General features: G+C 47.9%; 3 protein-coding genes across 3 annotated transcripts; all 3 read right to left on the minus strand.

Moving 5' to 3' along the window:
* Positions 1-21,027: 21,027 nt before the first annotated feature.
* Positions 21,028-39,244, minus strand: MAP1LC3A (microtubule associated protein 1 light chain 3 alpha). The gene is made up of 4 exons (XM_030963524.1): positions 39,128-39,244; positions 28,636-28,691; positions 22,390-22,496; positions 21,028-21,874 (listed from the first exon to the last, which is right to left on the minus strand). Exons 1-4 carry the CDS (start codon positions 39,165-39,167, stop codon positions 21,712-21,714), a joined length of 366 nt encoding a protein of 121 aa, XP_030819384.1. The 5' UTR covers positions 39,168-39,244; the 3' UTR covers positions 21,028-21,711.
* Positions 39,245-44,901: 5,657 nt separating this feature from the next.
* DYNLRB1 (dynein light chain roadblock-type 1) lies at positions 44,902-50,176 on the minus strand. The gene is made up of 4 exons (XM_030963033.1): positions 50,097-50,176; positions 47,920-47,995; positions 46,459-46,626; positions 44,902-45,391 (listed from the first exon to the last, which is right to left on the minus strand). The coding sequence occupies exons 1-4, from the start codon at positions 50,097-50,099 to the stop codon at positions 45,348-45,350; spliced, it is 291 nt and encodes a 96-aa protein (XP_030818893.1). The 5' UTR covers positions 50,100-50,176; the 3' UTR covers positions 44,902-45,347.
* Positions 50,177-53,049: 2,873 nt separating this feature from the next.
* ITCH (itchy E3 ubiquitin protein ligase) lies at positions 53,050-110,960 on the minus strand. Its single transcript, XM_030963034.1, is given in 25 exon segments — positions 53,050-56,439; positions 57,090-57,162; positions 57,529-57,625; positions 57,845-57,949; positions 58,903-59,023; positions 60,722-60,862; positions 63,012-63,145; positions 63,429-63,588; positions 64,221-64,309; positions 64,936-65,007; positions 66,406-66,478; positions 67,069-67,088; positions 67,091-67,199; positions 68,672-68,756; positions 70,217-70,283; positions 71,141-71,315; positions 72,553-72,648; positions 73,859-74,093; positions 75,200-75,369; positions 77,372-77,414; positions 79,483-79,620; positions 80,792-80,916; positions 82,751-82,889; positions 85,312-85,402; positions 110,883-110,960. Coding segments are annotated over 24 exon segments (2,637 nt in total). The 5' UTR covers positions 85,382-85,402; positions 110,883-110,960; the 3' UTR covers positions 53,050-56,339.
* Between the last annotated feature and the right edge of the window lie 32,888 nt (positions 110,961-143,848).

The raw sequence follows: 143,848 nt of genomic DNA on the forward strand, positions 1-143,848 counted from the left end.
CTGGGCTGAAAGGGATCCTGAGGAAAGGAGGGGAGAGGGCTTTCCCTCAGCCCATGCTTCTCTTCTGTTTCTCAAAACACGATCAAGGAATCTCATGTTGCCAGGGATGGGCCAAATATCCAGTGCGCTGCAATTTCCCCAGTTGTGGCTGCTTGGCCATGACAAGGAAGAAGGTCTAAAAAGGGAAAGGGGGAAAAGCAGCCCCCAACCTGGGCATCTTTGGAGAGGCAATTCCTCCCATTCCTTCCTGTTGGTGAGGAAGCTCTGCCTGACAGAATGACACGACAGGGGAGGGGGAAGGGGCCTGTGGACAGGAGCTCTCACACCTGGGTCACACGGAGGGGGTGGCCCACAGCGCTGTCCAAAGGAGCCTCCAGGTGGCCCCCCTCCCCCCAGGCGTGGTGGGCAGCTTCCATGTGACACAATGTCAGCACATGATGTGACAATGCGGGGATGTGACATCACCATGATGTAACAATGCCCCATCGCTGGGAAACCTCTGGAGCACGAGGAGTCAGCGTGGGATTGCAGCACCAACCGAGAGCTCTTGGAAGGAGCTGTGGAGCTCCATCTCACTGCTGGTGTCCTGACAAAAGGCAGAGGCACTGCTGAGTGCACTGGCAATTACAGGGAGGAGAGCAGTGGGCTGAGAGAGAGAGCTTAGCTGGTAAGCCTGGGGCTTGGGGGTCTGCTCCAGGGACCCTCAAGACTCTCAGCTCCTTCTCTTGCACTTGCTGTGCGGGAGGCTTATTGAGCTACTGCCCATGTCTTCACAGACTGGCTGCCCCAGAACTCCACATCTGGGAGACTGAGCCACCAGGCTGATGGATCCTACCTGCTAGACCTCCCACTTGGAGTCAAGATCTATGTGAACCCCAAGTCCAAGTTTGTCTTCTGCAGGGGAAAGCTGGGGGAAAAGGTAAAGGAAGTAAAAGAGTGCAGGAAAGCTCTCCTCTTTCAGGGGGTCCCCATCATGCACAGAGTTCTTGTGGCCACCTCCTCTACAGCAGGGGCTGCAGCCCTACAGTCAGGCAGGGCTGGGCAGCAGAGGGAAGCTCCAGGTTCCCTAGAACACAGAGAAGAAGCACTTGTCAGTCTCCTCACTGGTTTCTGGCACTGTGCATGTATGTGGCTGGGCCCCTGCATGCAGTAGGCAGCTGTGTTTGTCCTGGTGCCAGGGCAATGAGTCCCTCCAGCTGATCCTGCCATGTCGAGTCAGGCTCTGGTGCACCTTTGAGGGACACTTCCACCTTCTCCTGCTTATTCTGTTGGCATATTTGGAAGAGCTTGGGTTTTCCTGGTTGGGGAATGCACACACTGTCCTCCTCCTCCTCCCCCTCCAGCTTGCACTGGACCTTCCCAAGGCAGAGACTTGCCAGGGGCCAAGGCAGAGGCAGCTGACACAGCCCTTGAGCCTGCCTAACCTGAGGAGACTGGCTTCATCCACTCTCCACTGGCTGCATTTGAAGCACTGGGCCTGACCTTTACAGTTGTGGGTGGGTCAGCAGTTCCTCCTGATGGCCTAAGGTGTCTATTTGCTGCTGGGGTTTGTCTTCTGTCCCTCAGCCCATCCCATCGCAGCCCAGCCTGGCCCAGCACAGCCCTGCAGCCTTTCTGTGAGGGTCTCTGAAGACCAACACTCTTTTCTGTCCTTCTGAAGACACAAAGTACCTTGCTCTTCTCACAAGTACCGCATGGCACCTCTTTGCTGCTCTCCTGCCTCCTTCATACTCTGGGAAATGTCTCTTACAGCTTCATGGGCTATCTCCTTCTTTCAATCTGGATGATCCCTACATGCACCACCTGAACCTGCAATACAACTGCCTGCATGACCCCCACCTTCAGGACTACCACAAGCGCAAGGACATCTTGCGGATGCTGAAGAAACAGGGCTGTGTCACCAGTGAAAACAAGGTAGGTTTGGACATCAGGCTGATCAAGAACAGCCCTCTTCAAGCCCTTGCTGCAGCTGCTGCTGCTGCCAGAGGACAGGGCTGTGCATTGGTGTCCCTGGGAGCAGAAGCAGCGCCAACATCCCCCTGGAGAGCCCCAGACCTGCCCTTCTCAGCCTGCCCCACGCTGCCTGTTCAGCCCTGGCTGGGGGGACAGCAGTGGCCCCAACACCAGGGTATGGGGGGAGGGCTTGGGGGCAGCTCCTCTCCCACTGGGCTCAGGCTGTTTTGGGGAAGGCCGACTGCATGGCTTGACAGTTTTTGGGGGATTCTGCCCTCATCCCTCCATAGGTGATTTGCACTGTGAAGGAGTTCAACGAGTACAGGCAGTACCTGACCAGGATCAAGACGGAGTTAGAGCAGATGTTGAGGGAAGAGGTAGGCAAAGCGTTGTGTTCAGGGCACGGGACTGTGCAGGGAAGTGCTGCTGGGCCAGGCGCTGTGGCGGGGAAAGGACTCCAGGCTGGGAGCTGAGCCAGCACAGGGCACTGAGCTGGGCACGGGCAGCAGGGCCATGTGCAGGCACACACCGTGCTGAGGGAAGCCCTTCTCCCCTGCCCTCGTGGCCTGGCTGAAGCAGAGTGCTGGCCTGGGCCTGCGGGAATCCTCAGCATGCAGGGGCTGAGTGCTTGTCCAGGCACCATGACCCACAACCTGGTGTCACCTTTCAAAAAGGGTTTCTGCCACTTTTGGCCACATTAAAGGGTGGCCCCAAACTGCTGGGAACCACTGACACTTCCTGCTGGGCAGAGTGGCAGCTGCAGCCTCAGAAACCTTCTTGCCCACCTCCACAGAACAGCAAAGAGACCGTCCGGAAATCAGGGAGATTCAGAAGAGGGAAAGGAGCTTTAGACAAGGGCCAAACCCACTCCACAGCTGAGCTGGGTCAGAAAGATGCCAGCAGAGCTGCTGACTCCCAGCAGAAGCCAGACAACACTGCTGACAGCCTCTTTAAAGCTGTCTTTGAGCAGCTGACTGCAGCAGAAGCCCAGAAGCTCCAAGAGCTGGTTGAGACTGTTGTGCACGAAGTCTTTGGGAGGCTCAGGGTTCCTCGGGATCACTATGTCAACTTTTTAAGGAGGGCTGCCAGGAGGATCAGAGGAATAGTTTTTGGCGGCCTAGTGAGAACAGAGACACCTCCAGACCACCGTCAAGAAATGGAACTGGTGGCCAAGGAGCTTATAGCGACAGTGTTGGAGATCTTGGGGGACCATCTGGAGACCAAAGCTTCCGAGCAAGGGAGGGCAGCCCAGCAGAAGGAGCAGCCTATTGATGGAGGAGCTGCCCAAGCAGACACATCCAAGGAAGCTGAAACAGACAGAGCACGGTTACATGCTTGCCTTGACAAACTCACCACACAAGTTGTTAAGAATGTTCGCGGCCTCTTGAAATCCTTGCTAGCTTCTCAGTTTGAAGAAGACTCCAGCTGTGAGTACACCGAAATCCTGACGCTTCCCAAGGGTAAGGTGTCCAACAGACAGATGGAACCAGCAATCTCTGGATCATCCGAAGAACAAAGCAAGGAAGAAAGCACAGGAGTAAAGCTGCCTGCCTTAGGACCACAGCTCCATGCAGAAGGGACTGGCTATGCCAAAACCATGGAGCCTGAGGATTCTGCAATGGCGAAGGAGAGCTTGGTGAGAGAAGCAAATCCAGCAACTTCAGGCAACACTATGGATATAAGGACCATTGCAAATCAGATTGTTCAGTCTCTGTTGGACCAGATTGGTCAGCATGAGCCTTCACCTACCCCCAGACAGAATTTTCAAGGACCTGTCCCAAGCCCGGCCACATCCCAAGGTGGAGAGGAGAGCTCTGCTGCTGAGGACAGCCTCCCCTCCGTGGACCCACAGTTTTCCCGACAGCCCACCCCTCCAGAGGGTCCAAAGCCCCCTGCCCAGGCCAGAGCACGGCGCAGATCAATGCACCTAAAGTTCGCCTGAGGCGAGTGAGGCATGCGGCAGGAGAGCTGAAAGGCCTCTAGACAGCAAACTTGATACCCTTGTTCTGTCAATAAAGTGTTTACTCCTAAAGCCTTGCTTGTGCTTCCTCCTACCCAGGCCAAAGTGCATCTGCTCCTCTTCCCTTCTACAGCCTCAGCCACACTGCAAGCCAATTCTACTGAGCTAGGGAGGCAAGGAGTAGCCAGCATTTTCGTCTTGTACAGCAAGCTTTGCTGTCAGGTGCATGGGGGGATGCATTCCATTGGAGGCAGCCTGGCTTTCACCTTGTGTGAAGGACAATGATGTCTTTGCCTTGCAATCCTTTTTGTAGGGCCCTTTCTGCTCAGGCCAAGCTGCCCCAGAAGCTCTGCACAAGCACTTGCTATCGCTGTGCTGGGGATCAACAGCAGCAGCTGCATCTGGGCACTGCTCTGCCACCTTCGGGTCTCACCTGCCCCAAGGAAGGAGGCAGGGAAAAGGTGGTGGCCCGAAGCTAGTTCTGAGTTTTCTCCTTTTTTTCACACCCTGTCCTGGATTGGAATGGCCAACCCACATCCCCATGGGGTAGTGTAACACAGCTGCTCAGCAGTGGTGGTCTGTGAGTGAGGGCTGCTCTGGCACAGCTGGTGGAACGGTGCCACTGCAGGGGGGTGAAACGGGCTGGAAGCTGGGATGCCAGAGCACAGCTGCCATCCAGGGCCTGTCCTTTCCCCAGGGGATGAGATAAGGAGCAGCTGGGAACTTAGGGAAGGCGGCGGCTCCCCGCCGCCTACCCCGCTGCTGGGGCTCGGCCTGCCCCGCAGGAAGGGCTTGGAGCCCGCCCAGCAGCCCCGGTCTGGCTCGGCAGGGCTCGTTCCATCTCCGGCCTCAGGCTGCGGGCAGGGCCCGGGGGAGTCGCAGCAGCCCCGGCCATGCCGCAGCTCCAGAGCGGAGAGGCCGAGGTGGCTCTGCGGGCGCTGCTCCCCTCGGGGCCGGGCAGGGCCTCACACAGGTCCCGCTCCTGCCGAGGCTGCCTCTCCTGTCCCTGGCTGCAGCCCGGGGTCCCTCAAGGCACGCGTGTCCCGCATTTACCTCATCAACGTGTGTGAATATCTAAAGAGGCAGAGGCTGGAGCCAGGCCCTGCTCTGCAGTGCCCAGCAGTGGGACAAGAGGCAACAGGCAGAAACTCTTAACCAGAAAGTTCTACCTGAACATGAGGAAGAAACTCTTTCCCGTTCGAAAACTGAGCACAGGAACAGACTGCCCAGAGAGGGTGTGGAGTCTCCCTCACCGGAGATATTCCAGAACTGTCTGGACACAATCCTATGCCACCTGCTCTGGGATGACCCCTGTTGAGCAGGGAAGTTGGACCAGATGAGCCACTGCGGTCCTTTCCAGCCTGACCTGTCCTGGGATTCTGTGGGAGCAGGAGTCTGGTGGTATCATCAGCCCCTCATCCCAGCCTAGGGAGCTGTGGCACTGTCAGGCCAGTGTGCAGCTGCTTGCCCTGCCCTGAAGGTAGGTTACAGGGAAGATGTTGCCAAGCAAGCGAAATTAGGTACTAGAAATACTCGCTTGCTAAGTTTGCACAGTTTTATTGCAACTTTGCGGCTTTCAGACAATTTGATGTGTTTTGCTCTGTAAAAAATACACAGTCACCAATAAAACTGAACAAGGACATCAAAGTAAAACTATTTATCAATATAAATGAGTCCTCTGAGTTGGATGTGTCTCACTGAGGAGGCACACCTCCCCCTAAAACGCACACACTTTTACACCCTTCCCCAGCCAGTGGCGGTCCCTGTCCCCTTTCCCACTGGCTGGGTTTTCAATAACTCACATTCTTTCCAACCACCTACCACGCTCAAACCAACAGCTCCTTTCCTCTCCCCTTTCTCTCCCTAGTGATAAGCTACATCTTTGCCTATGTGAAATACGTGTACATTCTTATGGCTGAAGCAAAACGTTATTTTATCCCTCACAATCCACCCCCTTTTTATTTATCACCTTTTTGCTGAAGCCTTTGGTTTGTTTATCTGTCTGGCTGTTGCAGGCCAGTCCCTGTTTGTGAAATGTAATTCAGATGTAACAATTATACTCCAGTCCTAGTATTTTGCAAACTCTTGTTTGTGCTGAGCTATGCTTATTCCAAACTTTTAAGTTTGCATTTCACACTGAGGCCCATAGCTTTGCTCTAATGTGTGTAGAAAAAGCTGTAGGTCTTCTTATTTCTCTCTTTCTTGATCTTGCCTCGTTAGGACCATAATCTTCTGGATTTCTATTCTTTGACTAGCATCATTTGTTTCAGGAGCTGGCAATCCTTCCTCTCTTCCCAGATAAGGTAATCCAAATAGTATTTCCTAAGGAGATACTCCTATATCCTTCCTGGGAGTGGTTCTAATTCTTAGTAATGCTAAAGGTAAAAATTTGGTCCGTGGTAGTTTAGCTTCTATCATGAATTTACTTATATGGGTTTCAATTGTAGCATTCATCCTTTCAACACATCCCAAAGTTTGCCAAGGAGTGTGGAAGTTCCAATTTATGTCTAAAACCACACAGAGAGTCTGTGAGATTTCTGAGGTGAAGTAAGTCCCCTTATTGAAGTATATCCTCTTGATTACTCCATATCCAGGAATTATCAGTTCTAACAGAATTTTAGCCACCTTATAGGTGGTAGCAGTTGCAATGGGAAAAGCCTCTACCCAGTGAGTGAGATGACTGACTATTAGCAGTAGGTATCTCCATTGCTGTTCCTTGGGGAGTTCAGTACAACTTACCTGTATATTCTGAAAGATCTAAGAGCCAAGGTCCTTCCCCTGCTGTGGGTTTTTCTCATCACTTTCTTATTTATCTTTTGACAAATCAAGCATTCTTCAGTCACATGTTTGGCTACTGTGTAAACTCCCACACAGCAGTACGTTCTTAAAAACTGATCAGATAGTGCTTGAGTTTTCCGGTGTGTTTCCTTGGTATAGCTTAATTAATTTCTCTAGTAATGGCTTTATTCAATATTTGCCTCCCATCTGGTAATAGCCACGTTCCTTCCTGAGTCTTTACACCTCCTATCTTCTCTAAGAATTCCTCTTCCACCTTAGTAAACAATGGGAATTTTAGATCCTTTTTTTTTACTTTGCTGCTAGGTATTAAAGCCAGCATTTTGTTGGGTTTTTTTTCCATGGTGGCTTCCTTAGCTAGTTCATCAGCCAACTGATTTCCTCTTATTTCCAGAGTCCCTTCTTCCTGATGCGCCATTACATGAACTACAACAATCTCCTCTGGCAAATCAAGAGCTTCCAGAACTTCAAAGACTACTTGCTCATGTAATAATTCCTTCTCTCTAGAGAAAATTAATCCATGCTCTTTCCAGATATTCCCAAAATTTTTACTTAGTTCACCACAGGGAAAAGGAATCCTTCCCCTTTAACTCCAATTATTTTGGTCTGCTCAGTTCCTCTCTCACATACTTGTGGGATTTTAATTATACTCAATCTCTCAGCCCCAAATCTACCATAAATATATATATATTCTTCTTCCTGGGGTCCTAATTTTAAATTTATCAAGGGCTCTTCATGGTATTTGGACCCCAGGAAGTAGAGCCTTTGACATCCCTAATCCTAAGAGTAATTTTCTGACTCCATTATTTGGAAAACTTTAACTTTTTTGTGTAACACAGGACACTACTTTTTAAAGTGTCCCACCTTCCCACAATGGAAACACTTCCTGGGACCAGTCAGCCCTGCAACTAACTCTCACCCTCTTTCTTGGGGTGTCGTAAAATTGTTACTGCACAACTCTCTTTCCTCTGTCCACTAATCTTCCTCTCCCAGTCTCATCCTCAGGCTGTCATTTGACCACTTGGTCTACCATTGCCACCATTAGCCTAGCTTTACTTTTCTGCTTTTCATAATCTCTCCTAACATACACTCTCTGGGCTCCCTATAGCAAATTCTTCAATCCTCCTTCATGCTAATCCTCACCTCCTCTTAACTTCTTTGTATCAGGCCAGGCTTTAGTGACAAAATTAATTTTTAACAATTCCTGACCAGCATCACTCTCAGGAACAATTCCTGAATATTGCTGCATGTTCTTACTAAGCCTCTGTAGCCAGACAGTAGATGATTCATCTTTTTGCTGCTTATTTTCAAATGCCTTCTCAAAATTCTGCCCCTTTGGCACCGCTTCCTTTATTCCTCTGATAACTAGCCTCCTGTAATCAAATATACTATTTCTCCCTTCAACCATATTTTGGTCCGAGCTAGGTCTTACTATGGGAAACTTCTGCTGCCAAGTACATCTCTCTGTATGTTAAGTGGGTTTCCTCTCTCCTAAATTCTTACTCCTGCAGTCTGTATCATTTGCCTTTCCTCTGGTGTGAATAAGCTCCCAAAAACAGACTGCATTTCATCCCAGGTATAGATACTTGGACCCAGAAACTGATCTAATTGTTCTGCCAATCCTAAGGGGTCGTCTGACATCTTACTCATTTCTCTCTTAAATTCTCAAACTTCACCACTTGTCAGTGGTGCATTAACCTGCCCCCACCTTGTGCCCCATGCATACACACCTCTCAAAAGGGAACCATTATCGGTGTTGGTTCCTCACATGGGGCACCAATTGATGGTGGACTCTCAACTGATGCAACTGTCATACTCTCATAAAAACTCTCATACCTTTCCCCTTATTGACAGTGGGCTTGAATGACTGATGCCAAAGATGGTGGCAAGCATCAGCCCTTTATTATCCTACAGTAAAACTTTCATACCTTCTCTCTGTAAAGTTCTCACAGCCAGCTCCATGCAACACTGACTCCTTCTCTCCTTCCTCCTTCTCTTCTTCCTACTTCTTCCACATGACTGGCCAACCCACATCCTTATTGGACATAGCTGCAACATTATTGGACACAGCTGCAACCTATTACAGGCAAGGCTGTTTCTGCTCTTTGGTAATTAGTACAGCTGGAACTCATCAGGGGCAAGATTGCCTACAGCACTATGTCTATCTCTTACAATCCATTGTCCCACAACTCCCCCTTTTTCTTTTAATTACAAAGTTGCAGCATCTCCAGAAAGACATGTTCAAGTAACTTGACATTATGACACATTCATATATTTCACTTAGACTAACAGCTATACAAATGTTTAGGCAACACATCACAGTAAAAACATAAACCTAAGAGTTTTCTTAAACGAATGCCAAGTTTACCATCTTCTGCAGGGCCCTTTGCAGAAGATAGCAAACACAGTACAGGCATCTTGTGTGTAATTTCCAATAACTCCCGAATATGTCTGTGAATTGACCTTGATTCATTCCCCAAATTCATACAGCACATATAACAATCTTCACACCTATGCCTATGGGATAATAACAAAAATTAACAGCTGCATGATTTTATGAAGTAACATGCAAAAAATTAAGCTAGCAGCTATGCATTCCCATCACCCAAACATTTTTGCTATTCATACACCAGTCCCAATATTCAGAGGTTAAGGGTACAGTCATAAGGGCTGGCTCTCGCACCTACAGCTGTACCTGCGCACGCATTCCCATTTCCCGACAGCCTCCAGGTGACAGCACTCATCCCTGGTTATCAGCCTTGGAGCAGCATTGTTTGGCATAGTGTCCTGACCGGCCGCAGCGTACTCACAGCCTGACAACATGTTGCTTGCTGTTCCCCCAGCACTGAATAGCCACGAGGCTGGTTGGGGTAATTTCGCTTGAAATTCTCTCCTTGACCATATCAAAAACAACTCTTGGAAACTTGCATAACTGCAGAAACTTGCTTTGCAAGCTGCTCCACCTGACAGTTTGTCAAAACAGGCTCAGGTTGTGGAAGAGGTATGCCAGCAGCTTCTGCCTGTGGGGAGCCGGTTCATCCATCAGCAGCCTCTGTGCAGCCCCCACCACAGCGCCCTGCTGGCTGCAGAGCGCAGCCAGGAGCCGCTTGATGATGCAAGCACAGCTCCACCAGCTCTCCCCAGAGCCCAGCGGCACCAGCTCCATCTGCGGTGGCAGTGTTTGGAAGCAGCTCTCAGTCAGCTCTGGGCTGCCCTTGTAGAGATAGAGGCGGCTGCCTACCAAGGGAAGCTGCAGCAGCCAGCAGCCCTTCCTCAACAACCTGCACAGGCTCCTGGCCGCCACTCCAAACCTCTGCAGGCCACACCTGCACAGGCGGAAGGGCCACAATGGCTCCACCATGGCCAGGCCAGTGCCGCTTCCCAAGACACTGGACTGTCATCATCGATATCTGGGGGAATTCCAGGCAATACTGACAGGATAGAACTCCTCACAGAAGGAGCAGTCAGGAAAGGAGGAGGAGACATAGGGGACATGGCCACAGTGGGGGGGTCAGCTGCTGGAATGGTGGCTGCAGCCAGGACTGGGGGAGCAGCAGCAGCAACAACAATAGCAATGAGTCCCAAACTAAACGCCATGTCATAAGTAACCCTGTAGCAATTTCATCCTCCCTCATAGCTGCCTCCCACAACGCATCCCTTATTATCTAAAAGTTCTCATACCCTTCCCGTTATTGATGCAGAGATCAAATGATTGACCAAAGATGGTGGAAAGCATCAGCCCTTTATTATCCTACAGTAAAACTTTCATACCTTCTCTCTATAAACTTGTCATGGGCAGGTCCATGCAGCACTGACTCTGTGACTCCATCCTACTGACTCCTTCCTGTGGGAAGCCCTGGGCAGGCGCTGTCAGGGTGATGGTCCTCCTGAGAGTGATCCCCTCCCGGTCCAGACAACCAGGTCCCTCAGCCCACCTTGCACTCAGGCCCAGATGTAGCAAAGCACACACGACCAGAAGCTGAAGGAGGGCTCTTGACACGAAGGATCCAACTGGGCTTTAGTGAAGGAACAGCAAAGGATCCAGGGAAGGTAGGGACGAGTGAGGTGAAAGGCAGGGCAGGCAAGAAGGTCCACAGCCAAAGGGTTTCAGGGTCCTCTCAGCCCCCCTCAGCAGGGGAGGGGATTGGGTATATAACCGGGGAAGGGTAGGAGGGGTTAGGGTACAAACAAGCCAATAGGGTTGGGGGAAAGGGGAGGAGCTAGGATAAGGTGACACAACAGCAACCAATGGGGAAAGGAGAGGGGAGTGGCTTGAGGCAGAGGCCAATGAGTATACAAGGGACACAGAACTTTCTAGAACAGAAGAGTTACACATCATTTGAGTGGCAGGGCTGTTTTACATAGAAGAAGCAGAGGGCTCTGGGTAAAATCCAAGTCCCTCACCCTGAACTACATGGTAGAGTCTTCCCAAGGCATCCCTGCCTCAGTATGAGGCCCATGACCTCTCACTTCTCCCCCCTTCCTTCTTCTTCCACATGACCAGTCAACCCACTCTTTTATAACACACACACATCCTTATTGGACATAGCTGTGACCTATGCAGGGCAAGGCTGTTTGCACTCTTTGGTAATTAGTGCAGCTGGAACTCATCAGGGCAAGATTGCCTGCAGCACTATCTGTATTCATTCTCCCACAAACCATCAGGGTTCCTTTACTAGAAATGGGGGTCATATCTGAAAATGGAAGTGGCAAGTTTTGAATATTCCTTCTTAATTGCTCTAATTCAGTAGACCGAGTTCTCTGTATCATTTAAATCAAAGGAGCATGAGATCTGACATCTCATTTCCTCCATGTGATCAGTCCTCCCTCCCCGCCATCAGCCTCCCCTTCTAAAGCTATGGCCTTCAGTTCTCCATCTGGTGCATAGGGAGGGAGTGAATGATTTAAAGGGTCCCACTTGTCTCTTTTTCTCTCCTCCTTACTCTCCTTAAGATTCCTAGCCACAAAGAGAGAACAGCTCCCTTTCCAACAGGAGGCAGTAATCACATTTGTCCTGATTGCAAGGTCTCTTGGCATTCATATACTAATTTAAAGCCTTACAAATTCCTCTGATGACCCCTGTTTTGGTCAATGGGTCGGACCTAACAGGTCCCCTAGTCCACTCAAACATACTGTACTGTATCATTTTCTTTTTATCTTTTCCTTGGCTGCAAGACACATCATTTGCCCCCAGCTCCTGAACATTCTCCTCAAACAACTGCCAGGAGGTATGCTCGGACTGAAGCCTTTTGACATCCTCTCTTTTCATTGCACTTACTAGGCTTATTTCCCATCTCTTAAGATCCTGCAGGACACCTTCCATCTGGACAGCTGGTTAGAGTCATAGGTACAACCAGAATTTGGGGTAATTTGAACATGACAGGCTAGTCCATCTTCAGATTGCCTGAAAGGATTCAGTTTTATTCTTTGGATCTGATTTGAAAGAGATGGGGTACAGGAAAGCCAGAGATACAGGCCTGCCCATTGGTCCCTGTCATTGTTTATCTGACAGAGGGGGTAACCTTTCATCCCATCCAGATTTCTGAGCTTTCAGAAAAAGTTTTAACAGACTATTTGCACACCCCACCACCACATTTCCCTCGGGACAGTGTATGAAAAACCCACTCAATACACTTGTTTCTGACCCAAACCAATACCAGGACACTGGTGACATGTTATCTGTTATCGCTTTGTATATTATCTGAAACAGATGAAAAAGAGACCCCATTGCAGAGTCCTGACACAGCAGCTTTGACACTGGCGTGTTTTGGCAGCCAGGTAGAGCTGAGGTAGCGCTTCCCCTTCGGTCAGTGTGTGCTGACACATTCTCAGGGTCTTGAGAGCCCATGATCGGACACCTAACAGGCTGAGTGGCAGCTGCAGCCTCAGAAACCTTCTTGCCCACCACAACAGAAGATCAAAGAGAACCCCCTGAAATCAGGGAGATTCAGAAGAGGGGAAGGAACTTTGGGTGAGGGCCAAACCCACTCCACAGCTGAGCTGGGTCAGGAAGATGCCAGCAGAGCTGCTGACTCTCAGCAGAAGCCGGACAGCACTGCTGACAGCCTCTTTAAAGCTGTCTTTGAGCAGCTGACTGCAGCAGAAGCCCAGAAGCTCCAAGAGCTGGTTGAGACTGTTGTGCACGAAGTCTTTGGGAGGCTCAGGGTTAAGGAGGGCTGCCAGGAGGATCAGAGGAATAGTTTTTGGCAGCTGTGTGAGAACATAGACACCTCTAGACCATCATCAAGAACTGGAAATGGTGGCCAAGGAGCTTATAGCGACAGTGTTGGAGATATTTCGGGGACCGTGTGGAGACCAAAGCTTCTGAGCCAGGGTGGGCAGCCAGGCAGAAGGAGCAGCCTGTTGATGGAGGAGCCACCCAAGCAGACAAATCCAAGGAAGCTGAAACATGCAGAGAATGTATACATGCTTGCCTTGATGATCTCACCACACAAGTTGTTAAGAATGTTCACAGCCTCTTGAAATCCATGCTAGCTTCTCAGTTGGGAGGAGACTCCAGCTGTGAGTACACCGAAATCCTGATGCTTCCCAAGGGTAAGGTCTCCAACAGACAGATGGAACCAGCAATCTCTGGAGCCACAATATTTTAGAGCCTGCATATTCCTTGGTTGTGGTTTCAGTCCATTCTTATTATAACCTTCAGGTTTTGGGCCTTGGTCCACACTGTCTTCAGATGGTGAGTGCTGATAGTTGGCATATCTGTAGCAGGTGTCCTCATCATATGTTCATTGGATGTTATCCCATTCAAGCAGGCATTCTAACACAAGTATACTTATATAAGCTATTTCACTACTATGTCTAAGCTTAATTAAGAACAGAAATAAAAACTGTATTTTTATGTGAGAAATGACTGCTCATTTTAAAAATTTTAAAATATTTATTAAACCTTAACAAAAAATGCAACAAAAGGGCTAAATAAGGAAAAACAGGCCTGGGAGCCCCGGCCCATGGCTGCCTACCACGTGGCTCATTATCAAAATGGCTGCTCTACTTTTATACCTTTGGAGTTGCATCAGGTAACCCTAGCACCTCCCAAAGTCTGTCTGTTAACTCTTTGTTGCCATCCATTGGTGGAGACTGCTTTCTTGCAACTTGATTGGAGGTCAGGTGTTGCCATGCCTTGACTCTTAGTAACAAGCCGGCCCTCCCCCTAAATGTTCTGACCACCAAGGCCATTATGGGGGACATATTACAATAACATCACCACACGTCTTAACATACACATAACATTTATCTCGTAATTGTGAGGGCCAGCTATTACATTACTTATCTATAACAAACCCCTCTTTTCCTTTTCTGTAAGTCATTTGGCTTGAACAATTAACTCTCATTTTTGATTCTGATAATCTACCCTTACTTTTCAAAAAAAAATTTTTACTAGCATCTGTTGGTGGTGATGGTGAGAATAGTGGGAACAGGAGGAGGGGAGGGGAGGGGAGGGGAGGGGAGGGGAGGGAAGGGAAGGGAAGGGAAGGGAAGGGAAGGGAAGGGAAGGAAGGGAAGGGAAGGGGAAAGGAAAGGAAAGGGAAGGAAAGGAAAGGAAAGGAAAGGAAAGGAAAGGAAAGGAAAGGAAAGGAAAGGAAAGGAAAGGAAAGGAAAGGAAAGGAAAGGAAAGGAAAGGAAAGGAAAGGAAAGGAAAGGAAAGGAAAGGAAAGGAAAGGAAAGGAAAGGAAAGGAAAGGAAAGGAAAGGAAAGGAAAAATAAAGAAGCTTTGCCTTCTTCTTGGAAAATAAATCATTAGCTTACACTCTCAGAACACCAGTGGAAGCAGCTCATGTGACATGGCGTTCATGCGGCTTTATGCCAGTGGGAAAGCAGGGAAATCTGTGCACCCCAGCTCCCCTTCTCGTCACAGTAGCACAAGCACCTGCTGAGCTGTCCCACTGGGTGCCACTGCTGCTGGAACTCCTGAATTGCTGCCGGCAGCCCTGTACAGGTGAGCCCACAGTACTGGGGTCCCTACTAAGAGGTGCCGAACGCCTGTTGGGCCACCCGCAACCAGGTTCCTGTGCCTCTAAGCTGCCACCCACTCTCCCTTCCTAATGCCTTTTGGCTTGTTAGCATGAGGCGACTGCTGAAAAGCTGGCCACATGGTGCCATGGCTTTTTATGCTGGTGGATATTACAGGGAAGCTGCTGCAGTTTGGGTGCCCCCGGGTCAGCCCTGTTCCTCAGAAGCATCGTGCATGAACTGTGTCCTGTGCCGCTGCCACCCCCAGCTGGTGCTCTGCGGCAGTGCCTTCTCTGATCCCCGCTCCACAGCAGCGCCTGCTCCAGTCCCTGCTCGCTGCAGTGCTGGCTCCGCTCTGGCAAGCGCCACTGCAAGCTGGCACAGCCCTGCACTCTGCTGCGCCTGCTGTGCCCTGGTGCAAGCAGCCACTGAAAGCTACCTACACAGGACCTCAAGACCCTCACACAACAGAGATAGTTCTTGACCCCTGGCAACCCTGAGCACAAAGGCCTTCATTGCCTGTTGGTCCCATCATCCATGGCTCCTGCTGCTAGCGGCCCTGAGCCTCTAAACTCCCTTGGTCCACGAGTGCAGCCCATGCCACCAGCAGCACTGCACCAGCAGACTGGCTCTGGGCTCCAGTGCTTCTGATTGCCACGGTCACCCTCAGCCAGGTGGGAACTGCTGAAAGTCACCGCGCCGGGCACCTCCAGCCCACTACCACCCATGCGGGCCTGCGTGGTCCCTGGCTTGGAAGCCCTGCGCATTCAGTGAAAGCCATCCCTGTCGCCACTGGCAGCCCTCCCGCTGCTCACGGCCCTCCATTGCTGCTGGGCACCATCACCCACGTGGCACCCCGATCCCGTGGCTCCACACCAGCAGGTTCCACAGGGAAGGCACACCCCGCACCTCGGCATGGGGACACCCACACCATGGCCAGTCTCCAACCACCAGCAGCACCACATGTAATCTCGGCACCGGGCCGCTGCTGGCCCCCCCATCCCCACTGGGTCAGCACATACCAGGAACTTCCTGTGCTCAGCGTGGCTCCAAACACAACTCTATGTAGACTCGCTTTTCCCCTCGGCTTCCTTTGTGCCAGGGGGTCAGGGAGACCCCGTCCACCTTCTCCCCCGCTCCTGGGCACTCCACCACAAGGTGAACCTGCTGGACTCCACCCCTTGGCGCCACCAAGTCACCGTGGCCAAGCACACGATGCTTTTCAGTTGTGGGAACTCAGCACATCCCTCCGGATGTCCAGAGTTGCCAAGGACCCTGTCGGGGGGCTCGGAGACCCTGGCATGCTGCCCAGAACACCTGGTGGCTTGATTTTGATCCTTCCAGCGAATTGCCAGCTTGGCATGGGAACGTGAAGGCCACACAGGTTTGAATGATGTAATAACAGGGTGTTCACAGGGTGAAAATGTAGATTTTAGGATTTTTGGTATAGGGGTTATGGGGACAAAATGGAGGAATCAGGGCGTGTCTAGTCCTTCTTCTTTCTTCTTCTTGTTCTCCATTTTCTGCTGTGATGTTGGCACTTGGGGATTGGTTTAGAATAGAAGTGCACTGTCTAACATAGCTGATAGCTATTAGGAATTAAAAGTAAATATGATATACGTAGTTTGTAGTATAAAAATACGACACCGCCTCGGAGCGGGAGAGAGTGCCTGGAACTGTCTTGCTGAGCTGACCTCGGCAGGGCAGGAGAAAATTTTTTATAGATAAGATAAAATAAACAACCTTGAGACCGAGAAATGAAGAGCCCTGACTCCTTCTTCAAGCACCGGGCTGGGAAAAGAGACTTTCCAACTTTTCTCGGGGTCACTCTGAGCAGCGAGAGATCCCGACATTCAGTCACTGCCATTAGCGGTCACATCCCCTCTCACGCCTCAGCTGGCAAGCTCTGGAAGTTATTGCACTGACCACGCACCAGAAGCTCACCATGCTGAGCACACCACTGCTCTATGTGGATCAGCCATGCAGCCTCCCCCGCCGCCCGTGGGTTGGGAAAGCTGCCGTGACTACAGGCCTCGACAAGCGCCATCTCTACTGAACCGTGGTTTTCAGCATCACTCTAACACCCTCTAAATCCAGTGACCCTCAGTCTAATGTTTCCAGATGCTCTTGGGTCTCCGTAAGTCTAACATCTTTCTATCACATGCATCCCGCCAGCCACAGGGTCCTCCTTCTACAAGACCCCTGCTTTCATCTTCTACACATCCCGCCTTAAATGTCTAACTGTCCACTTGTCCTTGAGCTCCAATGGACTCTCAGAACGGGTCCCATGTATGACTTGCCTGGAGCTGGTGTTTGTACATCCAGATTACAAACAATTTGGCCAGAATAATTAGAAGGATCTTCTAAGTTCCGTATCTTAAGCACAGTCCCGGAATTACATCACTCATGCTTCAAGCATACATGCACCAGGACTCACAATCTTCTAGATCTGAAGTTTTCAGGGTTTTTTTCTCCCCCCTTTACTTTTTTGTTGTTTAGTCCTCTGTTGTCACGGGTGCTGACCTACAATCACCGATGGTCACAGAACTCAACGGAGCTGTTGAACTTGTAGCAGGATGCACTTCTCCTTTGAGATCTCCTACAGCCGTGGAGACGAGGTGTTGATCTGAGACGACCCCCATTGTGAGAAAGAACTTCTCACTTCAAAAATTTTAAAGGGTTTATTAAACCTTAACAAGAAATACAACAAAAGGACTAAATAAGGAAAAACAGGCCTGGGAGCCCCGCCCCATGGCTGCCTACCACATGGCTCATTATCAAAATGGCTGCTCTACGTTTTATACCTTTGGTGTTGCATCAGGTAACCCTAATGCCTGCCAAAGTCTGTTGGTTAACTCTTCATTGCCATCCATTGGTGGAGACTGTGGGAGCTTGGCTTACCCATCCTGGAGACCAGGGAGCTCAGGTGGCCCTGGCAGCAGCATTGTGTGAGTGGTTGTCAGGAGGGGACCACATGGGCCAGCCTCAGTCACAGCCTGTGTTAGCAGTCACCAAGTGACATGTTACAGTGTCATGGCTCTGGCTGCTGGTGGGTGCAGTGTAACTGTAGGCACAAAGTTTGTGGTAATTAGGAATGGGGCTGCAGCCAAGCTTCATCCCTAATGGGCTCCAGCTGTGCAGGACAGGTGACCAGTATTGAAGGTAATGAGACATGGAGTGCTGAGGTGACCAATCACAAAAGGGTAGAGAGGGCACACAGGTGCAATGCATGTTAGATGAAGGATGTACAAGGTTGTACTGAGGAACAAAAAAGGGCTGATGCTTGAAGCCTTCTTTGGTGTCAGTTGTACCCCCTACAGCGACATGTAACATAATGTCTTAGGGTGACTTTATGATGCTGAATTGTATCCCCATTTGTCTATTTAGCCCAGAAATAAGTTTTGCACCTTTAAAACTAGATCTGAGAGTGAAGGGGGAAGAAGGAGAAGTGGTGGAATGTCTGAGGCAGTTGTATTCAAAAACATATAGATAAGAGCTTCAGCATTTCTTCTCACAAACTGTGTTGTGTGCAGCACAGACAGCAGGAGCTCTCCTTTGCTTTTTACTTGATTTTCTTAGCTGTTTTAGTTATTTCATTTGTTTATTTTATTTATTTTTTCTTAGCTGAGGCAGAGAAGTTCCCCAGACTGACTTTTCTTTTTCTTGGAGCTGATTGTCCCTGCTCTGGACTGAAAACCCAGAAAAACCCCTGGAGCTCACACCTGTGGCCCACCAGGGCCCAGGACGTGGCATTTTCCAGCGCAGGAGGGACTGATAAGAGACTGAGTGAGCCAAGCTGCACCCTGTGAAAAGGACTTTCTGAATTTGCCATCTCTTCAGAACAGTGAGAGGTTTTATTAATATTTTTCATTTCTTATGCTTGTGAATACTTTGCTTGTCATAAAGTTTTTTCCAGTTTCTCCAAGGAAATCTTTTCCTGAACCAGTAGGGGCCGCTTGAATCTGCTTTCTAGAGGGACCTCTTTGGAAGTTTCCTCCCAAATTTACCCTAAACCAGGACACATGCAGAGGCTTGGCTGAGGTAACTGAGTGATGCTGTGAGGCACAGCCCCAGTGCAGTGCAGCTTCACTCCAGGCTCTTGCACAGCATCACTGTGGGTGGCCTCAAGATGAACAGACCAGCATCAGGATGTGCAGCTCTGTGCTGAGACAGATGAGGAACTGAAAGTGCCCTCTGAAATTGTCACACTCATCCTCAGGTCTTTATCCTCTCCTCTGTCGTGAAGGAAATGATCAGCATTACATTTGAATCTTTCCTTGCTAGTGCTCTGCCCTACCTACCCTTGTCCCAGTCTCTCCTGTGTGCCACTATTCCCAGAGGAACCTTGGCTTCCTCCTGCCCTGGTTGTTCCATCGTGTGGCATCAGTCATACAGCTGTGCCACAACAGCTGCATGGCTCAGCTCTGGGTCAGGCTGGCTGGCTCCATCAGCTTTGGTCAGTCCTTGGAGCAGGCTGGCACGTTATCATCCACTAGTCAAGCAATGCCTAAAGCAATGCCCAGAGGCATTGCCCACAGAAAGCCCAGGCAGGTGGTTGTGTCAGAACACTCAGCACCTCCTGAGGGTTGCACATGAAAGGACAGCAGAGCGGGGGGACAAGGAAAGGGCCCACTTGCATCTCCCACATGGAGAGGACAGGACAGCAGCATTCCCCTTCAGAGACCTTTGAGAAGCTGCAGGTATGAGAAGCCAGGCTGTGCAGATCCCAGCTGAATGGATAAACACAGCTGTGTAAGGATGAGCAGGGCTGCTGGGTGCCCCTGGGGAGAAGTTACTCACCTTAATTTCCAACTCACTGGGAGCCAAGGGCAGAGTGGAAGAACAGAGAACAGCAAAGAACTGTCTGGAAAAGAGTAAGAGGAGAGATCCTGGGAGTGGTCAAACCTCAAAGACAGTATCACATGGGAAGCAGCCGAGTGAAGGACGTGGGATGCTGGTGGATGAGAAGGTGGACGTGTCCTGGCCATGTGTGCTGGCACCAGAGTCCCCTCCGTGCCCTGGGCTGATCCCACAGTGTGGGCAGCAGGAGTGGGGGGGGATTCTGCCCCACCGAGGGGAGACCCCACCTGCAGAGCTGCCTGCAGCCCTGGGGCCCAGCCCAGGACAGATGTGGGGCTGCTGGAGCACATCTGCATCTCCCTTAGCACCTCCCAGGGGCTGACCTGGGGCCGCTGGTCTGAGGCCCCATCAGCTGCAGCACCCATCCTGCAGGGAGCTGAATGGGAGAGGACCCTCCCAGGGACTGGAGTTTAAATATCATGAGGCTGGTGCAAGGGGCAACATCCACAGCTGCTCCAGCTGCCAGGACCAGCAGGGCAGCTGTTCTCACCTACTCTGCTGGGAGCTGTGCTCCAGCTGGCTTCCAGCATCTTCCTGCAGCGCTCTGTTGGACCTGTCCCTCACACCAGCTCCTTTCCTGGGTAGAGGATTCCCTGCAGGGGTAGGACAGGAACAGCACAGTGAGCTGCAACTCAGACAAGCCCTACATTTTTTCAGTGCCCAAACTCTTTTCTGCTGGGCGGTGCAAAGGAAGAAGAGTGAGCTGAGGAGCAGGGAGACACTGACCAGCCCAAGGTCCATCAGCCCTGCCTTTGGCTGGAGAAAAGTCTGATGGAGGGCTCAGGATAAGCCATGATCTCCTGCACTGCTCAAAGCTTCCCTTAAAAACAAACTTTACAAATGCCTCCACCTCAAGTTTTTGTTCCCAGATGAGGAAGTTTAATCAAAGGACAAGAGACTCTACACAGGTAGGGCAAGGACAACCATGTTTCCTGTCACTATCCAGTGCTCTGTTCTCTAAACCAATCTTCCCCCTTTGTCCCAGCCCCTCATCCCAACCAGCTGCTCTTTTAACCAGCTCAGAAGCCTGGGCAGGTACACACACACACCAGTGAACATGGGGAACACATATCACATTTGATGTACCAGAGACATTAACACAGACAAATGAGATGGGAACAGAACATTCCTACAAGACACAACTTGAATTTATGTTTATTTTATATATATATTTATATATATATATATATATATATACCTTTGTATAGATTAAACTGGGGGGGATTTTATCATATACATTTTTTGGTATAATACATGAGAAACAGGGACAGGAACATAGCAAATATAAATCAGTACATTCCTTCAGTGAACTCCTTGACACAGTGAGAGTGAAAAATTGCATGCAATGGGGAGACAGAGAAGGGAAATCAATTTTATTAGAAAAAAAAAGAAACAAGATAATCTAGGTACAACTGTCAACAGAGGAGCAGCACTATAGATGGCAAACCTGTATAAATTAAAAGAAAATTCCACTCTGACATCTACTATGCTTTAAAGTGCAATGAAGCCTGATTTATTTACCTACAGAATACAGGAAAGTTTCCCCCTCTCCCCATTCCAATCTATCCCTAAAAAACAAACAAACAAACAAACCCAAACAAACAAACCAATAAAATAAATCTAAAGGATATACATTATCCACAGTCCTATAGAGACGCCTACATCTACTCAGTAGCACCAAGAATCTGATATGGGTGTAATTAAAATCAATTAAAACTGGGAGCAATGGTAACATCTGTTAGCTGCTTCTGCAGACCTCCTGCCCTTTGTGAGTGCCTGGGGAGAGGTGCCTCTCCCTGTGCTGGGTGACAGCGGCCCAGCGGGTCTGGCAGCAGCAGAGCACACACAGCACAGCGAGAGCAGCGCGGGGACAGAGGGACACGGGGACAGAGGGACAGGCCCCAGCAGGGTCTGCAGGGCTGGCTGGGGGTGTCACACACCTGGGCGGGCGCCTGGGGGAGCGGGACTGACCTACACAGGGGGAGGGGTGTGCGAGTCCAACACGCGCCACGAGCCGCTTTGGTGACAGGGAGGGAGGGAGGGAGGGAGGGAGGGAGAGGAGAGGGTCAGCACAGCCCCCCTCTCGTGAGCCTCTGGCTGTGTTGTCCTCCGAGGCCAGGGGCCTCTGTGCCACAGTTCATCTGTCTCCACATGCCAACTCTCAGCAGCCCTCAGAAGCCAAATGTCTCCTGGGAAGCATAGACCATGTAGAGGAAGCCATCCTCGTCCTTCTCCTGCTCGTAGATCTCCGAGATGGGGGTGGACACGCTGACCATGCTGTGCTGGTTCACCAGCAGGAAGAAGGCCTGGGTGGGGTTCAGCTGCAAGCGGCGCCTGTGGGGGCAAGGGCAGGAGGGGCTGGGTCAGGGTGGGTGCCCTCACTGCCAGCTCCTCCTCCCCAGCAATGCTGTTCCCTTGGGGCCAGGCCGGCACAGCCAGGGCCTCCTCAGGACCTGCTCCCACCACCCAGGACACGGCATCCATGAGTCCAGCTGAGCTGCCCAAGGCTCCAAGGCCTCCTGAGCCAGGATTCTGCTCCAAGGGCTACCGGCAAGGCCAAAGCAGAGGGGCCTCTTCCCTCTGAGCTGAAGAATAAAAAGAGGGGATGGGACCCCTTCATTGCTCATGAGTGTCCCCTTGAGGGAGAGACCCCAGCCCTTCACAAGGTGCTCAGGACCTGCCCTCCCCTGCCCCCCACAACAGCCTGTACCACACCCAAGGATGCTGGGGCTGCCACGTCCCCATCCCTGCCCTCAGCAGCTGCCTCTGCCTCACCCCAGCACCCTGCAGTGAGTGGCCTGTGGGTGAGGACAGGCTCTCAACATGCCAGCTGAGACCACCCCACTCACCGGATTATTTTGACCAATTCACTCATGTTGACATGGTCTGGGACAAGGAACTTGGTCTTATCCAGCACTGGCAGCTGTTTCTCCCCTTTGTAGCGTTCAATGATGACCTGGGGAAGAGTCAAGGGCAGGATTAGTCATGTTCATAGTGCCCCACACGCTGGTCCCAAGGTCAGATACAAATCCAACTAGCATGGGTAGAAAAGCTGAGGTACAGCCTCACTTTGCTTCACCCTCACAGGAAACAAAACAAAAAAAGGAATGAGCAGTGAGCACCAGGCTGGCTGCAGATGGCTCTTCATCCATCACCTGAGCCTGAGCCAGGCAGTGAACAGTGGCCAGAACAATGAACTAAAGCACCAAGTGCTCTGCCTGGCTGGGAAACAGTGGGCACCACTGGACTGATACAGATTCTTGTCCTCTGGCATGCAGGACATCTGAAGAGGAATGAAGTGTTTTAATATCACTTTCTGACTGACCAAACCCACAGGTTTGGCTGGCTTGAGGTACAGACAGCTCATGATGCAGTTTCCTTCCTGCTGCCATTCAGCATCCCTCTGCCTGCTCAGGAACAGCTGTGGATATTCCCAAGCAAGCAGTTTTCACAAGTCCCAGTGATGCCACTCAGGCATTCCCTCAGGAAGGGGGTGTTTGGATCTCACCAGTCCCACTCATGTGAACAGCCAGACAGACTCTGAGAAGGATCAGAAACCAGGGCCACCCCAGCTGTGCACTGAGCTTCCCAGGCACTCCTGCATGGTGTCACCATGGGGACAACCCAGCCCATCCTCCTCTCTGCCAGACATCTTGCTTGGAAAAGTTCTAACCATCCCTACATTCTGAAATGGCTGAATGATGATTTCTGATCCATTTTCCTGCTATTATAGTTAATGATTTTCTTCTGTGAAGCTGTTTGCTGACAGCTACAATTGCTGTTCCAAACCAGCCTGGAAAGGTACCTTTGTACTCTGAGAAACAAAGTGGCAGGAAGTTAAAATAGGGAATGTACTTCTAAGAAAAATGAAAATAAGTGAAGAATGTACAGCTTAGTATATTCCCATTGCAGTGATTCTCTCTCACATCTCTCCAGCAACCTGCTGGTTTCCTCACAGAGAGACTCTTGGATATTCATCAGCCCATTATCCTCTCCCACCTGAGACTGAACAGTATTTTTCACTATAAGGCAAGGAGTTGCCAGAATTTATTTTCCCAGGTCCTTTCCAAAAACACTCAAGAACTGCAAATGGCTTTTGGCAGCAGAGGGACGGAGCAGGGTGCAGAGAGGAGGATCCCCAGGAGATGGCTCTGCGGAGCCAGAAGGACCAGGGAGCCTCTGGGAACACGGATTTCCCTTCCCTCTGATCCCTTGTTGGCACCTCAGCCTCTGCAGCAGCAGCAGCAGTGGAACTCGTGCCAGGCTCCCCCAGAGGTGGATCAGACACCCCGGCTGGAACAGTGCGGAGTCCCCGGGGAGCTGGGGATGGCTGAGGAGCCCCCCAGGCTGCTCTGACAGGGCCGGGCTGCAGGCACTAACCAGAGAGGGGGCTGAGGTGCCTTGCTGGGGGCTCTGCACCAAAACAGCCTCTGCAGAGCCCACCCTTGTTGGGGTCTCTCGCTGCTCAGAGTGACCCCGAGAAAAGTTGGAAAGTCTCTTTTCCCAGCCCAGCGCTTGAAGAAGGAGTCAGAACTCTTCATTTCTCGGTCTCAAGGTTGTTTATTGTATCTTATCTATAAAAAATTTTCTCCTGCCCTGCCGAGGTCCATCCAGCAGGACAGTTCCAGGCACTCTGCCTGCCCCCAGGGCTGTGTTATGTCTTTATACTAAAAACTACGTGTACAATGTTTACAATTACTTCCCAACACCTATCACCTATGTTATACAGTGAGCTTCTACTCTAAACCAATCTGTAAGTGCCAACATCACAGCAGAAGATGGAGGCCAAGAAGAAGAAGGAGAAAGACTGGACACACCCAGTTCCCTCCATCTTGCCTTCTGAACCCCCATTCCAGAAACCCCAAAATCTACTTTTTCACTCTGTGATAACTTCACTATTATTCTTAAACTGCCATGGCTTGCAGATCTTCATCTAAGGTTGGTAATTTGCTCCACGGGTCATAATCAAACCCACAGGTGTTTTGGGCTCTGTGCCAGGGCTTCTGAGCCCCCTGGCAGGGGTCCTGGACAGCCAGAGGGATGTCCTGGGTTCCCACACACCCTGGACAAATCTCACCCAAGGGGAGCCCAACACCCAGGCTAGCAGCATGTGAACAACCAGGCAGCCCTCGTGGGCAAAGGAGTACCTGATTAAAGAACCACTTCCTGCAACTAAATCATGCATTGGGACATCCCCCACCAAGCTGTTAACAGCCCTCCATCCCTCCAAGGAGGGCACAGGGAGGACAAGATGAGCAGAACCATCCTACAGCATTTAACCTGAATCTTGCAAGGACAGGTGAGTGCTTTGGCTGTGGGGAGAGGAGTCCTGAGGGGCTGAGCACTCCCAACACCACAGACAGGGATGCTGCTGGGAAACACATAGGCAGCAGTGGCCCCTCAGCTTTTTGGTTTGCACGGAGAAGCAGCTACACAGCAGCTGTTTGTGCATCCACCTTCACCTGCAGAGAGGGCCCTGCACACCTGGATGATGCCTCAGCTCTCACAGGAGCAGGACCAGAGGCCGGTGTCTCTCATTACCAGCCAGTTCCATCCCAAGAGGAACCACCTTTAGATTAATCCAAGAACGGGATGCAGCGGCTGTCCTGGCTCTTGGAGCAGCAGCTGCCTTGTGCCCTGAGCAGACACAGAGCCTCTCATGTAGAACAACTCCAAGAGTTTCTGTTCCCAGAACATGAGCTGCTATTTGGGTAACCCAGCTATGAGAACAGGTGGCCAATGGACAAAACGTTCTTGTCTAGCCCTGGAGGGAAAAGCATGATCAGATGCTAAAGTTACATCCCTGTGGCCCCAGAGAGGGTGTGCACAGCCACCTCCCAGCCCATATCCTCTTCCAAGCTGCTGCCTTGAGCCAGGGCTTCCTCAGCAAGGGACACCTGCTCTTGCAGAGGGAACCACCACAGATCTCTGCAGAAATCATGAGAGGGCACAGGTGGGGAGGGGAAACAGGGCAGAGCCTGAAGTCCTGGTCCTGCTGCAAAGGAGCTTGGACAGTGTTTATGAATACAGCCTTTGTCTGGAGAGATGGACAGGGAGTCTGGTAGGGAATATGGCCACATGTGGTGGTCAACAGAGGCAAGGTCCAACCAGGAGTGAGGCTGGGAATGTATTCCCAACAGGCACAGAGGCTCAAACGTGTGTATGCAACACCTCCCTGACATCCACAGCCAGGCACACACTGACACAGACACACACAGACCTCACACGAGCACTGCCTGCACCAGCCTCACCCTGTCCCCCTCAGGCAGAGCAGGGTGCAGGTGCTTTAGTGGCAGCAGACACAGCAGCCCTCACTCAAAAAGGTGCTCTGGTGTTGATCCATCCAGAGTCATGTCAGTGCTGGACACTGGATCTGCAGCTCCCCAGAAGAGTGCTCCCAGGAGCCCAGAGAAGGTTGTCCCTTCCTCTGAGTCCATAATTTGGGTTTCCATCCACCCCTGTGCCAGGGCAGGGCATTATGTGGGATCTCCCAGCTGCCACTGTCTCTCCATGCTCCTCTGGGGGTGCCCAGATGAGCCCAAGAGATCCCAAACACCGCCTCAGCCCTCCCTGCCCTCACCCCCTGACTCACCAGGCCGGCCTGAATTTACAATTGCAGGGCTTTGGGAAGGGGTTTGCTCCCATTGCTGTCCAGCACCAGCTGCTCCCCAGCAATTTCAGACTCTCTGAGGGTTCAACCATGTCCAGAAAGGTCCCTGGGGCTGAGAGCAGGCAGGGACAGTGCGGGGGACACAGGCTCCCTGTCCTCTAACAGGACAGAAGATGATTTTGAAAACATATTGTGGCTGTGGATGGGGGTCCCAGTGAAAAGGCTGAAGTTCTCTGCTTGCTCTGACTGTCCAAGGAGGAACTGCCCTGCGAGAGCAGCTGGAGATTTCTTCCCAGCAGAGCTGAGCGTGAGCAGCCCCTGCTGCCAACACAACCATCTCACCTTCCCTGCAGGTGTGCCTGTGGTCAGCAGCTCCTGCCAGAGCAGGCAGCTCTGGGCACTGCAGAGACAGCCCAGGAGCCCCTGGCATGGACAGGGGGCCTGGCTGCTCCTGTCCTTGCTGCACGTGCCAGGGGGGCAGCCTGGGATGTGCCTTCCGTGAAACAGAAGCAAAGAACTCCACGTCAGTCCCTTCCTCAGCTTTCCCTGCAAGTTCACTCATGCAAACAGGAGAGATGAGCTCTTCCCTGGGCACACAGCCAGGCCATGCCCTCTCAAATCCTCCTGGCCCCCTCTCAAAGCCAAAGGGACTTGCCCAAGGACTCTGGCTGGAAACTGGAGATGCAGGAGGGCAGCAGGTGCTGCACAGCTTTGCTGTGGCTTCTGTCAGCAGTAAGGGTGTGACCTTGGATCTCCCTCACTCCCCTGGGCTGGGGGCTCAAACCCCTCTGCTGATTCCAAGTGCTTCTCCAGGGAAGCCAAGCACTTGGAAAACACAGCTCCTGTCTGTCACGGATGACCAAGACCTTCCCACAGCTGAGGAGGCTGCAGTGCTTGGACCATGGCAGTGCCCACACCACCCTGCTGCACCAGGCTCTGATCACTGCCCTGAAACCTGCCCTGGGAGAGGAGACACACAGCACCAAGCTGGTGTTGGGCTCTGAAGGGACCAGGCGCTTAGAGACAGCAGTGACACAAACACAGATGGGCCCCACAGGCCTTCATGACCCTTCTCACCACCTGATTCTTTTACCCCTCCAGCAAAACTTGCATTCTGGTGTTGACCCCAACACAAAGAGCCCTCCGGCCATGGGAGCTCTCCCACCATGTCTCTTAATGCCACAGAACTCTGCCTGTGGATGCTCAGCTCTGGCTCCTTCTGTCCATTCCCCACGCAACACACATTTGTATGCAGGCACCTGATACATGCACATGTGTGCATTTTATGTACAACTTATTTCTAGCCTGGCCTTACAGCCAGAGCCTGAATGCACTGCAGTTAGCTCTCCCACAGCTCTGGAGAAATGCAGAGCCAGTCTAATGCCACTAAAACCACGTTAAAAGCTGAGGTCAGTCAATGTGCTGATGACCTGGAGCACTGGCCCAGGGTGCTGCGAGGGGCAGCCCTGCCCTGCTGAGCTGGAAACACGTGAACATCACATCAACACCACAGTGCTGGTGGGAGGAGAGGAGAAGAAAGAATTCTTCTGGCTAGAAAACACTGTGCTAAAAACAAAACAAGAGCGAGGCAGAAGTGGACTGAGATGGGCCAAGAGCAGTTTGAGACATTCAGTCTTGATAGTCTACAATTTTAAGACAAGGTTGATGTTCATCCAGCACTGAGAGGGAGCTGAGCTAGGAATCCTGTCTTTTTGGTCACAGATGCTGTGATACAGCAAATAGTAAGCTGAGCAAGCCCCAGGTACATAATTTCATTGAATCATGGAATGGTTTGGGTTGGAAGGGACCTTAAAGGTGAGCAGGGACACCTGCCACTAGACCAGGCTGCTCCAAGCCCTGTCCAACCTGGTGTTGGACACGTCTAGGAACAGGATGTTCCTCTAAGTTCTCCATCTTCTCAGGAAGAGAAGCAGATACTCAGCTAGGAACTCAAAAGCAGACTCACAGCCAAAGAGCAACTCAGCATATCAGGTGTGACATGGGCAGGAAGAACTGGCTCCGTGTCTCACCTGTGCCTGTCAACCACAGGTGCTGGGACAGCACAGAATGGGTCTGAATGATCCTAAAAGAGACTCTGTGCTTTCAGTGCAGTGAAGATCAGCCCATACACCTTTCTCTGCGCAGAGAAATCCTTACCACGTTATCCAGGACAAATCAGGTAGCTACTACAGCCAAAACAAAAGCCATTTCGGAGTTTTCTCCTACTGCACTCACTTGGAAATAGATTTGAGATGAAATCAGTCCCCTGCCTCCAGGGCAGCAAGGAGCTTTGGAGCTGTGCTTTGCACTGCAGAGAGCACGGCTGCTGTTGGGCAGCTGGCACACAAGAGGCACTGGAGGCTCATGGGACCATCCCGTGTTGATTCCAGGGAGCAAAGCTTTGCAAGCTCCATGGAGGCCACCCAGGAGCACAGAGGGGTCCTGAGAACAAAGCCTGAGATAAGAGTGAGAACAGTACACTTACTGGGATCTTGTTTGGATGCTGCTCTCGGATCTGCTGCACTTCTTTACAACGATCCGCTGGAGGGAAAGAAGTGAAGAAATCAAGTTAGAAACAGCTGTGTGTGGTAGGGCAGGCAGAACTGAGGGACCCACCCTGCAAGCCACAGCCTCAGCCAGAGAGAGGGACAGTTCCCAAGGAATGCACAATCTGCTCCCCAGGCCTTTTCTGAGCATGGCGTGCCAGGTGTCAGCTCCAGTGACCAACCCTTCATGGGCTTCTATTGCCCCAGCCACCCCCAGGCTGCGACACTGCCTGCTAAAGCTGGGCAGCACACCTGGAATCAGGAGAGTGAAAGGAGACCATAAAGCTAACAAAATTAACTGAAATCCACCGTAAGCCCATGCAGCTGCTGGCAGTGGGTGCAGCAGCAGCACAGCTTTGGGGGCTGTGCTCTGCAAGTTCAGGCTCCTTGTGTCTCCTGGATGCTTCCCCCAGGGAGACAGTTCTCCAGCTGGGGCTGGGTTTTAGCCATCTCCTCCTGCCTGTTGCTCACTTCCAAGCACTCTCTGGCACAGAGCCTGGCTCCACAAGAGCTGCACCAAGCCAAGGAGGACTCCTGCCCTAGCACAGATCTGTGGAGCAGCTACAACAGCTCTTGGCCTGACATTTCCAGGCCTGGAGGCAGGAAGAAAACCTTAAGCAAGGAGATGACCCACAGGCAGAAACACTTTTCCTGCAGTTGTTCTCACACTTTCTATTTCTATTCCATTTTCCTGCAGAGTTTATTGACACACACAACAGGCAGCAAAGCTTGTGCACTCTTCCAGTTGACAGGAGAATTCCCACACCCCTCACTGCTTTACCAGAGGGCTCTCCTCTTTCCACAACCCAGAGCAGCAGAGAGCAGAGAAGAAGCAGTACCAGGGTATGCTCTCTGTGCCTGCTCTTCCTGGGACAGCACAGACCTGCCCTGCTCCTGGCACTGCCACTGCTCTGGGAATTGCTTCACAGCCTGCATCTGAAATGCCCAGAAACCAAGCCAGGGGGCGAGGGTCAGTGAGTAAGCACTGCCTGTGGGAACTCAGCACATCACTTCGGATGTGAGGAGCCTCCCAAGGCCACGTCGAGAGCCGAGACCCCATCGGGGGGCTCGGAGATCTTGGCATGATGCCCGGAACACTTGGTGGCTGGACTTTGATCCTGTAAATGAATTGCCAGCTTGGTATGAGGGCTGGAAGGTCACACAGGTTTAATGGATGTATTTACAGGGTGCACACAGGGTGAAAATAGGAGTTTTAAAATTTTTGGTATAAGGGTAATGGGGACAAGATGGAGGGAACAGGGCGTGTCTCGTCCTTCTTCTTTCTTCTTGTTCTTCATCTTCTGCTGTGATGTTGGCACTTGGGGATTGGTTTAGAGTAGAAGTGCACTGTCTAACATAGGTGATAGGTATTGGAAAATAAAAGTAAATATGATATACGTAATTTGTAGTATAAAAAACGATGCAGCCTCGGGAGCAGTTGGAGAGCGTCGTGGCTGCCTTGCTGGTCAGACCTCTGTCCGGCAGGGAGAAAATTTTATAGATAAGATACAATAAACAATCCGAAGATCGAACTCCAGAGAGTCCAGTCTCATTCTTCAGAGCCTGGGGCCGTTCCCTGGACCATCCAACTCACCTCATGGCAGAGAACAAACAGCCGGCCCCGAGACTGCCTAGGAAGGAGATCTGGGTATTGCAGGATCTGTCACAGGACCATCCTGCCACACCCAGCACAGCACCAGCCCCAGCCCAGCTCCCCTCAGCAGCTCACACAGCCCCAGCTCCCCATGGCCCACTGGGAGAATGGAGAGCTGGCTAAATGCATGAGTGTTTTCTCCTCAGAAACATTGGTAATTTCTCCTCTGAGCACTCAATAAAACTTTATTGCTTATATGTTGAATTTGGCTAGATATGACCTTGGGAAGAAACTGGAGTTTCTTGAAAAGCCACAAGACTACAAAATCACCAGATCATAGAAAGTTTTGAGCACCATTTCTGCCTCCTCTGAGAGGAAAATATCACTCTGCTAGGAACTGTTAGATCTTTTGTTCTGTAGGAGTCCATAGGCAAGCAACACAGATCAAGATTATTTGGATTTCATGAAAAATTCAGGCATATTTGTTTTGGGTTTTATGACTGAAGATGCAGCTTCTCATGTTTCCTTTTCATCCAATCCAGTGCTCCGGGGATCCAGAGTCATCCTTGTGATACAGACAATTTTCCCCTGAGGTACCAAGCAGCCGGGGAGTGACAGAGACATCAGCAGCACACGTGACACTGGCACAGAGACACCTCCCTGGCAGTGCTGAAGGACACGGTGCCAGCAGCACCCAGCTGCCCCCTCCCACAGAGCCCAGTCCCACATGCTCACTTGTGTCCAGGATGGAGCATCCAAAAGGCTGCAGATCCAGAGATCCAGAGCTCAACTGGACAACACTGATCACCAGGGAAATTGCAGCAGCTTGACTGCAGCCAGCTCAGACTTCTGGGTGTTAACAGAGCCTGCAGAGCTGTGTCCTCAGTCTGGCCAGTCATCATGGCTTCAGTGTCACCCTAACCTGCTTCTCTCTCCATGCTATCATGTGCATGAGCTTCCTAAGCACCACGTGCTGCCCTGCAAGGTCACAGGACTGTTTGCACAGGAAGCCCCAACAATGCAGGTAATTGTGAGAAGGGTCAGAGAAGGAATTTGTTGAAGGCATGTTATCATGGCTTGTAAATGAAGGTAATCTTGGAGCATCCAGCTAGCCCAGGCTGCATGTGCCAAAGGGCAGCCACATGCCAGACGCCCTCCCTGCTCCCTGGAGGCATCACCAGCTACAGCACAAGATGACAGAAGCCATCACCACCTCCATTTACACACTGGGAACAGAGGTGCCTCCTGCCCATTACACTGAAAAAGATGCCACACAGAGAGGAAGAGGGTCCATCATCACTCCAGCTGCACATCAGTGCCTCAGGATCCCACCCCTGGGACCACAGTCCTCTGTCCCCACGGGGAGCAGATGGGGTGCCCTGGGCAGAGGGTGCTGCTGCAGAAAGATCCTTCCAGCTCTTGCTGACTCCGTGCTCAGGAGGAATAAGGGCACAAGACACCAGTGACAGAGCTCTCAGCTACGCTCAAGTCTGCTGGGCCACAGTGGCAGCTCCCCTGTCCCACCCTTTAAAACCTGCCACATGCCCAGGAGCTGCTCCCTTTGGCCAGCAGGCCCAGGGCATTCACAGCCTTCCTGACCTCAGGGGACCCTGTGGTGACACAGGGCAATGGCAGCAGGTGCTGCTTTACTCCAGGGGCTGCTGGATCCCTCCAGCAGGTCCATGGATTGCAACTACAAACACCTCAAGCACTGCACTTCTTCCTCTGGACTTGCTCACTTCAGAAACTCCATTTGGGAAGGCAGTTGGGAGCAATCCCACCTAAGGTGCTCAGGTTCCTGAATCTACAGGCACAAGTGTCCAGGACACCTGAAGCACTGCTAAAGAGCACACTGTCCCATCCGAGCCTAGGAAAGCCAAGGAAGCAGGCTTGGCAATCAGGAAAAGCTGCATCAATCCCTGGGTGAGTCCCGTGCACACAGGAGTTGAGGCCCAAGGGATCTCCAGCAAGAGATAGTGATGGTCACCCCCACCCTCCTGAGCCTGGGGTGGGAGCCAGAGGTTGAGCCTGTGACTCATGGAAGCACCAACATCACACAGCAGGAGCAGCTATAAATACCAGCCTTAATTCAGTGTCTATGCAGTGCAATCTAAGTCACAGGAATACAGAGGAAATGGTTAAAGGGCATTTAGAGAAACCTGGCTGGAGGTGCCAGCCCAGCACCAGAGCCCCCACAGTGCTGAGGACAGGCAGGATCCCCCCACCTCAGCACCTGCAGTGTTGGCACTCTCACATTCACACACAACAGACCTGATCTTGTAAGCTTTGTTCTCCTCCTGCAGCTCTCCCAAGCTGTGCTGAAGTTGAGACTTTCCCCATGCCTGCAGCACCTGGCCACAGTTAAACCATAGCCAATGTGCAGAGCAAACCAGAGCTGTTTACACAGCCCCGTCCCCATCCATGTTCTCCTCCTCTGGTCCCTCCTGGCTGCCAGGGCAGCAGAACCAGCCCTGGGTGCAGCAGCTCAGGGCTCCAGGCTCCTCCTGCTCCCACTGACCTGCACGAGAGGGAACAGCCCCATCCATCGCTGCTCCAGCTGTGGGCACCACATCTCTGCCGTGAGGGAAGCCAGCCTTCTCCCCAGTGCCAGGATGGCAGATCTCAAGATGGCAGCACAATAAAAACCACACAATTTTATTGGTTTTTCCCAGGGAAACTTCTCTGCTAGAGCCTGTTGAAAGCTAGGAGTATTTTTGTAGCATTACATATGCCGGGAAATTGCCTATTTCTCCTCCGAGTGCTGTTTCAACTGTTAAGTACCAACAGCAAAGCTTGCAAATTGCCCAAAACACCAGAATCTTGGCTGTTTGCTTGACTGAGGTCCTGACCAAGCTGTGCTCCAAAAGATGCGAGCACACAGTGTATCCCATGGCAATGCAGGGTGAGGTCATTACGGCACTTGAGGAGAACAGTGGAAAATTTTGAGGCACACTTTGCAAACATTCACCTTTTTTATCAGCTGTGCCCAGGAGCTCTGGCCATGGGAGCCAGGTCCCTGCTGTGCTGGGTGCTGTGCAGGCACGGGATGAAAGGACAGTCCTGGATGCAAAAGAGCCTCAGCAGACAAAAGATACAGATGGTGGGACAGAAGGAAAACACATGGCAAGTCCTCCAACAGCGCTGTTGCATAAGGGGCACCATTTTCCAGGAGATTCTGGACAAGCAGTGCTCAGGCACTGGTGCTGCCCCAAGGCAGCAGATGGACGACAGGGAGAGGCCCTGCTGCCTGTGACCAGCAGGAATGCTGTCAGGAAAACACCACTAAGAGCAAATATCACCTGGAAACGTCATTAGTGTGCAGATCGACAGCTGCTGAGCTGGGCAGGGCTGTGTGCAGAGAGCAGAAATGCAGCCAGGAGCTGCTGCCTCTCCCCGAGTCCCACAGCTCTGGAGTGTACAGACATCCCGGGCACCTCCAGCAGGCTGCTGGCCCTGTGGCTTCTCCCTGCCATCCACACAACACCCTGCCAGCCAGCCCGGAGAGGGATCTGCCTACAATTTGAAGCAGATGCAAAAACGAACATGTTTCTTCAAGAAGCTGCTGTGGTCAGTCCCAGGGCAGAGTGCTGCTAGAGCATGGACCTTCTCTCCAAGAGGTTTTCTGCCAGGAGAGGAGGAATTGGATGGTTTGAAATCAGGATGTGTGTGGGATGAGCTGGCAAGTGCTGGAGACACAGGCCAGTTATGCAGGTCATTCCAGATGAACATCAATGACTATTTCTGTAATATCACACCACCCTAAGGCCAGACACCTCTAACCACCAGGAAACACCCAAATTGTGAGTGTGTATGGCTCACCCAGCACCTGACCTGACCTGTCCTTGCCCAGTGCTCCTTCTCAGGCCAGTGGTGCGGCGGGAGGAGTGAGAGGAGATTCCCACATCCAGGAAGGAAGGAAGGAGGTGGTGCCCAGGGCAGGTGTCCTCAGCACCCAGAGGGTGTTTGTCCCAGGCTACACAGGACAGCAGCACTGCAGAGACCTGACAGTGATTCTGACTGTCAGGTTTATTTTATTTGTCTGTCTGCAAAGCTGGGTGCTCCAGACAGAAGAAATGACTCAGGACCAAACCTACACTGCCCTGAACTTAAATGCCTTGAACTGATAAACACTTATCTCTGCATCACAGAATAGGTGGAGCCTAAAGCTCCACTGTCCCTGGAAGTTATTACCAGCATAAACATGGAGCAGTAGATGCTCTGTCTTCATGACTCTCCATCCCATCACTACAGCTGCAGTACGAGATGTGCAGCCTCTGGGAGGATTTTGGAGTGCCAGGTTCTTGGGCCCCTGTCACTGCAGAAGCATCTCAGCATTCATTTGCACAAATTCCCAATCTTCCTGGCTCCAGAGCAGAGCTTGAAAATGGATTTTAAGACACAAAGAGGAAACAACTTCATTTTTCTTAGCATTTAAAAGTGTAACAGGAGTATGATTTTGAGCCTGGCTCCAGGAACGAGCAATTGCATCTGGCAAAAACATGATAAGGGCTCAGCTCGTGATCAAGCAGAGCCACACCACAACTGTGAACTCTAAATACATGTCAAGACACTTGTCCTCTGGTTGTACAGTACCACTGGAGTGACAGGACAAGGCAGAATGGCATTAAACTGACAGAGAGCAGGGTTAGATGGGATATTGGGAAGGAATTCTTCCCTGTGAGGGTGGGCAGGCCCTGGCACAGGGTGCCCAGAGCAGCTGTGGCTGCCCCTGGATCCCTGGCAGTGCCCAAGGCCAGGCTGGATGGGGGGAATGGGATGGACTTTAAGGCCCCTTCCAAACAAAACCATTCTGGGATTCTGTGACCCACCCCTGCCATGGGCCGTGTAGGATGAGCACTGGACCTCCAATCATCCAAACAGCTTAAAACTCACTGCACCCTCTGAGCATGAGGAGGAAATGGGCAGCACCTTCTGTGTCACGTCAGGATGGCAAACAGAGGATTTACATCACAGTTTCAGATAAGGAACTGCTTTTTTGCTCAACATTTGATCACAGTTTCACTATCCTTGGTAAAGGAACAGCAAGTTCCCTCTGTACCCTCGGCAGGCTGTGCCAGGGTTTCCCTCTGCCTGCTGCGTGACCTTCCACCTGGACAACCTTCCCATCCATCCCCATCCATCTCCATGACAGCAGGAACACTCTCAGATTTCTCAGGGCTACTCAGGACACTTCAAACTGCTCAAAGAAAGCACTGGCACTGCTGGCAAGATTGTATTTTGGTGCAGCCCCCTGTGCACCTGCACACACCAAGAGCCTTTGCCCAGCACAGTTCCCTGCTGTTTGTGCACAGACAGGCCTGGACATGCACAGCTGCTCTGGGGACACATGCCAGACACCAGAGTCTTGAATTCATTCCTGCATTTTCTCTCACAGCCTTAAAGCACCTTCTGAGGACAAAAGGCAGCAAACAACAGCATGACAGAGCTGCTGGTGTTTACACACTGCCAGTCAAGCACAGAATGTCGCTGGAGCAGGTGACACACTGTGACACACTGTGAGACCTCCCAGGTGACTCTCCTGGCTGTGATCCCTGCTGGGACTGACCACAGAAGGAACACCAAAGCCAAGGGACATGACTTACCCATGGCTACTCAATGGCAGAAGTGGCAAGGGCCTACCACCCTGACAGCCCCTGCATTCACCAGTCTCCACCCTTCTGGCTCAAAGGAAGATCTGAAGCTTTTATAGTGAAAAAAAACATAATGAACAAAACACACAGATTTTATTATTCCTGGCTGCCAGTCAGGACCTTGTGTTATATTAAAGAATAATAATAAAAAAAAAAATCAAAATTTGTGGTCTACATGTCAGTTTGGCTTTTGTTCTGGAAGCGTGTTCAGTTCTTCAACGCTGATAATTACCCCCACATCCAATCAAGTCACAGAATGTCCTCAGTAATTAATCTAAGACACAGGCAGCTAAGCAGCAGCTTGGAGCAGCATCCTCCTCTCAAGGAATCCCAGCTCTCAGAGCACAACTGCCAGAGCACAGACACCCAAGGACCAGCCAAGGGCCAGTGAGGGCCCACAGACCGACCTCACATCAATATCCAGATGTTTTTCCAAGACCCCAACGAGCAGAACTGTTGTGATAAGCCCAGGATGATGTGTGAGGCAGACAACTCAGGCACTGCTGGTCTCTCAGTGGGTACAGGCACTGGGTGAGTCCCCAGGGACTCCTTTCCCCAGAGCCAAGAGGGAATTTGCTCCACACCCACCCCTGCCTTTCCTCTGAAGAGGGGTGGCTCCCCACAGCCAAGGGCAGATCTCCCAGAAGATGGAACCTGGGATGGGAACACTCTGTCCATAGAGGCTGAGGTCAAACCTCTGTGTTTGTCCCCAAGCCAGGAGCTCCAGCTGAGCCAGCAGACACACGTAGGTGCGTTCCAGCCTCTGTTCCTGCTGGACACGGGACCAAGGTGCTCTGGATCACCCGGCCAGCCCGGGATCCAGGCCTGTGTCCATCACCACGCTGGTTTTGTGCTGCACTGAAGACACAGCTGGCAGCTACTGCCAGCCCCATGCAAACCCTGCTCGGGAGCAGTGGGACAATGCTCCCAAGGACTCGTGTTCCTTTCGGGAAGTGCAGCGGTGTCGTCAGGCTGCTGCACGCTCTCACCACCGCCAGGACAGCCTGTTCCTCTGACACAGACCACAGCTTTGTTCTGGGAATTGTTTTGGACTCCTGCAACAGATCTGAACACGCCTCAGCCGCTGGGTTCAGCACATGGATGGAGAGGGTGCTGCCACATTTACCCCCTGCACCCACAGCCAGGAGGTTCTGCTGCCAAGGGCCGGCCCACAGAGCTCACCTGCCAGCAGGGACAGCACGGGCAGGAGTCACTGCTCCGTGCCCTCCACACACCTCAGGTCAAAGCCCTGCTGTTTCCCAGCCAGTCCCCTTCTCGAGTCCTCAACAGCGATGAAGAGAAATCAGGAAATTTTACTCAGGAGAGACCCAAGACCAAGCAGACGAACAAACATAATGAATTCACAGAAAAATTCCAAAAATACAAGAAGGGGGAACACAAGCATTGAGGAAAGCAGAATCTTCACTGAGGAGCAGCAGCCCAAGACCTTAGGCAGCCACTTGCCATGAAACTGGAGCCTGGGTGCCTTTTGTAAACAGCCATAGCCTGACTCTGCCTTTTCACTGCTTTTTTGGAACCGTTCCATTTCTGTAAAGTTTTGAAGCCTTAAAAATCAAGCCATTCCGAGGGTACAGAATCGCTGGAGATGTTTTCCACCAGTCCTCTCCAACTGCATTGTAAACAATCGCTTCCTGCTCCTGTTGTGTAATGACTCAAAGACAAAAACAAGCCGTATTTACTTTCTCCAACAGAGTAATTCCAGCCCTGACCCAAAGCAGCTGCAGGGGCTGCCAGGCCTCCTCCTCCTCCTGGCTCAGCTCTGCAGCCCAGTCAGCTGAGAGAGCAAAAGGGCAGAGGAAAGTACAGAGAAACAAGGAGCACTTGCAGTTGCCGGCACCAAACTCCCTCACCCCCTCTGTCCCTCCTGGGCTATTTTAATCCTGCTTTCTTTCAACTGCTCTGAGCCTCAGATTTTTTTTTTCCTTCTGGCTCAAAGAAAGTCTGAGCAATCCACAAAGGCAAACCAGTCTCCTCTTAACCATAATAAGCTGATTCTCACCAGTTTAGCAGTAGGTAGTTACTAAGGGGCTGATTTAGGACTTTGCTGGGTTTAAGACAGAGCTTAGGAGAACACAGCAGGGTCCAGCAAGGATCCCAAGCTCCCAGGCTTCGGCTGGTTCTTGTTTGTGCATGTTCCCTTGGCTTGGTCCCGTGGCAGGGGAGGGCTGGGTAAGCATTCAAGGCCAGAAGGGTTGTGCCAATAAAATACCAAATATTTACAGTTTCCAAGAGATCAGCAAGGGCCCGGATCAGCAATTTTCAGCAGGCAAAAGCTCCAATTTTAAAACTCATATAGGAAACGCCCTCACCTGCGTTCAGACAGTCTCTGGCATAATATGAGGGGTTTTTACAGCATGAAAACACTGATTGCAGCATTATACAGCTAGTAAAGCTCAAATGCTACCCCTTCCCCAGGAATTTAACCTGCCAGAAACACACACCTCTCCCTGCACCAGCTGGCAAAGGTCAAGGGAAACAGCAATTGGTGTTTCCTCGGATTCCGCTATCGGGTCTGGAGATAAAAATCTGGGACTTTCTACAGTCACCTCCTCACCTCTTGAGCGTCCCCAGCACGCACCTCTGACAAAGGGGTGGGGAGGATGTGAGCACTGAGCCTCTACAACCATCACAGAGGCCGTGCGGCATCCTGCAACAACCACCGCCCCGAGGCCGCCGAGATGGGGAGCGAGGGAGGCGATTTTTGGGGAGGTCTTTGTGTTCTGACAGCCGAAAGGGATCCCCGGCCACCCCCCTCGTCCCGGGCATTGCACGGCCCCTTGCGGCCGCCACCGCGCCCGTGACGGCGGTGCCCGGGAGCAGCGGGGACACGGCGGGGATGGCCCGGGGGACACGGCGGGGATGGCCCGGGGGACACGGCGGGGATGGCCCGGGGGACACGGCAGCGCTGGGCCGGGCGCGGCCCCCCCGGAATGACAATGACATCACCGCGCGGCGGCTGCGGCACCGCCGCCCCCGGCCCGGGCGCCGCTGCTCCCGCGGCCGCGCCCGGCGGGACCCGCGGCGGCCGAGCCCGGCCCGGGCGGGGCCGCCCCGCAGGGCAGCACGGCGGGGGCGGCGCAGGGCAGATCCCCACGTCCGTCAGTCCGTCCGTCCGTCCTCCCTCTCTCCCTCCCGCGCGGCCGCTCCCGGCCGGTCCCGGCTCACCGAAGGTGCGGCGCTGCTTGAAGGGCCGGTCCGAGGGCATCGCGGCGGGACCGGGCGGCACCGGGACCGGGCGCCTCCGTCTGCGCTGGGGCTGCGGCGGAGCGGCGGTGACGTCACCGGGCACCGCCCATAGGGGGCGGGGCTTGACCCGTCCGGGGCCCCGCCCAGCCCCGCGACCCCAGAGCCCGCCCCGGACGGGCCCCGCAGCGACCCGGGGGCCACGGACAGCACCGAGCGACCGTCGGAGCACGGACAGCACCGAGCCACCCCCGGGCCACGGACAGCACCGAGCGACCCCCGGGCCACGGACAGCACCGAGCGACCCCCGGGGGCCATGGACAGCACCGAGGCACCACCGGGTTTGGGCCGTACAGCCCAGCCCGTGCCACCCCTGCCATGGGCACGGACACCTTCCACTGTCCCAGGCTGCTACAAGCCCTGTCCCAGCCGGCCTTGGACACTCCCAAGGATGGGACAGCCGCAGCTTCTCTGGGCACTCTGTGCCAAGCCTCGCCATCCTCACAGGGAAGAATTCCTCCCCAAATCCAATCGAAATCTCACCTCTTTTAGTCTAAAACCATTCCCTCTTGTCCTATTACTATCTGTCCCTCTCTTTTTTATAAGCCCCAACATGGCAGAGAGCAGCTGGTGACACAAGGACGGCTGTGCCATAGGAACACTGTGGCAGAGCATCCCCATTTCCCGATGGGACATAGTGGTTTATTCAGAGGTGGCCCCAAACATGAGCATTTTTTCCAGTTCTGATGGAGCAGAGCACCTGAGGGCCCTGCTTAAGACAGCAGAAGTACCCCCGGGCTGGGATTTCCAGAGGTGCTCAAAGGACAGAGGTGTCCCTGACTCTGGCCTGCAGTGGCACCTTCTGCACATCTTGACTCAAACACCACCCAAGCGTCACTGCCAGCTCTGGGCAGCAAATGTGGCTGTCGTGAGAAGGGTGGAGGAGAAGGAAGGATTGTGTCGGGATGAAGCCACAACAGCTCAGACCACAGATTCCAGCCAACAAACCTGGACAGAAACTACTCTCTCACAGATACTCCAACATTTGTGATTCCCACATCTACCCCAATCATCTCCCCGCTAACGAGCCCCTTGTTCTCCCTGCTGCATTCACAGCCATGGCTATGCTGAATATATTAAAGCCTGCAGCACAACTACAAATAGGGCAGCTATTTCTGGAGCTGGTAAATGAATCAAAAACAACTGCAAACAGAGCGTCAGTGTTTCACCAGGTCCAATATCCCTCCTCACTGCACGCCACAACAGGAGCTCATTTGGAGCAGCGTCTCATTGTTACAGTGAATTGGCACAAAACAGGAGTGAACACAAAATTTTAAAGGATTAAGTATAACCTTGGTAAAAAAAAAAAAATACATGAAAGATGCAGTTTTGAAAGAACTGCTCCAATTATTGTGTCACCAATTTAAACAAATATATGATTAACAAGAATTGAAGATATTCTTGTTTCCTTGTTGAGTTTACCCAAGAAAGAAAACACTTTCATGGCCAATATAATGGATTTTCCTTGACCAAACAGTAGTTAAACAAGCACACACTGGTAAGGAAGTATAAACTCTTCAGATTCACTTTCATAATTAAGATACAAGTAGAGATATTAATCTCTCTGTTAATCAGAGAATACTGAAGGGAAAGCAGCAATGTTGAATCAGGCATGGCAAGTGATGACCCTTACAGACTTCATCCTCAGCAAAGAGACTTGTTACTCTTGCTATAAAGTGTGAACCTCTTTTCAATGAGAGGAATGTGAAAGCCTTTCCAATTTAGTGATGTGGCCCCTGGTTTTATCCCTGCAGATCTCACTGCAGTACTGGGGCCATAATTCCACAGAATATTATTCAGACACCTGGAAAGGGACAAAAAACTCCATTTCACAGGAGCTCTGGAGCTTTTCAGCATGTTAGTGTGCTTCCAGAAGTGGGATATGGGTCAGATAAGTTTGATTTTATTTATCCACTTCTTCCTTCAACCCTCAGCTTCCCGAACAATTCTGCACACATAAATGCCTCTCTTGCCTGGTCTTACTGATGTCACTGGCAAAACTCCTCATTTAAGGAGATGCATTTCAGATCCAAGCCCCCCTCTCCCCCAGTCGGTCAAAGGTTTAAGGCACCAGCAAGCTGTCCTAACATGACCTGGAATCAGCAAGGAGCTTCCCACATGCCAGCATTCCACAGGGTAGCACCTGATAAGGAGCACTCCTGGATCTTGTGAAACCACAGCAGTGAGGGAAATCTCCCTGAAGGAATCCTGTAATCCTGGCAAAGGAAGTGTGTTTTTGCCAACAGAACTGTGTTGATGCTCAGGCTCCTGCTGGCCCAGGCAGTGTCTGAGCTCCTGCAGCCCCAGCTGCTTCTGCTTCTCCTGCAGCTGCTGGGTCCCAGGATTTGTGTAGCTCTGCTCACCTTAGCCCAGCCTCTCTTGGTGTGAGATCTTTGCCTTTGTTCCCTAGAGAAGTAGCTAAAAGAAGATCAAACATAAATCACAGACTGGTTTGGTTGGAAGGGACCTTAAATCAGATTGGGAAGGACGATGAGATGCTTGAGCACATCCAGAGGGGGCAGCCAGCCTGGAGAGGGGCTGGGAACACAAACCCTGAGAGCAACCCCTGAGGGAGCTGGGGGTGCTCAGCCTGGAGAAAAGGAGACTCAGGGCTGCCCCCATCACTCTCTGCAGCTCCTGAAAGGTGCCTGTGCTCACCTGGGGCTGGGCTCTTTCTCCAGCAGCACTGACACAACCAGAGCACACAGCCTCGAGCTGCACCAGGGGAAATACAGGTTGGAGATTGGGAAAAAGTTTTTCATGGAAAGAGTGATAAAGTTCTGGAATGTTCTGCCCGGGGAGGCAGTGGAGTCCCCATCCCTGGGTGTGTTTAACAAAGCCTGGATGTGGCACTGGGTGCCAGGGTTTAGTTGAGGGGCTGGGGCTGGGTTGGACTCGATGATCTTGAAGGTCTCTTCCAACCTGGTCATTCTTTAATTCTTTGAATTCTGTAATTCTCATCCAGTCCCACCCCTGCCTGTCGCTATAGGACACGAAACAACACACGTGCACACACTGCTGCTCTCAAGGTGAAGAAAAAGGGAAAGTTTATTTTCTGACTCCAACACTTATAGTTTTCCAAAAGTGACAGTGGCTTGGAGGGTGACAGTGCCACCTCTCCAATGACACTGGACAAACCAACAGTCCATCAAATTTCTCTTCTTCCATAAAAGAATGCAAAACAATAAGTTATTTACAGAAAGTGTGTGAGAAAGTTTGCTACAAGAATGTAAACATCAGAAGGTTTAGAAAATCTTAAAAAATCAGGGCAACACCTACCCACACTTTTCCACTGTCCCAGGTTGTGGCCTTGGACACTTCCAGGGATGGGGCAGCCACAGGGATGGGGACTCCTCCGTGTCCTGTATGTGAAGGACACTCATCAACCATCTTAGGCAGGGAAGGAGTTCCCTGGGAGGGCTCTGGAGCCAACACAAATCCACACAAGGTGTCTACAAGCTCAGTAGACAGTGTTTTACAGTGTTACCTCCACTCCTCTGTCAGAGCCTTATCTCAGCAGAGGCAGCCCATCCTGGGGCCCCAGGTGCTGCCCTTCCCAGCCCAGAGCCATGCCCCAAACTCCCTTTCATTACCTTGTTAATCCATCAGGCTTTGTTTTCCCAGCAGCAGATGTTTCCCCAGCCTTCAACAGGGATCCCCCAAAACCAAAACTGACTTTTCCAAGACAGCAAACCAGGCCAGTGTCCAGCCCCAGCACAGAGCAGCTCCAAGGTGCAGGTGGCACAGGCTGCCCAGGCCTCCTGTGATCCTGGCTACAAAAAAGGACTGGAACCAAAATGCTCATTTTTCTACTCTTCCTCAGTTTGGCAGTAATTTTACCATACAAATAACCAGGCTCAGAGTCACGAAGCACAGGACCAAAAACTGAGCTCCATCCATCCTTTTTTTTTACCCTGTTTATGATAAAGTAGGAAAGTGAAACCCTCCCTTAACTTTCACACATGGAAATTGCTGCCATCTCTGTGACCCTCTAATGGCTCTGATTCAAATAAACTTCAGTTTAGTTTATTCGTTTAGTTACTATTTAGTTTAGTTACTTTTTTCCATAGTGACTACATGGCAGTTGTTGTTCTTCAGCTTCCTTCACCTCTTGCCAGTTTTAAAAAATAAACCTGAATTAATTTTGGGTGCTGGTGTAAAGGTGGCACTACATGGCCAAAGTAAGGCCCTGCCCAGATGGATCTGACCAACTCCTTGACTCCAAACCCAGCTTAAGAGCCTTTCTTTCAAATCCCCAAGTATATTTCATGCCAGGCTGCTCTCAATCCTTGAGATAAAACCCCCAAACCAACCCCCAACCCTCCAACCAACCAGCACACAGCAGGAGCTCAGTCATTTCATGCAAGTTTATGATCTCAACACAACAGAAAAGGGCCATGATCTTTTGTTTTGCAATAGGTTATTTATTACACCTTGTTTTAAGTAAAACCAACACTCAACACTCTCTGTCCCAAGCTACTGGTAGGACAGCTGCCCTTAAGGAAGTGTCCAAAAGAATGCAGAACACTGCAGATTTTCCACTCTTCAGAGAAGTAGCACTGCCACCTACTTGGGAAAGCCAAAATCCATAAGCAGGTCACCATCTCCAAGGAAATATTCCTCTGGGTTACAAAGAACAGAGAGAGATCACTGAGGTCACTTTTTTTTTTTTTTCCTGCCTTGCCCCATTGTTCAGTTTTCACCCAGACTTCAGCTTGCTGGAGGTAATTTCTTTGGGAGGCAGCATTCAGTTATTGCAGATCACAGGCATTATGTAAACTGCTGTGTATCAGGAGCTGCTCCAAAGGCCAGGCAGGATTCCAGACCCCACTCCCTGTTTTGATGGAATGGCTCAAACCAGACCTAGTGCAAAGGGAGAAGCAGCTCATGAACAGCACCAACCAACACTGAGGCACAGGGGCAGCTGGGACACCCAGAGCACTGATGCTGCAGGGCTGCAGACCCCAGCAGGCATTTCTGACCTTCAGGGTCATGGCCACCACCTGGAAGATTAGACACAGTCTGAAAATGCATGTCCAGGTCTGAAAATGCACAGACAAAACCCCAAACATGCAGGTTACCCTGGCTGTTTGAGTCCCCACACAACCACCCTTCCTGGGGCTCTGAAAGCCACAAGTGTCCAAGTCCCAAGTCAACACCAACATACTAACATTTTTACCAAAATCTCCACAGCTGCACTTACTGTAGCACTCCCCAGCCCTGTTAGGTTTGTTTTGGTTTTTTTGTTTGTTTTACTTTTGTTTTGTTTTTGTGGGGTTTTTTTGTGTTTTTTGTGTTTTTTGTTTTGTTTGTTTGTTTTCTGGTTGTTTTTTTTTTTCTGAAGAAAAAGTCCACCAAAATAACCCCTTGCACATTTTGGAGTAATCAATAAAAAACTACTATAGGAAAACAGCAGATCAAACTGGCTACAGAGCTGTGAGACCTCCCATGGGTGGGCTTGATGGCCTTCCTTAGCCATGAAAATTCTGTCTGGAGCAGAGGGAAAGTGGCAGGAAAACACTTGAACACGAGAGCCAATTGTGAGTGCACTGCACATGCCCCTGGGCCAAATCCTTGAGAGAAAGCAACAGACAAACAAAAACAGTCCTAGGAAGGTTCTGGTTTTTGAAGAAAAACTCAATCAATCATGAGAAAACTTAAAATCTTCAGAAGAAAAACACATAAGACAAAACCAGTTACTGGTGACACTTTTTAATTTCTTATGGTCAGATTTTTTTGAAGTAAAACCAACAGAGTAAGACAGAACTAGAGGACAGGCAGTCATATTTACAGCCACTCAAAACTAAGAGTGTAAAAGCAGAGCTCAGTGGTGAAAGAAGCACAGAAGCATACAAAGAATAGTTATTTTTGGTTATTATTAGAATTTTATTATATTATTTTAGCTATTAAAAGAATCTGTTGCATTTTTTACTGCCCAATTCCAACTCACCAGCTCCCACTCAAAACGACTTGTGATACAAAAAGCGACATTTTTCTGTTTGTAGACAACAAAACCACCTGCTTTAACTTTCCCAAGCCTTACTGAAGAGTCACAGCACAGTTAACACTAATGCTCTATCTTTTACCATTAAATAAAAAATAAAACAGGGAAAGGGAAAAAAACCAGACTGAGTCAGTGTAATCATTCAGTTGGATTCTGGATGACAATCAGGAAATAGTCTTTATCTGGAGAGGAAAAAAAAAAAAAGAAAATTATTCTTTCACTGCTGGTATTTATATACAGAAACAGTAAATTCCAACATTTTTCACATCTCTCTGATGTGCTGTGGGAACTCCAGAGCCCTGACATTCATTCTCAGTGAGCAAAACAGGCTCCAAGTGTCAGGTCATTTATTTTATGGGTTTTACTGAGAAAAACTCTCAGCTTTAGAAACTGCACATTCCCAAGGCAGCTGAATTTAACCCAGTTTGTGCCGGGAAACTCAGTAACTGGCACGTGCCACACTGGTGCATGGTGGCCACTGCCCTCCTCTCACAGGCACACTGGGGCTGCAGCTGTTTTTGCTGGAGCAATGCTTATTCCTCTTTCCATCCTGCCTGTGGAAATCTGAGGCTGCCTCAGCACGAACCAGAGCCTGTGTTAAGATCTGCCCTGACCCAAGCCTGCCATGGGGAACTGCCATGCTCTGCTTGGCCTCTCCACCAGCCCCATCCCAGCAGGGAGCACGCAGGGATGGGGCTGAATTCCTGCCACATGAGTGACCTGCACTCATCCCGCTGCTTCCCGGTTTGGAATTCAACAAAATGCTGAGGATGTTTCCTGAAAAGAAGGTTGCTGCTGCTGTATACCATGACTCATGATTACAGCTACTGTGTGCTCTAATAATTTTATCAGAACTGGAAAGTCAGGACTGTCTTGTTTTATCACTCAGTCCACAGTTCTGAATGGAAATTGCTCCCAGAATGTCTTTCTTTCCAAATCCTAGGGTTTTATACTGAAAAACAAAGCATGAGAGGGCGCAGCACCCTCTCAAGCATTATCTAATACTTTCTACTTTGATCTACACAAAATGAGGGAAGAGATTTGCCACATTCAAACATGACAAAGGAAACTTAGGTCAATGATAAGGCTTTCAACTCTCCAGAAAGTAGAGCAGCTTCTTGGAGAGAAGGGATTATCCAATGTGAACACAAGCAGCAGGCAGATTCCTTCCAGGCTGACAGTGTCAGTTTCAAGTGAGAACAATCCTGCTGGATTCCCAGATTGCTGCTCCCACCCTGCTCTCTCCTACCTGGAGCAACCATGATTTCGTTTTTCTTGGAGCGGATGCGCAGGAAGGTGAGGTCGTTCTGGGGGTCGATGTCCCGCACGGTGCTCCTGGCCTTCATGATGAAGCTGTGCATGAGGCCGGCGTACTGAATGGTGGTGGAGTTGTCTATGGTGCTCTTGATGGGAATACCTGCAGGACAGGGACAGCAAGGCTCAGGGACAAACCTCCAGAACCAACCCTGCTCTGGGCACCAGCGGGTCCAACCTCAGTTGCCACTGCACCAGGGGTCAGGAGTGTCCTCTTTGAAGGCAAGAGGAAAACACGAAGAAAAACAAAATAGGAAAAAGCTGAGATGTGGGACCACAGGTATAGGTGAGAACTGTTTACCTCTAGTAGCACCAGTGCTTTACTTTTTCATTTTGAGAGTTAAAAATAGAAATAAATTAAACAAAAATAATCATCTGGAAAGGAGAGAAGAAATACCAATGTTGGCTGCGTTTTCTCCTGACTGGGGACACTTTTTTTACTACAGAAAGGATCCCCTACACCAGTTAAGTGATATTGAGCTACACCAGGCTGGGACCCGTGATTATGGAGGACATCAGCTGCTGCGTCACACAGCTCCAACAGTCAGCCCTAAGAGGAGGTGCAGTCCTGGGAGGTTCCTGGTTCAGTGATACAGCCTTGAGGGCAGACACACTGTTCAGCCAGAGCTTTACAGAGCTCCCTTACACTTCAGCCACCCATTAGATGTGTCTTCCCTCCAAAAGCCAGTCAAACCCCAGCTCCTGGGTCAGAACACAGCAGCCAAGTACCAAATTCTGCAGGGCAGAACCAGGTGTCTGTTCCAGTAACTGCAGCACAGAGAGCACAAACCACTCAACCATCACAGAAAAGCAGCAAGCAGGAGCCAAGCTGCATGATCTGATCCTCAGTATATTCACATGTTGCTGCTGTCATCTTTTCTAAGGATTACTTCCAGGAAATATTCAATTTTTGGGCTGCTCACAGTGTATTGAGAATGCTCTGAAGAAGTTGGTCTGTTGAACTCTTCAGAGACTCCAAAAAGAGACAACTTGCTGATGAGTTCCATGAGACCACAAGCACTAGACAGTGCTAAAGAACTGGAGCCTGCCAGGCCAGCAGGCTTTTGGACAGGTCCAGCAGCAAGATTTCCATCTTGTGAGAACCTCAGTGCTACTGATGAAAGTTTTCACAGACCCAGTTTCAAACACTGCCATAATTCAAATATTACAATGCTTTTGCAAATTATTTTAATTTATTTCCTAAAATAATAATGTGAGCTTCCAGAAATTGGAAACCAATTTTCTTTTGCAGCCTGACTACTGTCTATCTCCTTGGGCTGCAGGAAAACCTCTCCCAAAGCCAGACTCTAAGCTAAGTGCAAGTGGTACAAGCAGCAGCCCTCAAAGGGGTGCTTGGAGTGAGCGATAGGTCAGAAAAGTGAGGCTGACACGGCACCTTCTGAATTAACCACGATGATTCCCTGCACTCCTTTCTGGCTCTGGATTCGCTTCAGTGTTTCCTCCACCTCAGCCTGCAAGACAAAGCACAAATCAATGCAGGGTTACACTGTTACAGCTGCTCCTTGCCTCCCACCAAAGCTTTAGGATAACGTGGCTGAACACAAAGCTGCACAGGGATGATTAAAAAGCCACTGCCTACACTGGTTTATACAGCCAAATGTCTGTACTTTGGTGCCACCTTTTCTGCATGACCTTTCCAGTTCTTTTCCATCTGCCTGTCCTCTTCACTCATTTGTGATTATCATCCTGGAACTCCCCTCTCTCCTCCTCCCCAAGCCTCCTGCTGAAGGCTTGCAGCTGGAAGCTGCAGTCAGACTGCTACCATTTAGGTGTCAAACAAAAATCATCTTTGAAAATGGACACGGAATTTATGAAAAACGTAGGAAAAAGATGCATTGTGGGTGCAAGATGACCTTCCCTTTTAGCAAATGAATGCCAAAAGCAATTACAAATAAGAGAAGTGAGGGGAAAAACAATGAATGAACACTCTTTGTAATTCTGATTTGTGCTGGGATGGCTGCAAGGCTGTAACCACTGCCAATAATTTACAACTTAAGAAAGGAAAAATGTAAATGCAGGCCAAGGCAATAGTCCTTTGTCTGCTCTATAAAAACCATCAAAGGAAGTTTCAGCACCTTCTGCACAACTTTCCTGCTACGAGACACCCATCTAAATATAACTATGGCATCTGTAATAGGGTGAGAAACCCTCACACCTGAGCTGATTTCCACAGCTGGATAAGTATTTGGCATTTTTTATTCCCATTAAAGGAAACAGAAACAAGTAGCATCTTTCAGATCCTGCAAGGCAGAGTCCCCCAGAAATGGTTTAGGAAGGGGGACCAGAATCACCCGAACCAGGACAGGTGAGACCTACAAGGGGCATTTGGCCAAGGCTCTGTTCCCTGGACAGCCCTCTGCACTTCCTCCACAGCAAACGGGCACAAAGATCTCACACACCCTGTTCCCTGGGAAGAGACCTCGTCTAACAACCAACACAACAAAACAAACACCAGCTCAGCCCCAGCAGCACCAGCACTTTGCTCAGGGTGCTGTTGGTAACACAGCCTGTGGCTCATAAGAGATTGGAGCCCCTGAGCTGGTCTTTATGAAGCAGAAGTCCTGCTCCTCCAATTCCTCCACAAGCCAGTGCAGCTCACCAGACCAAAAAAATAGTACAGAGAACAAAATTACATATTTAATTCATGAAACACACGAACCCCATTTTAATGAAGGGCTGGATAACTATAAGAGATAGCACATAGAGGAGGAGAAATGCACTCTAGAAAAGGAGAATAAACACTCCCTCAACACCATTTTGTTGCTAAATATCCTTTGCTTTATGTACAATAGCAGCCTTTATCTTCCTGTTTTCATCTGGAATAACTGAACTCCTAGGTTTGCCTAAAAAATACATCTTATTAGATAATTTAAATTTTCCCTCTGGAACTTTGGTCAGCATTTATTTCTTTACAAATTCTGACATACATTTGATCCCCAATTTCATCAACATGCCATAGCCATACGTCTGAGCAGGGAGAAGCCTCCAATAGAATCACAACAGAACAAATACAGCCCCGGTTATTAAACATCTAAGCCAGTCTCTTTTTCCTGTTTCCAGCTTTAGGGCAGTGCCCTGGCAGCCGGAGGAAACGCAGGTTTCGCAGTGAGCGTTTCCCCGGCACGGGGCTGGGCTGGATCGGGGGAAGGTTCGGCCTCTGCCCGCAGTGACTCAGGGCCGGGCAGAGCCAGGGCAGCCCCGCGGAGGCAGCGCCGGGACCCGCAGCGCTCCCGGCCCGGGGCTGGGGGAACGGGCGGGACCGCCGGGCCCGCCCCGCACAAACACGGCCCCGCCCGGGAGCCTGACACAGAACCCGACACACAACCCGACACGAACCGAACCGAACGGGGCCGGGCCCTCCCAGCCCCCTCGGGCCGCAGCGGGGTCTCGCCTTTACCCGGGCTCCGCCCGCGGGGCAGCGCCTGTGCCTGAGGGGAGCCGGGACCGCCCCGCCCTGCGCCGGCCGCAGGAGCCCCCGAGGCGCGGGGAGGCACAGAGACCCCCGAGAGCGGCACAGGGGCCCCGCCCGGACTCGGGACCGGCCTCACCCACCATGATGGAGCCGCCGCCGCCTCCGCTCCGCGTCGGCCTCGGCGCTGCTCCGGAAGCGCTTGGAGCGCGGGGCGGGCCCGCTCCGAGACACCGCCCCGAACCCTCCAACCCCTCGGAGCCCGCACAAATCCCCCCCGAGCTGCCGAGGACGCTCCCGGGGACGCGGTGGTCCCTGATCGCGCCTTAGGGACATCAGCGTGAAACCCCATCCTTCCAGTACCTGAAAGGGACGTACAAGAAAGGTGGGACGAGTCAGTTTAAAAGAGCCTGGAGTGACAGGACAAGGGGGCTTGGTTCACGTTAAACCTCCTCTCAGAAAGAGAGGAGGTTTAGATTAGAGATTAAGAAGAAATCCTTCCCTGTGAGGGTAGGCAGGCCCTGGCACAGGGTGCCCAGAGAAGCTGTGGCTGCTCCTGGATCCCTGGGAGTGTCCAGGGCCGGGTTGGACATTGTGGTTTGGAGCCACCCGGGGCAGTGGAAGGTGCCCATGGCAGGGGATGAAATGAGATGGCCTTTAAAGGTCCCTTCCCACCCAAACCATTCTGTGATTCCACGGTAACCGGTGTGGGAAGTTCTTTTTCCCCCAAATGGCCGCAACCCCTCAGCTGCTGCGGGAGCCCCCTGGGACAGGGGCAGAGCCACTCCAAGGCACGGTGCACCCTAAAGCCCGGGGACCTCCCTGCCACAGCCCCGGGGATCCGCGTCCCGAGGCTAAAGGTGTGTGCTGCCCCTGCCATGAGAAAGGGAGAGCTCTCTGCTACCCTGGGGGAAGGACTGGGGATGTCCCACAGTCTGATGGCAAAACAAAATTACACATCCAAGAACCGCATGCCCATAACCCCACCTCTGTTCTACACACACAACAGCAGCAGCTGGGACTTTCCCTCTGACCTCAGGCTCTGCTTAGAAGTGACACAGAGTCCCAGAATGGTTTGGGACCTTAAAGGCCATCTCATGCCAGGGGCAGGGACACCTACAATTCCAGGTTGCTCCAAGCCCCATCCAAGCTGGCCTTCAACACTTCCAGGGATCCAGGGGCAGCCATAGGTTCTCTGGGTGATTTGTGCCAGAGCCTCATGACCCTTACAGGGAAGAATTTCTTCCCAATATCCAATTTAAACCTACTCCCAACCAGTTTGAATGCTCCTTCTTTTGGGACTACAACCCTGGAATCAGCAAACAGACACAGGGCTCACACTGAGCTCCCACAGCAATCACAGAGAGCTGGTATTGGGTGAAATGTAAAACATGTCCTCATAAAGTGTTTTTAGATTTTTTTTTTTCCCCTCTGAAAGCCAGGATTTGACAGGTAAGCTCACTGGCCTCTCCAATCTGTCAGAGTCTGTCAGAGTCTGTATTCTCCTTAAAGAAAACAAGATTTCTCCAATTAGCCCTGTCATTTGTGCAATGCTGGGCTGACAGGTTGAGAATCGAAATTGGATCAGGCATTGCCAGAGATCAGGAAAAAAAATCCTTCTTTAGGATCCAAGAGATATGGCTGTTTCCTCTTCTAGTGGCTGTTTACAGCTCTGCAACCTAATTCAGTTAAATTCTAATCTCTCTTACCAGTCCAGCAGTGATTTTTACAGCTTGGCTACAAGAAGTCATTTGGCCGTGGATTGATTTAATTTCTGGTCTGTGCAATTGTAAGATTTGGGCAATAGTAAGGATGTGGTGGATAATTTGGGCAATAATAAGCAGCACATAGCTGCCATCAGAAACCCAACCACACATGGGTTTGCTTAAACATTCCCATCCTGCCATGAACAAAACCTTCAACACTCCCACCCAGGGCTGGTGCTGACATTAGCATCCTCATCATTAAAGCAAATAGAAAAAAAAATGGTGCAGCCGAGATGTACATTTATCATACACTGCACTGTGATTAATTTTTGCCTTTTAAAAATAAACTTCAGATGTACGTGAAATACCCTTGTAGTTGTATACATATAAAGCTGCTCAAAGCAGTGTCAAATTTTGGGTTTACACAACTTGCTAGGATGCTTTTAAGTGGTTCCATTCAAATCTTGGAGGAAGCGACTCCACACCAACCTCCCTGCTGCAGAAAAAGGCAATTGTTATTGCAGGTATTTGCTTGGCACAGAAAATCATCCTTGGGATTTGCTGCCCCTGACAAAATTGAGTTAACTGAGCCTGTGGGAACAGCTGGAAAAGTCAGCAGAGGGAGAACCCAGTGGGAAGGTCTGCAGCAGGGAATATCACCCTCAGGGAAGGATGACCACTTTAGGGATCATTCGACCAAACTGGACAGAATCAAGTCCCTGAGACAGAATCACAAAATTAACTAGGTTAATTTTGGTTGGAAGAGACCTTTGAGATGATCAAGTCCAGCATTTTATGACCTAAGACCTGATGGGACATCCCTGTGAGCACTGAAGGAACTGGAACCTCACTGCAAAGCCCATCCCAATTACCTGGCAAAGCTTGTGGCCATCAGGAGAGGTTCTCATGACAGAAGAATCTCAGTGCACCTCCCCCTTCAAGGAGGATCAGGGACACCACAAGGCTGGTTGGTCTCAGTGGAGCTTTCCCCCCTCCTTTGTGGCATTCTGCCACTCCACACCCCTTGCAGTGTCATTCCTCACTGTTGGTATCCCTGCCCCAGTGCTGCAATGGGATGTTACAGCTGTGGCTCCTGCAGAACCTCCCTCCACCCCATCTCCCTCAGGCCTCAGCAGCCTCACAGCCCTCACTGGCTCCTCAGGGCAGCATCCACAAGCACTAAAAATCCACAAATTGTGTCCAAAATCTCCTCTTCATCATCCAATGCAATCAGCCAGGGTGGATGAGGTCTTGGGAAAGAACTGTTCCTGAAGAATCCTAGTGGAAGGACAAGTCCAGGCAGCCTGACCCTCACCCCAGGAGCACACAGACAATTCACTTCCACCTGGATATACTGTCACACGTAAGGAATAAGGACCAGACCACCAGCTCTTTAAGTAGTTTTATAAAAGTATTTGACTTACTGAGATACTGTTACAGTTACCTGAGTATTTGAAATTACAATGCAAGGAAATATCGACAATGAATTTCAGTACAGTATTTTACAATCCAGTGCTGCTGATCCCAGTTTCTACATGAGTTCACTAGAGCACATATACACAAACAGTGATTCTTGGAGAAAATTAAAAGACATCACAAAAAAAGGGGGCTGGAGATACCAATATAACAGAGTTGAGATTACAAATCCAGTGCAGCATGTAGTAAAATAAAATTTTTAAAAAACCCAAAAGAAAAACCCCTAACCCCCCAAACAATTTTTTATTTTTCTCAAAACAATAAAAAAGATTGTTTTTTTTAAACACAAGCAACTGGATTAAAAAAACCCCAAACTTCCATACTAGATCAGATAAAGAATGTATTTACTGTGCATGTCATTAGTAAATGAACAGTTCCTGAGCTACTTGTAACAATAAGGCTTTGTTAATTCTCAGTATTTAATTTTCTCATGTCATTCTCATGAAGGAAAATTCTAAATAAAATTTCTTTTAATACTTGGTAATTAGGATCAACTGACAGTTGCATATGAATGTACATTTGTGACATACTATGAATTTATGCAGCTCAGGTAGCTAAAACAGTTGAAGCAATGGGAGACAAATTAATTAATCTCTGCTGAAAATCTCACTTGTAAATCCAATCCACAAAACCTGTTATCTGGGATAGCAGCTGCTCTGGGCTCATCCCTGTATTGCTTCACCAGATCCCCAGAAAGAACTGAAAAGTGCACCAGTGGCTTGTCTAATTCCTTTTAACTTATACACAACATGCTGTAAAAATTTAACAGATTTGTTAGTATTCCCAAGTCAAATGCCTAAGAAATCTAAACTTGTGCCTTCAGAAATATTGTCAATGTAATGCTGTAAAGTTGCTTTAAATTTTTTCTATTTGGCCAAATCTGATGTTTCACTGATTATTTTTCCCCCTCAATGAATTCTTTATTTGCAGTATTTTAAAATCATATCTGGTGCTTGGAATATCCAGCCCCCTTTCTCCCATCCTGGTACAGCAGAAAAGACATATAAACATGCCATTTAAATTAAAGAAACAATGGAATAAGTGGAATCCTGGACATCAAAAATATATACAAGCAGGTAAGTTTTTCCTGAACTAAACATTTCAACCATAAAAATATTCAACAGCCAAACCCTATAGAACTAGGGCTAAGGCTATTTCAATTATAACTACTCTTTATTTTAAAAATATAGGGCTGACAGCCTTTTGGGTGATATTTATACATGAACAATAGTTCTAGGTTCCCTACACGAATTGTAAAGCAATATGCAGAACATAGACTATTTTTCATAGCTTAACCTTGCATTATCTTGCTTAATTTAATCTCTCTTGTAAATATGTTAGATAACTACATTTCACTGTAAGAATTAATATAAACAGAAAATATATATAAGGCTTTTATTTTTTCTCATGAGCTGTATACTGTCATAGATCCGAATATTGTGGAAGTTGGCAATTCTCCTCCCAGTTACACCTGAAGGTGAATTCTCACCATCAATGAAACTTTAAATGAGGGGCATTTCTGTATCATCAGCACCTCTCCCCAGGCCTTCCTTCAATTAAGCCTGACAAGTCCCACCCTCCTGCCTACCCAAAGCATTTATCACTGAGCTCTGACACACTTGTGAAGTCAGCTAAAACCTGTAGTGTCTTGGTTCTTAGGCCTGAATCAGTTTTTCCCTCTTGCAGTTTAGATGGATAAGACAGCAGGAAAGAAATACTCTTTTCCAGACTGAATGTTCAGTGTTTCACTTTCCCACTGTCCCGTTTGAGCTCTGTCATCTGAAAGAGTCTTAAATGCAGCTCCTGCCCCAGTGCTCTGAGCTGCAGGTTTGCTTTAGTATGTGCTACATGTTATTTCAAGTGTCACATCTCTCACTGTGGCTACAGCTCATTTCACTGGGTGTCTGACTTCCTCCCTTCAGGGGAAGGGAAAGGGCTGACCAGACCCAAAAAGTGCATTCAGTCTAAAGGAGCAGTAAAATGCAAAATGTTATTGTAAACCAGAAAAGAATTAACAGATTCTAAAAGGAAATAACAGATGTTAATTCAACAGGAAATCGCTACAAAAGTTACTAGCTGTAAGCAGCTTAGGGTGAATTAGCTTAGAAACCTCCCCAAAAACATTAGTTTCAAACTTTATAGAACTGTTTACTGATGCTCCAGCTTCCCCAAAACCTGTAATCCGTGTCTGAACTTTCTAATCCTCTTGGCCTCAGCCAGTCTCACACATCAGTTCATCCACAGAAATGATGAGTAGGATCATTTTTTCAATCCAGTTGTTTTGTGCTTCTTCCTGAGAGCCAAACGAACTCTTCGGAGCAAAGTGACTGCAACATGTAGGAAAAACACCGAGGGTAATGTCCATTAACACTGCTGACAAACAGCCTGCAAACAGGAACCTCAATGGAATCAGTGCAATCCCAGCTGGGCTTGTCTTTTGCAAAACAAATGAAGTACCACAGTGTTAATATTGATTTCAAAGTTAAAACATGTTACACAGCAAAAGCTCAGAACCCTTCAGAGGGCACAGAGCAGTGTTCCAACAACTTTGGGCAGGTGTCTCTTTTGCTGACAGGAGCAGGATTGGGATAAACCAAAGTGAAGCTATGCCCTGGATTTGTGCCACAGTTTGACATCCCCTTAACAGCAGCTTCAGTCCAGCTGGCACGTGAGCAGACTCCAGGCAAGGAAAAACAGTCTGGCCACATTTGAGTTAGAAAAAGGAGCTTAAGGATTGGAGCTGCCCACAGCATGGAGGGGGATCCAGTCTGGCTCTGACACTGCTGTTAGGAGGCTTAGGATGCTGCTGCAGCATTGCAGCTACCAATGAACTTCCCAGTGCATCAGTAGCAAAAATGCTACTAAAAAGGAAAGACAAAACTATTGTTAAAAATCTGTCAGTCATTAAGGACACATTCTAATTAATGAATGGTAAAACAAAGCAGAGCCCAAAGCTGTATTAAACCTCTACTTCGGTCGTTAGTTGCTTGTAGCCACATTGGATTGCGCATTTGATTTCTGAAAGTGCTCAGTAGAAATCCAGAGTTAAGGTGGATAACCTCAGAATAACATCCATTTATTTACACATTAGTACTGTTAAATAAATCCAAGTCATGTCTACTTTACAATGAAGTGTGCAACAAGCAGAAGAAGTGAAGCACATACATCGTGTTGGGTTCACATTCTTCAAGGTGCAAATTTCAGCTACTCTTGCCCAAATCCTTCTGTTTCTTCAATTGCAAATAACAGCTTTTCCTTCAACTGCTCATAATTTTTATATGGTGGAAGGTCTAAGCGATTGAAACTGCAAAATAAAAAAAACAAAAATATGTACTGAGGAAGAATCAAAAAATCCATTATGAATCTGGGTGACTAGAATTTTTGCTGCGGAGATTGATACTGGGATTTATACCCTGAGAAAAGCTGACTACTGATATAAACGTATGTATTTCTGAGGGCAGAGGTTAGTATTCAAGTGCTGATATAGTGATAGCTTTCATTAACTTTTCCTAGCTGGAGGAAAACCAACCTCTAGGTGGTTAATTAGAGTCATCATTCAGATACGAAATGTTCAACTTGTGTGGTTTTGCCTACCCAAAGAAAACAGGAGAAGTGACCTTTTCTCTGGAAGTGTGTGAATGTGGCTATTTTACTAAGGAGTTCAGTGATAACAAAAGACAGTCTCAACCTTGTTAGACACTACTGGTAATCACTTTAATTGTTCAGTAGCATATTACACAAATCCATGGAATTCCCAGTGGAATCTATTCCATGCCACAAGAGCTTTTCAGAAGTTCAGCTATCATTCAACAACATAGTTCACTGGTGTAATTTGTGTTTGCTTTCACGAAGTCTCAACTATTTCAGCAGATTACCCACTTACTAAAATGTCACAGCAGACTGTGGCCACCAAAATCAGAGCAATAGCAATATTCTGATTTGTTATGTACTCACCAGGTATGACTTCTGGGTAACCAGTTTTCCTTTCCAACTTTTTCGATACAGAATTTTTGGGGTCCATTGCTCCCTGTAAAAAATTCCAATACACAAGGCATAGTCCAGCTACCTTCCTATCACTGTAACACACCTGAAGCATGCAAGGCTTAAATAAAGACAGGATTACACTTATTTGCACAGAGACGGGATATTTGTCTCACTCTACAGCTCTGCCTGGATCAAAGTATACATGTGGAGAAATGCATCCATCTGAAGTGATTTTAAAGTGCAATAAATAGGTGTAAACATTCCTTCCATCTCTTTCCATCACAGCTCAAGTATATGCATGCCTTACAAAACAGCATTTAATATAACACTCATTAAAAATGCCATAAATATATAATTAGGTTCTTTTTAGAAGTATATCTCCTGCATTAGAAGGGTTATTAATACATACCCATGAGGTCAGCAAATCCTCCCACTGGCAATCTGCATGTTCCAGTCACAAACTGCAAGAGTCTCATCCTCTTCTCATTATCTATTTCTTTCACAAACTGAAAAACAGTAATGGAAATAAACATTTAGGGGTAGATTCAATCTTCAGATTTTTACATCATCACCATCCACAGACGAACAGTAATGTTGGGAACAGCTGGGTTAGCAGTAACAGTTTCTCTCTGCACTCTGCAGGTGTGCTCAGTGTTCTGACCACTGTTCAATGAGCTGTGCTCTGTAACTTCTGCTGGTCTGAGAATAAAGCAAAATCTGCAAACCTGCCAGAACCACACAATCTGCCTGCTGGTCCTGGTGTAGTGCCTGTAGATGGTGTGTCTCTGCCAGTCATTCAGGTCAATTTCTTGCATTCCACAGAGAAGCACCTTTGGGGCAGAAAAAGGGAAATAAGCAGAGGAGTACAAATTTCCACTTTCCTTCTGTGACCTTGCACACAGCAAAAGAAAACAACTAGACCCCCACTTAGCAGAATCTGCAAAAATAGTGCACTTGGTTTTAATTCTAAACTTCATCCAAAACTTCTATAAACAACAACTGATGATGAAGTGGTTCAAAGACTGGTTCATGAAGTGTATTTGGAGAGGTCACAAATTAGAGAGCATCTCTGTTGTGAAAAATGGAGTAATTGTTTGCAATTTTAGGAATAAATTCTCCCCTGTGAGGGTGGGCAGGCCCTGGCACAGGGTGCTCAGAGCAGCTGTGGCTGCCCCTGGATCCCTGGAAGTCTCCAAGGCCAGGTTGGACAGGGCTTGGAGCACCCTGTCCTGGAGACAGTGGAAGGTGTCTCTGCATATGAAAGGGGGCTGGAACAAGAATATTTAAGATCCCCATCCAAACCATTCTGGGATTCTATTCAAGCCAGTTTATCTTTGCCCAGCAATACAATTCTTGACTAGGGATGGGATGTTTTGTTTTGATGGCTTTACTTTTCAAACTGAACAGATGATTCAGAAAGCGTAATTTTGAGTGATCAAACCCAAACCAAGAACTTGGCCCAATCTGAATGTAACCATCCCTTGCATATCTGGCTTTATCTCTCATTCTGTCAAGTTACTTATTCTTTGAACACGGGCAAATGAAAGAATCACAAAAGAAAGTAAGAAATTTCTGCTGACAGAATCTTGGCATTCAGAAACATCTAAATTGGCTGCAAAGAGCAAAGTTAAGGAAAACACATTAATACTATTCCATGAAGTTTCCCCCATATTCCCTATAAAACAGTTGTCAGCCTCAATGAGTTCTGCTCTTCAGATGTACTGACTGGAGTTTATTTTATGTGTAATGACCTGGATCCAGCAATAGCCAAGCAATCCTTTACCTCCAGTTCCTTTGCATCAAAATACTGCAAATACTGTTGTGGCAGTATTTCATTGAAGCCTTCAAAGAAAGCCTGTGTCTGCTCCTCAACACCTCGGGACAGTCTCCATTCTGCCACTAGCCTGGGAAAGAAGACACACCAAGATCATTTAAATGGCTCATGCTAACCCAAGTCCACATCTTTACCTATTTTGAGATGAACTGTAAGCCAAGTTAAAAATAAACATGGAAAGTCTGGAAAGTTCTGGGGATAGAGCACCATATAATTTTATCAGCAGCCTTTACTCTTTGCAAATGATTGCATTTTTTCTCTAAATTACCCTAAGTGTTCAACTGTTCTGCTACAGAAGTATTTTGGACTTGAAGAGGAGGCAGCATCTCTTCACTGATTAATGAGAGCACAGCAGTCCTGAGGTGTTTGAAGATTTTGTCTGATATTCTCCCCAGAAATCTCAGTTGTTATCCATGACAAGGTAAAAAACAAGTCAAGTTGTACTGGTGAAGAGCAGCAGGACTGCCAGCTTACCAAGCAGTGACTATGTCCATTTGGAAAGTTCCATATTTGTTTCTGTTAATCATGAAATTTTGCTCTGTGGCAGAAACTCCACTCTCCATTAATAAAAGGGTGAAAAGCAGGCAGGAGACCCGGAGAACCTGAACCCAGGGAGAAGCAGATATTATGCTGAATTCAAGCCTAACCTGTCAGGAGCACTGGATTCTAAAGGAGAGGTGGCTATTTCTCATTTCAATCCTAGAAACTTGGGGGACTTAAAGCAGGACTTGGAGTAAGTCAAAAGAATCTGAATGAAACTGTAATCCAAGCTCTCCCTGGGTTCCTAGGAACTAGAGAAGAATGTTTTTCTGCAGATCCTCTCTCCTGCCAAATGCCAGTATGTTTCTGGTGCAAACACCACCTCTTTTGTGAATCATTGAAATGTCTGCGGATTTCTCACGCGATGAAAACAGAGCCCACTCCCAACTCCCTCCCCCTGCTCATGGAAAAGCCTTCACAGAACACATCGTAACAAAGATAAAAATTCTCAGTGATTCAGTTTAGTTTGTGCCTGCAATGTGTGACAGCTTTTTTTGCAAGCACATCCTCCAAGCTTTTATGTTGAAGTTCACACCTTAAATCAGAGCTGCTGTACGGCTGCACACTGAGGAAGGAGGGGATATTTCAGGACAAAGCAGGTCACTGTTCACATGTTTATTCCTTAATCACTCTTATGCTCCTTCACTCTTAATCTATTGCTTTAAAACTTTTTGGTGCTGCAAATATGATCCTTATTTTATGACAATACAACCTATGACATCATTCAAAACACTGTTACAACTACAAGACCAGTCCAGATAAAACTAATAGCCATTCCAAGTATCTTTGAAAAATAAGAATCTTCACAAAAACATCCAAAAATGTTCTCAAAAAAACCCCAACAAAAAACAACCCCTCAAAACCCCACATGAACCAGAAATGGCTGGCTAGAACGTCAGCAGGCTATAAAGCAATATAATTACATTAATAAACAGATGTAACATTTCATTAAATACATGACAGCCACAATTCTTGTCGTGGTATTCTGCTAAACTGAGATAACTAGGAAAAAAGTGGACTTTCTTCTAAGCATGATCTTTAGGAAAAGTAGATTTTAGGAACTTATTTCTATCAATATTCCTATTTCAAATATGGTATCCAAACACTTGCCATTTGTTGCCAGCATTAGCAATTGTTCAGCAATGCTTCAGATGACACAGACAGTCTTTTGTTGCTAGAACTCAAAGAAAGAAAATGACAGTATTTTAAAGTCTTCACTTATTCTTACCTGATGTAGTCTTCTTTATTTTCTTCTGTGACCAGAATGTTGCTACCATTTGGCTTCAAATCGTGGCTTTTGATTTCACCTAGTATTTCTTTATCAACAGAAAAAAACATTTCCAAGCCACATTCTTCAATATCATTCTCTCTGGAAGGAAAAAAATACAGTTTTAAATAACTGTGTTGAGAACTTGCACACAGCAGAGGAGATGAGTATGAAGAACCTAAAGGTAGAAGGTTTGGAGTTAAATAGTCAAGATAAGGAAATGTTCTTTACACAGTAATTATGGCCTTGCCAGAAGTCCTGGAGTTTATATGTTGATTTATGCTTTTGGAAAGTGAAGAACTGCCTGTATATACAGAGGTTTTGATGATGGTTTTCCTCTGAAATCAAGTGCAAAATCCAGATATTTATTCTGACCCATAACACAGCAATGCCAGTCTTGAAAACATAGCTGTGGTTTATTGAGCCCCATGATGCAACTGCACTTCTGAACTTCATCCTTCCAAAATATACAGTACTGCATGAAACCTTGGGTGAGGAGGGAAGGCTTCAGATGAAAGGCTGATTTTATTTCATCATCCATCCCTTTGGAAATGAAAGCTACATGCTCAAGCTCAGTTTGGGTACCGAGGTTTGGCAGGTGACCTCTAAAAGTCTCCTTCCAAACTCAGCCAATCTCTGAAATCCTCAAACTTGTGGGAATGAGAAAAAGAGCCCTTCCTGCAAAGTTATAAAATTTGCTTTTTTGTGAGGAACAAAATTATGTCTGTCCTGACGGCCATGGCTCTTCTCCCCTGTAAACGTGCAGTCCTTTCCTCAGGGGTACCTCCAGCAGCACTACAGAAAAGCAGGCCCAGCTACACTGAAGTTTGGGTCTGGACTGAGAGGACTCTGCAGCCCTTGGAGGTCTGAAGCCTTTTCTCCAATTTTCACATCCTTAAGTGATTTTTCAAAGGGGCAAGGCCTTTTCTGCACTCCAGCCTAGATTTCTATCACTACAGAAATTGCTTTGAATTAAAATGAAGGCACATTAGCAGCACATCCATGGAGTACAGAACATACTACTCTGAAAACCCAACAAAATTCCTATCCCAATTCTTAAACATTTCATGCTGCTTTCTCTGCTCCTCAGTATTTAATATGAACCTTCCAAAATCACCACTATAGATGAAAATCTTGGCTTTTATATTTAGTTTTGCATTTCAAAACCCAATCTATTCTCACACCTTCTATGAAGTTTTCAAACCATGTTTAGAACTATTCTTAGTGTGATTCCTAAGTGAAATGTTTTGTCTCTTGTCACAAGAAAGACTAATTTTCCTACAAAATTGTTTTTATTATAGCTGAAGAAAAAAAATTACTCAATTTGTCTTTTTCTTCTAATATACTTGTTAATATTTTTAACTGAAAGAAAAAAAATCTGTGTTACTGAAACAAATGGTGCATATCAACCACAGATTAAAACATGTGACATCCTCCTATGACAAAATCAGTACAAAATTACAATGCTTTAGATCGAAGGGGTTTTTAAAATTGTTTCTTAAAATACCTGTAATACATAATTCCAAAATAATTGTAGTCTAGAAACTCCACATCCTTTTTACTTGCTAGTCTCTGGAGAGGAATTTGCAAAAGAGTGGAAGAGGAGAACTCCACAAGAGCATGGACAGAGAGGTGCCTGACCATGCAGACATGGAAGGCTGCAGGTAGGAATGGTCTGGAATCATTAAGCTTGGGGCAAAAATACCAGGACAGCTAGAACTTCTTTAAAGCATTAAATCTTCAATACCAACCTTGAGGTCAAATTGCAAGTGTGACTAACAGAAGAACTGTGTGGTAGTAAATAATAAACTCCATTTGTTAACTTCATGTTCTTGTAGCACTAAACATTTTGTTTTCTAACTAAACCAGTATTAGAGAAACATTAAATGGGTATTTCCTGATTTCTTTTAATCAGTTATCTGAAAAGTCTCAGTCAAATTTACTCAAGCCATTTTATTTGTAACCAGGTTCAACACTGCCAGATCTGTACGTCTAACCGGAATTAGTAACAGCCAATAAAAACACAACACAAGATGCTGCACAGAATACTCAATGAACCAGAAAGGCTCTGCATGAACAAATCATTCTTTGTGTATCTAAACTCACAGTAAAAATTCCATACTGCTCTGCAATATTAGATTTTGTTCTTCTGTGGGGTTGTTAGTAATAGATTTACACCTAACTTCCTGGCAGAAGTGAAAACCAAAACCATTGTATTGCTATTTCAAGAACAAAACAAAGTCAAACTCACTTTACCCAGATGAGAGAGTTGTAAAACTCTGGGTCAACAGATTCTAAATCCTTGAGTCCTACTGCCTTGTTTAGGATACGTTTATAGAATGGCAGAGAGAAACCAGTGTCAATGAACTTCCCATGGAACAAAGCCTGAGGAACACAAAAACAGACAAAATAATGCAAAGGATGCTTCAGTACTTAATATGACAACATTCTGTTCTCTGTGCCCATGAAATCTGACAGCCAAAGAATTAAACCAACCTGAGTACCATCACTGCCAATATGCTGAAGTAGCTTTTACCAACAGGAGTTATAGCCAAAACACCTGATATTGTCAGCTCAAAAATGGATTTTTATCATTATCCATCTGATGGCACAGTATTTACTTATAGGAAAATTACAGGACAGACCTGCTTCCTGCTTTAGGACTTACCATGGCAATGAACCTCCCGATGAATCGGAAGTATTTCAGGTGGTCTGGGTTGATGTAAGAGGCTGGGTTTATCTGTAAGCAGTAGTTATCTTTCCCTGCATATTCAAACAGGCAATACATGGGGTTCAAGACTTCGTGTGACAACAGAAAGAACCACTCCCTGAAATCACACAAACAATAAAAACACATTTCAAAATAAATCACAGCAGAAATTACTATAGCTAACTCATGTTGACTCAGGCCCTTGTTGGGCCTCCTTTCCCAGAGAGCAGCTGACCTACACTGACACCAAGGGAAACTACAGCAAATTACAAATTAAAATGCAAAGTTGCAATGATACACAACTGTCAGTGGCTTGGATAAAACCCACTCTTATCTAAATGAGCACATTACAAGTGTACCCCTGATCTAAACATCCAGGGCTGGGGAATGCCAATTAACATATGCACTTCTCAGTTACATTGCAGTCATGACTTTGTATTTAAATGTAGATTTCTGTTCACTTTTTCAATAAACTCTACTTTGATGTTAACAGTTGGGTCAAAGGGTCACTTCAGTTAACTGCATCTCTTTAATCATGGAGATGATAAGTAACTCCTAATGCAAACTGAAAATCATTTTACACAGTTTTAAGACATGCAAACATCTTGCAGAACTGCCTTCCTCAGATGTTCCAAGCTAAGGAATAAACTTCACTCCTATTGTGAAAGCACTGCAGTTAAGTACTTTGGGGAAGTCTTCACATCACCACTAGCAGAACAAGCTATTATCTGCCATTGCAATGTAGTTTACCTTGCCACACCTCCATAATCTAAACCTTCTTCACCAGGGAAAATAACCCATAAACGTCTCCGGAGATCCTGAGGGCTGAAGCTCATTATCTTAGTGAAAGAAAAACAATCAATTATTTTTAACAAAACAGCTATAAGCATTGGTTAGAATTACTACTATTTTCTAACAAGCATTTAATAATTTGGAAAAATTTTAATCAGGGTATACAGACCTTAACAAAACCTTCATATTTTAACCTTAGGTCTCAGAGATTAACTCCTAATAATGCAAATAGAATTAATAACTTTTTGTTTAAAAAAAATTACTTATTTCAAGACAATCAGACTAAGATCAACTTAATATACTGTTTGTATGTAGACCATGCTAGTACAACACATTGTGAGGAAAAATGCATAAACATAAGCACAATACAAAAACATCCTGAGAATGGGGTGCTGCTCTGCCCCAGCAGTCTCCTCAAAATCAACTCAGATTTTAAATCATTCTGAGGGGAAAAAACCCCCAAAACCACATTTGTCAGATATATCAGTGCCAGAACGACATATATTAGCATGATCTTGTAAGTGTGAATGCAGCCTAACTATTAAATATTTTTTTTTGTTAGTCTAACTTAAAGTAACATTAGCAAAATATCAAAGGTTCAAAAATGACAGGTGAGAATAGATTTAATAACACTACTTTTCATACCCATTAGTCCCATGTTTTAACACAATACCTGCTGAAATGAGTCCTCAAATAATGTTTTCCTGCTCACGGTGATCTTTATATGCTGTGGCATTGCAAGTTGCTGAAAGGAAATTTTTTAGATATGAAGGGTACAATCACTTAAAGTTTCCACTACTCAGTTTGGACTGCTATTTGTTGTATATATTAAAAAGTACAGTTGAATTCCATCAATCAATATAAAACAAATCCAGCAATCAAGGTATCTGAATTGTAATTTAATCCAATAATAAATTGGTTCCAATACTGCTATCTACAGTGACATGAACACACCTCCAGATGCTGCTCAGAACAGGTTAAATATTGCACTCCTACAGGATACTGGAAAACATGAAGATCAATAACACATCCCAGCTGAGGAGGCCTTTCTACTCAAAATTGATGAGACACATGGAGAACCTCTCCTATAAGAAAAGGCTGAAAGAATTGGGATTGTTCAGGCTGGAGAAGCTTCAGGGTGACCTAATTGTGGCCTTCCAGTACCTGGAAGGGACCAACAAGAAGGATGGAGAGGGACTATTGACAAAGGCCTGGACAGGACACAGGAAATGGCTTCCCACTGCCAGAGGCAGGGCTAGGAGGGATATTGGGAAGGAATTCCCAGCACCTGTGAAAGTGGGCAGGCCCTGGCACAGAGTGCCCAGAGCAGCTGTGGCTGCCCCTGGATCCCTGGCAGTATCCAAGGCCAGGGCTTGGAGCAACCTGGGACAGTGAAAGGTGTCCCTACCCATGGCAGGGAGTTGGAATGAGATGATCTTTAAGGTCCTTTACAACTCAAACCATTCTGTGATCCTGTTAATTTAATAAAAAATTAGAATATTCAGGCTATACTGCACAAAATTCCAAGTGAAAAACTAGCCTAGTCTCTCCACTATTTTCAAAGGATAATTCAGTGACTCTTGAAAACTGGAACATTTAAACCAAAAACTTTTTCCCCAAACATCAAGTTACTTCATCTTTTGATATAAGGAGCTTAGAGGACCAAGACTGACACACGGGAATTTGATATGTTAGAGCACCCTATGTGCACCACAGCATATTCCTCAGTGCTTAGACATGTCTGTTGTGTTGCAAATACCCTGCATTTTCTGCCACAAGTGGGTATTCATAGAGAAAGTAAATTACTCTATTATATTATATTAACTCTAAAAAAACTGCCTCCATATATTTCTGTATTATCAGCAGCAATAAAATGCTATTCGAAAACCCACTACTTAAAAAAAAAAAAGTGGGGAAATTTATGTTTTCCTTTATTTTAAAACATTTTAAAGCCAAAAGTTACATCACTTTAAAGCTTACATGAGATTCTACATTTCCTGCATTTACTCCCTCCTAATTTAACTCTCCTTTAACCTTAGAGTAGTTTAATTTCCTTTACTGGAGGGCACTGAAGAAGGCATTGAAAGAGTGTAAGCAAAACCAAAAATGCAAGCAAATATTGCCAAAAAAGATGAATCCATACCTGACACCAGAATCTGAAATAATGGACCTTGGCCTTGAAATCACGCACATAAGCTATCTGGGGTCCATTGTCCCTGCAACCAAAAGGAGGAAAAAAATGAATTTCCAAGTGTTTTTGTAACTGAAGTAAAAGCCTGCAAATGTACTCATACAGCTATATGGTTTAGCTGGCTATATAGTCACATTTTTTGATTTTGGGGTGTAATTTCTTGGTTTTAAACTAAAAAGAAAAATCTTCCTTTGTAAACTGTGGAATGCTTAACAGTACATTTAAAACACTACCTGAACATTAACTGTAAAAAAAGATTCTAACAATAAAGAAGGGACGACATTCAATTAACTTGGGAGGTAAATTCTGGTTTCAACTTCATTCTGGTTCCTAAAAAAAAAATCAGAAAAAGAAAAGGTTGGGTTTCTTCCTCCACTACTCTCAAATCTCACACATTACATGGCAAGAAGGATTCTGCAGTGTTTAGAACTCTGGCTTCTTCAGGGACTTTCAGTGAATGAAAAATCCCTGGTAATTAAGAAGCATTGCTCCATGTAAACCTTTCTGCCTAATAATGTAGTAAGAAGCAAAAAATAAACATTTAAAAAATATTTTAAAAATGATGTGTGCTAAACTTGACTTTTGAAACCTTAGTAAAATGTTAAGAACACTTACAGAGCAGACTTGCCCGTGCGTAGGGATCTATGTATGTAGTGGTTCTTCTATTGTGATCCACAAAATAGGGAATTCCATCCACAGTAAATCGCATTTCCCAGCCCTCTGGCAAGGGCTTCTCATTTAACTGACTATGGATACAACAAAATACATGGTAACTGATCAACTGAATCCATTATGTCAATGGAGTAATACCTGAGACAGTAAATATCTTGGAAAATCTAGAAAGTCTACAGATTGAAAAAGTTTCTCTTTGGATTTATTTTAGCTTCCCCCCCGCCAAAATTTGCAGTCAGCTCTCAACTAGATCAAAAGGACTGCTGAAGTAAGCATTATCTCATTTGCTTGAAATACCTTAAATAAAGGCAAGAAAAAGTGTACACTTTTCCTTAAGGGAAAAGTGTAAGCTAGGTTTATTGTTTCCTTCACAAACAACAGAATTTTATCTTCTAACTATGAGATTTTTACTCAAAAACTGATATAATTTTAATAAGCAGTTTTTGGTACCTCATAAATAATCACAGCAGCCAAAAATGTTTCAGAACGACAAAATTTAAAGAAAATGCCATTCTTGATCATGTAGAATTTCTTGCCAATTTTTTCCAACTCAGTTTTGCTGTACACAAAAGTAGATCTCAATATATCTGGAAGATCTGAGTAGTATCACTGTGAAGTGCTCCCCAGTGGCTTCCCTCCATAAATACCATGTCCTGACTGTGCAGCCCAAACATTCTGTTACTGGACTGCTCCAAGAGGAATTGCTCTCCACAGCTGTAGAGGTGAGTGGCTACAGCTGTAACCCTTCACACAGCCTTGGTTGTCCCCCTTCCCCTCCTTCACGGAGGACAGGTGAAGTTGCTTCACCAAACAGACGTTTTCAGCTCAAACAGCACTTGGGACTGAACACACTTCACCCTCAACTTCCTGCCTCCATTCCTTACCTCAAAGACTTTGCAGTGACAGAGCTCAAAATAAACAGAACTCTTGTGCATCTAGTAGTGCCTCAAGTTCTCTGTCTCCTTTATTCCTCCTTTTTTGAAGAGGTGTGAGGAAAGGTGCTACAGTTTTTTCAGTCGTCTTCTTTCTGTCTCCTACCCATCCCCAGATGTGTCCAAGACCAGGCTGGATGGGGCTTGGACCACCCTGGAATAGTGGAAGGTGTCCCTACCCATGACAGGAGGGTGGAACGAGATTGGCTTTCTGTGATTTTGTGACTGTGTGGGAAACAACCAAAGTCTTACTCTAGACTCTGCACCATCCCATCATCACACAAAGGAAATCTCTTCTTCCTCTAATGACACAAATGTTTAGACAAATGTAATTGATTACTTATGAAAAGCAGAAGCTTTTCTACTGGGGAATGAGTTCATTGCTTACTGTTGACCAAGGCTTTCCTGGTAGTTGTAGGATGACACAGCAATATTGCAACAGTTTCCATTTTGGCCAATATCTCAACTTTTTATCGAGCTCTCAGGTGTTTGCATAGCACAATCCATGCCTCACCTGTGGGGCAATTCTTGGCTCACTCTACTCTCATTTACTTGGCTACATTTTAATTTAATTTACATTTTCATCACACATTCAGCTTCAACTGATTTCTTACCCCTGACTCCTGGGATCTTCCCACTGAGTGATTCGTGTGTTGTGATTGACAAAATACACTCTGCCATTGCTGTCAGTTCTTTTTTCTGAAAAGATGTAAAAGGAGAAATATTCAATTCCCTCTTTAATTTATTGCTGAGACTACATCAAATATACAATATAAATCACCAGACTCAGCCTCTCCTGCTCTCAGGTTTCTCTGTACCTCCTGTGACCCAACCTATTTTCACTTTCATTGACGTTACTCCTTACTATGTAATTTATTTTCAACTGTAGGAGAAATTAATTGGAAATTGAAAACTGTGAGCTGTTTTGTCCACAGGAAACTTCAACTGTGTCAAATATTGTGATGTGCCCAACAAGCAACACAGAAAGCAAACACAGAGGAGGGAACAGATATACACAGAAGTATCAAGAAGGTACAAAGGGGCTTCAAGTTCAACTTATAGCAGGGAATAAAACACAGTCAAAATTCAGTTTCCAAGAAAACCCATTTATATTTTCTCTCAGATGAACCATGGGCATGCACTGCCTATGAGAAATGCCCTGACTTGCTACTCTCCACCATTCTGCAGCTCTTCATACCATTTTTATTTAGTGTTGCAAGAGAAACAAATCAAAATCTGACTACCACAGCTCAAAAGCTTCAGTTTCCAAGAGAAGTCTGTAAGTAGGCATTTGCCTGTGAGCCTGACAGCACAATTCCACACAATGTGGAGACTCAGTTTGCCATTTCCTGGACACTGCCAGCCTAAAGACCTTTCTGTGAAATGTTATATATAATGTACCTAAAGCACAAGGGTGGGGAAATCACAATTTCATGGCACAAAGTTGCAGCAATATCAGGACGAAAAATACAAATAGCACTGTTTGAAAAGCAGATGAACCCAAAAACTCAGGTCTAACTCTGCCAAGTAATTACTTGCTCCAAATTCCACAAGAGAATTCTGAGAGCTTTGCCTACATATCATAAAACGTGAATTTTTATATCTGCTTGATAGTCACCCCACAAAGCAGTTTTAGACTTCTATTTTTTATTACACCCTGCCAAAATTTGTATTAATTGTAAATTTTCAACCCTGTAAAGTACAAGAAGAAATTTATTCCAGGGAGAGGGCCAAATCAAGAAGCAGTTAGTTGTCACTATAAAAAACATTTTCAGACCAACAAAACTCTTCAAGACTTGTCTTGGAGAGAGAATTTAGCAGTTTGATTTAGAGAGGATTTGGAGCCTGATTTAGCAGGAACAGGATGGTAGGGGGGAATGAAAAAGTCTCAAGAGAATGACAGTGTTAAGGCAGCTATTACACTTGTTACCAGTGGAGTAAACCAGAACACTTAATAGTTTCTAAGCCACTTTGAAATGGCATAGCCTAGTCAGGATTCTGTCTAAATAGCACATTTGATTAGATCTGATTTTAAAATATTTTAAATGTAGATTTTAATTTTCAAAATCTAGTTTAGAACAGCTGACAAATAATTTGGCAGAAGTATGCTTTAATGTTTAATTACATTGCATTACAAAACACATTCAAGTTAGTCTTACCCCATCCATGTGGCAGAGGGCCAAGAGGATCAAACTCTTTGTTCTGTGTGGATGAAAAATCCTGGTTCTGCAAGTCACACGAACAAATGAGGCATTAGTGACTAGTCATTTGCTTTCCAGATGTTCTACCATAGCCATCCTGAATCATTGAAGTAAATGCATTTTTGTTAATGTTACACATAAGCAAGGATGCCAACTCTTTCTTTTCCTCCACAGAGAAGGCCCATTTTACTGACCTTGGTATGCTTAATTAACTACAGTGCCAAGAAATAATTATTCTTTGTTTAGTACTCCTGCCTAGGCAGGAGGAAATTAGTACAGTAGCACCCAAAGCAATCAGAACCTTCATTCCTGCACTCAGTACAGTTCTCCCTACCACCACTTACAGGCTCCATTTCTATTCTCACAAGTACAGCAAATCAGAACCTCCATCACTCTTGATGAGCATGAGTAGCATGAGTTGGAGTGATCTAATGTCTCCTATTCATCAGAGACAAACAATGGAGTAAAAATGCTGGAAGGATTATTTTAAATTTCCCTGCTCTCCAAACATTCATTGTGCATAATTTATTTTACCCAGAGCAGAAATGCACTGCTTACCTCCCATGTGTTTGGCCAGGGTAATACAAGATACAATACAAATAACCCAGCTTATTACTGAGCTGTAGCTTGAGCCAAAGGCTTTATCAATGTTGTACATAAATTTTATCCAAGAAGCCCTATATTGAGGTGAGAACTAAACCCCATGTGCCGACTGGAAGGACATGAACTAACATTACAATGAGCCCTCCCTGCCACGCTACACACAGAGATATATTATCATAAACCATGACAGAGTCTGCTGCCTTTATGGGGAAAGGTGACCCACAGGCATGCCCAAACCCCAAAACCACCCTAACCCTCAGTCACCCTAGTACTTCTTACCCCATAAATGAACCTCTGGTTGAACTGCTGCATGGCTCCCTGGAGCTGGCTGCGCTGGAGCTGCCACTGCTCATAATTCCGGACGGACTCCAGTGTCGGCCGCTGCCATGTGGTCGTTCTGGTGAAGTGGTCAACGTAATAAATCCTGCCCATGTTGTCAACTCGGCGCTCCCAGCTGTGGGGGAAAAGACAAGCCACAGAGCTGGCAATTTAAGGCTCAGAGGCACTTGGAGGCCAATGTGGTGAAAGGGAGCAGAAAGCATGGGCTCATCAGCAGCTTTTTTCTCCTTGTACCCTCTGCTAAAATTATGCAAGAGCTAGACTTTTTTTATGAGAATCACTTTTATTTGTTGCATACTATACAAAGTCAGACCCATTCAATTTATTGTATTTTCAGGGTTTTTTGAAATAGTTCTCAAGAGCTGTCTAGACCACTGTTCATACTGTGCTGGCATCACTGCAGTTATCCCACCCAGCTGGTTTCTCCTAAAACACAGCAAACCCTCTGACATTTTAAGCTATTCAACACAAGACTTCCTCACACTCTTGATCAGGCAGAAAAGAAAGGTCTGGGCATGGGGTTTGGTATTTTGTTGTTTTTTTTTTTCCTAATTTTCAGTTCATATGAGATCAGTACTACTTACAAAACTCGAAAGAAAACATTCCTATTCTAAGTAAGCTTAAGCAATATACAAGTTCATCTATTGAAAAAGTTCAAAATAACTTGAAACATGACAGGTGAAACATGACAGGTGGGCTCCATTTATGAGACTGCCAGTTTTTGTTCTTCAATAACAAGTTCTCTTTACCATTCCATGTTTTCACTTTGTAATTCTTTATAGTGTGTGAACCATTTGAGGATGAAAAAGTGCAACAGAACAACTCCTGTGCTTTTCTTATATTGTTAAAAAATAAGAAACACCAACTGTGAGCTAACACCACTAGATGTTCTGATGCCAAGAGCTGGAGACATTTAATAAAGACAGTTGGTTTCTACATGCATAATAAATTGGCAGCTGGGAGCCCTGAGACAAGATCAAAGGCCTGCAAACAGTAACCTCAGGATAAGAGGTAACCAAGAGCATTGCTGCTCAAGCTGATAGTTATGTCAATGCCAAAATACTTTTCTGTGGTTTTTGCTCCCATTTACTCTGGGGGGTGTCTACTGTCTTTAACTGAAATCTGTTTCTTGGTCAGTAAAGATGCACTTGCCTCATCTTTGACAGGAAATTCAGATTTGTCTCATTTTGACATTCAACTCTTTTCCATATGCATTCCTTGGAGACAACCCAGAGCAACTGGGTTCACATTTCTGTTTTCAAATATTTGTTCCAGCTTTAGCAGACTGGCAGGCAATTAATTCCTGAAAACCCTAGACATCTGAGATGATTGTATGGCTGATGCTGGCTCACCTTGGAGGAAGAGGCTCTGGCCGATCCCACGTTGTTCTTTTTTCAACATGATCCACATAGTACACTCGACCATGCTGGTCTACTCTTTGCTCCCAACTGAAAATAGATCAAAAAGTTTAATCTTCCTCCAGATCAAACTACTCCAATCATGTATCTCATCTACAGCTTAAAGATGAGAAACATCTGTTTTCATAAAATGCTTATTTCTAAACAAAATGCTTCAAACTAACCCTTGGCTCATGAGATGCACCCAAACAGTGTGCAGCACACAATGGTACCATTCATATTAACAGTGATTCTATGCCAACTAAAATAAAAAAAAAAAACCATTGTACATGACCACCTTTCTGGGAAACAGAAGCTCAAATTCATGCCTAGGTGTAAAATTTTAGCAAAACTTTGTATTCAATATCAAGTGTATCAATAATCTATTGAACAGAACCAACTACAGATAATAATTCCCTTTTAGAATAGCATTAATCCAATATATGCACATTTTACAGTGATCAAGTACATGCAGAGATCACCGTAAGTAAGGGCATTGGTCACATTTTCTGCACATGCAGTATTTGGGATAATGACTTACCCCTGTATTTGCATCAAATGTAACATCACAGGGGAAAAAAAAAAGCTATTTGCCATTTCTGTTGAAATCAAAATGATAAAGGAACAGCTGCTGTTTTCAAGATCACTTCTTTATTCCCATTGTCCTGTGAGGTAATTCAGACCACTCCTACCTTTTGCTTTCACTACCTGCAAATCAAGGCAGGTAATTCACCAACTTCACCATTCACATTGGGAAGCTTTTGATTTCCCTCACTCAGACAGTCCAGAAATTTTTTTTCCTGGTGTTTTTTTTAAAGTTGAGAGCTTTGAGGCAAGAGGTCAACCATCTGACAAATTCCATAGGTACCCAAAGTACAGCAGCATGTCCACACTACCCTCAGGAGCTACAGTATGAAATTCAAACCTTCAGGACTGCAATAGCAGCTTTTCTTCTACTTATCTGTACCAATATTTTCCTACCTGAGTTTATTTTAATTTGAAGACAATAAGCTGCCACACCATTTTAAACCTATGTTCCACTGACATGGGAACATATGATAAGTATCAGAATTCTTTCCTTCAGTACCTGAAGATGGACCATACAAAACAGTTATAAACCCTCCAAATTCATATTGGGGGATTTTTGTCAGGCAACAGAAGGCAGATATTATCTACAGTTTCTTACACCTACTGTAAGTAAAATAAAGTAAAACCAGAGAAGTCAACACACATGGGGAGAAAGAAGTCATTAAACCCATACCCAGGTGGAAGAGGTCCTTGGCTGACTGTAGTAAGAGCCTGAGGTGAAGGATTTACTGGCTGGACTTGTCTGGACACTGGAGGAGTGGTGAGTGCAGGAGTGGCAGGAGCTGTGCTGGCGGCTGTTGCCCCCTCAGGGCTCTGCTCTGAAGGTGTATTTGAGGCTGTACCTGCCAGTGATCCTGCACTGGCCCCATCGCTTTCTGTGGATGTGGATGAAGGACCATTTGCACTTGCTATGATGTCAGAGAGAGAAGAGAAAAAGCCTTTAACTGACATTTATCACCAATCTATTGTAGAAGTTACACATTACAAAAGCAAACCTGCCAAAACTGCTGTTTCCACAGCCACATTTTGTAGCTCAAACAAAAACTGAACAGCAATTCTGTCTCACTGTAAAAATGCTTTAATCCAACAACTGCCATGAACAGCTTTTTGGTATTTCTGATAAATATTTATCTTGTCTGCATTCTGTAAACATTAAATGATGATAAAAAACTACTTCTTTGTACCAATGAATTCATTCTTTTCCATTTATTATTTGGAATAATAATTTAAGAGATGATAAGCATAAAATTTTCAAGAAGAGATTTGATATTGCATGGAAAGTAAGAATCACAATGGGAGGGGAACACAGACATTCTTTAAATGTCTTGAGTTTTATCTTAATGTCATTTGGTGGGTGGGGTTAGAAGTTGAACACAGGTCAAGTCTCATTAATTAACTGTACTGGATTAATCTTTTAAACTAATTACTGTATTGCAGGGCCCATCCAGATCCAGCATTTATCAATTGTAATAATGCGACTGCAGAAACACTGCATTGTATGGGGGTAAAGGAATTACCTCAAAAATATCAAGTAACTTTTCAGAATTAGTGGCCTTCAGGTAGTTTTTAATAGCTAGATAAAAAAAATCTATGCATTTCAGCAGATAATGAATGTGCTTTAAGTGCTGCAGCTTCACAGAATCTAACTGCAATTGTAGAAACCAGTAACTTGTATGTCAGAATGCACTATTATCAACTTGAGGCAATTCTGTGAGCCTTCAGTGGATTTCATGTCACCCTCAGAGGATGCCTTAGTGCAGCAGCAGCACTCACTTGTGTTCTCCTGGTCCCAGCTCCACTCTCTGTAGCACCATCACTGACTGCCACCACCCCTGAGCAGATGTGGAAACAAGAAATTTCCAGTAACAATGACTAAACAACTTGTATCAAATGCAAGCTAAAAAATACTCCTTCAGAAGTGACCTGCCAAAGAATTTACCATCCAAAGTGCAGCTGAACATCAGGAGCAGAAACAGTTATGTTCACTCAAGGAGTGCCCAGCCCAAGGACGTACCGGCGACCGACGGGGGTCTGCGGGGAGTGGGGGGCGGGGGCCTGGCAGGCCTGGGGGGTCTGGCAGGTTTGCAGGTCCCATTTGTGAGCAATGGAGAGTCACTGCCATTAACAGTCTTGTTTTCACTGGAAGCAGCATCCTCACAGTTTTCAAGGCCATTTGAGTTAGTCCTTTTGCAGGAAAAGACACAGAGAAGTGTTCTAGTGGTGCACAGGTGACGTGAAACTTTGCAAATCACAGAATCATGGAAGAGTCTGGGTTAGGACAGGCCTTAAAGATCATCTTGTTCCAGCCCCCTTCCACTAGACCAGGTTGCTCCAAGCCCCATCCAGCCTGGCCTGGGACACTTTCAGGGGGGTTGAAAAGACACGTGAAAGACACTAGAATGCAACAGTTACAACTAGGTGAGATTCGTAACACTCACAATAATTCCAAGTATCTATACATCTGTACAAACACACTCAGAGTTTATCTCCTGAGGTACTTGAAACTTCATTGATGGAAAGGTGGTGAAATAGATGTATATAACATCTGTCATCAAAATCTCCTCTTTCATTTCCCAATTTGATACACTTGCCCTTAGGTGCAGGCTCTGGATTTTGCTGCTCAGCTATTTCTGCCCATGAGTCCCTAATGAGACGAGAAGCTAACACCTGAGAACAGCCTGTGTGCCTTTACTCCACAGGGCTGGCATATGCTCAGAACACACAAAATGTTACAAATTTTTAGAAATCTTACTAATGCATACATATTTTTCCCTCTAAACTCAATTCTGGAACAGGCTGGAGAATTTAGCCTTAAAAGTTTTGACTAGCAGCTATGAATATAAACTGCTCAACCTTACAAGAACTAAGAAACTACAAAACAGTACTGACCCATGCTGTGCTGTTCACTTACACCTAGCACAGGATTATTCTGATATATTTGTACCTCCTTAAGCAGAGTTAGAGGTTTCTACATCTTTAGTCAAAAGCATTTTCAGAATGTGCTGGGCAAAACAAAAAGGTTGTCAACTAAAATTCTAGTGGATTTACAGGTCAAGCACATAAGCCATCACAAATGAAGGAAGTTTCAACCCAGTACCTTGAAAATTACATTCCTTCAAATGTACACAAACTAAAACCCAAGAGGTAAGGCTAAGTAAATCCCAAGTTGTAAAGGACCAAGTTGTTGATTTAACCTCAGTATCATGGTCAAACACACTTTTGCTCTGTACCAGGCATGGTGTACGTAATTCATACTACACCAACTGCAAAATAAATGAGTCCAAATCATTAGTGACCTCAAATCTGTAGGAGGCTTAGCCCCAGTTTTTCAACCATTCCCCCTTGTTCTTTCACGTCATGCCCTTGTAGAAAGTCACTTTCCTGATCATTTACATGATCCTCACAATGACCAGCAGAAGCCCCCTGGTTGATACCAAAACTGAATCATTATAATTATTACTGTTATTATTCTACAATATTCAGGTATTCTGAATACCCAGGCATCTAAAAATTCATTCAAACACAAAAATAAAACAGAAAAAAACCAAACTTTCAAGGGAAGACTTCAGACAACATAGCCAAGAATCAAAACTACTGAAAAAAAGTGAAATTTAGCTTGCTTACTCCAGATCTCATCCAGACTGCTGTGTCTTGTACAGATCCTTAAAATACTCATAGTACTGGGAACTAATTAAAGTAACATGGAACTAATTAAAGTAATATGGTTAGGCACACTCTTATCCTACCAGGCAGCAAGATTCATAATCCGATATCAGCCTTAGCACACTGTAAGTGCCAGACAGATTTTGGGATCTTCTTAACAAAGCTAAATATAATTCTGATACTATAAAACAAACCAGTGTAAAAACAACCAGTGCCATTTGTTTTGGGGGGTTTTAGGTATATATTTTACTTTGGGTAATCACTGGGAGAAGGATGAGGAGCACAAAGGGAAAACACAAAAAGATCAGTCTGGTATGGAAGCAAAACTGCAGCCAGACAATGGAGCAGAGCAACAGTTCAGTATTTTTGTTTAGGGCATGCTCAGATCTTAACAGATACTGCTGCAGGGCATATTCATAAATTTTTCATTGTCTTCTTTACAAAACACACAATTCCTCTCTTTCAAAACTGTGAATACTAAAAGACAGAATAAAAAAAAAAAAAGAGAGGAAAAAGGTCTTACCGTGTATCACTCCTTATTCTGGAGCTTTCACTCTGTGTAGGACCTTAAATACCAGGAAGAAAAAGACAACAGAAGCATAAGAACACTCTGAATCATTTCCAAGGAAAGGAACAGCCTTTAATGCTCACACTTCTTTCAAGTGTGGAGGTGACACACTATGTGCTGCTTATCTACTGGGTTTTAAAGCTGTACATATTTTGCATGTCTCTATTTGTGTGTGAACACAATTTTTTTAACCACTGCCACTGTAATACTTCCACCTTATGGAAGACATAACAGGACATCATTTGACTGTGTGAATATTCCCAAGCACACACACTGTCTTTCTAGCAGTATAAAGCAGTGTTCATTCTTTCAAGTGGAGCTGGTTTTTCATACTCTCTCAGTGATGGCAGGCAGAGCAGAAAGGACAAAAACTTCACTGGAATCTCCTCTCTGGTTGGCTGGGGGCTTTGTTTACTGGGCTCTCTAGCCCAGACCCTTCCCTTCTCAGTAAATTATTGAACATAAAGGCATTGAAGCAGGTACAAAATATGGCTGTACTCCAAAAGCATTGCAGCAGCTCAGCCTAGATTTGCAAATGTTTTGCAACTGCTTATTCAGCCAGCTTAGAAATATTTGCCTTTTGTGCCAGCATTTGCAAACCTTGGATATACAGCACAGAACTGCTCATTCATGTAGATAGCACCAATACTTTATTTCCATAGAGTTAAACAAATGTCATTAGTAAAGAAATCAGTTTTCAGCTCTGATGGGAACTGTGGACAGATCTAGGCCAAAGACAAGGATGTAGTCACAGAAAGGCTTAGGATAATGAGCTGTTAGTGGACTGTGCATGGAAGGAATTAAATCCCAGCAAGAGAAATCTTAACTTAAAAGCAACTCCATAGACAATGTGTTTGCCTGAAGTGCCTTTAGCCTGTACAGTGTGCTAGACTACTTTAACATTTAACTCCTTCCTTATGCGCTCCAGTCCCCTGATTATCTGGGAACCTTCTGCTGAGCTTGGGGCTTGCTGTGCTGTGCCCAACCCTGTACTCAATTCCACTACCTGCATGGCTTCTCCCACCTTTTTCTCAGTAGCTGAACTTTGGGAAATCCAAGAAAGCACAGATGAAAATCAAGTATTGCATAAAAGGAAAATTTGGTACTTTCACTAGATATTTCTATCCCTATACCTCAGCCCCACTCTGTAAGTCCCACAAAATCCCACCATCTAGCTTTTATTTACAAACAAAATTCCACACAATCAGTCTGTGCAATTGATCCTTTTAACAAAATGCAAAGAAAATGGACCAAAAGCTCTAAGAAATATGGTTACAGAATTTGTGTATTAATTCCATTTTTCTATGATACTCAAGATGCAATTTCAAAGCAACTTCCTCTAGGACTTTAACACCCCACCCCCCCCCAGCCCAGAAATCTAGAACTTGCCAATTAACTGTCCAGCTGGTCACTACTGCAGACAGTGTCTCTTGCTGCTTTCTAGGAAAACAACTCTTACCTAGTTCTACTTCTCAATGTACAGTATCTCAGAAATGCTCCACTGTCCTGCTCCAAGGGAATTAAAATTACCTTTTTATTTTACTGCAATTAGATATTTTACATGTATTCAAGTTTTCAGTTTAAAAAACTGTACACACCAACGAAACATAAAGTGGATCCCTCACTGCAGTTCTCTACAGGGAAATAAATCTATGAATATATTTAAATTAGCTATTTTAAGAAAAATTAATATAAACTCATGTCTCTTAGTAAGCAGAATACCTACTACTAGGATGATGATGAGATCAAACCAACTTTGCATTTTTCTGTTTCTGACGTTATTAAAATTCAGGGAAGCTAGAGACCTTCATTAACATTTGGGATCACTAGACAAAAATTTGCAAAGTTCAGAAAATAAAGATGCTGATCTGGTTTTTGTTGCAATAAGGTTGAAGGTCTGCCCTGTGAACTATGACTCCACCTCAAAAATGCATGAGATTTCTGATCTCTATAAACAGAGTTACAGAAATTGCTGTTATTGTGCTTATTTCAAGACTGTGTTAAAGCTTCTCCAAAAATGGCTTTGCATAGCAGATATATGTAGATTTGGACTTAAAGTTACTTACTTCTTGTACTTGAGGCTTCCCCATTGGTCAGGAGCTCGGGGTCGACCTGCATCCCATCCAGACAGACTGACAGATCTCCCACCACTTCTGCTGGCTCCCTGTCGCCGACGAGGTGCAACGTCACCACTACCTGCTCCACTAGAAAAGAACAAAGAACAAAGGGAGCTTATCTTACTGCATGAGAAAAAAGGGCCTTTTATTCAAGAAGCCAATTGCAAACCTCAGTGATAAAGGGGGGGAAAAAACCCCAAACACCCCCCAGACCTACAGCTCTACCTCTCCATTATTTTTTTGTGTGGTAAAACTGAGCATTTTAATATGTATTTAGAAAGTTATTGTTTCTACAAAAAAGGCAAAACTGGAGCATAATCTTGTTGCTGCCTAGAAAGGATTATCATGACAGCAGAGATTGACTCTCACATTTCCACAGCAATTAATGCACCTGCCCTCAATATAGAGTTAGGAAGTGTAATTCACTTTAAAAGCAGATACAATTTCTGTCTTCTGACTAAAAACCTTCACATTTACCTAATGACATCCAGATTCACATTCAGAACGTGAACATTTTCCATCATATCCCCAGACCAATGGAATATTCAGAGTTTTCAGTGAAACAGAACTGTAAATAAGCATTCTTGCTGAAATGTTTGAAACAGACCCCAGTGAGCTCCAACAGGTGCCTGGTGTCAGACAGCAAATGCACTGATCCACAGGGATTTTCACTCAGATTCAGCAGGACAGACACTGCCAGGAGAGCAGCTCTCACTGCTGTCAGCATTCTCCATCTGCAACACCCATGTGTGACATTTGGGAAGCCAACACTTCCTTAAAGGACAGAACAAAAGCAGGACAGCACAGAGCTCTGTGCTGCAGCCCCCTGACTGCTGGAATGGGTCCATAGAATTCTGTCTTTCTCCTTCAAGCTGTCCAGGATGCACATACTGCCCAAAGCCTAACTAAATCCAAGATTAATAATACAACATACCCCTGTACCACTATTTAGAACAAAAATAACTTTACACATTTCCTGTCTAGCACTAGTATCCCAACCACAGTCTGAATTTCTAATGTAGATGAAATAAACTTTTCTTTCACTCAGTCTTGCACACACTAGCAAAGAAAAAACATTTTTTGGGACACCATGGCAGCCTGTGTATAACCAAAAAAGATGAAACTGAAAAAGTAGTAGGAAGCTCATAAAAGCAACCAGGAGCACCCAAAGGAACCCTTAAGGGCCATTTCCAGAGGTGCACAGAGCACTCATGTTCACTAAGAGACAGTTCAGATGAACCCTCCATCTCAGACTTACGTTTCATACTGTTGGATTTCAGCGTCTCCTGAATATCCAGAGCAGCACTTCCCAGCAGGACGTCAGACTTCAATGTTTGATGGCTCCAGACTCGAAAGTTTAATTTACTTACAGGAGTGACAATTCTGAAAAGAAAAAGTTGAGCACTGTAAGGGCATTTGTTGGTGGGGAAGGGGGTGAACTGAGCCATCTACTTCCACTATCACTAGAAGTAATTTAAAAACAAAGAAATAATGGTGGTAACATCAAACCATTTCCAATTATCACATTCTCATGTCACCTGGATATGTCACGTCAAACAAGACTGCTGCAAGACAGTTCACAGACCAAATACATTTTTTATTATTACTATTTTAAGGAAAATATAGAAAAACTACCAGCATATACAACACAGTAATACACAGTAAGTTCCGTGACAACAACTTCAAAATAATGTTTAATGCTGATTTCTTTTTCTATAAGAAATACTCTAACATTTATATAGTTTTAAATTATTTTCATTGTGAGTAATGGGTACAAATGACTGCTTATTTTCTCAGTGGATAATTTCAGCTGTATATGGTTGTTAGGTGGATCTTCTCAAGGGTTTGGCTGACTGTGAGAGTCTAGACTTATCAAACTCCACAGAGAGGAACCCCAAGAGGGCCTACCCTCATTTGCAGAAGCCACTACACTTTTCCTTTTTATCCTGAATCTGGATATAGGCAGCTGTGCCAATGTATTTCCTAAAAACCAATTTACTTCACTAAGTTCCATGCAGCTTTAGTGTAATTTCCAATGCAGTTGATATACAGGGGGTGCCTGTGCTCAGCTCTTACTCAACAAGGGTAAAAATGTCACATGCAGTATTGTGTGGATTTGCACAGCACAAACCACCAACATTCCCATTAAAAAATGAAAGAGAAAAAGGAAAGCTTTAAAGGGTAAAAGAAAATTCTGCTCTTCTACACTTACATCCATATAAAGTGCAAGATTTTCTTTTTCTTAATATATCTCAGTGCAAAGTAAGGTAGTAAATAGTAGTAACTAAAGCTTCACAACAATCTAAAGTACAATAAAAGTACAGATACAAAAATGGTTTTCCTCAGGCAATGTTCCAGATGCTTCAAGAAGAATAATCTACAATTTAAGTACAAGCAAATCAAAGAACCACTGAATGGTTTGCATTGAAGGGACATTACAGCCTATCTCATTCCACCCCACATTCTGCTATCTCAGATTGCTCCAAGCCTCATCCAGACTGGCCCTGAACACTCCCAGGGATCCAGGGGCAGCCACAGTTTCTCTGGGCAAGCTGTGCCAGGGCCTCAGCACCCTCAGAGGGAAGAACTTCTTCCTAATATCCCACCCAGCATGCCCTTGTGAAAAGTCCCTGTCCAATGTGCAAGCACAGACTGATCTTTATCCCAGAGTTCCATGTGACATTAAGAGAAAACTAAATTTTATAGAACTTGTGTATCTTCTTTATTCCCAACACAAATACTGGGCCAAGCAAATATCAACAGCTGTATTCATCTTGAATCTGATTTTAGTTTTATACTAACAATTTGCAGAAATTGATTGGGAATTTTGGATTTGTGCTTGAATTTAGAGGTGCACAAGAGAGAGCCAACTACCTGTGTTATGGCATGGCACACCACAGCGGGACACAAAGAATACCTACACTTTTAGCAACAGAACTTCTGAAAGCTGTAACTTTAAATATGACAACAAAAACTACTTACAGAATTAGAGCTCCTTTAATATGCCACACATAGCAATACAAAATATAAGCACAAGCAGTGTAATAGTTTGTAAATATCTATTTCAGACTGTACTATATTTACTCTAAAAATTATACAAATGTCACCACCTCATGCAACATTCGACTCCTTGCTTAAAATAAAAACATAATCTTCAAGCCCACTGTCAATTGCCTTAATTTAGCTCAAATAAATTGGAAAATAAAACCAAACCTACACTGTAAGATGCTGTTTCCACTTTGGACTATTTGTATTGTTGCATTTTTCTGTCTTCTTTGACTGTCCATCTACTGAGACTTCCACATAAGGGCTAGGTCCAAACCATTTATTCTTTTCTTTCAGTTTTGCTGAAATAACTGTTAAGAAAGAAAAAACAGTAATTTACTCAGAAAGATTTCAATTACAAATAGTATTTTTCAGTTGGGTGCTTCAGTATTCAAGTGTCAGATCACTGATACCTGACAGTAACACTCAAGAATAAAACCACATTACATGGATAAAAACCCTCTTGCATTCCAGCTCATTTACAATGCCACAGCTCACACCAACACCTAAAACATGCAACAGTACTTTTGCAACATCAGACACTTATTAATCATAACTAGTACAAGAGCCATAGAAGTGCTTAGGTGTTGAAAGAGAAAATATCCTCCACAAGCGTCTCCTGTCTATCACCAGCCAAGAGAATTCCTGGAGTTTATTACACTGCTTGTTAAAAAGCTCAAAACATGATCTGCCTCTCATCAAGGCACTATGGAAAATTGCCACAACTTTTCATGGACAAAACATCATTGAGAAAATGAATTTTGTGTAAAGTTTTCTGCAGCTAAGCAAATTTACTGAAAAGCTGAATCCAAACCTTGGGTTCCAGTAGCTACCTCCTGCTCTAGCAACAACAAATCTGGGCAAGGCTTGCAGCTCTAGAGCTTTAATTTTGGTGGGGAGGGGGTATGGTGGGTGGGGTTTTTTTTGGTGTTTGGATTTTTTTTAAGCATTCAGTATTACTGACTGCAGCATTCCCATCTTTCCAAACACCACTGCTATGTTGTCTCCTTTATGATGTGTGTCTACCCTGGTGTTTGAGTCCCAGGTGTCTTGGATTCACTGGCAACACTGAACTCACAAAACAGTACTGAAGACAAAGATCATTTCCAGTTGGCCCCTGAATTCACTGTTCTGGCGAAAAACAACTTGCTCTTCTGTGTGTTTGTCACCCACCACAGCCTCACTACATCCTTAAAAAGAAATGACTAATTCAGGCCCATCTGGCTAATCTCCCCAGATTCCCTTTATAGCCTATGCTCCTTTAGAGATTCAGAGAAGTAGCTTAGTATAAACTGCTCTGAAATGCTCTCAAGGAAAACTCTTCCTCTGTGTATTACAGACATCTCACAGAATTTCACTCATTAATTTTCACAAACAGCTCCCCATCCTTCCCCTCCTGTCTCCAGTACTTCTATGCTATTAGCACCTCATACCTGAACATCTCTAATTATCCCAAAGACCTGTTGATTTCTGCTGCTCCAAGGCAGATTTGTACCTACTTTCCAAGTTTCTTCTTACCCAGACATCCTGAAACTTCATTTAAAACTAATGAGGGCAGCAGCTCTCATTATAATGGAGCTCTAAGGGTAGGGCAGAAGGGAGGTAACACCAGCAAGAGTCTGCTGCAAATCATGGCTGAACATCTACAGAAATTCAGACCTGAAATTCAAATACCTCAGTAATCTCAATTCTAAACACTGAGGCACTGTTCTTGTGTGAGTCTCAGGCCTTGGACAGCAATCACCACTTTAATCCTTGGCTCTGCTCTCCATCCCTCTGTGGAGGAGGTACCTCTGTGAAAACCTCTTCAAAATTCTCTCCAATATCAACTTATAGGGACAAGATTTCTCTACAGCCTCACAGCCTACTGAGGAAACACAAGCTTGTGACCTCAGAGGGACAGCTACAGCCTGTGTAACAGTGAGATCCAACCTTCTTCCTAGTCTAAAGCTTTTTATCTATTTTTGACCATTCTTTTCATCCCCACAATATCCCTTTTCTGAAACTACTGCATATGCCCACAGGTCTTCACACTGAGGGTGCAAAATTTACTCTTGATGCTTCTAAACAGAGACCTGCACACACCCCTGGATCTCCCATTCAGTTTTGATGCCTCAGATGCCTTACATGCATTTAAATTTCCAGAAAGTAGAAGTGAGGAAACTTAATAATTAAGTTTCAACTGCTGCTCTGTTGGTAAGGCACTACAAAAAGCAAAGGCTGTAATGTAAATCCATCTCCAAACAATCCAGAGGTGTTCAATTACAGTGATATTCTCACCAACACTTTCATTAAATTTTTTATCCCCTTTTTAATCCATTTCAATGGTGGCCATAAAAACATGCAACAAGGGAGAAGCCATAAGTCAACTTCACTGAACAGCAGTATCAGGAAAAGTGTTACATTTGATATTATGCCAAGTTGCAGTAAATGCAAGCAGTATCATAATGCACTATTAGATTTCCAGGAGGACTGCCTGTACAATTAACAGCAACCAAAAAGAATTATTCCTTTCTTTTTTCTTTTACACCAATATGTATCATTTCAAAATGCATTTTAGATAAAACCCAGAATAAAGTAGTTGCTAAGTAATGATGGCCTAACATCAATCCAGACTTCTCTTGGGTGTTTTAAAATGCAAAACTTCCTGAAATGCAACATAGTAAACTCTAATTGTGGAAAAACACTGTCACGTTCCTAAACAGAAAAGACAGATAATTTCAGAAAGCTCACCAGTGATCTGAAGCTGTGACTTCATGGACAACCCACTGGCTGGTCCTGATCTGGACCCACTGCCAGCCATAATATGGGCTGGATCTTGAATCTGCATGAAGAGAGAATGCAAACATTTCAATACTCAGAAGCTCAAAAATTCATCTGGCTTTTGACATGCGGATACATTATAGTGCAAATAAACCCACCATACTTGGTTTTTGTCTAGTTCTTTTCAATTTCCTCCAAGTACAGAAAATCCTTTACAAAGGGCTCAGTCTCTATTACATGACCTGTAACTATTCAGGTTGTAGGCAAAAGTCTTTTGATTTTGTCACTTGAATCTGTGAATTAATGAGTGAATAATGTTCTAATTCCAAAGTTTGCTGTACCTCTTATGTCTAAAACATCTGCTTGTCTTGGTGTTATAAATCCTGGGTAGGTTTATCTTTCCGCGTCAAGTACTACTTTGTTTTAAAAAATAAACAAACACCATAATCCACAAGCACAGCAAAAAGACTGAAAATAAATTATTAAATTAAAAAGGGAATTTCAAATTTAGAGAAACCTGCTGTTGTATCTTTTTTGATTTTACCTGGTCAAAGCAAGTCTATAGACAGAGGCTGTAACACTACAAAGCACTTAAAATAAAAAAGGAAATACATCACTTTTGAAAGAGAACCAGACAACTTTCAGTTACTGCAGAATTTTTTTTGGCACAGCCCAACCCTCACACCAAGACTGGTCTGATCCTCCCAGCCCAAGGCAGCACAGGTTCCTCCTGGCAGAATTTGGTTTTGGAGGGGCAGACAAAGTGGACAGTGTGCATCATAGAGCTTCCAGAGAAATTAAATAGTGTACTATTACATTAAACACAGTCATCACTCTGGAAATACCCAGATACCCCTGTCACCTATTCATTTTTAAAACACATTTCACCTCAGCATCTCTTATCAACTGAACTCCACTGCAAAATGAACAGTCCGCTGGATACAACTTGCAGAGCACTCTCTGCGTCCCTTTCATGCCCTGTTCCCTCCTTCCACAGCATCTCCCTGCTCAGAACCTACTGCAAACCATTTGTGCACCTCTCTGGGTGCCCCCTCTCTCATGGGGCTCAGCTGCTGTGGCCAGGGAGCTCCTCTGCAGCCCTGAGCCCCCACTGATGCTCTGCTTTGGGCAGGCACCAGACAGGATCCCAACGCAGAGCAAACATCCCCTGCCAGCTCTCAAGCACTTTTCTGCACACATGACTTCCAGCAAGGAAACAAAAGTGTTAGCTTAGGCTGCTGCTATCTGTATCGTGAGTCAAAAGACTCCATTTATGAACCTACAGCTGATAACACTACAAGCAGTTTATCTAACCCCAAACATGTTCAGCCACATCAAGTGTGAAAAACGCCATTCACTTGTGTTGAAATTTCAGAAACTTAATAGTAATAAAATAGTAATAAAAATTAGGGCAATAAGAATTTGGACAATCAAAGTTAGGACAATAAAAGACAACAAAAAAGCAAAGAATTATGGACATCTGGGCGCTTTTGCATTCTGCCACAAAAGCACACCTTGCTAACAAAGGATTAACCCTTAAAAGCAATAGCATATTGCGTATTCATCTATCTCATACAAGATACAAACATTCCTTTCAAACTATGGGTATTTCTGCTTAACTTCAACTCCCCCCCATCTTGTAAATCAATCGCTGAGGTTCCTCAAAGTCTGGGAGAAGTCTGGGTTGTCCTGATAAGGAGGCAATAATTCTCTTGGGATTTTTTGGTGTCTTGTTGCTGTAATCTCTGTGTGAAGAACTTCTTGATTATCTTATCCGTTCCTTGCACTAGTTACAAAAAGCATCTTACACCACATAGTTTCTATTTTAATATTACATTATAGCCTCAAAACTACAGCTACCACATTACTTGAAAAGAGATTAATACAGCACTACTTTAAAGAGATTAAGACAGCATAACTTCCCAACAGAACACATATAGTATTCATTTTAGTATTTGTGAAGAGCCTATCATATAATATGCATTTTTCACACCAAGGAAACCAGAATTTGTGCAAGGAGATCAATGGCAACTTTCTTTTTGGAGGCTGTGATTTGAAGCAAATGTCTGTGACAGTGACTATGGGAATTGTAACCCCACAATTGTTTGAAAGTTGTGAAATGGGTCATTCTTGCATCCTGCAGCTTGCTGATGTCAGTGTTTCCTATTGCAAAATGTGACACCTCCAAAAAAGGTACTAATGACTTGCTCAAATAGTATTTAGTGTTATTAGTATAGCTCAAGGCTGAACTAAATTTCAGATATGAATCACACAAATTTATATCATGTTAGAGTGAAAAAGATTTTAACCTAAGTTTTTAAAAAGTAGCCTAAATTTAAATTATTTAAAGGGCAATTTTTAATTCTGCTCCTGTGATTGGTTGTACCAACCTCCCTGGGTATCCTTCAGGTTGTATGAAAGCAATCAGATCACATCTAGACCAGCACAGACACACTGGACAGTCTGAAGGAGTTTGGATTTACAAAAGAGCTGTCAGTTCCCACCTGGAGAAATAACACTGCACAGAATACACTGGGATCCCTGAAGGAGACCCCTCTTTACTGAACTCCCACACTAAGCATTTACACCATACAACACTCATTCAGTAGCACGTGTTAAAGCCAACTTTGATTTCTAACCCAGCAAATACACTCATTAAAATTATTTTAGTAACATTTGATCATTTTCATTGAGAATATGCAAAGAAAATCTAGCAGCTTAACCACATCTGAAATGAGAGACCTGCAAATACCCACTGAGCTAACACATGTGGAAGTGTAAATGATGAGAGACACGGCCTTCACCAACAACCAGCTCCAGGAAAGTTCCAGGAATACTGCCTGCCAAAACTTCTAAAAAAAAGAAACTGTACTACACATTGTTTGGTTCTCTCAGCTGCTAGAAAGTTTCTAATTATTTTTGAACAATAAAACTGAAGAGACTTATTTTATTGCACTCTTGCTAAAATCTAGAGGCTGTACACCTATGGTAAGCTCCATTAATTAACCAGGAAAAGCAGAGTTCCAGAGGAAGAAGGAGAAAGCAACAATTTACCTCTGCCCTGCACTTCAACATCCTTACCTCTCTTTCCAGGTTTTCCAATACCTTGACTCCAATTCCTCTTCTACTCCCCCTAAGTGCCCGCTGAGAAAGACTCCACAAGCAGAACAGCTGGTTCATGCCAAGCTTCCAGCAAGGAATAATCACAGAAAACACACTGCAGCTTTTGTCTCAGCTGGGCACTAATTTAAGTCCCTTCCCTACCATGCATGTATATACTTTATCTGGATTTTTCACAACTCATAGAAATTTCATCAGCTTCTCTACCTCCACCTCCATCAGTTTCTAGCTGGAATGGATTAGTAATTTAGAAAGTCTGTAGTGCAGCACACAGGAAAATGGGAAGAGAGCAGGTGGAATTATTTACACCTAATTCTGTTAGGAAACTAAGTTAAAATATATTGATTAGCCAAAGAAGAATCTGTGGTGATTAATGAACTAGACTTAGAAAGAAGCAAAAGAGAGTGCAAAAGGCAGTAATGCCGTCAGTCACATATATTCAGCTATTGTCCATTTACATTTATTTTTTAACATTTTACTTGTCGTGATTTATGTAACAAATACACCAAACAGATTTTGTTTTTAGGTAAAAAAATACTCTATTAAAAGCTGCAGATGATTTCAACTCGGAATCAGCCTAGGGCTACCTGTAAGCCTAATCACAAAATTAAAAAACCACTCCTCAACCATTATTAAAATACTTCCATCTAAGTTTTATTATAATAGAAATGGTACTTAGGAATGTGAAAAGCAAATGTCTTTATAAATTCAATGTAATGCTACAAGCACTTTCACAAGTAGAAACTACCATTCCAATGAGAATGCATGTTCAGATTTTTTTCTGCAGAAGAAAATCAAACACATCTTCATGGATATTTAGGGGTTTTGTGTGGTTTGGGCTGGGTTTTGAGGTTTTTTTGTTGTTGTTGATTGGTGTTTTGTTGTTCTGGCTTTGTTTTGTTTTAAATTATAGAAAATTCCTATTGCCATTTTTCTCCCAGATGCTGCAACTCACTTCCAAGAAACTGTCAGAATCTGAAACTTAGGAACATCAACTGAAAGGTTTGAGAGCTGTGACGGAATGATTGGGGCAGATGTTCAGAGCATGATCAGGTAAGTATGATTTTCTCAGAAATGAACAATATAAATTATTTGGCATATAAAAAGATAGAATAGAGACAGAGTATCTTCTTGCAACTAAAAATAAACCATTGAAACAATTGTCTGAACTTCCTCGGTGGCTGCATACCTGCTCCAAGGGAGGTTTGGTTCTACAACATCCTACCATAATATGTAAATTATTAGATAAATTATACTCATATTCATAATTGCACGCACCATTGCTGGTACTCAGGCAGGTTTGAACAAACACTGCTTAAAATAAACCTGCCTCATAGCAGGAAACTCAGACCACGCATCCTTTTGGTCCTGTTCTCTGAATCCCACCTGCAGAGCTTTCCCAGCAGCTTCCCCCCGGCCTGACCCAGTGCTGCTGGGCAATTTTCATCTAAGACAACAAATTTCCACCACAGTTTACAGTGTGAGGGGTAAAAGAAGGAGAGTGCAACCCAAATGCTACACTGGGAGAAAGGAAGGCAGCAAAGGAGGATCTCAGTTATTTTTCTAAGAAATCACAAGAAAGCTGCTTTTATCCCCACCCTTTTTAGTGCTTTGTGGTTAAACCAAAGGAAGGGAAGAGCTGGGCAGGAGCTCCTCAAACCACAAAAATCAGGGAGTATAGACAGAAAAAAAATGCTATCAATGGATTGAGAGACCTTCAGTGTCACACCAATTTAACTTGGGTGACTTTATTCAGCATTGGAACTTATCTGGTAAGGAACCAGCTTACTAAAGAAGGTAATTTTGTTTTGTATTTATTGGAAAGGAGACACTGAGGTGAGAATGAAACCCTGTGACTGTATTCCACATGCATAGCTTTGGAAATATGTTGGCACATGCTCTTTATAATTTAAAAAATACTGAAATAATTGCACATTGTTGGCTGCTTTAAGTCTTATGTTTAGTAATTAATTTTAAGAATAGGCTAAGCTGCTCTTTGCAGGTGTTCCTATTCAAAGTGCATTTGCAATTTCAATAATGGAGAAAAAAAACCTGCATAATGAAAAAAATTCTATTAACATACCCAGTAATTTTAAAAATGGTTTTGAGAACTTCACTATGTAATGGGAATACAGACTTTTGGAAAAAACTATAAAATATAAAAAATTTTGTTCAAAAAATTGCATGCAAAATGCAACATGTCCCTTTTATTAACAGGTACTTGATAAATACATGCACTTTTTTGTGTGTGAGAAATTATAGAAATGCTTCCTCTCCTTCCCCCCAAACACTGAAGCCTCTCTTTAACTGAAGGCATGCATACTGTGGAAAAGGTTTTTCTCTCTAATGTTAGCTATAACTACACAGTGAGTCCAGACAGAGACAGGGAGCTTGGCGACTTACTTGCTTAGCAAATTTGCAGTTACTTTAACTGTTCAAGTTTCATCTTTAAAGCAAAATGTGGTTTGACAAAGCTGGTTTTAGTGGTTTACACATTTTTTTCCCCTAAAATAAGTTTTAAGGACGTGGTCAGGTTTGCTCAAACAAGTCAAAAGACAGAAAGGAAGAAACTGCTGAGTAATCAACCAGGGAGAAAAGAACAGACACAGATTATAAAGAGTGTTGAGTACACGTTGGAAAGGGAAGCAATTATGAGGTTTGCATCACAGGATATTTATATAAGGAATGGATCAGAGAGGTTTAACACAGAATGCAGCTTGGCTCCCTTTGGCCATTACTTTGTGAGCAGCACTACATCCATCTACTTCACCAAGAAGTCTGGAGAATCCAAGCAGTCTGTGCCAGAATACAACTGCTGGAATTTAAAATGCCCAAATTGGTTTTTGTACAAATGTCAGATACACGATGGGTCTGAAAACAGGCCATGGGCTGGATTACTGAGCTGTGTGGTCCTGTCTCCCCTGCCATCAGAGCCAGCACAGGCACAGCTCCCTGCAGCCTCCAGGCTCAGGTTATCCAGGTACAAAGCCAATGTCCACACAGCTGCTCTGTGAGAAATAAGAGTGATCCTGACTGAAAGATAAGACTGGAGCCAATTCAATGCACAGGTTAAAAATATGTTTGTGGGGAATACAGTTCAATCAGTTTGGGAAGCAAACCGAGTGACATGACCTTCAGAGGCTGCAAGGAGGGACAAGCAAGATATATCAGCCACAAAACAAATGAAAAAGAGGTGCCCAACTTCTGTCCTGGCCCTACAGTAGGGTTACAAATGAGAAATCCTTGATGCTGAAGTAGAAGCTTAATCTACTATCCTGTCTTAAAATAGTATATTTTTTTCATATCTGAACCATATATACATATATATGTACTGTACTCCTGGCTCAACACAGGAATCACTTTCTTGTTACAGCTCTGTACAGATGATCACCCCTTCCAAGGACAGTGGTATATCGAGTCAGAAGCTACATCTTCTCTAAATCAACAGGTCTAACTTGACTAGTGAGATGATCTGAATCTGTTCTCCAGAGCCTCCATTCTGAACTTTTCTATTGAATCTTTTACTGCTATGAACAAACATACCTTATAGAGAATGTAATGAAGATGCTAAATTGAGATGAACAAAGTAGGGATGAAAACATGCATAAATCAGCTAAACAAGAGTTAAAATGGCTTTGATTGATAACAAAGGGCACTTCTTACAAGAATAAAACAGGAATGTTTTTGTCAAGGCCAGGATGCCTTCATTCTGATAAGACTCCAGCACAGATGCCTGACCAGCAAAACAGCCTGTGCTTCAAAGAGGAGAGTGCCAACAGGGTTATGTCACATCACATATGTCATTCCACTTCCTGTCAGCCCAACAGGAAAACAGACTGTAGCTTTAAAGAGATGGATATTCCAAATAAGGAAAAAAAAAAAGCAGCATTAGCCTCCACTGAAGATTTATGGAAGCTGAAGTAAGCCAGATTCTGGAGCACAGGACTAGCAAAAAACAACTCCTGACTCCCAGAGGATATAAAATATCCATATGTGAAGTAGTTTGTTATCACCAACAGGAACCTGGAGCACAATGAACAGCGACAGACACCATTAGTTCCATCCTCCACAAAGCACAAAAGAGACACCAACTATCCCACCTCAAGACCCAGAAATGTTGTGGTGTCTGAGAGTACACATGTGAGAGCCTGAGTTAAAGAAATGTGTGAGAGGGTGTAAGTAGTGTGAGATTTTAAAGATTAATATCACATTATCCCTGGTAAAGAGAGTGAGACTCTTTACCCTGTAAACTCATGGTGAATTTTGCTTAACTAACTTCCTGTGACCTCAGTGCAACATGAATGACGAGGGTGACACTATATTGATATACAACAATGGCATCAAAAAATGATTGTCACAAACACATCTTAAATTACAGCAGCAAACACTAAGAATTTACATACTATCAACCTTAAAGACCTTTTCTAGAAACAATTATTTATGCAAAAGTAATCCTCAGTGCTGATTCCTTTTTTCTAAATACCTACCACTTCAAGAGAGAACTGAGCATAGCAAATTCTTCTGAATCTGAAGTTTTTAAGTTGGAAATGTTGAAAAACATTCCTTCTGCCTACCAAAGCAAAGAAAGACATTGCCCAATGAAAGGCAGAATAACTCTGGAAACGTTGTAAGCAGACATCCAGTGATACTCACTTTAACTTTCCCCTGAATACCTGGGATCACCAGGTAGGGCTCCTTGTGCAAATGGCACAGGTTAGAAAAACTGGTCTATCAACTTCAGCCTGAGGAGAAAAATGCTTCCAACACTGCAGCCCAAATTAAACTGTCTTCAGGCCTCCCAAACTAGAGACTTACAGCAAAATTATAGAATTCAGTCATTAGCATTTCTCTGGAACAAGAAGCCTGCTTATGAAACCTGCACCTCAGCAGAAATAGTTCACACCACTTTTTTCTACACACATGTAGCATTTGATTCTGAATAACAGAATGGGGAAAAGACAATGTGTAAAAAAAAAGAACTGCAATATAAAAATAACCAAGAAAGACAAGCATAATTTGATAGTTTTTCACACTTTCAGTACATCAGAAATTCCCCAACCACAAACTGTTCTTAGACTAAAACTGTGGCAGGCAGGACAAAAGGGATAAAACTGGTACTGCCACCAACTCAGACAACTTCCCAAAGGATTTCCTTCCTAATTAGGAGGATGTTAGCTTTTACTAACTTTTAAGAAATGCTCAAAGAAGGGAAAAAGGAAAAATGTACATGAACCTCATATGCCTTTTGCTTCATTTCCAAAAGCCTGGCAAGAGCAGACACTGCAGAGAGCTGCACAGGATAATTAAAACCATTTGTAACAACAAAGAGATGGTCTATTTTTGTTTCAGCCATTTCCTTCTCATGGTACAATCCATTTCAAAGAGGACAACAATTCATATATGCAAACCACTAAGCTAAAACTGGTTCACTGCTGTAATCTTCAAAATACAGCAACACTTAAACTGGCTGGTTCTTAGAGGCTGCCATTGGAAAACATCTATGAAACTTGGCATGAACAGTAACCCCCAGTACAGAGAATTAAACTAGTATTAAGATGACAGAGGAGAAGGCAGTGAAACTGGAATAGTTGTAAGTCACTACCACAAACTCAAACCGATCTTTGAATTACTGGATTTACCCATATTAACTGGACATTAACTGGATTAACTCCTGCATTTTACAAACCACTGCTTTTAGAAATTAATTTTGGCCTTTAAAATTCTTTGCAAAAAATCTTTGGTAATCACATTGTTACAACACAATGCTGCACTGACTCAGAACTGTTTCATTCTAATGCTTCTGTGATGAGGTTTCAGGAAAACTTCGCAGTGGGAGTTCAGGACCAGAACAAAGTCACAATCTGTGGAGTGGAAAGGTAAGTAGTTACCTTGCTACCTGCACAACAAGACAAATTGCTTTTCATTCAAGAAACCAGATATTCAAGCCTGTTCCTTTATAGATGAGAGTTCCCAGGTGTTATCATGGGCTGGCAACACACAAAGTAAGAGCTCATTTATAGGGGTCTGCTCTTTTATCTAGCTCATGATGGGCAGAACTCTTTCCTAGGCCCCCTTTTCTGGAAAGAGTTTTAATTCACTGCTTGCTGCCTTTTCTCAATGGACACTCCTAAAGGTGTGAGCACACAAGAGTTTTACTTATCAAACACATCTAATCATAATTGGTTGAGGAGGCAGAGGGATCACCTGGCAGCCAGCCATGGTTAACCCACCCCATTGCTCTGCTACGACCATCACATTTCTTACAGAATGGTTTAAATGAAGTTCAGCTTGCAAAACACAAATTAAACCCACAATCTGAAACTCACCAGGAGACAATACTGTGAGCAGAGAGTTTATGCCCTTGAAAGGTTAAAGTCCTAGAATTGGGAATGATTTGACTACAGGGAACCAACTTTTCAGAATGAGCAATACTCTTCTTCCATAGGGAAATACCCTTTTAGCATCTCCAAAATCCCTCTGACCTTAAATATTGGTGTTACTAGGACTGTTAGATTGTTATTCTAGATCTCTAACAAAAAAAGGCATCAAGTTCTAGCAATCAGAAGTCTCATATCTTGTAGAAATAAATTACAGCTTCCCCTCTTAATTCTTCCACTTCCTTGCACTGTGAACCATGTCCTACATGGACTTTTGAGGAAACAGAGGTTAAAGAAATATTCTGTGCTGTAACTTTAGGGATATCCTTCCTCAGAAGTAAGACACATTAAAGCAATGTCATTAACAGCATGTATTTCCCTAACAGGCAATAAAATATTTTCTACTTCACTTTAAAAAAAACTCAACTGTCACATTTTGAGGTTTCTATAAAGAAAGCACCTAGAAAGTATAAACAGTATTTTTTCAGTGGTAACCTTGGAAGAGAATTTTCTCCAGGGAAAAGCACACAGTGCGGCCAGACACTTCCAAGCAGTCACTGTTAAACTGCTCTGACATTAACCTGACCAGGTATCTGAGAACATTCAGTGCTTTCTGTAAACTGCAGCTGCTTGATAAACACAAAACCCTACAGCACACAGCCTCAGTTATTGTTCACCCAAGTAACATCCAACCCTGGCTGTAGAAATACATGTATCTGTTTTGTAATTCAGAGATCAGGTTTCCCAACACACATTTTATCAGAAAGGACGACTTTGAGCCCAAAGAAGCACTGAAGAGAAGCAACACGAGGTAGTTAACAAAACAGTTACCCAAAACAATAACATTTTGTTCCATCTGCCCTGTAAAAGCTTATTTAGCCCTACAGTCATATTTAGTTTCAGTTGGCTCAGATGCAGAGAGGCTCCTACAAAGCAAAAATCCCAGTCTTGAGCATCTCAGTCCAATATTCATGGTGCTGTTCACAACAGGTTATTTTAGACCTTCCCATGACAGCAGGCAAAGGAATCTTCTGAAGAACTTTACCCAAAGTCCCTTCCTGCCTGTTGCTATGGGAAGGGGAAGGAAAGAATTTATCTGGAGACCTCTGCTTATCACTGCTTCAGCTGCATGACACAGTAGTGAGAAGAGATAGTCACATAAATCCACAAGCTATAAGCTACTTATTCATGTTATTAAATTAATTTTTGATTAGGGCAATGAAATTATCTTAATGTGATCACTCAGAGGAAAAACATTAAGTCAAAACTTTACAGTATTTCCCCTCCTTTAGGCAATGTTCTTAAATCTATTAACTGATGACTGCCTGGAAGAGGTATTTCAACAGTTTTCCTGCAATCTAAGTTAGTAGAAGCAGTATGAAAAACACAAATTAACACTTACATATTTAAAACAAAGGCATTCATGGATTAAAACCATGAAACACATGAACAGAACTCGAAAAGATGAAAAGACACCAGAAAAAAACCCCAAAATTTTGCCTGTTATGAAGCACCCAGATAATTAAGGATAAGGAGAAAAAATACACAGAATAGGCACTGACTTTGAAGTCAGGGTACCTAATCTTGTGAAAATTTTCACTGAGGATGAGAAAAGCATGCTTGGTTTAACTCTTGGAGATTTCTGAAAACAGTCTTAACAAGTGCCAAGCTACATTTATATCTTTACCTCTCAGAACCTCCCCATGTATTCCTGCTCTTCCCTATGTTGTGCGCTTAAGCAAAACATGATCTAAGAATGACCTGAAAATAACATAAATGAAAATGGGTTACTAAAAGACCATATGAGGATATCTTAAAACAAGAACACATTTCTAGGAATTGCTTTCAAGTTCTTACTTTTATTTTTTTTTAATAGAAGCAAGTGATAATTTGGGCTGGAAAGGGCCTTTGGGGGTAATCCTGTCCAACATCCTCCAAAACAAGGAACATCAGTGTTAACCCAAGCTGCTCAATTGACTTGTAGAAATGTTCATTACACTCAACTAAGAGCAAAATACAAGTTATAATAAAGGCATCTTAAGAGATATTCATGCTTGCAGATACAATGACAATAAAGTGAGTGGCTCTGAGGCTTTACACAAACACGTGCTATTTTACTAGGGCATGAATGTGCATAATGCCTTCCATCCTTAACATGTCAGCCTTTCTCATCTCCATACCACACTGCTGCTAAAACCTACCAAGGAAACTAAAACATATTAAAAATGAAATTACAAAAATATGCATTCCTTAGAAATTTTATTCCTCTTGATATTGGTGATAAGAGATTGCTCAGGGTCAAGATTGCTTACTTCTGTCAAAACCTCATACCACAAATCAAACAGCTTCTCTAAACCACAGGAAAAATCTAACAGTTAAAAAAAACAGCCCAAACATTGTACATTACAAGATTTGTTTTGCTACATTATTTAATTCTTAGAAGTGCAATAATTTTTTCAGTGTATGCTTGTACATTCATTTCACATGGCTTTCAACTGAAAGACTGAGAAGAGTTTCCAAGCTAACTCCTGTGGAAGGATTCTCCTGCTCAGTTTTTCAGCTACTCCTTTAACACCTTAGGATGAGTATTTCTCTGTACCTTTTATTAATAACAATCTATATAAATGCTTCACTTATTCTCAATTTAGGTGGGTTTTTTTATTTGTTTGTTTTTTCTTGAAGACTTTCACTGCTGCCTCATTTTCAAAACTTGTTCATGTAGTACACATTCAGAGAAAAATAAAAAAAAATGATACTAAAACCTGTATTTAAGAATAAGATTACTTCAGCTTATCCCAGCTAATTGCATTGTCATATGGCTTCTAAGCTTCACTGCAGGAATTACTTGCCAAAACAGATTCCTATTTTCTTACAGACCCATTTTCACCTCCTGCACTGTGATATTCCTAAAAACTCTGTACCCACACCTTTCAGAATTACTGTAGTCAACCTGTCTCTTTTTTGCTGCAGCCCCTTTCACAATGGCACAGCCTTTGCCAGTGATGGTCTCTGAACTCCCTCACGAGGATTTGCTGTGCCCACACCCACAAGCAGCGCAGTACAACAGGAATGGCACCAGGCGGGAAGGTCTGCAGACCTGAAACCCACATGGGATATATTCTTGGGGTTTTAGTTTGACAGCTCCAGTGGGATCCCACAGTCCAACACAAGCAAGACCACAACTTCCAGTTTAGTTTCATCCAAAAGCAACTCAGCTTCCTTGACCCAAGCTGATTTCACAAGTCAAATCGAGTGCAGTCTGTGAGAACATTCAGTGGATTAATTTCCAAAGTGCACTCCTTATCCAAATTAAAACAATTAAATCACTAATGAAGATTGTTTCTTTTCCTGTTCTCTCTGCTATGCATTCTGGCCACGAGGAAAACCTCCACAGGTCTCTCACATTCACTGACTCAAGTTCATTCTTTTGCATTACTTCTGTTCTTCTTTAATTCCCTGCACATGGACATGAGTATTTTCATGTTTGACCTTGCTGGGCCACTTTGTTTCTGAACTGCCACCTTTCATTCCATTCTGACAGTTTCAGAGGAGATTCTTTTTCAGAATATTTTCCTTTATAAAATTATAAAAAGGAAATCCCAAAGTTTCTCACTCTCCATCAGTGAGACAGATGTGCTTCATCCCTTCTTCTGTGCAAAATCATGTCTAGAAAATTGCTTCTACAAAACTACTAGGAAGTTTTAACTTCTGTGCTCTGGTCTAAGAAAAAACAGAGTATTTAGTCAAAGAGATTAAGATTACATTTAGACTGTATGTCTATTCAATATGAATGATGAATGCTGTAGGTAAAAAAAAAGGTCTGTCATAAAGCACAACAGATTTGTGTCATCAAACAGGGTAACAGATTGTCTCCCTGAGGCCTAAGTGATGAGCCAGACTACAGAACTGCTTGTTTCATGTGGAAGGAGGAGCAGTCACTGAGTACCACTATCTCTGTAAGCACAAATGGTTTTTTATCACAAGGAGTATAAATTTCCAGGAGTATTAAGCATCTAGAAAGATGGTGAAGAACTGAAGTTTCTTCTCCTGTTCATTCTATGCATTACAGAAAATCAGCGAAGCCCACTCTGTGCTACATTGAAGTGAAAAGTCCAACTCCTGTGAGTGACTCTCCACATTTCTGGTACTGAAAAAACCAAATGACACTCCTTTCTTTGAAAGAGCAAGAAGGATGATCCAAGACAGACTGATCAGTGTCATCTCAACCCCAGGGAGGTCAGGGAGCAAATTCTCGTAGGAGCCATTTCCAAACACAATGTGGACAAGAAAGTGATTTGTGTTAGTCAGCGTGGTTCTATAAAGAGGAAATAATGTCTGACAGACCCAATAGCTTTCTTTGAGAAGATGACTTGGTAGCTGGGACAACACCATGTCCTACAACATCCTCACACAAGGGGATGAAGCAGGGGCCAGGCAGGAGCAGGGGGCAGACTGCAAGCCTGGATGAAGGGCAAGGTTGCCAGGGCTGGGATCAGAGGTGCACTGCCCAGTTAGAACCCAGGCACTGGTGCTGGAGCCCAAGGGTACAGACTTGACCAGCACTGTTTAAGTTCCCCATTTATGACCTGGACCCAGCTCACCCTCAGCAAATATGCTGATGGAACAAAAATTCCACAAGGGGAAGTGCAAAGTTCTGTACGTGGGGAGGAATAAACCCATGAACCAGCAAATGCTGGGGGGCAGCTGACAGCAAACAACTCTGCAGAAGACACTGGTGCTGTTGTACATGAACCAGCAATGCTTCCTCACAGTAACAACAAATAAAAGGGTTGCCAGCATCCTGGATTAGGAAAAAGCATCACTTGCAGCATGAGAAAGGTGATCATTTTCTTTCATTCTAATTCTAGAATTAGAACCACTCTTTAGCTTCCCCAAATCAAGAGTGACACAGATGGACTGATGTGACACCAGCAAAGGGGTATAGAGACAATAAAGTGATTGGGAAGAGGCTGAGAAAGGTAGGATTGTCAAGCCTGGAAAGGAGAATGATCAGGAGGACCTAATCAGTGTGTATAAATACTTGTAAGAGTTAAAAGGCTGAAGGCAGACTCTCCCTAGCAGTACTCAGGGATGAGACAATAGCTAGCAGGCACAAATTAAAATGCAGGAAATTCAGCCTAAAAACAGGGGATGGAGTAATTTATTTTTATGTGGGGTGGTTGAAGAGCAGAGAACTTGTCAAGAGAGGTTAAAATCACTGTTCTCAGAGCCATTCCAAACCTGACTGAACACATTACTGACCGCTCTAACTAGCCTCGCTCTAAGAAGATGAATTTGGATCAGCCCTCTTGTCCAGGAGTCCCCTCCAACTTCAGGTATTCTGTGATTCTTTGAGTTCCCTAAAATAACCTCAGTAATTCCTGTTGTACCTGTCCTGTTTTTCTTTTTGAGTCTCTGTCCTGTAGCAGATTCCTGCTCTAAAGAGACATCCATCAAGCTGGTCATGTAGGCTATTTTTTTTCCAAACTGAGGACCCCTTTCAGTGCTCAGTTATTAATACAGCTTAAGTTTTACTAGTTTGAATAGAAAGGCACAGATTGCAAAAATCAGCATTGCACTTTCTTCAAGTTCAGTAATGTTCATCTTGAACATCAAGGTTTTAATTTCTACAGCTTTTCATAAGTCCTACACTAAAATTCAATGCACAAGTCTGCACCAGGAATTTCTTCTCACTTTTAACAACTACTTCCATTTCCCTTATTGCTCCTGTGTATTATAACAAACAGAGCAATATAGCTTGAGTGAATTTCCTACATGTCCAGCACTATGCAGACCCAAGTGTTAGCCAGCTCCAATTAATGACAACCAGGTTACATGAAACTGAAAAATATGCAAAAGTCAACTGGTTCAACTGTCCCAACATAAAGCTCTTACTGGACACTTTATATGCACACTGGTTTCCTGGTTTATTTTCTTTTGCCCTAATAAGAAACCTCACAAAAATTTCACATATCACTGCCTTGGAACCTGTGCTATCCCATCTTTATAAAAACATCAGAGATGAGAAAGTCATTAAATATCACGGGTGATACCCTGTTTATTCAAAAAGATATCATAATTTGTTCATGCTTTCATGTATTTCCTTCATATTAACTGATATGGCTATTATTTACCCAAGCAAATCTGGACAGTTACCTGTATGTTGCTCTGTATCTCTCCCATGCTTCTTTAAAGCTGCTGTCCTGGCACTTTCAAACTAATTACTCTCTTTTACCTAAAAAATGTCCTATCTGTGACAAATTTAGGCTGGAGAGTCACTTAAAGGATCCTCTTAACAGTTTCTAAAAGTTTCTCCTAAGTGTGTATATAAATTAGTCCAAACCTCAGTGGGAAAGACTGGCACTGAAGTTTCACTTATGATACTAAAACTAAACAAACATGTTGCTGTCAAAAATCCCCACAAGGTCTACACAGGTAACTTGATTTTGGAGGTATAATATAGCTGCATAGCATAACATAGCTGCCTTTCCCATCAATGTGCTCTTCTACCACTTTAGCCTGATGATTTTCACATATACACTGAATTTCCCTCATTTCCTAGTGCCTACATTTATCTTTCCTATCTCATTAGTACAGACATACCCACTCAGCATCACAGCTCACACTACTGCTTTAAGTTATTTTCCAATTAAAAAGGTGGAAATAGTCAACCTTCATGAGCAAATTTCAGAAACTGCAGAACTTAATTTGATGCTTATAGGAAGAGATAAAAGGTTGGTATCACTGGATATGTTAAGAGAACCACTTGAACTTTAACTTATTTGACACATTATTTTGTGACTTGTCATCAGAAAAAAATCCATGGTTTTTGTATTACAGCTATTTTTAAAAGTACTTCAAAGGCATTACTTTTGAAGTGTGTTCTGCCAGTTGATGGGGGAGATTTAAAGGACAAACACCAGTGGAAAGAGTGGTCTTGTCTGACTATGAATATTAAGGCAACACAAAAGTAAAATAATACATTCAATAAAACTACACTCTTGGCTTTAGCAACAAGCAAAAAGAAGCAAGGTAATGCACCTAATAATTGCTGTATGAGAGACAGGATAATGATTGAGAAAGATACATCACCAATTGCCTAAATACTCCACCATCATCCAGAGCCCACAGTCACTGGGGAGCTCCGTTTTGCAGGAAGGACCTGGAGAACTCTTCCTGGCAACTGGGAAAATCCCATCCATGAGTGAGGTCTCCAAATTCCCTGAAAATGGGTCCAGTTTTTATAGGCCCAAATCAGCAAGTCAAAGTGACCTGATGATATTTTTAGCACAGAAACTCCTGGATCTGATGGCACACTTCCCAACCAGCAGGGGCCAGAGCTTGGCCAGAGCCCAGGCCTTGGCTGGGAGGGTTTTCCCCTAAAATACCCTACAAACAAACCTCTATTCATGTCGGTTGGGAAAGTTTCTTAAAATGATACATTTCTTGCAGAGAACTACACAAGGTTACAGAGAGCTAGCATAAGCATCTGTGTCATTTATTTTTAGCTAAATAATACTGATAGTGTTAGTCACATAATGCCCAGGGTTCATCTTTTAAGTCAACTCTGGCTGAGGCCTGCTGCTCAGGCCTAAGCACATCAAAGTGTCAATAAGAAACATTTTCTCTGCTGTAAAATAACACAGTAGAACAAAATATGAGGCCACCACCTTCTGTTTCACCATCCACCTTGCAGCTCTGGAACAAGTCCCTTCAGAAGCAGTTACACATTCAGTTATTAACAGAGGGCAGCACCTACAGAGGATTTCATAATCTCCGGCCATTAGTTTTACCTCTTATTTACAGCTCAGTGCTTGCTTCACATTATTTCCCCATTCCTTTCTCAGAGCTACATTTCATTATCAATGGTTCGTACACACACCTAAACAAACCTGCAAAAAGCTTTTAACTCTGGGGAATGAAAAAAATCCGAAAGCTTGACCATTCAATTACCCAATTACCTGTCGTCATTACTAAGAATGACGATTTCAGCTGCCATTACAGTTGCTGTACATGTTTATATGGTTGTAAAATTGTACAGCTGTAGTGTTTTTAAAAGTAGCTTCTGGAAAGACTGTTATCTACCAGCAAAATGTCAACCCTGACCATCTCACCTGGAAGCCTCAAATGGAACAGATGCAATTTCTAAAAGTGCAATGCTGGTGTCTGCATGAATCTTAACACGATTTTTCAGGATGTTCTGTGCAGGACTGTCCAGTACACAATGCACCTTGTTTTAAGTGTCCAACAGCACCAGTGAAAGTTTAATGAGCACAAAATTACCTCCCCCTGTGGGTATAGCAATGAAGAGAGCCCCAGACACACCTCCACTCCTTTGCTCCCAAGAACACAGATAAAAAGGCCTGTGGAGTCTTCATGAGATACTGCCCATAAAAACTTGCTAAATGATCATCACTGTAGGTACCTGAGCAATAAACGAAATCGAAACAGACTGCACAGCTCTGCAATTCAGCCTGGCAAGGCTCATCAAAGAAATGATGAATCATTCCCTACTACCAGCAAAACAACCACATATCTGAAATGTGCTGATGACTTCAAATCTCTTGAAAAAGAAAGCTCTTTGTCGCTTGCTGCTTGTACCTGCTTCAGCAAAGTAGATGGTGTAAGACAGTTCCTGTTGACTGACTCAGCTGTGGGAACAAGAACTGCTGCAGACAACGCACTGAAATTCTGACAGGTAGGGTATGACTACACATGCACTGCCCCCTAAGAAAAATAAGCTGCTTCTCTGAGTATTCTTAAACAGTAGAATCAAATAAACTAGAAGTGGAAAGCCAGTACTTGGAAGAAAATGAAGTAAAATTGCTGTGTGCAAAATTCAGTGTCAGCTGAAAATAAACGTTGCATTTTTCCAAGCTAAATTATTTATTACTAAAGTAAATCCAAAAGATGCACTGGAAATTACAATTTCAGGGAGGGGAGAAAGTATTGAGATTATTTAAATCAACCCTGAGGTATCTGAAAGTCTGCTACGGGTCACTGTCTTTTCCAAAACCGCAAACTGCCGCAAGCAAAACCTTTAATTCCAGAGGAGTCATCTTCATGTTTTCTAATTTCAACAGAAGTCCAATACCTGCTCCTAGGAATTTTTTACAAGTGACCAGATGGCAACATCAAAGTACAGCCATGGGTGGACAACAAAGCCATCCCAACCCTGCAAAATCTGACTGCTTGCTAAAGTCCAGCTCATGCCTCTCTGTAAAATAAAACAGAAACTATAGGAGAAAGGTGGCCTAGAATTGTACCACTGTTCCAATATTCTCAACACTTCCATTAAATTTGGGTTTCTGAGGCTGCCCTAAGACTCCTTTAACCTTTATAAAAAGATAAAGCAGATGTCAGAAATCTTAATTCTTTCAACTAAAGTAATAAGTAAATTCCTTAAACAAAAGTTTCAGTCTTTATGTCCTAGATCTTCTATGTGAAAAACGGACAATTGCACATTAAATAAAAACAAAAGAACAAGATCATCTTCTAACAACAAACATTGACTGTATCCTTCAATTTCAAGGGACTTGCCTTACTGCTGGGATACAACTGGAAGCCCACAGGTTGGTGAAGAAGCCCAGGATTGGCTCCTAAACCAAAACCTGCAAGTGAACCAGAGGTAACTGTACCATCCACATGTCAGCACTGCAGCTACTGAGCAATGAAGATGGGGAATTCTCCTCCTGCAGCTGGATGCTGCCCAAGGAGTGGGCCCCCTTCCCCATGACACTCCCCTGTCTCACAGCCCTTCCCTATCTTTATGTCAATTCTAGTCATAAACTGGCATTCAAGGACCTGTTTAATCCCAGGAATCTTCAGGAAAAAAAGCCTAGGACCCCTGATAACTGTGAAATTGTGTATTTTTTAAAAACAAAAGACGCATACTTTGCATGCCCTGGCAAAATACTCTATGCAAGGAGAGTAATTTATTGTGAACACACTATACCATATATCCACCCCTTCATGGCTTCCCTGGCCACACATCATGTGGAAAACCAAAATGGAACCCACACACTGGAGCAAAAGAACAGGCTCATACGGTTTTAATGCTGCACAACGGCCATCCCAATCAGCAAAACATCCTTACAGATACAAACCTCGAGTCTGAACCATGTGAGGAGTACTGACAATTTTCTCCTAATTTTTGTTCAGACACTTTAAGTAGTTTGCATTACTGTGTGTGAGATTAGAAGTCATGAAGGCAGAAATATAGAATACGAAGTATAGAGTTTACTATTTTTAAAACAGGAAGTGAAATTCCAAAAAGCAAAGAAATCCCAGCTGCGACACAGACTCTTAGAATAAATCTCATCCCTATTATTACTGTGTCTAAGTCCCTCCTCTGTCACCTCCCACATCAGCCACCCCTAACTATGAATTTCACTTTGTTGGTGTCTTCTTCACTCAAACACAGAGTGCACTGGGCAGCTTCCAGCACTGAAATGAACAGGCATTAGTCTGAAAATATTTTCACTTTCACCTCTAATATCCCCCTCAGGACAGTATTATTTTGTCCACATTACAATATCCCTCAGGACAGTATTATTTTGTCCACACTGCAGATGTGAAAGCAAGACACTGCTTAAATGTTTGTTTTTTTCTTTAATAACTCAAACTCTCACTAGTGCCTTAAATCTTGCAGGTCAGAGAGCCTCATGATGAGTGGAAAGGAAAGGAAAGCGGAAAAAAGTCATGACATACCACGCCACACCTCACAGGGCTATGTTTAAAACCTTTAAACCATGGAGAATATCAAATAAACCACCAGCAATGTCAACAGGTCTCCACACAGAGCAAATCCACCTGCTCAAACCAGATTTCAGACCAGGACTTAAACACCCTGATTCAATGGGTGCACAGGAGAACAATGAGAACACCGCTGTCTCACATCACCTTTTTTATTGACCTGAACTCAATTTGGTTCAGGCACATGTTTAATAAATGCAGCGTTGCTTTGGAAATTGGTCTTTTTAATATTCACAAAATGCCTCATTGGTATAAGGCAAAAAAAAGATATTTTAAAATCTTACTGGTAAATTCAATTTAACATGCACAAAGTGGAAGGAACATGCCAATTACATTCAGGATTACTGCCTGTGGATCCTAAGTTTTCCTCTGTATCTTTAGGTCATGAGCACTCAAATGGAATCAGAAATGTTACATGTGGTGAGTATTCCACCTGAAAACACAGGTGAGAGCTGTTTAGTTTGGGTAGCTATGGAAACTTCTTTCAGGTAGAGTGAGGTGATCAAAGTGTCTTCCTTCAGCTTTTCCCTCCTCTTTACCATTACCATTATACACATTATTTCCCTTCAAACAGCTGCGAAAAGAAACTGCTCTGAAGGCTTCATCATTGAAGACATCACATGCACTGGGTCAATCACAGACATTTAAGAACCAAAGCAGCTTTGTGATCTTTGAACTGCCGTCTTTAATGTTTCTTCCAACCCAAACCATGCTGTGATCCTGATACAAAAAGCAAGTCAGTGTCACACAAGTCTCACTTTTTATCTTCTAAGCTCACAAATTCTCTTTTCTCTCATTCCCTTTATAAAGTGCCCTTCACATGCAGGATTGCCCAGGAAGTTTTAATCTGAATAGAAATGAAAGGGTGTTGAGGTAAAACTGGTAAAAATAGGGAGCTCATCACTTTCACAGAAGTTAGCAAGCCTGGTTAAAGATTAGGACAAATACATTACCACTTTATGAACATTTTTATATATTGGTCAATACATTTCTTATCTAGTCTCTGAAATTATATACTTACAGCAGTAGAAAATACACATGTACATATACAAGGCATATACACTTGTAGAGACAAGCCTTAAGAGAAATTAATCAGAGCGATCCACAGATCACTTAATTCAGGCTCTGATAAGCCAAAGTAAAAGAAAAAACTTTAAAGATGAGGAATCCTTATACAGAACAAACTTGCTCCATCTATCTGCTTTACAAATAGATTAAAAGAGCAACACTGACAGAGCAAAAACCTCAGGGTGTCAGAAAAGTAGAAGAGGAATATTCAGAGCAACGAGTCTTAATACATTCAAGTGTTTATGAAGCCAGCAGTGAATAAAATAAAAATCTGGATATCTGAGCAACTGATTCTAACTGTTAAGCCAGACTAGTGATTGTTAATATACAATTAAAAGTTAGCTAGCACTGGGGACTGGGAAGGCACTAAGCATGGATACTGACCAAAAGCATGTTAAAAATTAACAGAACCCACTCTTCTGTGTCTCAGTCCATCTCTTCAGCTCGCTCAGCATTGAGCTTTCCTTCACTTTTTCCACTGAATGAGGCAAAGCTAAAAAGGGTAGTAAGTTATGAATGACTTGCCCAGGCAAAAGTTCCATCCCAATCACATGAAACTGAAGGGATCAAAGAGCCTATTTTATTTTTCTGAAAATTAACATGCTTCCAGTCACAAATTTTATATTCCTAATGGATATTTCACTGCAAATGGCTATTTATTTGATGAATTAATGAATAAATCAGAAGCAGATTGCAGGCCTGTCTTACCATGTCTTTTTCTGTTTCAAGATCACCTTAATCTCTCACTTGATCTTTCTTTTCCTTAGTAATAAACTTCAAAAAGATTACTAGGTATCCAGTTAATACTTAGAAAGAAAAAATATGTGTAAAGACTGCCATTGAAAGAAAATTAGACCTATAAAGAATAGAAAACCGAGAACATGACAATTTTATACAGGCTGATAGCAACACTCCTCTTGAAAGTTCCAGCTTCCATATCATGGGCTAACAAATCCAGAACCTGAGACCTGGACATTTCAGGTAAAGAAAGGTAAGTCACCTAACTTCCACTTCCTGATTAGAAACAAGGTTCCACACAATCAAATTGGAACAATCCATCTGAAGAGCATCGGCCTTTTCCTGCTGAGCAACAGCACCATTTGAGTCTGAGCTCCAGCTTCAGAATGGTGTAAATGCAAACATGACAGGAGTTCTGTGCCTGACTGAAACAATCGGCCTCTCCCAGCATCAGAGTTGAGAATAGCTTGGGCAAGGTGGGTGGAAGGCAGGAATTATCAGGTCCTAAACAGGAAGACTAAAATAAAACTTAAAAAACAAAACAAAACAAAACAAAAAAACCCAGCAACATACTGCCAAGTTTGAAAAACTATTTGAATAACCAGCACAACAAGATGTGGTATTGTGTTTCCTCAGAGGGGAGAAAAAAACCTGCTGTGCTTTGGTATAGTAAAAGCAGAAATTCCAGGCATAACTTGAGAGCTGGTCATATGAAACAGGGCCCTGGCTTCTTCAAAACACTCTTTCCCAGTTTGTTGCAATACTTTCATTCCTATTATGTGTAATTTGCAATTCTTATGAAGAAAAATATCAATCCTTCAGCTCCAGCAACTCTGCACTACAGTAAAACCTGAGTGTCAGTCACTTAGAGAAACTGACCAAGTCCCTATTGCTTTAGTCTTCTAAGAGGAGGAAGAGCCTTTCTCTCACCAAAATGTGCACACAGAATTAGCTCAGCTAACAGTCCAACCAGGCCCAAGAAGGACTGCCTACAGTCTTTAAAAATACTCAAGTTACGAGACAGTAAAACTAAATATCTAGAATACTCCCAAGCTAGACTATAATCATGGCTTGTCTACTTCCCCTTTGAGGCAAGCAGTCACTTCAAAATACTTCTGCAGCTGGGCAAAGCACAGCCACAGCAAGGAACTGTGGCCAACAGTCCTCTGGGTTATGCACACACCTTCACTTTCCTCAGTTGTGAGGGGACAAAGAAATTCCTGCAATTACAAGTAAGTACAGCAGAATGACAAAAACCAGAACATTACGTGAACATAACTGGACACCCAAACAGCAAAGCTTAAAAATAAACTCCCAGGAGTGTCATTACCATGTGCAAGGGGTTTTTCTTCTACTCTCACCCTGCAGACTCTTTTCCTTGCTTTTAATAAGAAAACAAATTGGTTTTATTGCTTGAAAAGTACTTCACTATGGCTGAATATATTTATCACTTTGTTTAAACAGGTTAAACTCACAAAAGATGTTTATTTAGATGCTATCATTGACTGATACTGATAATGCTGCTGACAAACATCTCTTTCACATGCTGTAAAATAGAATAAAATTACTTTGTAAATCTCTCATGAAACGTTTTTCGAGCAGTCTATGACAAGCTCTCTTAAAAAAATTATAAATTTAATCTCCTGAAGACAAACACCATGCTCCTTTAGTGCCTTTCTTCCTATTACCTTATGCTGTAGTTTTCCCCAAACCATTTTGAAACTTAAAAACAAAGAAATAAGATAACTCATGTTTTAGGTCGGTTTCACAACAGAAGAAACAGAATTTTAAGAAGGGAGAGAAAATTGAGGGAAGAAAAAGAGGTGATGCTGCTTAACTAACAAATTCATATAAATCTTCTCTCAATCTCTCTTAAGCCCTAAAATAACTTTAATCTGTAAGAAGCTTTCAAAGTTAGCACTCAGAAGTCTCAGTTATTTTCCACTCTCAAATTATCTCTCACATCTACTGTTGTCGTTTTAAAGACAAGAAAATTCACTTTGGGTCTGAATGCTACATATTATTCCAAAGATCATTTGGAGGTGAATGCATTCAGCGCAGTGATTAAATGTCAGCTAAATCACAACTAAGAATGCACACTAGACACAGTCCACATTTAAACAGCTATAGTGAATAGTAAGGTAATTGTAATTAAATTACAACTGCTTTGGACTTTCACTTCAAGAAAACAGAAAAGAATTTACTGTTTTTTCAAACAATACATTTTTAAGCATTAAAATCCTCAGAACCAAAGATGGCCTGTGATTCATGTTTCATTCTTAAATGCCTGTGCCTTTTCTCAGGTAAATACAAGCAACTGCTAGATCTACTGGCACTCCCTCACCACCGAATGCCTTCTTTCAAATACCAGTCCAGATTTCTCTCCACTTCTCTTCAAAAGGGTTGACAGGCAGGGTAGCAGAGACCAAGCAAAACAATGAGAAACTCACGACAATAAGCAGCAATATATTGGGAAAAGACAGTCTAAAATACGCTGGTTTCTGACTTCAAGTCTAACTAAGCTATAAAGGTAAGTTTTGCTGGGGGTATTTCCTTAAGCATCAAGGGTAAAGGCTGCCACAACACAGATATCCCAAACGCTACACCTGCCCCTTTCTCTGCATCACACACAGATCAGGTCTTCTGATAACTTAACATCACAAATTACAGCAATTAAAACAAGCTGAATTCTCGATTATTAGAGCAAATTAGAGAAACACGTCCTCGAACACCTTTGTCTGCTTTTATCTCGACAGCACTGGCACACAAGGTCAAAGAAAACCGGCGTGGTAGCGGAGGAGTTAACAGCCAGAACTTGTCCATGTTTCCAAAATAGAGCGGTGGCACCAACGTTGCCATTCTGCCGTGTTTACAAGAGGGAACAGTTCGGGATAAACCTCTGGCTGTAGTCACGCTTTATCGCTAGGACACACTCCTTCAATGTCCGGCTGTACCCGGCCGAGATAAAGACACCGAAGCCCCGTACACCTGGAAGGAGCCCCGGGACAGAGGGGACACCCACGGGGGAAGGAGGCTGTGCTGGAAGGGCTGCGGAAGGCACAGCCCTGAAGGGACCGAGCCTGCGAGAGGGCGAAGGTTTAGGGGCAGATCCTGGCGACCAGGAACAGGGAGCGGCTGGCGGGGTCCGGCCGGGCAGGGACGCAACACTGCCGGGGACGGCGGAGGAAAGACTCGGAACTGGAGGCACCGGGGTGCGGGCAGGTGCCCCCGGCAGCCGCGGAGGGGTGGCGGGGCCGGACAGCGCTGGGGTCCCGGGATCGCCGCCCGCGTCCCGGGGAGGCAGCGGCGCTGCCCCGCTCCTGGAGCTGCCCCGCGGGGCCCGGGGGTACAGAGCGGCGGGTCCGCCCTCAGCGAGCCCCTCCGGATCCGGGCCCGACCGCGGGGTTCCCGCGCCCCCCGCAGGGTCCCCTCCCCAGCGCTACCCCCGTGCCCCCTCTCCACCCCCCGGCCCGCTCCGCTCACCGGCCGCGGCTCCCCCGTCCCTCAGTCCAAGATGGCAGCGCGGCCCGCCCGGCCTCCGGCAGCGACTTTGCTAAATCGGGCGCGACGTGCGCAGGCGCCGAGTCCCCCGGCTGCAGCGCAAGGACCACAGCTCCCAGCGTGCCCCGCGCCAGGCACTGCGCATGCTCGGTGCGGGCCACGGGGTCGAGAGGCAGGGAGGGGAGGGGAGGGGTGGGCCTCCCGTGAGGGGCAGGGTGAGGGGCAGAGTTCCATATCCTCTGGAGCCAGCCTGGGGGCTGGGGGTGCTCATCCGGGGAAGAGAAGGCTCCAGGGACAACTTAGAGCGCCTTCCAGTGCCTAAAGGGTCTCCGAGGGAGCTGGAGAGGGACTTTGAACAAGGGCCTGGAGTGACAGGACAAGGGGCAATGGCTTCCCGCTGCCAGAGGGCAGGATTAGATGGAATATTGAGAAGAAATTCTTCCCTGTAAGGGTGCTGAGGCCCTGGCACAGGTGCCCAGAGAAACTGTGGCTGCCCCTGCATCCCTGGAAATGTCCAAGGCAAGGGTTGGACAGGGCTTGGAGCAGTCTGGGACAGTGGAAAGTATTCCTGCCCATGGCAGGGGGTGGAATGAGATCTTTAAGGTCCCTTCCAGCCCAAATCATTCCATGAATCTATGATTCTGTAAACAGAGTGTATATATGTGTGTGTGTGTGTGTGTGTGTGTGTGTGTGTACACACACACTGCAGTAAAAATCTTGGCTCATCAAAGCAGCCCTGAGGGCTCAGCTGGTACAAGAGCACCTTGAGGAACCCACGGCCACCCCTGGCCGCACGTTACTGCAGTGACAGCAGCAATGGGAAATCTGTGAGAGCACAAAGGGACATCCTGGCTAACATGAGTCTGTAACAGTCAAGCAGCTGAGACACCACTGCTGTCACTGTGGGCTTTGGGACACAAAATAAAGCCCTTTGAAAATAAAATAACTTTTGTGATTTTAAAGTATCTGTGGCAGGTGCTTAAGCCACTGATATTATTTAACCTTTACACAAAATCTTTCTTGTTTCAAGTGTATTTTTTCTTAACCTGAACACACTATTGCATAAGTTAATGCATAGAAATTACAATACACTTTGTTGACAGTGAGGAATGAGGGAGTCTAGGCTCTGAAATCAGAGGAAAGAATACCCAATATTCAGAGAGTAGGAGAATATCCTCAATAATTTTTCAGAAAATTATACACTTTGCAAGTGCAAAGTTTAGCATTTTCTTACAACTGATAGGGATGTGAAAATCCATCTTGTCTTCCACACATAAACTCCAATAAGACCTCACAGCCACAATTAAGTGACTGTTTCTGTTGATAAGGCCTAAGCAAGAAAACAGCTCCTGCTGTTTCCCTGACAGACCAACACACGCATTTCGATGCCAATCAGCCATCTGTGGTTCCGACTGACCGAGGTACATGTGCACATCACTTCAGGCACAGAAATCACTTTAATTCCAGCACAGAACAACGTGTGCTGCTCAGCTAGAAGCTGAATATGGAAAAATAAGGAGCATGGGGCTTTGTCAGAGAGGTAGGAATTCATGGGAAGCAAGTTTGGAGCCAAGGTTACAGCCCAGTATAAGGACAAGCAAATTGATCAGCTGAAATAAGGTCTGGAGTGTTTTTTATTTTCTCTAAACATTTTCTATGCACATTTAAGTTTTTATGTTCCTTTAGAGATATTTTACCATGTACACATTTAAATTTCCATAGTTAATGTTTTATTCATATTAATAATGCTAAAAATGAATTCTGCAAGCCTTGCTTAACAGACATTTCTGTCTCATGCATCACCTGCATCAGCAGTGGTTTCTCATCCAGTTCCTGCCCTGGCCAGTGACACTCTGGCTGACTGCAGCTGGAGTTCCACATCTGCCCAGCTAGGCATCCTTTGTAGTGGGTTTGTTGTCTCCCAGCTGGCACATAATGTTGGGGAAGATGAAACAGGAAAGCCTGATAAATATGATTGCCTGGAAAAAGATTTTGAGAATATGGAAACTATAAGCGAGATTGAAATGAAAGCAAGCTTTGAGATACCAAGCCTTAGTTGTTCTGTTTTCCAGAGCAACTGAAAAACAATGGTATGGCCAGCTGAAGGCAATCCCCTTTTGATGATACAATTCCCTCTGCTTGCAGACAGCTCCAAAGGTCAGAGCAGACCCCACTAGCTTGGCAGAAGGGGCCCAAAGAGGAGTTTTTAGGGTTTAAAATGTAACACAGTATGGTAATGTAATGATTCTTATAGGCTGTATGTAAATGCTGTAGGATTTGTATTTTGTATTAGATTGGCTAGTGAAAATTAGAATACTCATCACAGAAGAAGATTTGTTGTATTGTAACAGGAACTTCACTCTCTTTCCCTCTTGCTTTTGTTCTTCTCTCTCTCTCTCTTTTGGGCTCTTCTTTGGGGCTCCTCTCTGGGGCCTGCTCTGAGCTGTGGCTGGCAGCTCCCAGCAGGGCCCTGCCCCCAGGCCCTTTGCAATAAACCCCAAGTTCCAGACCTGGCTGCAGAGATCTCTGCTCTCTGTCCATCCCAGCTGTCCTACCCCCGTCGCTCCTACAACATAACACTGTTTGGTTTTGCAGACTGGTTTTGCCTGTGGTTTGATTCCCAACGGTGGGAAAATTGCACTGTACCCTTCTCCCCATCCACCTGGGTTCATTTTACCTTTAGCAGAGTTGGGTGTTTGCAGGAGGAAGCTAAGTGCTGCCCCAAGGACACATCCCTGTAGCCCCTGTGGAATGCGGTAGGTTTGCATATACCCATCCCGAGGGCAGTGTGGCCATTTGCAGTCTCTTTTTGTGGTACTGGGTTTTGGTAAGTAAAAGTTGCTAAAGCAGATGTGAATAAACACTCAGTGTCTCTTTTTAAGAACATTACATCAGTTGTCCTTTGAGTTAATGTCTTCCCCCTCCTTTTTCCAACTGGCATTTCAGACAAAGTGCTTTTTTTCAACCTCAGCAGCCCTAATCTCTTTGTTTTCCATCTTCTGATGCCTCCAGTCTAGTTCCATTTGTCCCATCTGCTCTGTAAAATTTATGAGAAAAAGAATGGATTCCAGGTGCAGACTACTGATCAGCTTGTGCTTGCCAGGACAAGAGGAATGCAGAGCAATCCTCACATTCACATTCTTTCAGATATAATTTGCCCTGGTAAAAATCATGGCCTGTCAGTGAATTGGAAAAACAAATACATAATTAACACAGAATACGTGGTGAGTGAAGATGAATATAATTGAGTAGCAGAAGAATTATGTATCCAAGATTTTACCTTTGGGGAGAGGAGTAGAATGCTTGATTATTGTCTTTTTTTCCCCCTATGCATTTTATAACTACAAGATACTTAGACAGGATGGAATTTTCTTGCTATTCCCTGTCATAGCTTTCTTTTGACAAGTACAAACATCAACAGATAGGAAACCTTCCCACAAGAATGCAGGATGATCTTGTGCAAAGGCTTTTCAGGAAAACTGAATGCTTAGTAGCTTTCCACATTTGCTGAGTTTGATATGGTGAAGCTGTGCTTCTAGGAGATAATTTCTGAGAAATAGTATGTAATAATTTTCATAATATTTTTCTTTTATTTCTCAGTCCAATCCAGACTGGTGAGTGGCAGTCTTGTGCTTGTGGCAAAATATGTGTAGCATTTTTTCTTGGTTGGGCTATTGTAAGTAACAATATTCACATCCCTAATGGAAACTTATCCTGTTGTAACAGAACTGCTGCACTCAGTGAGTGCTGTTGGTGCTAAGAGCTGACTGGGAAGCCACTGAGGATAAGGGTCTGTGTGGCAGAGTGGTGTAAATGACTCCCATATTTGAACCTTTCATGTGGTAATAAAAATAATCCTGCAAGATCATTAAAATATTGGGATTCTATTTGAGTTTTGAGCATAAGTCTGCAAATGGACATTGCTCTCTGATACCTCTAGGCTCTGGGTTCCCTCAGCTGAAGGGCTGGGACAAGACTGTGAAACAGAAGCACTGAACACTCTTATTATTCTCCTATCCCTAGAGTACGGGATTCCCTCTCCTGAACTAGACCCCGCCTTCATTCCCTCAGTTTTCCCACTCTCAACCAACTCCATTGACCTCACACAAGACAAACCTCTTCTTTCCAACATTACATCATTTCCTAAAGGTTGCACACCAGCTCTCTTGTCAAACTTGGAATCAGGGCTGGATTTCTTAGCTCCTTGACAAGTTTAATGATTTTTTAGTTTAGTGGTGTTGGGATTTTTGTTGTTGTTGTTGTTTTTGCATTTGTTTTGGTTTGGTTTGGTTTTTGTGTGAAGCACACAAAAATCCTGAGAGAATCACTTAAATACAAAATAATTCAGGTAGGAAGGAACCTCTGGAGGTCTCTAGGTCCACCCCATGCTTGAACCAGGGCCAGCTTAGATAACGCAGCACAGGTAAGAGATAAATACCTTCAAGGCTGGAGATTGCACAGCCCATTCGTTCCCTAGTCCAGTGTTTGCTGCCCCTTAGTACATTTTATTTCCTTATGTTTATTTGTGATTTCACAGCTCTGCAAAGAATATAGCTCATCCTCCTCACACCTTCCCAGCAAGCAGTTTTAGGCAGCAGTAAGGTGCCCCTTCACCTTCTCTTCTCCAGGCTGAACAGAGTCAGCTCTCTCAGCAGCTGCTCATGTGTCCTGTGCTCTGTCCCTGATAGCTTGGAGGCCTCCTCTGGACTCTGGTTCATCAGTGCCTAGATAGGACAGGCTCCAGGGAGCTTGGGCTGGTGCCCGCACTCACAGCGAGGTGCAGAGTAAAAGATGAGGTGCCTCACCCCGCTGTCTGCACTCTTGGTGACACAGCCCTGAATGTACTTTGTCACAGGGTGCTCAGTTGGGGTCCTACTCAACTTATTGGGACCACAGCACCTCTTCCACCAAATTGCTTTCAAGGCAGCATCCCATGTCCTGTTGAATTTGAGTTACTCCCTCCCAGACCCAGAACTATGACCACCTGCATTTGTCCTTGCTGAGTTTCCTGAGGGTTTTTTCCACCTTCCTGTAGGAACTCAGTCCCTATTGCTGATTAACTTGACAACATGAAGCTAGTGCTGGGGAGACCACAGTGGCCATGTCTCCATGGAGGCAGTTTTGGTAGTGTGGATGTTTACCTGTTTTGGGATAGACACAGCCCCGAGCAAGTATCACACAATGTGGAACAGTCATCAGGTGTCATCAGCACCAATTAGAGCCTAAGCAATTGTCAGTCTTTAACTATGGCTTAATGCTGCTGTCTGACTTAAGGCTGTGTAAAGTTGGTGATTTATAAATGCAGGAGTACTTTGTTTTCACATCCTTTTTCTGTACTGTTGTTAAAGCACTTTGTAAGTACAATAACATCAATCTTCTTATTCTTCTGGAGCATTTTGTTAGTTGGGTAATTATTCCAGGAAGTGCTTTATATTTTAAAATCTGACTTCTTGTCTTGAAATTGTCATCCCTAGAAGGAAAAACTTTGTTGAGCTGCTTTGTAAGGAGAGTCTGAATTCATTTCACTCATGAAGATAATGGTGTAGTGTCAGAGTGTATCTATTTCTAATTGACTTTACAATCAGAATTGATTAATTTGATTTAGGATTTAGAAAAAATACCAGTAGGAAAAGATAGATCACTTCCTGTTATCTGCAGAGGGAATTAATGAACCCTTCAGGCTGGCAAGAAACTATTATTATTTCCAAGTAATCTAATTAAAGGGTATAAAAAAGACATGCGGCTATTTAATTGTTTTATTACTCAGTTGCTCTACAGTGCATAATCAGAGAAGTGGGAGGGAGTGATTAGGTGTCTTGAGAACGGAAATGACACAACCAAGATATGTAGATGTTTTAAAGGAAGGAGAAGCTACTGGGAAAATTGAATCTCTCTTACCCATGCAAAAGACTGATTATTTTTCCCTGGGTGTGAAGAACATGACACTGTAAATGTGCTGCGGGGTTTTCAGAAGCAAACATGAGGTGTTGGTGCTGAGAAAGGTAAAATACACCAGGCAGTGCTTAACTGGTTGCTCTGTCCAGCTCTTGTCTCCACAGGGGCCTTGCAAGCAGGGTCAGCTGGGCCCGTGGGAGGCACCACAGCAGATCTGCAGGGTGTCCACAGGCACCACTTGGATCCCAGTTGCAGCTTTGCTCTTTGGATGATGCATTGAGGATGCACGAGGAGAGCAGACACTCAGTGTCAGTGTGCGTTGGATGCCTGCTTCTGCCAGGCTCTTTGAGAAGAGTTTTTGACATGCAGATGTTTGTAGAGACAGAACTTTTTGTTTAGACCCAGGTTTATTTTGTTCCACCCTGATCACCTCCCTCATTTATACAATTGTGACTTATCTACATCTGAAAGGATGACTCATCCCCTGAGTGGTTTGCCTCCTTGCAAATTGCTCTGGTATAAATCAGCTTGTATTTCAGAGAAGAACAGGTGCTGAAAAAAAGCCATGTAACATCAAAACTAATACAAAGGGAGGAGGTATGATTTAAATACCTGGAGCTTGATCCAAAGCCAAATAAAGCTAATGAACTTGTTTCCATTAATAACTCTTTAGTAGGCCTTATCAGCCTTAGGGGTCTGTACCTTCCTTACCTTATGTAGCATCTTGTAACAGGATACCTGAATGTCCTTTGCTAAAAATTGAATCCTCACACAAGCTATCGATTCTGATGAGTTAGAGGTGGAGTTATGTATTTCACTACATCCCTCTGTCCCTTGCAGCTGCAGCATTACACTTGTGAGCTCTGAACAAAGCCTCTGGTCTTGGACTGACAGTCCAGGTTTGAGAGATCCCTGGCTGAGCAGAAATCTTTCTCATTCACTCGATTTTTTTTATCCAGCCTTTCTTATGCTCAGTGTGCAGTGAGCAACTGGACACTGAATTGCAATCTGAGGGTGAGTAACAGCAGGGGCAGGAAGGTTGCTTTACCAGTCCCATCACATGCCATTAACATACCAGGTGCGGTGCTCATGATTTTCCAGACTGGATTAGGGGAGAATTTACTCGGTTAAACTTGCTCTGCAAGGCCCAGGGTTTGGTCCTCAGCAGATGTTCTGCGCATGCTTGCTACAGCTGGAGAGGGAGGAGAAGATGGTGCACTTGACTTACCACCAGCCCAGAGCCTGGGGCTCTCAAGGACTGAACCAGCCTCTTGTGTAATAGGCTGGCCCCAGGATTCCCATAAGGAACAAAATGTTCTGGTTTTCCTCTTGTTGAGGGTATAAGGAAAATAAGAGGCAAGAGGTAATAAAATTAGTCAAAGCTTCCCTTCACATCAGTTCATTTGTTGTCTTCTGGGTCTTGCTTCAGTTTCTGCCTGCACTGGTGTACACGCAGCATGTTCAGGAGTAAATAATTTCTAGCGTTCTTGAAACAAAAACACAGCCACCTTTTAACCCTGGGACTAACTATGCTCCTCCAAAAAAGCATTAGCTCAATCATACCCAACTTTTGAATGTTGCTCATCCTCATTCCCAGGGAAGCAAAATGAAGGCTCTCTCTGCCCTCTGTTGGGCAGTTCATGGTAGGAGGGGATGGTACCATTACAGCATTAGGACCTGGCTTGGTGCAGAAGTCTTTACTGAGGACAGGGTGGGAGAAAGTCTGCCACAGTAAAACTGGAATGTGTAAAAATTAATATCACTGGGGCAAGTGGTATAATCATCATGATGCAAATGCTTGCTACAGTAATAGAAACATTTCTGGGGATGGAGACTTTATTAACTGAACTGGATCCCAGCCATTCTGTACTGCTGGCTGGGGCCCTCACAAGTGTGAGGCTACAGACTTTGCTTAGAAGACATCACTGGTGTCTTCACTAAGCACTTTGTGACATTTGCTGTGGTGTGATCTAACTGGATCATCAAACATTCCATGTGTCCTTCTGCACAGGACAGCTGTACTGGCTGGAACAGCAGTTAAACACCTCCTCCTTCATCTGCATCATTCACCATGGGGATTCTTCTTCACTCCTCACCAAACCACTATGCAGGGTAGAACAACATTGATTTGCTAACCAGGGTCTCCTGAAGGCCACCACCACAATATTGTAGCGCCTAAAAGGCAGAACTGAATTTGTGCTTGCAAATGTGCATGAGAGTTTTTGGAAGGGTGAAATCATTGCAGTTTGCATGCAAGGGCAACCTGAGGCAGAGAATATAACATTAAGTGATTTTTTTTCTCTGTGGGCACCACTTTCAGACATACAGGGAGTATTTGTCAGAGTATTTGGCATTGTGCTACATTTATTAAGGTCAGTGATATACTCTGGACTTTGGTCCATGCAGCCTGACATTGATCAAGAAATAGGAAAGAGCAGAGGACACTTGTCATGGACACCTAGAAAATTAGTATGAAATTAAGGATCACTGTGAAGCCTGTCCGAGGGGCTGAGGCAGCACCACCAGGGGATGATGTGCTGTAGGGGGATAGAACCCTGTTCTCCATGCTCACACAGCACTGTGTTGTCAGACCATCCTTGCCACTCTTTGGTGTCCATCTTCTTCCTGCTGTGACAAATGAAATCTTGTGAACAACAGCCTGATTTTCTGTGTTTCTAATTTACACTCATACAGATCCTCCCAGTGTCCTGTCAAGTGAAAATCCTGTTGAACAAATTATTCTTTTTATAATAAAAATTCAGGTTGCGCAAAATCCTTCTCATAATATTTATAGCATATCAATCATCCCAATAGAGCCACTAGGTGGCTTTGTATGGAGCACCTGTGTCAGTATCACCTGCATTACAGAGGCTAGACTGATGTTTTCCTCTTGGTCTTGACATCTACAGCACTCCCTAGCCATACCAGTGAGCCCAGGGTTTTGGGTTTTGGTGGGGGGTTTTTTTTTTTTTTTTTGTTTGTTTTTGTTTTTTTTTTTTTTTTTTTTTTTGGTTTGGTTTGGTTTGGTGGTTTTTTTTATATACTTCTGAAGAAATGTCATATTCTTAATTTTAAAGCAGTGGGACTTTTCCCTCTGAGTTCAACAGCATTTCAGTGACTGTGAAATATGTAAATTTGCATCCCAGAACTTCCCTCCTTTAACTCCTGCACTAAATGAAACTGTCACAGAATATATAATGTGAATAACATTCTGTTATTGTGTCATGGACTCTTGTTGGGTTATAGGGTTTTGTACTCTTCTTTTTCCTGTCCTTCTTTTTCACTACACCCTATTCTCTTCCTTTCATGACTATCTTGTGCCACCTGGTGTCGCAAATTCACCAGTGACAGCAAAAGTGAAAGGACCAAGGTGTATAGGAGCAGTAAAGGCATGAGATACACGAAAATGTAATAAAATACTGTGTGCTGTGAGGTATTAATCTCCTAAATTAGAGGGTCAGGATGAACCACACAGCTAGGGGGGCTTCTCCTTAAGCATTCCTTATGCACTCAGAAGCCACTGAGAATGTTTTGTCACAGGAGTACCTTCACACCAAGTGGAGCTGATCTGTCCTCATTTAATAAAACAAGTGATTGTGAACGTAAGAGAAACAATCTGTAAATGCCAAAGGAGAGCATGACCCAACACCACTGTTGGCAAAAAGATCATTTGCTGTAGTTTTTCACTGCCTGTAGTGTATCCAGTGGGATCTGAGGAGCAGTCAGGGCCCCAGATCCCCTGCTCAAACTGTAATACCTCAGTAGCTACAGCTACCTGTAGCCAGGCCGGGCACAGAGCTCCAGCAGTATCCTTAAAACACAGACTACCTTGGCTGCCCAATACTATTGCTGTGTTTTTTTAACATACCCAGAAAATTCTTGCAAACACTTCTCTGTTCCAGATACTTCCACCTTTGCACCGAAGCTGCAAAACAAACAATGCTCTGAGCCACAAAGGAGACAAGGGGAGACTGTGCTTATGAGCAAGAGCAAGGACAAATAACTTCTGCTGTGCTGTTCTCTCTACAACAAACTTTAATACTCTGGAATTACTCATTCTACCCACACAGCTGCTTACAGGTACCTCAGGGAAAGCTTTAAAGCAGAAGAGTTGCTATAAATCCCTTTTGTCCTGGTAACTTGACAACACTCCCTTCTCCCCCCAAATATTTTTGATCTTTATGTCCTTAGAAAAAGGATTTACACATAATGCAGGAATTACTCAGGAATCCAGATGTATGCAAGAGAAGAAGTCATGCAACTGTGATTATTCTTCAGCTGGGGTTTCACCATGTCCGCAAAGAAAATAGTCCAGCGCAGGATGGTAACGTCTCCTGTCAGTCTGTGACAGGACATCCCTTGCAGCTCAAAAAACAGTGCTAAAAATGCCCATTTATTTTCAGTGCCTAAATCAAACACCTGGAGAATTGATCTGTTAGAAAGAGTCATGAAAATAAACAGATTTCCTTCCAGTAGCCATGGAAGAGTGCAAAAGACATTCATAATTTTTCTAGCATTCATAACTTTTCTAGAATTTATAATTTTTTCCCGAATCCTCTGCCCTGTATCTACAAATTCCCAAATACTCCACACAGTCACATCTGTGCCTTCTGCCTTCAGCACCAGACATCCTGAGTGTCCCACAGAGGCGGCAAACAAAAGCCCACCCTGTCTCATTTATCACATTCTTCAAGCTTTCTTCAAGCAAAGTCAAGGGCAAACAGGAGCACAAAACACAGAGAAGGACAAGAATTCTGACAGAAAATTGCAGCTTTAACTGAAGTATGGGCGAGGCAGGAGGAGTTATCCACTGTGTTCTCATTAGATTCATCCCCATTCATCTGCTGGGTACCACCTAGACAAGCAGAAGCTGTTCAGTGGAAAGAGGCTTTTGGGGACCATCAAAGAAAAAACAAAGACAGGCAAAGAAAACCCACAGTTCTGTGGGAATAAACCAGGAGCCTCTCACTGAAGACACACCTGGCTGCTTCCCCTGTAGACACCAATTTGGATTTTATTTACTTTTTCAGATTCAGAGCTAGGACAAGGCAGGAAAAAACCCACCAGAAGTGGTACTGAAAACCACAGCCCAGGAGAAGATTCTCAGGAAGAGCACAGTGACACTGGGGCCACCTCCATCGGATGACTCCATGCTGCATTTACCCAGAGTAGCATCCATCCTGCCAAGGCTTTATCCCTTTTCTGAGCACCTCCGTTATATTTGGTGAGCAGTGTGGTGGCCCTGAAGAAGCTGGTTTTCAGCTGTTTCCAGTGAGCTCCCTCCTGAACATGCCAGGCTGAGGAGGGAGAGCTGTGCTCCGGCTCTGTGAGGACTAGGACAGGCTGGGCCATGCCCCTCTGTGTGGTGGAGGAGGACCAGAACAGCCACCCCACACGTTTTCATTTTTGGCTGTTGATTATGGGAGGCCTAGATGATACCATAGTCCCCAAAACCTGCTCTAGGTGCTGCTCTGGGACAGGCAGAGCACCCAGACCCTGGCAGGTTCTGTGTCCTCCTGACAACATCTGTAAGTCCCAACACAGCTTAATTCAGAGTTGAAGTCTCTTTTTTCTAGGTACAGGCCCAGAAAATAAAATGGCAGGAACCCAAATCTTAGCAAATGCCACACGAACCTCTGCAAAACAAAAACTTTCACAAGGGATGAATAAGGCTCTGTGCCACACTTGCCACAAACTTGCCAATGTGACTTCTTTCAAACAGAGTATCTTATATATGAAAGGTAAATATTGGAAGCAATACATGCCCTGACACACAACACCAGGGAAAGGAAGGGAGCACCCACAGGCAGCACCCCGAAACCCAGCGCCATGCCACAAAGGGCCCTTGCACACCCTGCCACCTGCCCTCGGGCCGCCCCCAGCCCCCCCAAAGAGGCCCAGGTTGGAAGGAATGCCTTGCCCCAAGTGTCTCAGACAGCCCGACAGGATCTTTAGGAACGGCTCAAGCCATAAGCAAAGGCTGCCCTGCTCGGCAGGCTCAGGGCAGCAGGGGCCCCCGTGGCTGCTGACCCAGCCGTGGCCGGAAGGGCACGGGGCCTTCCACAGAAGCTGGCACGGCCTCCTCGGGACACGTCCCGCGTGGTGGCCACGCTAAGCGCGGCTGTGTGACAGCGACAAGGAACGTGTGAGCCAGGGCACAAATGCTGCTCTGAGCCCTGGCGCCCAGGGAGCACTGACATCAGCAGCTGTGGCAGAGTCCCTGCCAAAGCAGAGTCCCCTCGAGCCCTGGCAGCGCTGGTGCCCATCTCCTGGCCCAGAGACCTGTGCCTCGAGAGGGCTTCCCTGCCAGAGGGCAGCCAAAGCCGACGTGCACTGGGGGCTGTGCTCCATCCTACAGGGGCTCTTGGGAGGAGCACCTGGAGCAACCGGTGGCAACACTTGGTACGTGTCAGATGATGTTGCTCCTTCCTGGAATGATTTTTCCAAGGAAGGGGTTAGCGGTAGCACAGAAAAGAGCAGCAACTACAGAATTTCACAGGACAAAGAGACTCCAGCAAAACACTGTCATGTTTCCTTGTGCTTTTCTGTCTTTCTTGCACTCTGAAAGAAAAAGAATTGGCCCAGCCTCTGCTACTCAACGCTTCACTTACTGGGTGTCCTCCTGTGGCAGCTCCCGTGCAAACACAACTGGCTGCCTGCTGAGCACGGCAATGGACGGCCACAAACAGGGAGGTCCCTGGTGAACATCAAGGCAGACACCCGGGCAAGTGCGGAGGATAGGGAGGACTCTGGGAGGAGAAGCTGTTCTGTGTCTCTGATGATGCTGCCAGCCCCCTGAAGGAGCGGCCAGGACAGGTGCTTGAAGCAGCCATGTCCCGCTCTTTTCTGCTGTCAGATGCACACGGGGCAGACTCGTTGCCCACAGGTCCACCAGACTTGATCCGGGAACGACGGAAGCCCATGCATTGGTAGGGAATGGGCTCCAGCAAGAGCGAAGCAGGATCTTCCAGCAGCAAAGCCTGAGCTTGTGAAGCGAGCCAGGTCCTCAGCAGACACCAAAGTGCTTCCCTCCAGCGCTGAATGGTGGCCACAAGTGCCTGCCTTTCTTCAGCGCCTGCTGCTGCTTCCTTTGTTCCAAGCCAGTCAAGGATTTAGGTTGGAAGCTCATGCACATGTTTTTAAGGTGCCTGCACGGAGGAGAGGGACGGCAGCTGCAGCGCAGGGCTCGTGCTGCCTGTCACGATGTCATCAATGTCGCTGCCTTGGGACGCCTGCCAGTGGAAGGCGAGTCTGCCCTCAAGCACAGTCATTGTAGTCAGTCAGGGGCACAGGTGGCAGCTGCCAAGCATTGCTGTCATGCTGGCAAGCCAAGAGAAAGCCACTGTGGCCGAGTGTGCTGAAGCCTTTTCCCAGATCACACGCAATAGTGCCCACAGCATGGCCCCTTTGGAATGGCGGCTGGTGCAGACGCCTCCTGGAGCAGGTGCCGGCGTTCGGGGTGCTGCTGTTCCTGTGCTGCTCTGGTGCTGTTTTTATGGCGCCCAGAGCCGCTTTGGCAGCAGCGACTGAGCAGCCCTGCTCGAGGAGACATCGCCGCCCTGGCCACAGAGGCAGAAGCTCTGCGGGCCCAGGGCTCTGTGTCAGGAGAGCCTCATCCTCAGCGCCACGGCCTGGGCAGGCGCGGGGGCCCGGGCTGGCCGCCAGCCCTGCTCTGCCCACTGGCCTGGCAGCACCCAGTGACCGTGCCCCGGCAGGGCCCCCTTGGCCTCCTTGTCCCCAGCCAGCCCAGTCTGGGCACCTCGGGGGGGTGCCCACCCTCCTGCTGAGGCCCAGCCTCCAGGGCTTCTGCCCCAGGCGTGGGAGCCTCTCTGGGGAAGCGCCGGAGCAGCCGGCTGTCAGGGACAAGGCTGACAGCCAATTCCTCAGGGCTTCCCAGCAGCCCGGCCCCCTCAGGGGCCTCCTGTCCCCCGAGCCTCCTGAAACCCACTCCCCTCCCACACGGACCTCGTGCCTTCCCAGCGCCTTGTCCCGTCAGGGCCTCCGCAGCACCTCATCCCCTCACGGCCTCCCACCGCCCCGTCGTCCCCTCAGGGTCTCCCCCAGCCCGGCCAACCTGCCCGGCAGCGGCGCCGCCCCGAGGGAGCTCCAGAGGAGCCGGATCGAGAGGCGCCTCAGGTGCCTCAGCAATGCAGGCAGCAACACACGGGCAGGAGGACACAGATGGCCCTTCCTGGCAGGGCAGGAGGCCTTGTGGCCGTCTCCAGGCACCAGTCCGGCAGGGATCCCTGCAGCTCCGGCCCCTGCCCAGCCGCTCTGTCGCCAGCACAAAGGCTTCAGCAGAACCACCAAAGGCCAAGGGGCTTCTGGCCATTTTCCCTTCCCCACTGCACACCTGGGCAGCTTGCATGGCACAAGGACCCCTTTTCCCCTCCTCCCCCATGCCCTGCGGACGTTGGGCACCAAAGAGAGCTCCTGGGAGTCTGGGTATTGGAACACATTCTATATTTATATCCTAAAGAAAAACGAAAAAGAAGGAACAAAACAATCTTAAAGAAAAGAAAAATCCCCCCCCGGCTCAGAAGGCCCCAGCAGACAGAGAGCCTCTCCAATCAGCTCTCCTCAGAGCTCCAGCAGCACAGCCAGCTGTGGCCCCAGAGACAAGGCCGGTTCTTGCGGGCCCTGCGAAATTGATCTTGCAGCTTCTGCAAGATGGAGCCCGGAGCTCTCTCCAGAGCCCGGAGGACAAAGGCTGTTTCGAGAGCCAGGCTTCTGGTGGCGGGGCTGATGTCCACTGCCTTGTCTTCAAGGGCTGTGAGAGAGAGGAACAGAGCCACGGTCAGATCCCGGATCTTTTGGGACCCGAGGAGACCCCCTGAGCCAGGCCCATGCCGGCCGGCTCTGGCCATGGCCAGGAGGGAGCAGGGAGCGAGGGGATCGGCGCGAAGCTACCGGACACTCTTGCCCCACGTGGGCCTGAAATGGGAGCGTGTGCTCCGGCCACGGCAGGCCTGCTGCGCACAGGGAGCAGAGCCCGGGGCAGCGGGGCAGGGATTGCAGCTGCCCCCGGCAGCCGGGGCTGGCAGCCCTCTGGCCTGACTCACCCTGACAGATGTGGCGGAGCTGTCGCTTGTGGCCCCTGAGGTGCCGCCCGGCCATCCCTGAGAAGACAGAGCCTGTCAGGGCGCCAGCGGCACAGCTCCCTGCCAGCCCAGCGGCGCTGCCAGCGCTGTGGCCACACGGCCTCCTGGCCCCGGCAGGGTTGGGGCCGGGGGGGGGGGGGGGGGTGGGGGGGGGGGGGGGGGGGGGGGGGGGGCCGCCCGCGGCCGGGGCGCCGGCGCCCCCCCGGGGGGGGGGGCGGCCGGGGGCCCGCGGCCCCCCCCCCCCCCCCCGGGGCCGCGGGGGGGGGGGGGCCGCCGCCGCCCCCCCGCCCCGGCCCCCCGCCCCCGGGCGATGAACCTGATGGCCGCCTGTCGCAGGGACTCCTGTGGGCTCTCCAGGTACTGCAGGGCGTGGCGCACGTGCTCGGCCGCTCGGCTCCTGTCCTCTGCCAGCTGGAGAGAGCGGCAGGAGGGTGCACTTGGTGCAGGCTCAGCCCCGGGCGGGCGCTCCGTGCGGCCAGCACGGGCCTCCCTGCCCGCAGAGCCCTGGCAGGCGGCCAGCAGCCGCGGCGCCGGGCTCTGACGGGGGCAGCGGGGCGGCTGCTGCCCGGGGAGCCGCGGTGCCGCCCGCAGCCCAGCTGGGCCGGGGCTCCATGGGCACCCGGCTCGGGGCCACAGGAGCCTGGAGCAGAGCCCGCGGGCCCAGCCAAGGCAGCGGCGTGTGGGGCGCAGGCTGGCGGCCCTGGCCGCAGCACTGGGCAGGACGCAGCTGCCAGCCGCACTCACGGAGCAGCGCGGCCAGGGGGCTTCTGCAGCCTGAGGCTGGGGCTTGCAGGCCGTCCTTACCAGGGCCTCGCCGAATCTCCAGGTCTGATCCAGGCGCAGCATGTGCTGGAGATCCTTCCTGTGCAGGAATGTGGCTGAACAATGCAGCGTTTCCCGGGAGGCCTGGAGAGCAGCAGAGACGCCGAGATGGCACCACAGCCCAGGGCACAGGACCCGCACAGGTCCCTGTAGCAAGGCCAGGAGGAGGCTGCGGGCCACGAGGCGCCAGAGCAGGAGGCAGCCGAGCCCCCTGGCAGGGGGCCAGCGGCAGCCGCTGAGTGCTCACCTCTGCCACCGCGCTGGTTCTCGTCATGGCAGTGGAAGGAGAGTGGGAGCAGGCTCTGGCGCACGTGTGACTTCAGGGCCTTTTGTCCCCTTCCGGTAAAAAATACAGCATCTCTCGGAAGATGAACATGGAGCACAACTGCACCTGGCTGTCATCCTGTATGAAAGGAAGGGAGACCTTGGCATCGGCTGCTTCACGCCCGCCTGGGCACAGGCCTGAAAATGCACAGGGCACAAAGCTTGCGGGCAGCAGCCGGGGCGTGGCTGGAGGCGCAGAGCCTTACCTTGTCAAAGAGCGGCAGGGAGCCTCAGCCAGCTGCAGGGCGAGGGGGCTGGCTATGGGGGCACCATTGCACAGGAACAGACCGCTGAGGAGAACCACGGTCATCCTAAGCATGTCGCTGTCATTTTCCTGCAGGAGCTCCACCAGCCTTCGTGCAGGCTCCACATTCTTCCGGCCTGCGTGGAACAGGAGTGTGTGAAACGCCATCCTGCTGCCACAGGGCCCAGAGGCCAAAGGGCTGTGCCAAAGCACTCGGGCAGCTGGAGCGGGAGGCAGGAGAGCTGGGAGCAGCTGCCCCAGCGCCCGAAGGCCAGGCAAGGCCAAGCCACTGCCTTCCCCAGCCCCACGCTGGCAGCGTGGCTTCAGCCGCTGCCCTCTTCTCACCGAGACGCTGGTGCCGAGCACCAGGAGGCCTCGGAGGGCCAAGCGACGCATCTCCCCGCACTCGCTCTGCAGGTTCTTGGACATGACGTCCAGGACGCTGTCACGGCATTCACTCAAGTCCAGGCAGTCCAGGATCTGAAAGGCACAAGGCCGGTGACGGGGGAGCCGCACAGGGCCGGGCCCAGGCAGCAGCACAGGGCGCGGGCAGCGTCCCGGGACGCTGCGGCCACGAGAGCGCAGAGAGCCGGGAGGCAGCTCAGCCAGGCAGCGCTGGCCTTCAGGCTCACCTCCACAAGGAACGCCATGGCGGCCAAATCCCGGCATGGTGTGTCTTTGCTGAGCAGCCCCAGCAGGTGGAATGCAATCGCGGAGCACGAGGCTTCGGATGCGTGGTGCATTTCTCTGACAGGAGGAAATAGGAAGCAAAACCCTGAGGCAGCAGGGGTAAACCTCTCCCAGGACTGACTGACAGAGGTCTGGCCTTTCTCCAGCACCCTGCAAGCGGGAGCCGGGCCCTCTGGGAGGTGGCTGCTCTTGGGCACGCTCCTCTCCCAGGCCTTTGCAGTCTCCTTGGCCGTCCCTTGGTGACAAGGCCTTGTGGCCACGACCACGGGGACCGTGTGGGGCACCCGGGCACAGGGCACAAATGCCGGAGGCAGTTGGGGAGCAGGGGGTCTCACCTGGCCAGCACGCCCACAGCACAGTGGTGGGTGTCAGCAGAGAGCAGCGTGTCCCAGCCACGCTTGTCTTCCATTGCCGCCACCACATGCTCGTAGTGCAGTCGGCAGAGCAGGGCCTTCAGGGTCTGCTCTGCAAAGCTGTGTGCAGAGCAAAGGCCAGGTCACGCTGGGAGCACTGGCACCTGCCCTGGGCACGTGGCAGGGACAGGAGGACTGGCATGGAGCACCTGTTGGGGTCGGTGGCGAGGCCGTGTTGCTGCTGGCATCCCTTCCAGAAGGTATCGGCCGCCTCTGGCATATCCAAGGTGCTGAAGAGCACTTGGAAGAGCAGATGCACAAAGAGGCGGGGGAAATGCACGGTCACCACATGTGGGACACAGGGCATCTGGAGGATCTTCCACATCACCACAGTTGCCTGCAAAGGACAGAGCAGCCCAAGCTCAGTGCCGAGGCGTCAGTGTGGCTGAGCCCGAGCGTGGGAAGGAGAGGCCGGCGGAGACGCAGGGGGAGCACCGGGCCTGGTGGCTCTGAAGCTGCCCCTAGGCCAGGTTTCCGCCCAGTGCCTGAGGCAGGGAGACACTGTGGGGGAGGGAGGATGGAGAGCTGATGGAGAGGTGAGCTTGGGGTGAGCAAAGGCCAGTTGCAGAAACTCACAGGCAGGGCAAGGACAGCCGTGTGGTCCCCATCGGAGGTGCACGTGCTGTGCTCTGGCCAGTTGGCCAGCACGTCAAGGAGTATGAGCATGGCTGGCTCTGCAGTCCTGCACGAGCACATGATGGTCTTCCACATGGTGGTAGCAGCTCTGTGGGGTCAAAGCTCTGTCTCAGGGGAGTCTGGGACACAGCACTGTGGCCTGGGCCGCAGCGGGGAGCTGAGCTGGCTGGCAGCCCTGCCTCTGCCCCCTGTCGCTCAGCACGCAGGCAGCCCAGCCCTGTGGGGACTGGCCCCCGAGGAGCAGGGAGGGAGCATGGCGGCACGCTGGGGGCTGACGTGCCAGGGCGGGCAAAGGCAGGAGCCAGAGGGCCCTGGAATTCTCTGTGTGTCAGACACCTGGGGCAGGCTGTACAGGGTGATGGGCTGCTGAGCCCTGAGCCTTGTGTGCACGTGGGCCCCGTACCTGTCACACGATGGGGCCACACGCAGGAGAGCCATCACCACATCAGCGGGCTGTGCCTCTGTCAGATCCAGCAGGGGCCTGTACAGGTTGTACTCGGGATACTCGTTGGCCGCGAGCCACTGGTGGATGTACCTGACCATGGCGGGCACCTGGAGAAGGCAGGGGAGACTTGGAAAGCTGCCAGAGGGAGTAATGTGCCCAGCTGCCCCAGAAAAGTACTTCCCTTGCCACCACAGTGCCACGGCCTCAAGGCTTCCAGTGAGCAGCAGGCGTGGCTTGGGAGGCCAAGGAATTGCTGGGAGGGTGGAAGCCAGGCCACAGGCTGCTTACTTGCTTTGGACTGGAAGGACCCTCCTCCACAAGCATATCCAGCAGGGCAGCACTGGTCTTGGTTTTGAAGATGGGAGGGTACGCTCTGAGCACGGTGCCCATGCCGCTGGTCTCTTCCTCCCGAATCCTCTTCATGAATTTGCCAACCATCTGTAGCAGAAGGGCAAGAAGCCAGGGATGTTGCATGGAGTGCTGCGAGCACGGTGCTGGGCTGAGCAGCGACAACAGGCCCAGGCCGGCTGGGGATGGCTGCAGGTACCTGCGCTGTTCTGCGGAAGAGGCCACGGGTGCGTTGCTGCTCTTGTGTGCGCGCGCACGGCTGCACCTGGCAAAGAGCGAGCGCAGCCCGAGCTGAGGGGCTGCGGGAGAGGCCGGAGAACACAAGGCCGGCCCTGCGTTGCCCAGGCGGGGACAGCCCCGCCACGCCCCAGGGCCTGGAGCACGGCTGTGGGGTGTCTGCCCCGGCCCCTGCTCTGTCCTGTCCATGGGCATGTCCCCCGGGGATGGGATGTGATTTGGATTGATGGGATGGGATGGGGCCAAGCTGGCTTCAGGCACCAGCCCTGTGGCCCGGCTCTGCCACTCACCCTTCTGCAGTGGCTGGAACTGCTGCACCTCTTCAGGCTGCTGTGCTGGAGCAGTTCCAGGGCCTTCTTTCTCCTCCTTCGCCCAGGCCAGCTCGGGCACGCTCACAGGTCTGTGCTCTACGTCACTGCCTGGATTCATGGCTACTTGCAGGAGAAGATGGCTGGGAAAAGGTCGGAGTCAGCAAGTGCTGCAGTTGTGCCTTGAAGGCACCTGCAAGAGTGAAGTCTCGGCAAGGCTACAGGACAGCAAGTCCTGCACTCTGGTCTCGAGGGCTCCAGCCACAAGGACAGGAGACTCCTCGTCAAGGACCGTGCTCAGCGACTGCCACGGTCTGCCCTGAAGGGCACCTGCAGAAGAGAAGCCTCGGCAAGGCCAGAGGTCACCAATTCCTGTGGTCTGGCCACGAGGTCACCTGCAGGAGTAACGCCTCGGGAAAGCTCCGGGTCAGCAAGGAACGAGGGCACTGCGCTCTGTCCCGTCCTGTCCCGTCGCGTGCACCGAGCACTGTGGCGTGGCCACGTCGCTGCCAACGCCTATGTCACTGCATGTCACAGAGGTCCCATTCCATGGCACGGTGACTTGGCGGCACCATGTCACAAAGGGCCCTTGCACACCCTGCCACCGGCCCTTGGGCCTGCCCCCAGCCCCCCCAAAGTGGCCCAGGTTGGAAGGAATGCCTTGCCCCAAGTGTCTCAGACAGCCCGACAGGATCTTTAGGAACGGCTCAAGCCATAAGCAAAGGCTGCCCTGCTCGGCAGGCTCAGGGCAGCAGGGGCCCCCGTGGCTGCTGACCCAGCCGTGGCAGGAAGGGCACGGGGCCTTCCACAGAAGCTGGCACGGCCTCCTCGGGACACGTCCCGCGTGGTGGCCACGCTAAGCGCGGCCGTGTGACAGAGACAAGGAACGTGTGAGCCAGGGCACAAATGCTGCTCTGAGCCCTGGCGCCCAGGGAGCACTGACAGCAGCAGCTGTGGCAGAGTCCCTGCCAAAGCAGAGTCCCCCCGAGCCCTGGCAGCGCTGGTGCCCATCTCCTGGCCCAGAGACCTGTGCCTCGAGAGGGCTTCCCTGCCAGAGGGCAGCCAAAGCCGACGTGCACTGGGGGCTGTGCTCCATCCTACAGGGGCTCTTGGGAGGAGCACCTGGAGCAACCGGTGGCAACACTTGGTACGTGTCAGATGATGTTGCTCCTTCCTGGAATGATTTTTCCAAGGAAGGGGTTAGCGGTAGCACAGAAAAGAGCAGCAGCTACAGAATTTCAGAGGACAAAGAGATTCCAGCAAAACGCTGCCATGTCTCCTTGTGCTTTTCTGTCTTTCTTGCACTCTGAAAGAAAAAGAATTGGCCCAGCCTCTGCTATTCAACGCTCCACTTACTGGGTGTCCTCCTGTGGCAGCTCCCGTGCAAACACAACTGGCTGCCTGCTGAGCACGGCAATGGACGGCCACAAACAGGGAGGTCCCTGGTGAACATCAAGGCAGACACCCGGGCAAGTGCGGAGGATAGGGAGGACTCTGGGAGGAGAAGCTGTTCTGTGTCTCTGATGATGCTGCCAGCCCCCTGAAGGAGCGGCCGAGACAGGTGCTGGAAGCAGCCATGTCCTGCTCTTTTCTGCTGTCAGATGCACACGGGGCAGACTCGTTGCCCACAGGTCCACCAGACTTGATCCGGGAACGATGGAAGGCCATGCATTGGTAGGGAATGGGCTCCAGCAAGAGCAAAGCAGGATCTTCCAGCAGCAAAGCCTGAGCTTGTGAAGCGAGCCATGTCCTCAGCAGACACCAAAGTGCTTCCCTCCAGCCCTGAATGGTGGCCACAAGTGCCTGCCTTTCTTCAGCGCCTGCTGCTGCTTCCTTTGTTCCAAGCCAGTCAAGGATTTAGGTTGGAAGCTGGTGCACGTGTTTTTAAGGTACCTGCACGGAGGAGAGGGACGGCAGCTGCAGCGCAGGGCTCGTGCTGCCTCTCACGATGGCATCAATGTCGCTGCCTTGGGATGCCTGCCAGTGGAAGGCGAGTCTGCCCTCAAGCACAGTCACTGTAGTCAGTCATGGGCACAGGTGGCAGCTGCCAAGCATTGCTGTGAGGCTGGCAAGCCAAGAGAAAGCCACTGTGGCCGAGTGTGCTGAAGCCTTTTGCTAGATCACACGCAATAGTGCCCACAGCATGGCCCCTTTGGAATGGCGGCTGGTGCAGACGCCTCCTGGAGCAGGTGCCGGCGTTCGGGGTGCTGCTGTTCCTGTGCTGCTCTGGTGCTGTTTTTATGGCGCCCAGAGCCGCTTTGGCAGCAGCGACTGAGCAGCCCTGCTCGAGGAGACATCACCGCCCTGGCCACGGAGGCAGAAGCTCTGCGGGCCCAGGGCTCTGTGTCAGGAGAGCCTCATCCTCAGCGCCACGGCCTGGGCAGCGCGCGGGGGCCCGGGCTGGCCGCCAGCCCTGCTCTGCCCACTGGCCTGGCAGCACCCAGTGACCGTGCCCGGCAGGGCCCCCTTGGCCTCCTTGTCCCCAGCCAGCCCAGTCTGGGCACCTCGGGGGGGTGCCCACCCTCCTGCTGAGGCCCAGCCTCCAGGGCTTCTGCCCCAGGCGTGGGAGCCTCTCTGGGGAAGCGCCGGAGCAGCCGGCTGTCAGGGACAAGGCTGACAGCCAATTCCTCAGGGCTTCCCAGCAGCCCGGCCCCTCAGGGGCCTCCTGTCCCCCCGGAGCCTCCTGAAACCCACTCCCTCCCCCACACGGACCTCGTGCCTTCCCAGCGCCTTGTCCCGTCAGGGCCTCCGCAGCACCTCATCCCCTCACGGCCTCCCACCGCCCCGTCGTCCCCTCAGGGTCTCCCCCAGCCCGGCCAACCTGCCCGGCAGCGGCGCCGCCCCGAGGGAGCTCCAGAGGAGCCGGATCGAGAGGCACCTCAGGCGCCTCAGCAATGCAGGCAGCAACACACGGGCAGGAGGACACAGATGGCCCTTCCTGGCAGGGCAGGAGGCCTTGTGGCCGTCTCCAGGCACCAGTCCGGCAGGGATCCCTGCAGCTCCGGCCGCTGCCCAGCCGCTCTGTCGCCAGCACAAAGGCTTCAGCAGAACCACCAAAGGCCAAGGGGCTTCTGGCCATTTTCCCTTCCCCACTGCACACCTGGGCAGCTTGCATGGCACAAGGACCCGTTTTCCCATCTTCCCCCGTGCCCTGCGGACGCTGGGCACCAAAGAGAGCTCCTGGGAGTCTGGGTATTGGAACACATTCTATATTTATATCCTAAAGAACAACTACAAAGAAGGAATAAAACAATCTTAAAGAAAAGAAAAATCCCCCCCGGCTCAGAAGGCCCCAGCAGACAGAGAGCCTCTCCAATCAGCTCTCCTCAGAGCTCCAGCAGCACAGCCAGCTGTGGCCCCAGAGACAAGGCCGGTTCCTGCGGGCCCTGCGAAGTTGATCTTGCAGCTTCTGCAAGATGGAGCCCGGAGCTCTCTCCAGAGCCCGGAGGACAAAGGCTGTTTCGAGAGCCAGGCTTCTGGTGGCAGGGCTGATGTCCTCTGCCTTGTCTTCAAGGGCTGCGAGAGAGAGGAACAGAGCCACGGTCAGATCCCGGATCTTTTGGGACCCGAGGAGACCCCCTGAGCCAGGCCCATGCCGGCCGGCTCTGGCCATGGCCAGGAGGGAGCAGGGAGCAAGGGGATCGGCGCGAAGCTACCGGACACTCTTGCCCCACGTGGGCCTGAAATGGGAGCGTGTGCTCCGGCCACGGCAGGCCTGCTGCGCACAGGGAGCAGAGCCCGGGGCAGCGGGGCAGGGATTGCAGCTGCCCCCGGCAGCCGGGGCTGGCAGCCCTCTGGCCTGACTCACCCTGACAGATGTGGCGGAGCTGTCGCTTGTGGCCCCTGAGGTGCCGCCCGGCCATCCCTGAGAAGACAGAGCCTGTCAGGGCGCCAGCGGCACAGCTCCCTGCCAGCCCAGCGGCGCTGCCAGCCCTGTGGCCACACGGCCTCCTGGCCCCGGCAGGGCTCGGGCCGGGCCCTTGCCGCACGCTGCGGCCCAAGGGCACGGCTGCGAGAGGGCGGCAGCAGCGCCGGGGCCAGGCGGGGCTCCACGGCGCCGGGCACGGACGGCGGTGCCGGGGCAGCAGCCGGGCCGGGGCCGGGGCGAGTGCGGCGGGCGGGGAGGGGAAGGGCAGCCCAGGCTGGTGGCTCACCGATGAACCTGATGGCCGCCTGTCGCAGGGACTCCTGTGGGCTCTCCAGGTACTGCAGGGCGTGGCGCACGTGCTCGGCCGCTCGGCTCCTGTCCTCTGCCAGCTGGAGAGAGCGGCAGGAGGGTGCACTTGGTGCAGGCTCAGCCCCCGGGCCGGGCGCTCCGTGCGGCCAGCACGGGCCTCCCCTGCCCGCAGAGCCCTGGCAGGCGGCCAGCAGCCGCCGGCGCCGGGCTCTGACGGGGGCAGCGGGCGGCTGCTGCCCGGGGAGCCGCGGTGCCGCCCCGCAGCCCAGCTGGGCCGGGGCTCCATGGGCACCCGGCTCGGGGCCACAGGAGCCTGGAGCAGAGCCCGCGCGGCCCAGCCAAGGCAGCGGCGTGTGGGGCGCAGGCTGGCGGCCCTGGCCGCAGCACTGGGCAGGGACGCAGCTGCCAGCCGCACTCACGGAGCAGCGCGGCCAGGGGGCTTCTGCAGCCTGAGGCTGGGGCTTGCAGGCCGTCCTTACCAGGGCCTCGCCGAATCTCCAGGTCTGATCCAGGCGCAGCATGTGCTGGAGATCCTTCCTGTGCAGGAATGTGGCTGAACAATGCAGCGTTTCCCGGGAGGCCTGGAGAGCAGCAGAGACGCCGAGATGGCACCACAGCCCAGGGCACAGGACCCGCACAGGTCCCTGTAGCAAGGCCAGGAGGAGGCTGCGGGCCACGAGGCGCCAGAGCAGGAGGCAGCCGAGCCCCCTGGCAGGGGGCCAGCGGCAGCCGCTGAGTGCTCACCTCTGCCACGCGCTGGTTCTCGTCATGGCAGTGGAAGGAGAGTGGGAGCAGGCTCTGGCGCACGTGTGACTTCAGGGCCTTTTTGTCCCCTTCCGGTAAAAAATACAGCATCTCTCGGAAGATGAACATGGAGCACAACTGCACCTGGCTGTCATCCTGTATGAAAGGAAGGGAGACCTTGGCATCGGCTGCTTCACGCCCGCCTGGGCACAGGCCTGAAAATGCACAGGGCACAAAGCTTGCGGGCAGCAGCCGGTGGCCGTGGCTGGAGGCGCAGAGCCTTACCTTGTCAAAGAGCGGCAGGAGCGCCTCAGCCAGCTGCAGGGCGAGGGGGCTGGCTATGGGGGCACCATTGCACAGGAACAGACCGCTGAGGAGAACCACGGTCATCCTAAGCATGTCGCTGTCATTTTCCTGCAGGAGCTCCACCAGCCTTTCGTGCAGGCTCCACATTCTTCCGGCCTGCGTGGAACAGGAGTGTGTGAAACGCCATCCTGCTGCCACAGGGCCCAGAGGCCAAAGGGCTGTGCCAAAGCACTCGGGCAGCTGGAGCGGGAGGCAGGAGAGCTGGGAGCAGCTGCCCCAGCGCCCGAAGGCCAGGCAAGGCCAAGCCACTGCCTTCCCCAGCCCCACGCTGGCAGCGTGGCTTCAGCCGCTGCCCTCTTCTCACCGAGACGCTGGTGCCGAGCACCAGGAGGCCTCGGAGGGCCAAGCGACGCATCTCCCTGCACTCGCTCTGCAGGTTCTTGGACATGACGTCCAGGACGCTGTCACGGCATTCACTCAAGTCCAGGCAGTCCAGGATCTGAAAGGCACAAGGCCGGTGACGGGGGAGCCGCACAGGGCCGGGCCCAGGCAGCAGCACAGGGCGCGGGCAGCGTCCCGGGCCGCTGCGGCCACGAGAGCGCAGAGAGCCGGGAGGCAGCTCAGCCAGGCAGCGCTGGCCTTCAGGCTCACCTCCACAAGGAACGCCATGGCGGCCAAATCCCGGCATGGTGTGTCTTTGCTGAGCAGCCCCAGCAGGTGGAATGCAATCGCGGAGCACGAGGCTTCGGATGCGTGGTGCATTTCTCTGACAGGAGGAAATAGGAAGCAAAACCCTGAGGCAGCAGGGGTAAACCTCTCCCAGGACTGACTCACAGTGGTCTGGCCTTTCTCCAGCACCCTGCAAGGGGGAGCCGGGCCCTCTGGGAGGTGGCTGCTCTTGGGCACGCTCCTCTCCCAGCCTTTTGCAGTCTCCTTGGCCGTCCCTTGGTGACAAGGCCTTGTGGCCACGACCACGCGGGGACCGTGTGGGGCACCGGGCACAGGGCACAAATGCCGGAGGCAGTTGGGGAGCAGGGGGTCTCACCTGGCCAGCACGCCCACAGCACAGTGGTGGGTGTCAGCAGAGAGCAGCGTGTCCCAGCCACGCTTGTCTTCCATTGCCGCCACCACATGCTCGTAGTGCAGTCGGCAGAGCAGGGCCTTCAGGGTCTGCTCTGCAAAGCTGTGTGCAGAGCAAAGGCCAGGTCACGCTGGGAGCACTGGCACCTGCCCTGGGCACGTGGCAGGGACAGGAGGACTGGCATGGAGCACCTGTTGGGGTCGGTGGCGAGGCCGTGTTGCTGCTGGCATCCCTTCCAGAAGGTATCGGCCGCCTCTGGCATATCCAAGGTGCTGAAGAGCACTTGGAAGAGCAGATGCACAAAGAGGCGGGGGAAATGCACGGTCACCACATGTGGGACACAGGGCATCTGGAGGATCTTCCACATCACCACAGTTGCCTGCAAAGGACAGAGCAGCCCAAGCTCAGTGCCGAGGCGTCAGTGTGGCTGAGCCCGAGCGTGGGAAGGAGAGGCCGGCGGAGACGCGGGGGGAGCACCGGGCCTGGTGGCTCTGAAGCTGCCCCTAGGCCAGGTTTCCGCCCAGTGCCTGAGGCAGGGAGACACTGTGGGGGAGGGAGGATGGAGAGCTGATGGAGAGGTGAGCTTGGGGTGAGCAAAGGCCAGTTGCAGAAACTCACAGGCAGGGCAAGGACAGCCGTGTGGTCCCCATCGGAGGTGCACGTGCTGTGCTCTGGCCAGTTGGCCAGCACGTCAAGGAGTATGAGCATGGCTGGCTCTGCAGTCCTGCACGAGCACATGATGGTCTTCCACATGGTGGTAGCAGCTCTGTGGGGTCAAAGCTCTGTCTCAGGGGAGTCTGGGACACAGCACTGTGGCCTGGGCCGCAGCGGGGAGCTGAGCTGGCTGGCAGCCCTGCCTCTGCCCCCTGTCGCTCAGCACGCAGGCAGCCCAGCCCTGTGGGGACTGGCCCCCGAGGAGCAGGGAGGGAGCATGGCGGCACGCTGGGGGCTGACGTGCCAGGGCGGGCAAAGGCAGGAGCCAGAGGGCCCTGGAATTCTCTGTGTGTCAGACACCTGGGGCAGGCTGTACAGGGCGATGGGCTGCTGAGCCCTGAGCCTTGTGTGCACGTGGGCCCCGTACCTGTACACGATGGGGCCACACGCAGGAGAGCCATCACCACATCAGCGGGCTGTGCCTCTGTCAGATCCAGCAGGGGCCTGTACAGGTTGTACTCGGGATACTCGTTGGCCGCGAGCCACTGGTGGATGTACCTGACCATGGCGGGCACCTGGAGAAGGCAGGGGAGACTTGGAAAGCTGCCAGAGGGAGTAATGTGCCCAGCTGCCCCAGAAAAGTACTTCCCTTGCCACCACAGTGCCACGGCCTCAAGGCTTCCAGTGAGCAGCAGGCGTGGCTTGGGAGGCCAAGGAATTGCTGGGAGGGTGGAAGCCAGGCCACAGGCTGCTTACTTGCTTTGGACTGGAAGGACCCTCCTCCACAAGCATATCCAGCAGGGCAGCACTGGTCTTGGTTTTGAAGATGGGAGGGTACGCTCTGAGCACGGTGCCCATGCCGCTGGTCTCTTCCTCCCGAATCCTCTTCATGAATTTGCCAACCATCTGTAGCAGAAGGGCAAGAAGCCAGGGATGTTGCATGGAGTGCTGCGAGCACGGTGCTGGGCTGAGCAGCGACAACAGGCCCAGGCCGGCTGGGGATGGCTGCAGGTACCTGCGCTGTTCTGCGGAAGAGGCCACGGGTGCGTTGCTGCTCTTGTGTGCGCTGCACGGCTGCACCTGGCAAAGAGCGAGCGCAGCCCGAGCTGAGGGGCTGCGGGAGAGGCCGGAGAACACAAGGCCGGCCCTGCGTTGCCCAGGCGGGGACAGCCCCGCCACGCCCCAGGGCCTGGAGCACGGCTGTGGGGTGTCTGCCCCGGCCCCTGCTCTGTCCTGTCCATGGGCATGTCCCCCGGGGATGGGATGGGATGGGATGTTTTGGTGGGATGGGATGGGGCCAAGCTGGCTTCAGGCACCAGCCCTGTGGCCCGGCTCTGCCACTCACCCTTCTGCAGTGGCTGGAACTGCTGCACCTCTTCAGGCTGCTGTGCTGGAGCAGTTCCAGGGCCTTCTTTCTCCTCCTTCGCCCAGGCCAGCTCGGGCACGCTCACAGGTCTGTGCTCTACGTCACTGCCTGGATTCATGGCTACTTGCAGGAGAAGATGGCTGGGAAAAGGTCGGAGTCAGCAAGTGCTGCAGTTGTGCCTTGAAGGCACCTGCAAGAGTGAAGTCTCGGCAAGGCTACAGGACAGCAAGTCCTGCACTCTGGTCTCGAGGGCTCCAGCCACAAGGACAGGAGACTCCTCGTCAAGGACCGTGCTCAGCGACTGCCACGGTCTGCCCTGAAGGGCACCTGCAGAAGAGAAGCCTCGGCAAGGCCAGAGGTCACCAATTCCTGTGGTCTGGCCACGAGGTCACCTGCAGGAGTAACGCCTCGGGAAAGCTCCGGGTCAGCAAGGAACGAGGGCACTGCGCTCTGTCCCGTCCTGTCCCGTCGCGTGCACCGAGCACTGTGGCGTGGCCACGTCGCTGCCAACGCCTATGTCACTGCATGTCACAGAGGTCCCATTCCATGGCACGGTGACTTGGCGGCACCATGTCACAAAGGGCCCTTGCACACCCTGCCACCGGCCCTTGGGCCTGCCCCCAGCCCCCCCAAAGTGGCCCAGGTTGGAAGGAATGCCTTGCCCCAAGTGTCTCAGACAGCCCGACAGGATCTTTAGGAACGGCTCAAGCCATAAGCAAAGGCTGCCCTGCTCGGCAGGCTCAGGGCAGCAGGGGCCCCCGTGGCTGCTGACCCAGCCGTGGCAGGAAGGGCACGGGGCCTTCCACAGAAGCTGGCACGGCCTCCTCGGGACACGTCCCGCGTGGTGGCCACGCTAAGCGCGGCCGTGTGACAGAGACAAGGAACGTGTGAGCCAGGGCACAAATGCTGCTCTGAGCCCTGGCGCCCAGGGAGCACTGACAGCAGCAGCTGTGGCAGAGTCCCTGCCAAAGCAGAGTCCCCTCGAGCCCTGGCAGCGCTGGTGCCCATCTCCTGGCCCAGAGACCTGTGCCTCGAGAGGGCTTCCCTGCCAGAGGGCAGCCAAAGCCGACGTGCACTGGGGGCTGTGCTCCATCCTACAGGGGCTCTTGGGAGGAGCACCTGGAGCAACCGGTGGCAACACTTGGTACGTGTCAGATGATGTTGCTCCTTCCTGGAATGATTTTTCCAAGGAAGGGGTTAGCGGTAGCACAGAAAAGAGCAGCAGCTACAGAATTTCAGAGGACAAAGAGATTCCAGCAAAACGCTGCCATGTCTCCTTGTGCTTTTCTGTCTTTCTTGCACTCTGAAAGAAAAAGAATTGGCCCAGCCTCTGCTATTCAACGCTCCACTTACTGTGTGTCCTCCTGTGGCAGCTCCCGTGCAAACACAACTGGCTGCCTGCTGAGCACGGCAATGGACGGCCACAAACAGGGAGGTCCCTGGTGAACATCAAGGCAGACACCCGGGCAAGTGCGGAGGATAGGGAGGACTCTGGGAGGAGAAGCTGTTCTGTGTCTCTGATGATGCTGCCAGCCCCCTGAAGGAGCGGCCGAGACAGGTGCTGGAAGCAGCCATGTCCTGCTCTTTTCTGCTGTCAGATGCACACGGGGCAGACTCGTTGCCCACAGGTCCACCAGACTTGATCCGGGAACGATGGAAGGCCATGCATTGGTAGGGAATGGGCTCCAGCAAGAGCAAAGCAGGATCTTCCAGCAGCAAAGCCTGAGCTTGTGAAGCGAGCCATGTCCTCAGCAGACACCAAAGTGCTTCCCTCCAGCCCTGAATGGTGGCCACAAGTGCCTGCCTTTCTTCAGCGCCTGCTGCTGCTTCCTTTGTTCCAAGCCAGTCAAGGATTTAGGTTGGAAGCTGGTGCACGTGTTTTTAAGGTACCTGCACGGAGGAGAGGGACGGCAGCTGCAGCGCAGGGCTCGTGCTGCCTCTCACGATGGCATCAATGTCGCTGCCTTGGGACGCCTGCCAGTGGAAGGCGAGTCTGCCCTCAAGCACAGTCACTGTAGTCAGTCATGGGCACAGGTGGCAGCTGCCAAGCATTGCTGTGAGGCTGGCAAGCCAAGAGAAAGCCACTGTGGCCGAGTGTGCTGAAGCCTTTTGCTAGATCACACGCAATAGTGCCCACAGCATGGCCCCTTTGGAATGGCGGCTGGTGCAGACGCCTCCTGGAGCAGGTGCCGGCGTTCGGGGTGCTGCTGTTCCTGTGCTGCTCTGGTGCTGTTTTTATGGCGCCCAGAGCCGCTTTGGCAGCAGCGACTGAGCAGCCCTGCTCGAGGAGACATCACCGCCCTGGCCACGGAGGCAGAAGCTCTGCGGGCCCAGGGCTCTGTGTCAGGAGAGCCTCATCCTCAGCGCCACGGCCTGGGCAGGCGCGGGGGCCCGGGCTGGCCGCCAGCCCTGCTCTGCCCACTGGCCTGGCAGCACCCAGTGACCGTGCCCCGGCAGGGCCCCCTTGGCCTCCTTGTCCCCAGCCAGCCCAGTCTGGGCACCTCGGGGGGGTGCCCACCCTCCTGCTGAGGCCCAGCCTCCAGGGCTTCTGCCCCAGGCGTGGGAGCCTCTCTGGGGAAGCGCCGGAGCAGCCGGCTGTCAGGGACAAGGCTGACAGCCAATTCCTCAGGGCTTCCCAGCAGCCCGGCCCCTCAGGGGCCTCCTGTCCCCCCGGAGCCTCCTGAAACCCACTCCCTCCCACACGGACCTCGTGCCTTCCCAGCGCCTTGTCCCGTCAGGGCCTCCGCAGCACCTCATCCCCTCACGGCCTCCCACCGCCCCGTCGTCCCCTCAGGGTCTCCCCCAGCCCGGCCAACCTGCCCGGCAGCGGCGCCGCCCCGAGGGAGCTCCAGAGGAGCCGGATCGAGAGGCACCTCAGGCGCCTCAGCAATGCAGGCAGCAACACACGGGCAGGAGGACACAGATGGCCCTTCCTGGCAGGGCAGGAGGCCTTGTGGCCGTCTCCAGGCACCAGTCCGGCAGGGATCCCTGCAGCTCCGGCCGCTGCCCAGCCGCTCTGTCGCCAGCACAAAGGCTTCAGCAGAACCACCAAAGGCCAAGGGGCTTCTGGCCATTTTCCCTTCCCCACTGCACACCTGGGCAGCTTGCATGGCACAAGGACCCGTTTTCCCATCTTGCCCCGTGCCCTGCGGACGCTGGGCACCAAAGAGAGCTCCTGGGAGTCTGGGTATTGGAACACATTCTATATTTATATCCTAAAGAACAACTACAAAGAAGGAATAAAACAATCTTAAAGAAAAGAAAAATCCCCCCGGCTCAGAAGGCCCCAGCAGACAGAGAGCCTCTCCAATCAGCTCTCCTCAGAGCTCCAGCAGCACAGCCAGCTGTGGCCCCAGAGACAAGGCCGGTTCCTGCGGGCCCTGCGAAGTTGATCTTGCAGCTTCTGCAAGATGGAGCCCGGAGCTCTCTCCAGAGCCCGGAGGACAAAGGCTGTTTCGAGAGCCAGGCTTCTGGTGGCAGGGCTGATGTCCTCTGCCTTGTCTTCAAGGGCTGCGAGAGAGAGGAACAGAGCCACGGTCAGATCCCGGATCTTTTGGGACCCGAGGAGACCCCCTGAGCCAGGCCCATGCCGGCCGGCTCTGGCCATGGCCAGGAGGGAGCAGGGAGCAAGGGGATCGTCGCGAAGCTACCGGACACTCTTGCCCCACGTGGGCCTGAAATGGGAGCGTGTGCTCCGGCCACGGCAGGCCTGCTGCGCACAGGGAGCAGAGCCCGGGGCAGCGGGGCAGGGATTGCAGCTGCCCCCGGCAGCCGGGGCTGGCAGCCCTCTGGCCTGACTCACCCTGACAGATGTGGCGGAGCTGTCGCTTGTGGCCCCTGAGGTGCCGCCCGGCCATCCCTGAGAAGACAGAGCCTGTCAGGGCGCCAGCGGCACAGCTCCCTGCCAGCCCAGCGGCGCTGCCAGCCCTGTGGCCACACGGCCTCCTGGCCCCGGCAGGGTGTTCGGGCCGGGCCCTTGCCGCACGCTGCGGCCCAAGGGCACGGCTGCGAGAGGCGGCAGCAGCAGCGCCGGGGCCAGGGCGGGGCTCCCGCGGCGCCGGAGCACGGACGGCGGTGCCGGGGCAGCAGCCGGGGCCGGGGCCGAGGTGCGGCGGGGCGGGGAGGGGAAGGGCAGCCCAGGCTGGTGGCTCACCGATGAACCTGATGGCCGCCTGTCGCAGGGACTCCTGTGGGCTCTCCAGGTACTGCAGGGCGTGGCGCCGCGTGCTCGGCCGCTCGGCTCCTGTCCTCTGCCAGCTGGAGAGAGCGGCAGGAGGGTGCACTTGGTGCAGGCTCAGCCCCCGGGCCGGGCGCTCCGTGCGGCCAGCACGGGCCTCCCCTGCCCGCAGAGCCCTGGCAGGCGGCCAGCAGCCGCCGGCGCCGGGCTCTGACGGGGGCAGCGGGGCGGCTGCTGCCCGGGGAGCCGCGGTGCCGCCCCGCAGCCCAGCTGGGCCGGGGCTCCATGGGCACCCGGCTCGGGGCCACAGGAGCCTGGAGCAGAGCCCGCGCGGCCCAGCCAAGGCAGCGGCGTGTGGGGCGCAGGCTGGCGGCCCTGGCCGCAGCACTGGGCAGGGGCGCTGCTGCCAGCCGCACTCCGCGAGCAGCAGCGGCCAGGGGGCTTCTGCAGCCTGAGGCTGGGGCTTGCAGGCCGTCCTTACCAGGGCCTCGCCGAATCTCCAGGTCTGATCCAGGCGCAGCATGTGCTGGAGATCCTTCCTGTGCAGGAATGTGGCTGAACAATGCAGCGTTTCCGGGAGGCCTGGAGAGCAGCAGAGACGCCGAGATGGCACCACAGCCCAGGGCACAGGACCCGCACAGGTCCCTGTAGCAAGGCCAGGAGGAGGCTGCGGGCCACGAGGCGCCAGAGCAGGAGGCAGCCGAGCCCCCTGGCAGGGGGCCAGCGGCAGCCGCTGAGTGCTCACCTCTGCCACGCGCTGGTTCTCGTCATGGCAGTGGAAGGAGAGTGGGAGCAGGCTCTGGCGCACGTGTGACTTCAGGGCCTTTTTGTCCCCTTCCGGTAAAAAATACAGCATCTCTCGGAAGATGAACATGGAGCACAACTGCACCTGGCTGTCATCCTGTATGAAAGGAAGGGAGACCTTGGCATCGGCTGCTTCACGCCCGCCTGGGCACAGGCCTGAAAATGCACAGGGCACA

This window comes from Camarhynchus parvulus, chromosome 20 (assembly GCF_901933205.1).
Source record: "Camarhynchus parvulus chromosome 20, STF_HiC, whole genome shotgun sequence".
Taxonomy (NCBI): Eukaryota; Metazoa; Chordata; class Aves; order Passeriformes; family Thraupidae; genus Camarhynchus; species Camarhynchus parvulus.

Excerpts from the sequence above, each read along its gene's own strand:
- MAP1LC3A (XM_030963524.1), bottom strand. The coding sequence starts at position 39,167 with ATGCCCTCGGACCGGCCCTTCAAGCAGCGCCGCACCTTCG. Across the intron at positions 28,692-39,127 it reads CAAGCAGCGCCGCACCTTCG|CGGATCGTTGTAAAGAAGTG; the intron begins GTGAGCCGGGAC and ends CTTTCCCTCCAG. Across the intron at positions 21,875-22,389 it reads GAATTGGTCAAAATAATCCG|GCGCCGCTTGCAGCTGAACC; the intron begins GTGAGTGGGGTG and ends TTGCCCCCACAG.
- DYNLRB1 (XM_030963033.1), bottom strand. Across the intron at positions 46,627-47,919 it reads CATCGTGGTTAATTCAGAAG|GTATTCCCATCAAGAGCACC; the intron begins GTGCCGTGTCAG and ends CCTGTCCTGCAG. Across the intron at positions 45,392-46,458 it reads CGAAATCATGGTTGCTCCAG|ATAAAGACTATTTCCTGATT; the intron begins GTAGGAGAGAGC and ends TTTCCTCTCCAG.